The 106,456-nt window shown below is 41.7% G+C and overlaps 5 protein-coding genes, 2 non-coding genes and 1 pseudogene across 7 annotated transcripts; 7 read left to right on the top strand and 1 right to left on the bottom strand.

The window, feature by feature from the left end:
* Positions 1 to 5,521: 5,521 nt before the first annotated feature.
* Positions 5,522 to 32,099, bottom strand: LOC133027433 (histone H3.2-like; annotated as a pseudogene).
* On the top strand, positions 16,184 to 16,255 carry trnae-uuc (transfer RNA glutamic acid (anticodon UUC)). The gene has a single exon. It is a non-coding gene; the product is annotated as a tRNA-Glu (tRNA).
* Positions 32,100 to 43,224: 11,125 nt separating the features above from the next.
* On the top strand, positions 43,225 to 47,334 carry gdf10b (growth differentiation factor 10b). The gene is given in 3 exon segments (XM_061094479.1): positions 43,225 to 43,516; positions 45,121 to 46,028; positions 47,143 to 47,334. Coding segments are annotated over 3 exon segments (1,392 nt in total).
* A 3,886-nt stretch (positions 47,335 to 51,220) lies between these two features.
* Positions 51,221 to 56,703, top strand: gdf2 (growth differentiation factor 2). Its single transcript, XM_061094478.1, is given in 4 exon segments — positions 51,221 to 51,306; positions 51,308 to 51,334; positions 51,412 to 51,733; positions 53,490 to 56,703. Coding segments are annotated over 4 exon segments (1,335 nt in total). The 5' UTR covers positions 51,221 to 51,240; the 3' UTR covers positions 54,410 to 56,703.
* A 2,352-nt stretch (positions 56,704 to 59,055) lies between these two features.
* LOC133027432 (retinol-binding protein 3-like) lies at positions 59,056 to 61,827 on the top strand. The gene has a single exon (XM_061094445.1). The coding sequence runs from the start codon at positions 59,056 to 59,058 to the stop codon at positions 61,825 to 61,827; it is 2,772 nt and encodes a 923-aa protein (XP_060950428.1).
* Positions 61,828 to 63,409: 1,582 nt separating this feature from the next.
* rbp3 (retinol binding protein 3) lies at positions 63,410 to 66,658 on the top strand. Its single transcript, XM_061095523.1, has 4 exons — positions 63,410 to 64,603; positions 64,839 to 65,029; positions 65,254 to 65,396; positions 65,920 to 66,658. The coding sequence occupies exons 1-4, from the start codon at positions 63,410 to 63,412 to the stop codon at positions 66,243 to 66,245; spliced, it is 1,854 nt and encodes a 617-aa protein (XP_060951506.1). The 3' UTR covers positions 66,246 to 66,658.
* A 1,921-nt stretch (positions 66,659 to 68,579) lies between these two features.
* Positions 68,580 to 105,918, top strand: antxr1c (ANTXR cell adhesion molecule 1c). The gene is made up of 18 exons (XM_061094890.1): positions 68,580 to 68,769; positions 79,845 to 79,916; positions 81,790 to 81,861; positions 82,188 to 82,269; positions 82,392 to 82,422; positions 82,518 to 82,591; positions 82,860 to 82,928; positions 83,688 to 83,768; positions 84,663 to 84,723; positions 85,950 to 86,048; positions 86,344 to 86,413; positions 92,304 to 92,382; positions 94,600 to 94,695; positions 94,870 to 94,908; positions 95,492 to 95,590; positions 95,732 to 95,899; positions 97,428 to 97,508; positions 102,585 to 105,918. Exons 1-18 carry the CDS (start codon positions 68,609 to 68,611, stop codon positions 102,849 to 102,851), a joined length of 1,701 nt encoding a protein of 566 aa, XP_060950873.1. The 5' UTR covers positions 68,580 to 68,608; the 3' UTR covers positions 102,852 to 105,918.
* On the top strand, positions 72,434 to 72,506 carry trnar-ccu (transfer RNA arginine (anticodon CCU)). The gene has a single exon. It is a non-coding gene; the product is annotated as a tRNA-Arg (tRNA).
* Positions 105,919 to 106,456: the final 538 nt, after the last annotated feature.

The following is a 106,456-nucleotide window of genomic DNA, read 5'->3' as shown; positions in this document are numbered from 1 at the left end:
TATGGAGGAATAGAGTCTGCATAATGCATTTTGACCTATGGGGTCAAATTGTCTCCACCTGTTATTCTGTCCCTGCAGACATTCCTGTTGCTTTTCCTATTTGATAAATTTAAAGCTACAACAAATCTTTTCAACATGTTGTGAATCATTTTATGAATCATGACAGAGGAACTTGGAAGAAAGAGTATGAAATCTTGTGGGGAGATCAGTGGTGAAAAAGGGTCTGTGAAGTGGAACTAGCTGCAGAAATTACACTTTTATAGATACATTGTGGCCCGATCAAAAAGTGGTCTCAGACAATTTGACACAACTTTATTAAAAAGGAAATGGGGAGTGGGCTTAACATCACAATATATTGCGCATAATTATGGTTTGGCAGCAAAGGCGAGTTTTATAATTGACTATAATATGACACCCAATATGTGAAAGGGGTCATTTCAAGTGATTAAGCTACAATCAAATCAGAAGCTTCTTGTCAGTCAGGTTTATGCAGTGTTTTAGCATCTGTCAGCTCATTGTTTTGGATTTCAGGTCCCCACCTTTAATGCTTTCGATTCTCTCTGTGTTCAAAACTTTTCTGTGCTGCTCCCAAGTGCCCAAAATTATCAAATTACACATGGGAAACGAAAAAGAACTTTACAATTTACTTACAATTGTACTGCGAGAGCACTGGTTGTCTGTACTGCTTATCACAGGCAGGTTGCTAGAGCCAATCCCAGCTGACACTGGGCTAAAGGCGGGGAACACAGTGGACAGGACGCCAGCATATGACAAGGACAACATACAGTAGTAGGAGCCAGAATACTATACGCTACTGCAGAGAGATTGAAATTCTCTTTTTGTTTGTGCATGATCATTCTATGCTTCTCTGATGTTTCTCTCTTTACTTTCACAGTTTTTACTCTTCGTTGAATGACTGAAGTGCTTCCTATATATGATGTAAATGCAATTTCTTATGATAGAATGTGTAAAACCAGAAGATGGCAGCGCAGAGCTTAAACTGGTGTCAATGTCGTGTTCCACTGCTTCAAGAATAGATTAGTGATTCTCAGCCTGGAGTCAGAACCAAAAGGAACACATGAGATACACAGTCAGCAGGAAATCAGGCTGAGAGAACTTCAGCTTTTTTACTAACTGCAAATGATCTGCTCATAAATGCTTTTACATTTTTTTAGGCTTTGGAATTACTTTCAAACTAAACTTTTGTTTTCTCCAGTTGGACAGAAAGTAAAACTCCAAATGTATGTGTATGTGTATGTATGGATGTGTGTATGTATGTGTGTGTGTGTGTGTGTGTGTGTGTGTGTGTGTGTGTGTGTGTGTGTGTGTGTGTGTGTGTGTGTGTGTGTGTGTGTGTGTGTGTTTGTGTGTGTGTGTGTGTGTGTGTGCCATTAATGATAAATGCTGAAAGCTATCCATCTAACCTCATCAGTGTCTACTTGGCCATTACCAAAGCAGACAGACCATCAGATTTCTAGAATGTGCAAGTGTGTGTGTGTGTGTGTGTGTGTGTGTGTGTGTGTGTGTGTGTGTGTGTGTGTGTGTGTGTGTGTGTGTGTGTGTGTGTGTGTGTGTGTGTGTGTGTGTGTGTGTGTGTGTGTGTACGCAGACAGATGTGGCAGACACACAGACAGTCTGCCATTATTATTAGAACTCCATTATAAGTGCAGTGATGTGATCGTGTGTATCCACAGAGTTAAATCTGTTTCAACGGTCTACTGACTGGGACTAGTATGACATCTGCTCACAAGAATATAGACACACTAATAAAATTCTATTACATACCTATCATCATTTCAGTTAGTTTTGGGGGATATTGCAACTTTGGCACAACAAATGTGGTCCAGAAATTGTTGATTCTAGAGGATACATCTTTGGAGATTCTCAGATTTCCTTCCAAAATGATATTAGAAAAAGCATCTCTTGAAATGATGGACAAAAGGTAATAAAAAGATTCTCCATGTTTGTCAAAAAGATCTTTCTAGTAAAAAAAGGTTAGGATAAGACATTATCACCTTCAGAATCCAAACCTATTCTACTCATTGGTTTGAGTTATTGTTAAATTTGATTGTCTCTCCGAACACTCACACAGACGTGTTGGGAGACCTACGAAGTAAAGAGTGCTTTGTGTAACCGTAGGTGGCCGAGGCTCAAAGAGGAGCCGACATGCACGCTTCCCAATTTTCAACATCTCATCTTGTGGACGTGCGGTTCAAACAAGCCGGTCGGCTGATCCAAACTCCTGTCAGGGCTTCGGTTCCAAAGGGAAATGAAAGACTGCGTGTAAATCTGCAGCCAGCAGGAGTATCATCTCAGTCTAAAATGACAAGTTGTCTTGAATGCACAGCTTGTATGAATTAGTTTGGGCGTCAGATGGTACAGATCCAAAATGCCACCTGTGGCCCACTCCCTGATCTCACCACCAGGGAACATTAGGAACATCAACAAGGAGAGAGCAGCCTGTGGTTCGGTGGTTCTACCCACAATGAGAAGATCTGTGGCTCTACACAAGAATTTAGGCCTTGAATTCTTCCAATACCAACACAATTTAGTCTGGAGTAATGATAGAGTGGTGAGTAGAACTTTGTCAGATTTACACTCAGCCCCTGGCTCCTGAGAAATGAAGATTTCCTGCAGACCCTCACTGAGCGTCCCTCAGATGCTGCTGCTGCTGCTCTGCTCTGTTCTCTGGACATTTGGAAGTTTCACAAAAACGTGAGCGGCAGGAAAAAGTTCCGCTTGTGTGCGTGTATCCATGTCTCTGTGAACAGGTGAACAGTGGCATAGAGTGTGTGTGGCTTCTCCATCTGCCATTACCTCACTGTAATAACACCATTTTTCTCACTAACGGAGGTTCCATCCTCGACTTCTGATGACAGTTGAAACTCCTCCAGCGTGTGTGTGTGTGTGTGTGTGTGTGTGTGTGTGTGTGTGTGTGTGTGTGTGTGTGTGTGTGTGTGTGTGTGTGTGAGAGACAAATGCCTCGGGACATACAGCTGAGCCGGCTGGTGAGAGCTAACGTTTCACAGCCGAAAAACGTGTCATGATGGATATTATATTCAGACCTCCTCCAGGTGCCCGGGCTTTGTTTGACTATGTGTGTTAGAGAGTATGTGTATATACGTGCAAGCGTGTTCCCTGGCTTATTGCACGCTCGTCATAATTTCATCAATCACAGCTCCTCAGAAGTTCTTTTCCCCGTCAAACGAGAAAAGACAGACGATCGTTGTTACCACAAAGACGTTTCTTTGATTTCCACCAGCGTCCTTCCTCCCCAAAACCGCTAAACAGGATACAAAACATGATCTCTTTTGACCGCCATTCAAAGCCCTATTGGCGCTGGAGTCAGAGGGCTGGCCTGTATTGTCTTTAGATATGAGCTAGATCGGACAGACTGTGCATGTGGTTTTCCTGGCTCTGTGAAAATGCAGCAGGGAAAGGAAGATAAATGTTGAATAGACATTATACCAGAGGCATTCATTTTACGTTGCTGGAGGAAATCAGTGAGTCGGTGAGGGTTACAGCTCATTTACCGTACTTCTGCTTTTTTACGTTAGACTCACTTTTTTTAAACCCATAGTTTTGTTCATTCACTTTATTTACATTATTGTGAAAATGAAATTAAACAGACCATGATCATTTTGCTGCCCTCACTATAGAATAGTGTACAAATGTACATAAAGCATAATGGTGGATACAACTTTATTTAGTGGTTGAATCTTTTTCATTGGTCAAAATATGTTTTATCAATGTTTAATTCTTCTTTTATAACACAGTAACAAAATAAAACTTAATAGAAGTGAAACAAACAGGCCATTGATAATATTAGTAGTATAGGTCAAAAACCCAATCTTCCCCATGTTGGTGGATGGAACATGGACCAAACTAGAAAAAAATAATCCAATACACTAGTATTGACACTGTTCGTATCTGTGATATTTTGGCTTCGTTTCTGGGTAGTGGGAGGAAGTGGGTATATGTCGCCCATTTATACAGTCTATAATGCTAATTGAAAAATGTTAGAATTCCAACACTCAAATGGGTTGTGTGCAGATCATACACACATAGCACATATGGCTGCTCAATGTTAAACATTGGCCATAAAAAAGTTGACTCAACAATCTACAGCAGCTATGGAAAAAGAAGGTAAAACCTTAGTCACTAGAAAAGTATGAAATAGTGACTTATAGCAGCGACCAGAGGTGTGGACTCGAGTCACATGACTTGGACTCGAGTCAGACTCGAGTCATGAATTTGATGACTTTAGACTCGACTTGACAAAATGTAAAGAGACTTGCAACTCGACTTGGACTTGGACATCAATGACTCGTGACTTCACTTGGACTTGAGCCTTTTGACTTGATAAGACTTGCTCCTTTCCCCAAAACCCAAAGATTAAAAAGTATGTTATTAAGGAACGCTCTGTATCTTTCATTGTGTATGTGTGCGTCAGGGGTGTAAAGTAACGAAAGGCAAGGCAAGTGGTAGATGCTGCATAGAGTGGATGACGTTCCCTATCGTGCACATTCAACATATGAAAACTGATCGTAAAGTTCACTGTTCGCGAAAAATATGCGCGACAGGCACAACACTGCACAGGGATCCACTGCGGAGGGGCTGCAGAGCCGCGGGCTGCAGACCCCTGGCTACGGCGAAAGAGCGATTTGCTTACTGCTCCGCCGTTAAAGAGATGCAGACGTCAGAATATTAGTTATAATATTAGCAGTGTTGGGAAGGATACTTTCAAAACGTATTCCGTTACAGAATACAGAATACATGCCCAAAAATGTAATCTGTAACGTATTCCATTACATTAACTAATCTGAGTAACGTATTCTGAATACTTGGAATACTTCCGGTTTGATTTGCATTTTTTAAGTGTATGATTGCGGCGTTGTTATAGTCAGTGGAGCAGCAGCAGTTTAAACTCTCTCTCCGCAAGATGCGGCGGGGCAGCTGGATGTCCGGCTCCCATCCTCTCCCACCTCTGTGCCTGTCCCACCGGAGGCTGAACCCCCCCCCCCCTGCGCCAAGGCTGCCTCGCGCCATGCAGCGATCGTTTCGGCGTCGAGTCTATTTTTTTTTGCGCTTGACGCGAGCGTATCGCTCCATGAAACACACTGAAAAATTATTTTAAACGATATTGATGACATATTATATGATATAAATGATAAAGTATGCATCCCATAGTTTGTATTCCCCTTCTGTTGTCCTGGAGTTTTAATTTTACCAATTTTACCGATCACATTATTAAATGCCCCCCTCTGCCCATCCACTACAGACACACAAGCAGTCATAAAGATAAAAAGAGAGGGGGGGGCGGAGAATACGTAATTTACCCTCGACACCCGACATTGAACGGAGCAAACAGCGGAGAAGCTCTTGAAGATGGATGAAATTAAATTGCGACGCTGTTGCAGTTAATGTTGGAGAAACAAGTGACCATATGCTACTGGGTCAACGGGTGATATTATCAGCGCTTCACGGCGCTTCAGCGTCCGGTGTGAACCCGGCGTGCCTCGCTGGCCTCCTGCAGAGCCATGACAGCGGAGCTCTGGAAGCGCAGGTCGGTCTTCTCTCACCAGGTGCTGGAAGGGCAGCTTGCGGATCAGCAGCTCCGTAGATCTGGTAGCGACGGAACTCTCTCGGTCCCGGGCCTGTAACGGTCCCGAGCGGGTAGCGGTGAGGCTCCTTCACGCCGCCGGGGGCCCGGGCGCTCTTACGGCAGCCCTGGTCTCCAGCTGCTTCCTGGGGGCTTTGCCGCCGGTGGATTTACGAGAGAGTGAATAAACTCGACAAGTACCGTCATGTAATCCAGTGATTTCAACAATGTAACTGTATTCTGAATACCATCTATTTAATTTGTAACTGTAACGGAATACAGTTACTCATAATTTGTATTCTAAATACGTAACGCCGTTACATGTATTCCGTTACTCCCCAACACTGAATATTAGATCCTCCTCACATTCTCTCCTCCCGGTCGCGCGCCTGTTATGCCTCCGCGCCGCACCGGTGGGGTGCACCATACAGAGAATCACTGCGCTACACAGGGGCGGCCCTAGCATATTTGGGGCTCTATGCAAGAGCCCCCCCCCCTCAACAAAAAAAAGTTGAAAAACGGAATTGCAACTTTCAGACGGTATTTTGCCCTGTAAGACTGCATTTCATTTCAAATAAACACAACAACGATCACAACGACATGGTGCAAGCATTCGTTTTAGACAGCGTCTCTCCTCAGGAGAAGGAAAACATTACGTAACGTTTCAGCTTGACCTCAGATAATATGAACGTGTTTACCGTTCAAATTCATTATTTGTCATTAAGTTGCGTTTAGTTCAACGTTCTCATAAAAATGAACGTGTTCATGGACAACACTGCCTGAAACTCAATAGCCTACTGGCCTACCTGCCTCGGCCGCCTGCGGGTGACTCTTCAGCTGTGCTGGATTGCTGTTCACTGCAAAGTGAACCCGGATGAGTTCTACTCACCTTGAAAATCAGCTGCTGCTCAAACTCAACAAGATGTTTGTAGACTAGTGCTCGAAAGATGGACCAAAGTTTAACCAAAAGTTTAAATATACAGTGGGACAGCGGCATTTTAACTTTTTATTTTAGCTGTCATGTGGTTCATGTCTTGACATGTCCTCCCAAAAGTTCTTAAATGTTGTGTTGACATGTTAAATGTTTAATGTTTGACATGTTTAATGTCATTGCACTTAAATTTGTAAAGATCTCCTTTAATTAAAAATAACTGTTTTTGGATTGGATTTATGAGCCGTTGTCCTTTTTTGCACTGTATAGGAGCGGCTCCCGCAAGTTTAAATAAATAAAGATTTTAAAAGCATACATGATCTGTGTAAATATATTATTACTCTGTGATCAAAAGGACTCGAAAGGACTCGAAACTCAAACTGCAGGACTTGGACTTGACTTGAGTCTTGTCAGTCTTGACTTTGGACTTGACTCGGGACTTGCCTGTCTTGACTTGGGACTTGACTCGGGACTTGAGGGCAAAGACTTGAGACTTACTTGGGACTTGCAAAAAAATGACTTGGTCCCACCTCTGGCAGCGACCACACGTTGACAGTCAGTTGCAAGCTGCTCCGCACTGCAAAACCCTGAATTTGTAACAATGACGACATCTGACAAAACAATTAACCTTTCACATTAGTCAAAGACAGCAGCTGTGCTCTGATTTACTTGTTAAATGATCACTGAGAGAGAAAAGTAGAAGATGATTCTCTTCTCTGCAAAATTCATGTTTACTTGCAGTTCACATTAACTTTGTGTGTAATTCAAGCATAGCAAAGGTTTGTCTAAAACATTTGGCCATAGGTGTTTTATGGGATAAAGAGTCACTAAAAGTTATCTAAAAACGCCAAATGTAGGCAAAACTGCCTGTTGACGCCCTTTGATGTAAAATAAACCGTTTTCATCCATTTATTGGAATAGCAACAGCCAATGGGGAAACACTAAAACTCAGCTGGTTGACCATTGGCCTCGCTCAATCAGTCAAAGACAGAAACCAAGATTAAAAGGCTGCCTCTGCTGTTACGGTCCAGCAGAACAGTGTAGCTCCACTTTACGTCTCTCTCACAGAGCTTCTGGTTGTGTTAGCATTGGCAAACCTGGTAGATGCTGGTGGAAACATAGTGCCTCACACGATTTATTCTTTTACAGTGGCAGTAAACAGAACACATAAGTCTGCTGATAACTGCATTCAGAGTCGTTAGCCACACCACCAAGTACAGAACCAACTACAGCCAACTGTTGGTCTCTGCAGCATCTGGGCAAAGACCCATTTTTTACGGCCTGACAAAGTTTGTAAGGATATTCTAAATCTCTGACGTGCCAAAATCCATAAAGCAACAAATCTGAGGGATCATTTCCTGAGGGCATCAGGTTAGTGGCAGGAAACAGAGCGTAATGTCAACTCAGCACAGTGAAGCGATGCTTTTATGTTCTTTCTGGTGAACTGATGGAACATCCTTCTCTTTTCAAAGTGGGCAAAAATCAAAAGGAGCAAAATGGCTTCTTCTGATGGAAGAATAAAAAAATCTGTGAACAATACCAGGATTATCTATTGTTCAAAGCACTATGAGGCTACACTCATACACGGGGTATTCAAAGTGTTTTTGGGCCGTGTCCTCATCTTCATATTTACGGTCAGCATTACTGTGTATGTGACTGAGTTCCTGCGGTTGGTGATTCATGCTTTTCATGGCTTGGAGCAACACAGACCTTGGGCCGTGGGTTTGGACGCATCCAATATGCACTAACTCACACACACACACACATCGAAACATACACACAATCGGAGTGAACTCATGTCAAGTGGGAAGTGAAAAAGACCATTCCTGTAAACGCTTTGCACTTTTTGACAAAGAGGACACAACATTCCGATAGATGGGTATTTATTTTCCTGCTTTAGAGACAGAGTGGTGGTTAGTGAGCGCGTTGGGCCGTGTTCCCAGACAAAGAAGGACTCACCCGGATCATTTCCAGTGAAGATATTCGAGTAAAAATCGTCTCTGAGAGCGGATCAGCCCTTATCAGGGTGTAGAAACACATCAACTGTGCACTTCAGGGTTTGGACAACGCAGAACAAATTCTCTGTGGTTGAAGCCAAGCGTTATCCACATCCATTCCTGGGTTAGTGTATCTAATCATGCTAAATAGTGTTCATATGTTCAGCGTGGAACTGATTTAAATGCATATTTTCTCCAGGTCCCTGGCTGCATCTGTTGTTGAAATTCTCCTTGGAATTCAGGTTTATTTATTTCTGCAGGCCTTCATTCCAAGCCTGTCTCAAATCAAACTAATCAACAATCAATTACAGAACAAAATGTAGCTACACAGTCTGAATATGACAGTATGGAAGACATAACAAGCCCCCCTCTGATCTACAGAAGCCAGCAGGATGCCTGGCACCACCACCTCCAGACTCCCAAATGTGTTTAAGGAAAAACTGCCACGAAAAACCCTCTAACATTTATTTATCCTGCATCACACATAAGCACTGGAACAAAAACTACACTCTCCTGTAAATCTCCCTGCCAGAAGCCCCTGCTATTATTTTGTAATTGCTGCGGTCGTGTATGATTTTAATCCAGTGCAAATCTGCCTTATTTATTATTTGTTCGGTAAAAGACTCGAGTGCGAATGGCCCTGTTCATTTCTCTGAAGACAGATGTCCCTTGTTAAAGGTAATCCCGCACAAATTGAAAACATAATTTCAGAGTTACCATTTTTCCTGGTGCAGATGCAGAGAAAAAAAGATTTTGAAGCCACAAAACACGACTGGAACCAATGTTGACTTTAAGAGATGAAATACAGTGATTTAAAGCAATGTGATTAGCTTAAGTTAAGCTTTGTCATATTATTGCTCGCATCTTTACTGTAGTTAGAAAGTTACTGATTGCAGCTTCGAGTCTCTGACTGCATGTGTTTTTTATTGGGTTGCGTTTAGTGGTATTTATGTTACAGCTCACTATCTCGAGGGATCACATCCATATTAAACAGGTCTGCATTTCGCTATTTGTGCTATTACGCAGTGGTAATACAGAAAGTAATGTACAGCTAATTAATTCCATACACAACTCAGCAGGTATGAAACTTGTGGTCAATAACACAGGTTTAATATGGACTTTTTTTACAGTTTAGAAACAAGGTAACGTGTTGCATTCTGATCAGAGTTGGGGAATTTTGCCCTCATATGCAAAAAGTGAAAATTTCAACTCTAGTCAATGTTTATGTACCATAGAAAACCATAGGAGCTCAAGGTGAACATGTTATAAATGAACCTGGTGGGGGGAGGTAAATTAAAAGTTACAGCTCCAGTTTTGTGGGAAGTGCAACAAAAGCTCATCTGACTCCAGAAGCAAGTCAGTTTCCCACAGATTCCTCTAAGGCCCTGCTTCATGCCCAAGTTCTCATTATTAATAACATTCTACTGAGGGGAAGACACAAGTGTCAAAGCGGGATAGATGCATGAAGGCAGCCTCACACAATGGCGGCTACTGTGTGTGTTGAACCATGCGTTTGTGTTGCTGTTAGTACTTCCAAGACAGGACCATTAACTGGCTCCTTACAGGGAATCTCAGTGGGGTTCAAATGTGTTTTGTCTTGCTGTTGATTCAAGCTGTGTTAGTTTGAGGCCCCACAATCATCATGGGTGGGCCCCACCGGGCCCTTGGCACAGGGTATATGGACATAAAGTGCATATAAACATAAATGCCAATGTGCCCAATGCACATATAATCTCTCTCTCTCTCTCTCTCTTACACACACACACACACACACACACATACACACATACAAACACACACACACACACACACACACTTATAATCGTCTTGCATGAGCACAAATTCCCTGTGGTCTGACATATACAATTAACCTTCTCTAACTTCTACAAAAACACACACAAAATGTCTCCCACACCACTCTGTCTTTGCGACAACACACACGTCTGCAGGTTTGCGTAATGTAATTGCACAAAAACAAGAGACACATCGTGTTTATATGAACTCAGTACAAATTCAACGGAGCATACACACTCATTCATGCGACTTCACACACTCACACACTCCTGCTGCGCCGTGAAAACAAACTGCTCAAAATATGGCATTTGTCTTCTGATTAAACACACACATTCCATCAAACTGTGTTTAGTCGGGCCCGGCAACAGCCGTCATATTGACAGTTGGACGTGTGGTTTGTCCGAGTGATGTCCCATGAAGGGAAGCTTTATGGCACAGCCAGCTCCATATAATCAGCTCTAAATGGCCCCAGTGCTAACGAGAACGACGGATTCCCCCCCGCCCTTCACATGCGGCCTCAGGAGTCCGAAAAGACAACAGCTACAGAGCCCATTAACGATAGAGGAATGTTAAGGGGCTTCAAAGATCCCAAGAAAAAGTCTAATTTATGGACATATAACCGGGATAAAGTTTTAGTATCCAAAACCATCTGTCTGGAAATGGTTAATCTGGAATGATGATAATGGGGCAGTAAAGTTAGCAGCCAAAGTATTTGAGGTTACTGAAAGTTACATTTAGCAAAAAAAACTAAACGAGCTATCTTCATTTATAGGCTGATGATGGATTTATCTTTGAAATAATGTTGATAACACTGTAGTAAATCTCTTTCTGGTTTTACGTAAGCACATCTAGAATCCAAATATTTCCAGGGCTGAATATTTGACTGATTCAAAACAGAGCTGACCTTCACCTTGCTTAAAATGCAAATTCTCCTCCATATTTGTAAATGGCCACAATGAATTGATAAGATTCAAAGTGAAGAAGTGAAAAGCTAATGTAATGAGTCCATGTTGAGTGACTTGTTGAAAAGTGTGAACAATTACTCACATTAATTACTTATATATACATTTTAAAAGTAATTACAATACTTTACTGATTACTCAACAGCAAAAGTAATTACTGCAAGAGTTGCTTATTTTTTAATGGCTCCACAGCATCTCTACTCATCACACACTTAACATTTAGCGCGAACAAATAGAAAATGACAAATTCTGTTGTAATGTTTTTGAGGCATGAACCAGACTGGGAGATTTTAGCTCCAGTTTTTTATTGAACTGAGCAAGCAACCGTTGTTTTTGGCTTTTTGTACCAGTGGAGTCCGATAAAGTTTGACAGAGATTGACGGGTCGCAGAGTTCAGTCGCCTCAGCCTAACATGCAAGAACTGATAACTGATGAACATGAAGCTGAATGTCATTTCTGTTTATTGCAATGAGGCTGATTTGTTTCCCTCCTATAAAATTGAAGTCAAATCTCGGCTTTTGGAAGAAGCTAACTCGCTTCATCCAAGTTTTAACTCGGGCCCAGCCTGAACTGAACTGATAACAACACTCATCGGACTAGTGATGGACTGTTTTGATCAACGAATACAAGTAATTCCAAATTTCACATGAAGGCTTTCCAGTCAAAAGTAATCACACTAAACTAAACAACTAAGCTACTTTCAGACACTGAACATCGGACATTTTCCAGAGATTTTCCGTCGGGTCTTGTATGTGAGAACGCAAACGTCTAAATAAATTTGCTCGTGACATTTTCTGGGACTTTTCTTGCCCATGTGAGAAAATGCAGGAAAATGCCTGTAAGAGTTTTTGGTGACAGGGGCCAAAGCTGGTACTGACATACTGTAAACAAAGACATTTTGCTTTCCACTGAAGAATTTACACATCCTGTCCTGCCTCCTGCTTGATCTACCCAGGCTCAACTCAACACTTAATACTTCAGACATTTTCCTGTTCTTGTGAACGAGGCCCATGACAACCTCCTGGTGAGTTCTTCATATGTGAGACTTTTCCAGACATTTACATTGGTGTTCATGTCTGATAACAGAGTAATACGTTTCTGTCTGATGTTATGATGAAGTATAGCATGACTGACTTTAAGCCAATATATGCAACAGTTAAATGACAGCATTTACGAGTCTGACTGATCTTCAAAGACGTATGAAGAGCAGGAAAAATAAAGGGAACAGACCTTTCATATCTAAACTGAGATTACAATTACATTAGATTTGATCATTACCATGTGTTCGGAACCTCAAAATCATATTTTTTCGTCTCAACTTTATCTCTTTGGCACCTAAAGAGTCAAATCAACTGGCAGCTCACCAATACGTGGACAGTTACAGCTTGTGCTCTCAGAGAAGGTCCCACAGTGTTATTACTATGTCAAGGCTCCAACTAAAAATCCTTTCATATCCTCAAGCGACGCACTTTTATCTATCAGACAATTCAGACGGAATGATTTTACAGTTATGTAGCGGCTCCATCTCTGTCTGAGGTGGAGTCAGGAAACAGTCTCGTGAATTTCAGAGGTCTGTCCTGCACTTCACTCACATGCAGAAGAGAAGAGAGTTTTTCATATCTCAACATATTGCTAATCGACAAATCTGCCAAACAGACATAAAAAATATGTATCGTGACAGTAACAAGAGAAACAGCTTTAAAAGTATTTAAAATTCCACCTTAAGTAATTTTAAAGTTAAACATCCTTCCTGTTTCCATCCAAACTTATGATATGACTGAAATATCAGTTTCAAAGTGTTGATATCATTCAAGGGGGCTGGTCGTGTTTTGTAAAGTCACAAATAAAAGCTTGACTCGCTCGTACAGTGCACAAGTAGCCTTGTGTCTCACCTTGAGTCGACCAGGCCCAATATCAAAATGTGGAAATGTCCACATAGACAAAGGAGCATTGCAGGAGCTGTGGTAAGAAGTCCCCAGTGATTTGAACTTTCCGCATGCATCTGTGGACACCTTCTTGAATTGTGGACTTCATGTTCAGCCATGCAAATCGTATTAAACCAGTTGAGCTACAATGGGACAAATGGTCTGAAGTTAACAAGGCCGAGAGCATCTGGTAAAAGTAAATCTTTACAAGCCTCGGACACACAGACAAGGTGACAGTGGGAAAAGGGCACATAATACAGAGATAGCAAGAGGAGGGCTTTTATGGGACAGCTGTGTAACCCAAGAGAGCAGGAGGAAGTGTTAAAGGATGCTACTGAGGCATGGAGAGACATCAACTGCCCCCCCTCCCCTCTGCCTTTACGCTGCGTCTTGTAGAGGAATAGTAGGGGACTAGGACTACTATCAGACATTTTAGTCTCAGTGTATAACATGCAGGAGGCCCTTATCGCCGATAGCTCTCGAATCTCATTATCTGGCATCCTCTACGTGTACAACACCTCTTCTTCATCCTGAGGTATTGATCATTTTTTTTGTATTATCATACTTTTGCATCAAGAAATGTCATCTTGTGCCCACCAGCTCATTGTGACATTTTTCCTGCTGTATTCTCACATGGGCTCACATTGACATTCTCTGGATATTTTACTAGGGTGGGGAGAAGCTAGGACTAACTCGGACATTTGCCTTTTCACATACAGCCCCTCTGGATAATGTCCAGATTCAGCGCATATCTGAAAGCAGCAAGATGCCGTGACTAGCCTGTACCATTTCGAAAGTCTTGTTCTAATGCGGCGGACAAATGTTTCCTTCCATTTGTGAGTAATTAAGGATACAATGGATGGACCCAAGTCAACTTAACCCAGGATTGCGGCATATAGCTGACAAAGCTAACACACTACCAATGTGTTTGGCAGAGCTGCTGTGAGTGTAGTGCCGATACGTAGGTAATAATGCAACACTAAGGGTAGGACAAGGTGGCGACGCAAATAGGAAAACCTCTGAAGTCGAGACGTCTCATTCCGGGTTCGGTCTCTGCTCTGGACGAAGGAACACTCATAGACTGAGCCCTCCAATGATTGAGGCACTTGAATTATCTGAGGTCAGGGAAAACAAGAGAAACACAGGGAATGTGGACCAAACCCAACATCGTCAATGTTGTATCATATAAGAAAATTTTAATATTCATTTTCTGACAATGTGTGAAGAGAAACAGCCCAATGCAGGTCCAAATCTATGAAGATCTTTCTAGATTTAACTTAGCTTTCATCAATTTTATAGCTGTGATATTTGTCATTTCTACTTCTATGTGAAGCTTGTAAACACATCACTGCTGCTTTGTGAATGAAGAGTTAAAAGGCTGTAAAAGCTGCGTGTGTCTGGCTCAGTGTCTGAATGTACTTTAGTCATAAGGCCAGCATGGGTTGCTGCCTGCCTGCAAAAGTACATAACCTCAAAATTCCACAGATTTGCGGGATGCCTATTTGCAACACAGACATAATTCAAACCATAAAAAATGTTTGTCATCCTCAAGCAGGGAAAGTCACTAATCTAAAATATGATGATTACTGTAATTATGAAGAAGCGTTTTACAAGTGCAGGGAACATGACACAGAGTGAGTCTGTTGTATCCAACAGACTCACAAATAAATCTATTTCTCACTGGTATCTCACTTGGATTTAAGATTCATATTTTACTGTTGGTTCTTTTACAGAGAAAACTATATTGTTTTTGATTGTAAATACAAGTATTAAAGATAATATTTGTTGAAAAGAAATGCATTAACTTAACTCAAGCAAGATACAAGTATCCACACAGTGTTTCTTTTTTTTCTGTTTCAGTTAAGCTTTGGTTTAAGAAAGCTCTCTGTAGAGCCGAGGCACTGCAGAGTCATACGGTCTGGAGTTAACTTAAAATTGTGTGTAATATGTCAAAAATGGTTTAAGCATCCACACATTGTGTCAAATGAAAATATTTCTTCTCAAGCTGGGTATTCTTTTCATTTCTCCTCTTGAATTTAATGGTATAGTTATTTTTGGGCTGTGCTGAAGTCTCTGAATCAGCACGATACAGTACGTTGACACTCAATGACTATCTGGTGACCTCCGGCGACTTTCCTAGCAGCCAATGGTCTTTTGGCCCCGATTCTAACTTGAATTCTACTTTGTCCAGTTCCCCTGTGGTCACTTGAGTCCTGTGGAAACGTTTGCAGGTTTTCAGCAGCTGTGTGCGGTGGATGAATGCCTCCGGGACTGAACAGCGCTGGAACACTGGGTGCAACTCACCTCTGTGAGTGTTTTCTCAACTGGAGGCCGGTGGAGGAGAGTGAGCACTAAAGCGCTATCCCAGATGTACGCTATGCATCAAGCTTTTTGATTGCTGTCCATAGGCCACGGCGCCCAAATGGCCGCGGATCCCATGGCTTTCCAGTGGCTTTATGACTTGAGATCTTAATAAAGTGCCTGAATGACTTTCCAGTGCTCTCATTCAGTGTTATTCTCTTTACTGGAGGAAAGTAAGCTGAGTCTGAGTGCTGTGAAGATCCGCCTTGAAGAGCTTTGCAGGTTTTTTGTTTTTTTTTTGCCTTCAAGGGATCTGTACAGCAGGGATTTTCCCACTACAATTCATCACTGTCTGTCTTGAGTCTGCCACAGGCCTTTGCCGCTATTAGTGGGAATTTGCTCCGTCTTTGAGGTGGTGATCTGTTTCGTTTTAATAGGTGAGATCTTGGATTAGTTCTGAATATCCTTCGTTCACTGCAGGCACTGCAGATCATCATGCGGTGGACCACCATTGCCCTGGATGTGTGGTGGGTCTGGATGTGTGCTTTTGAATGACCCCCGAGATGAGATCATGCTGGGAACATGGGCATCATGGTGACCAAGAAGTTATACAGCAGGGCCGGAGTTTAATTAGCTGTTTTTGAAAGGAGTCGGTTGGGACAACAAAAGAGTCCCATATGGTCTAGCGGTTAGGATTCCTGGTTTTCACCCAGGTGGCCCGGGTTCGACTCCCGGTATGGGAACTACCTTTACCAGACTCAAAAACAGCTTCTTCCCCCAGGCCGTAAGACTTTTGAATCAGCAACACTGACCCTCTGAACAGTAACCATGTACATTCTGCTCCACTACCCATACAAATACACTTACTACACATATTTTCATATTCCCCAGTCTTTCACCTGGTAAACTGCTGATTCATTGTGCTATGTTATATGTTATATATTAGAGGTAATATGTTGTATGGTATGTTATTTTTTTTATTTTGTAAAGCCCGTCTACTGCGTAGATGTTACCTGCCAGGTCACAAGAATTGCACTGCTCCGATGACGCTGTCATTGGTGCATGTGACAATAAACTTTGATTTGATTTGATTTGATTTGAGAGCTAAAAACTTAGAATACAGAGAATACTGGACATTTGCTTGGCAGCGAAATCATATGAACAAATGGAAATTTATACGGAGATAAAATGTTCAAGTTGTGTTCACTTTGTTACACTGTACCCTGGAGTCATGTCTTTGTATAGATTTGATAGTAAAATGTACATTTTCTTAGTCAACTAACTTTCTTGTTTATCATTAAGAATACAATAATTACTGTACTGTGGCAGGACAAGGAAAGGCAGAGACGCAGGTACTGCTTACTGTTGTTTATTCAGTAGTCAGGAAGAACTGGCACATGTTCCCCATACGGGAAGTATATATAGCTTCAGCCTTTACATTTTCCATCAACCCACTGGGTGAGAGGACACACCCATGAGTGCACGCCACACAGCCCCCCCCCGAACACCCAGAGGGAAAAATACAAAATGGGACAAAAGTCAGTACCTCTCAGGGGGTTTAACGAGGCGACCATAACGGCTACGCCGATCCCCGTCCGCAAACGCAGGGGTGGAACAAGCAGAAGGGACATCATTTACAACAGGCACAGGATCAGGAGGCACAACTGGAGAAAACAACACAGGGGTCTTAGAAGGGGGGCGACCACGACGGGGAACCCGGGCCGGTAGCACCTCTTCGCCGGCCAACAGATGAGCTGGCTTAAGTCTGTCTAACGAAACACGCTCCCTGCGCCCGACCATGTCCAGAATGAAACTTTTAGAACCCGCCTCTAACACCCTAAACGGGCCGTCATACGGGGGCTGGAGGGGAAACGGGTGAGCATCGTGACGCACGAAAACAAACCGAGCGGGTGCGAGATCCGTTGGCACGAAAGACCGAGGAGAAAAATGATGCACGGGCACCGGTGCACAAGCGGCCTGTGACGCAGGACCCGGAAAGGGGGCCGAGCTTTGAGGCAGAAACTCCCCTGGGACGCGGAGCGGCTGACCGAGTACCAACTCTGCAGGCGAGGCATCCAGGTCAGCCTTAGGAGCCGAGCGCAACCCGAGCATCACCCACGGCAACCGATCCAACCAGTTTGCATCTGAGAGCGCAGCCCGCAATGACGCCTTAAGCGACCGGTGAAAACGTTCACACAAACCGTTAGCCTGGGGGTGGTAGGCAGTGGTACGGTGAACCTGTGTGCCCAAAGACTTTACTAGCGCTGACCAGAGATCCGAAATGAACTGCGGGCCTCTGTCAGGTGATATCAGACGGTGCACCAAAACGTGAGACCCAAGCTGAAAGAAAAGCGCGTGCCACGTCCGCAGATGTCGTGGAAGACAGAGGAACCGCCTCTGGCCACCTAGTGGTCCGATCTACCATGGTAAGGAGATGTGTAAAACCCTGGGAAGGGGGAAGAGGCCCCACAAGGTCGATATGCACATGATCAAAACGCCTGGCTGAAATCAAAAATGGCTCAAGGGGCGCCCTAGTGTGCTGGTGAACTTTAGCACGCTGACACGCCACACATGTGGCCGCCCACTCCTTGACCTCTTTGCGAAGGCCAGGCCACACAAACTTCGAAGACACCAACTTCACCGACGCCCGGACACCCGGATGAGAAAGAGAGTGCACCATATCAAAGACCCGACGGCGCCAAGCAACCGGCACCACCGGCCGGGGGCGGCCCGTGGAGACGTCGCAAAGGAGGGCAGGCCCACCATCTTGCACAACTGCCTCCTCCAGCTCCAGACCGGTACTCACAACTCTCAGTGCAACGATACCCGGGTCCCCAGGTTGATCGGCAGCCAGTGCGGAAAAATCAACCCCAAGATGCACAGGGCACACCAGCACCCGCGACAGGCAGTCTGCAACCGGGTTCGCTTTACCCGCCACATGTTGGATGTCCGTTGTGAATTTGGAGATCGCCGCTAGATGGCGCTGCTGGCGAGCAGACCATGGCTCTGTCACCTTCGCCATAGCAAACGTCAATGGTTTGTGGTCAACATAGGCTGTGAAAGGGCGGCCTTCCAGCAGGATCCGGTCCGCCTCCTCAGCCAATCCACGGAAGTCGCCGGCCGCCAAGCAAGAAGAGTTGGCGAGGGCTGCGCGCACCTGCAGCAGGAGCTGGCGCAGAAAGATGTGCGGGAACAGGAAACCCTCATCCTCGGAGCCCAGCAACGACAGCATCTCGTCCATCAGGTCCACTGCCGAACCATCACCCAAACCAGGAAGCGACAGTAGCTTGTCCGCTCTCTCCGCGGCTGACAAGCTGTAGCAGCGGCGGGGCTCGCAGGAGCTGCATCACGCGCCGGGTGGATTGCTGGTCCAAAGCCGCGACCACCAAAAAATACCTGGAGTCGTCTGCCGTTACTCCTCGCAGATGGAAGAGAGCCTCGATGTGCTGAAACCACGGCGCGGGGTCGTTCTGCCAAAACTCCGGCAGTTAAACGTGCCCCACGGAGCTGGTCGCTCGCGGAAGCTGCTGCGCCATGGTCGTTGTGGAAACACGGTCCACGGGAGCCGGGGAAGAAAACACGTCTTCCCCCGATGAGGAAGGGACACAATCCTCCTCTACCTCGAACATGTCCAAAAAACGGGGTCACCAATGTGGCAGGACAAGGAAACGCAGAGACGCAGGTACTGCTTACTGTTGTTTATTCAGTAGTCAGGAAGAACTGGCACATGTTCCCCATATGGGAAGTATATATAGCTTCAGCCTTTACATTTCCCATCAACCATTTGTGAGAGGACACACCCATGAGTGCACACCACAGTACTTCCATTAAGATTATGTCCCTGTCTACTGGTTTGTTGGTTGGTTAGATTTTTAGCAGGATTACGCAAAATGTACCAAACTGATTTCCAAAAAGCTTGGTGTAAGGATGTGAGGAAATTTTTGCTAGTGTGGCACTCGACGTTTTGAGGGACCAATAAGATGAAGTTTTAGTTGAACTAGTGACAAGTTGCCAGCAACGCCACCCCAGGAATTTCACCTGGAGAGTTAGATTAACCTTAAAGTTAAAGCACACAAGTTCACTACTAATGAAAGCTTGAGACTGGGTCCAGCGTACAATTTCAATTCCTTTTAATTAATATATATATAATCTTTAAACATGACTTCACAATAAAATGTGTTCAACTTAAACAAACTCAATAAATGCAAACAAAAGAATACTAACAGAGAAATTAAATCAAAAGTAATGGAGATTTATCCAAACTGATAAATCCAAATAATTAAGTAAAGCAATTTAGCCAAACCAAAATAACTCAGGAAACGAATTAAACCAAAAACATGCAAAGCAAACCACAACACACAAATAATATCATCAATAAGATCAGTTAGAAGTCGGTCAAAAACATGCAGAGCAAACCACCACACACAAATAATATCATCAATAAGATCAGTTAAAAGTCGGTTAACTGAATAGATTAAGATGAGACTAAAGATGAGGCAGCAGTCACCATACTCGGTGGCAGGTACAGCACAGTAGGAGATGCAGAGTAGGATGGATGTGTTGGCTATATAAGCCAGTGGGCAAAACAGCAGCCGGCCAACAGCAGCGTGAAGAGGGGGGGGGGGAAACGTGCTGGCAGAAACCGCACACACACACGTCAACCCGTCAGGAGTTGAATGAACATCAAAGGAGAGGAAGGGGATCACTTGCGTCGAGCAGCACAATTACGTGCACTCGATCGATCAGCTGATCACTCCCCGCTGCAACCGGCAGAGGAGGAAAACACTTGCATGCCCTACAATTGGGGCCGATACGGGAGAAGGAAGACCCGGCCAATGAACTGCCAAACAACGGCGAGCTGCACGACTCAGCTGAAAAGGCGATCAGGAGAGGCGGCCAGGTGCGGTGATAACAGGAGGCGGGGCAGTCTGTAGCCCCAAGGCAAGAGGGCTCCCAGTGCACAACCACTCACCTTTATAGACAGCGCAACCAACCGTGATAGGCCGGTACTGCAGCACTAATTAAAGGCGCATCCTGCTACACTAGGATTTGGACAAAAGGGCTGATCCAGGAAAATTTTATCATTTTCCTTAACATTGCAAAATAGCGCATGTTTTTTTTACATTTTCACCAATTTCCCAGAGTATAATTCATGGGTCTTGATGGAAAAAAGCAGCATATTTTGGGGAGTGATATCTGGGTTCATGCAATTTGGTGCAGCTTGTTTAAATTTAAGGGGACTGTTGGGTCTTGGCAGGGGTGCGCTGTTGAGTGCCATTCTAGCTACATAACTGTTCACCTTAATGCCCCACAACAAAGGTCCCTGAAAGTGTTGCAGCTGAAAGGGAAAGTATTTATTCGGATCATTAGGCTGAACCATGAACGGCCGTTTTCAACAGCAGGAAAACCAAGGATATACAGTTTATCCATTTGGCTTGATTGCACAGGTTCTAAACTTTAAAGCTCCTGATTAAGTTGTGGCAAGAAACATGAAAAGTAAAGAGAACTGAGTAAAGGTGTCTGTGTGTATAGCGAGCAGAGTTAGACAGAGCAATGCACTTATCCTGACTTTATTTCAAAGGTAGACGTTCGTCCAGACACCGTTGACAATTTACAACCTCAAGGTTCGCTTCAGGCCTTGTATGTTCCATCTCACACACGCACACATATTCACACGCACACACACTTACTGGGAGTACCTCTCACTTAAAGCATTTTGCCAGGAAACCTCAGACGCTTTCATGTGCTTAAGTCATGTCTATCACATTAACCTTAATTGGCTGTGCAAGCGCAAGAAACAACAAACACATCCTGCTGCAGAGACAGCTCAGGCCCGAGGGGGGGGCAGATACCCATCAAACCAGTGCAACAGGAGAGGGCGTGGGCAGAAACTCAGGGATGAGACTGGTCTCTACTCTGCAGAAGAATGTGGTACGCTGACCACAAAGCTCTGCAGAGCTGCTACTGTGTGGAGGGTGATGTAGTCTTGCAGGCAGTGGCAATGAGACGCAGTGAGATTAAACACACACACACAGAAGAATGTCAAATTATGAGCTCAGTGTATATTTGCATTTGCCAAATTGCATTTCCACAGAAGGTACCGGGTGATCCATATCAGATGGATTCAGCCTATATGACTGTGACTGATGAGGGAACGTAACATTTTCCATTATGACTAAACCTCTCTGCAGTTTACACACGCATGTCACTGAAAATGAATCAATAACCATGATGGAAGGAATTTTCGAACACTGAAAGCTTTTTGCATGATTTTGTTGCGTGTACTTGGTTGAAATATGCATTTGTTTGAACCAGTGTGCAACATGCTTTGAGGTAAGTTTTTTCTCATTTGTTGGCTTTGTTGGCAGCGACATATAAATAAACCCTAATGTATTAACAAGCAGTGCACACAATGGATTACAAATTACAAATGCAAAAGCTGCTGCAAATGAAGATAGTAGAAGACATGGTTGTGAAAAGTATTTTATAATTAAGTTATTTTATGCAAATTTCTAACTTATTTGAGGTTTTTTTGTAGATGTTGATTTCTACAAATCCTTTCTTTTTTTTTTTCAACAATATACTTTCTCAGCTGCAATAGTTGCAACACTTGCACATCACAAACAAGGCAAGTCAATGTTTACATTGAAATAAATGTTTTGTTCAGAAAGCAGCCCAGAACCTGCTTCCTATTTAATTTGTGACTTTGTGCTGATGTTTGACCTTTGATATAGAAACACCACAAGTCACTGCAGTTTTTATCGAACAGGCCAACACCAATCAGGACCAGCGACACTGTAAAAAGATTGCAAAAAAGGAAAAATGAACAAAATCAAGTTTCACAGGGAATTAAAAGCAGGCACACTTGATGTTGTCCTTAAGTGACCCATGTGGTAAATGGTGAATATGACCAAAATAGCACATAACAAATTTGGCCCAACTTTGGCCCCTCTGGTTGACATGCGGTCATGTGGCCCGTGATCTGGTATTCAAGAGTGGACCACACAATCATTTCACACAATTTTATGGCTGGATTACAGTGCGACAGTTTGGGCCAAATCTGGGCCAAACCCATTTTGCTATGTGGGTTGGACCTTGGTGGCGGTTGCATTGCAAAGTGAAGCAATAATGAGTAAAGTTACAGTAACTGTCCAGTTTCATCTGTGTGGATGGCTCTCTGGCATGTTCTCACTGCAGAGGTTCTGCTCTTTACGTGATGATAAACTGCAGCAGCATTGAGACACAAACTCAAAGGTCAAGTTTAGCTCTTTTAACTGACCCCAGACAACATTACACAGCCTGGAGTCCTAGCTGAGTGTGTGTAGAGTAGGTTTCCACAAAGAGCTAGTTTGGGTCTAGCGTGAATAAAGCTACTGCAACATAGACTCAATATACACAAAGACATACGATAGACAGACGTAATGTGTTTGTCCAAGTGTTGGAAACGATGAGTGGAGCAGCTTAGTTAAGTGTTTAATTCACACCTTTGTTCACACCCCCCCACCACCGCTTACAGCATGTTTTACCGATACATATGATACACATGCACACACACACCACCACAATTCCTGGCGTCAGTTGAAGCTCGATGTGTGAGACACCCCTCATTAAGTTTGCAAATGTGTGTGTGTGTGAATTTTGACTGGCCCTCGTCCGCGCTTATTAAACATTCATAGCCGGGCTGACTAGTGGGACCTTTAAGTTCCCTTAGCTTATGTGTGTGTGTCGGTGTGCGTGTGTTTATATGTGTGTGTTTTCTATGAGGCCTGCATCCTGTGGTGATCGCACAGGGCGAGCGTTTCTGTCTGCTAACAAAGAACCACTGTTCAACTGGTTCACGCACCAAACTGTGTGTCAGAGCACTTGTCTCCACGTCCTGCGTGAGCTACGCATTTCCTCAAGGATTTATCCTATAACTTCATCACATGCTCTTTCCTGAGTTTAAAACAAATTGATATCTCTCAGCTATTTACATGAGATACAGTGAAAAAATGAATAAGTGCAAAGGAAGAAAAATCTCTCACTTTCCCAAAAACTAGTTGGCAGTAGAAACGTTAGTGCCACAATAGAGGGTTTTAATTTAATCAGTTTCAGTATGAAATTCCAACAGAGGATTTTGGCCGCTTAAAGGAAATTCAATTTGGAGATTTCCAGAATAAAGTCGTAATTTTGGGCTACAGGTCATGTTAGAGGAGGAACATTAGAAGAAGAAAAAATTGTGAGTCCACTGTTTAACTACTTTATCCCGACACATTTAAACAAGCATACAACAATCACACTACATTTTGATTACTGCAATTTGAAGGCTGAATAAAAATACAAGATGCACATAGTGATTAGCAAAAACATCAGGTCCAGGTATCTTCAAAAAAGATACCTGGACCTGATCTGAAGGACAGTTCACACCAAACCTTCTTTTAGTGTGATGAAAGAACACACAACGTCCACGCAAAGATGTGAGTGGACACAAGTTTCGTATCCCTTGCTCCAGGCGAAGTGAACAAAGATGGAAAAATTCCAACTTGATTTACACGATGCAATGTCGCAAAAGCCCATCAGCGTTAAGAATAAAACTCATTGGAGACAAGCTGGTCACTGGTCAGCCTCAGGTATTGTTGAAACGGCCGTCATAAGGACGCAGCCTAGAAGAGACGATGAGATTCTCCGAGTTGTGTGGGCCTTTAAATGATCTCTTGGACCCACACACGACGGAGCTGGCTTCTCCTGCATTTCCAAAACAGGTAAAATGCATCAATTGTGGAACTGACTTCCAGTCAGCATGAGCGAGGGGGCAAATCAAACATTAGCTTCCTTTGGCGAAGCAAATCCACACTGTGGTTTCAAAAGGAGTTCAACTTTGGTGAACTTTGCCCAGCAATATTTGCTTCGTGTTTGCGTGTGTGACTGGGCCCTTTCCACTGAGGCACCACCAATAGAGAAGCAGTCACCGTCGAAAGTAATTAACAACGCATTTATTTTTTATTCTTTTATAGAAATGGATAGAAAGTTCACTCTGTTCATAGAGTCGCAACCGGTCGAAGCTGAACTTTGCCTCCTTCTCTCCTTTACTGGTTTTTGTTGGCCAGTGAGAACCCCAAAAGACCTGTGAAGCAACTTAAAGAGGTGGGAAACTCTTAAAACTGTTGGCGTACACATACCTGCGGCTTGTTTATCCAAATCATCCATATAAAAAAAAATGTAAGTTGAAATCTGGAGAAAGAGTCTTTTCTACATCTTGTTTGCCTCAGCAGTCGTCCTCAAGCCAGCCGGGTTAGACAGATTGGAGGCTCTCTCTAGGGAGCTAATCTTCCATTCCATGCTTTAAGCCAAAGGATCATTTTAGGTGATGTAATTATTCACCTTTCACAATGCCTGCAGCCTTGCTGTGTACAGTATCTGGCTGGAACCCCATAAAGGGTTTTTTGCTCCGCTACCAATTGTAAAATAAGAAAGAAAACAGTCTCTGCAACACAGCAACTCTTTTCTTCTCATATTCAAGGTCAGATTTGGTTAAAGAAAAACAGAGCATTTCAGTCTAGGGACATAGACTGTAGAATATTGCTTGACACTATTACCGTAACAATGGGTTTATGATGTTATTATTATGTAATAACCAATATGTACCAAGATGTTTACCTGTGCCCCCCCCCCCCAACAAACACACACACACACACCTTTCTGTGAAGAATTCTGACTATAATTGTATATTTTCCTGGATTTTAGAACTATCGCAGCTTTATAGAGTATTTCAACCTCACTCATGCCGCAAGACTAAAGGCAAACACATCCACTTGAAAATTTTGAATAAATGTTTTTGTATCTCTTCTCGAAACCTGACTTTTTTTCCTAATCAAGCACCAGTTGGACTGTAGCGGTACACTATGGCGGTATTGAATTGTTTCAATATTCGGTACACTGTGATTTTCGTTTTTAAGCCAATCAGTCAATGTATCAACTGATATCTTCCTGAATATCAAATCCTATAAAATAAATCCAAACATGAAACCCTTCCCTTCTCTCTAATGTCCCCTGTTTTCTCATCAGTGTCATTTTCCTCTTTTTCTGCGACTCAAACACAGTCGCACACATACAGTTCCGTTATCAGTTCAAAGCACAAAGAGAGGTCACTGAGGGAGCATGTCAGTCAGACAAGTTGTCACCCAAATGATGACAAATTGGCTGCCTCTCCGCTCGCCTCCCAATCAAGACCAGACCTAGCTTTCTTGCACGCACAGTTCCCGTAAATGGAGATCGATTGCGCTCAGGTGAATTTGAGCTCAGCCCCACAGAGTCAGTACTCTGTCACCGCCATGTGGACCCGCGAGCTGCTTCGGGGAAATTGAATTTATCTGGGTTTTAGTGTCCCATGTTGACCCAAACACAATGGTTAGTGCCTTTTCATCCAGAACACACACTGAGCGCCTTCTCCTGCATTCCCTTTTACAAGAAAATTGTAATATTTGACCACAGTGAGCAATTGCTGTTGGCGTCAGGCTTCCTTCCACGTCGTGCGGTGCAGTAAAAAGACAGAATGGCCGAGCGAGAGCCTTCACCTGTTTCTGATCTCGCCTCAGCTACTAACACTGCCGCCTCTCCAATGGGCTTGTTTCCAGGGAGACAAACATCATGTAACCCAAGACTGTGAGTCTTGCAATAACATTGTCTTTATCGTCGGTGATGGATGGAATTTTGCTCATTTCACGTCTTGAACCTCAGAGAATAACCAGGAATGCTTTTCCTCCTGGTGAATGTATAGTGTAACATGAGGCAAAATAGTTGCTTTCTTTCATGTTATTTTCTCTCACTCTGCCTGGTCGTCATCGTCTCGCTTTCTTCTTTTCTATCTTTGGACACTTGATTCATACAGGATGTGTTTGGTTTGCAACTTCACATGGAGATGTGGCTGATTGTGTTTCATATTCGCATCATGTTCAGTCATATTCAAACACAACTCTAAGTAAATTCAAATTTTGCAGGAAATGAAAACTGAGCCTTGATCTATGTGCAAGCTGGAAATTGAATCAGAGTATTTTCGCACATATCGGAACACTGGTTCAAACCAAGTTTCTTGTCTTTGCTACATTGTGAACATTTGATGCTGTTAGGTCTTTTTTTTACATTTAGGAAGCAGACTAAAGTCCACTCCCTTATTTAACACAAGCTATGCGATTCAAATATCTGGATATCCCGGTTTGAAAATACTTCAACTACTACTGACGTCACTTCGAGAGACAAGACCTGTCACTCTGTTGGATTTGTTAGAACTACAAAGGCTCATTGTGCACTTATTCAATATTTATACAGAAGTGTTACAGAGTAAAGTATTGAGTCAATGTTGTAGTCACTGTGTGTGTTTGGACGGTTTAAATGCACATGACGCATTCACAGATCTATGGACGCTTTTGCAAATTTGTCTACACATTTTTTTCACACCCACACAGATTCCGAATAAACATTTGCACATCCGTTAATCTCAGTATGCATTTAGATTACATTATTGTACATATTATGCACACACAGACTGATTGGGCATCTTCTGTTCTCTTGTCCAATCATCTTTATAATTATTCTGTGTCATTAGTGAGTTCTCCTCAAACAGTTCTAGATTATTCTGTCACTTTTAATTGTTTGTGTGCTGGATGTTCTGTGCACTGATTTTTATATAAAGTATATGGTGTAAAGTGAAATTAGACCGGGTTTATCTACAATACAGATTTTATCGGTTATTATTTTTTCATGAAATTAAAGTGAATTTGCTTAATTTCCATTAATTTGTGGTGTTTATATGTAATTTTGAATTATTTACTTAACTGTCAATTACACAATTTTCATAACCAAAGTTCATAACCTAGTGACACGTGCAACCATCTGTATATAAAGATGGAAGCAAAAGCTCCCCCTGTTGGCTGGCTGCAGTTTAGGTCGTAAACCCTACATTTTTTATGTTAGCTGAGTGGACAAGGAACAAACTAAAAAGTATGCATCAAATATTCTTTTCTCAAAGATGGTTTCTGGTCATTTTTGTTTTTGTTCTTGTCACATTGATGTATTCTTGTCATCGTCTCATCAGCTTCTTCTCTGATATCATGAAAAACAGAGGTATCCATAAAGTTTAATGCTCTGTCACTGTACTCCACCTCTGTGTGACCTCTGAACAGTAACTGAACTTCTAAGCGCTGACAGACTCGCGAATCGGGATTTAAAATACACCGACTTGGATTTGCTGGCATCAAAGTCCAAATTATATCGAGGACAAACGCAGGATAAAGGTTTCGACGCTGTGATGTGGACAGATCCCAGGATGAGGCTTCTCCTCTGATTTGTTGCCATCGCTACACTGATTCCCACTTGGTCAAAAGGTCATTTGGGTGGGGAGGGGTGTGGGTGTCAGTGGGGGCAGAGGTGAAATCCAAACTTTTGGGCTAAACCACAAGGTCTTCATAAAAAACAACCCACAGATGGCAAAAGTGAACGAACAAAAAAGAATAATTTTCTTTTTTTTTAAACCACAAGCTTCCTCCAGGCAGGGGTCCGCCAAGTCACAAATTAACATTGATTTAGAAACAACAGAAGCCTTTTGTCTCAGAGGGCTCAGGTTTTTTTTCTTTTCTTTTCTTTCAGCCATCGAGCCACTTGGCCCGGCCTCTTGTTATTTTTCCACGCATAAAACTTTCATGATGAAATAAAGCAGAGGGCGGACGGCGGCGGGAACAGGCCATTTGCTAGTTCTTTGGCTGCTATCACTCATGAACCTGTGTGAGACGAGATGAGGCCGAGCTGGCTCTCGCTCTCTTTTCCTGTCTTTTTTGCCGTGCATCTGTTTCTTTGACCCTTTCTCTCGTGTGTTTGCTTTTTATTGCTCTTTACCTTTCTATTCATCCCTGGAATTCTATAGTATAACTTTCTTTGTGTCTGTGTTTTTCCCCCTTTCCTTGTGTGTCTTTCACTTAAACTGAATTACCAAACCTTTTTTCATTGGCATGCAAGCCTGAAAATCAATCTTGCTGACGAATCAGAAACACTTCTGTTATCTGTATAATTCTCCGTCTCATCTTCCTCCCACACACACACAGACACAAGCTCAGGTTCCCTCAGATGTCGGGTTTGGGGATTCATTCTGGACGTCTGATGAAGAAGTGCGTCTGGGTCATTTCCACGCGGATGTTGGTTTTGCCCGCAGAGCAGCGCTTCAACATTGATATGTGATATTCATATTCTGTCATCCCTGATGTTTTTCTAAGCCCCTTCTACCTGTCTTCATAAATAAGGATAAGCTGCCGACTTAACAGGGACAAAAGCAGACACTGATGGCTGCTGGGCTTCTTGACACCACATTTTATGACGGAGTAACTGAACCCATGTCTGGATACAAAATCTATTTTTTAAGAGTATGTCACATAAATCTAAAGCTAAACACAACTGCTAGATCACAATCTGGATCCCCAAAAATCTCTGTTATATCTGCACCTATGAGTATTGTTATTCTAACGATGGACTATATGACGTAATTTAATGACAAAGGTTTCTGTAAGACATTCATATTCGAGGTAATTTACTCTGTGTTTTAAACTTAAAAGTCCTCTACAGTAAGAAGCGATGTGGTTATCGAATGTCAATGTAAAAACAATATGTCAATGTGAAAGGGGTCATTGAGTCAAATCTGATGGTGGCAGATGGATTAAGTGTTGCCTGGTAAACATAGTTGACCAGCTAAAGATATACTGCATTTCCTCCAGATGATGGTTGAGCCCAAAAACTGAGATAAAACAGAGGGAATATTGGAGTCACATCTGCTGGCTCATTTTACTTATTAACTGCTGGAAGTCTAATAAGCAATTTAAATGTGATAATATGTCAATTTGTGTTATTGTAGATTTAAAGCACTTTTATCAGAAGAGTACTTTTTAAATTGCACCAGAGAAATCAATGTTACTGACAAACTTATGTCCTGTGGAAAAAGACTATAAATGGCTAATTAATTATTTACAACTGTTTCATTGATCACATCAGAACAAAACCCCACTTTCACACTAACTGTCATTGCAGTGTATGGTGTAAACTTCTAGCCATTGATTCGTTTTTTTAACAGATTACTGCAATGGCCAAAAGCCAGTGAGTTATTCGGGAAAATGTGCCATTGGATATTTTGTATTAACTTTAAACCGTATATGTTACATGTTGAATTCTTTAGGATTTCTCTGACACAGTTTCCTGGGAGCATTGAACATGTCTCAGGACAGACGTTAAGGGTAATTGTGAAATGACACATTAAGCCGAGTCCCTTCTATGAAGTAGCAGTATCAAATGTCCTAACTGAGGGGGGTTTGGCAGAAAGCAGCAGGCTGACTTCACTTCGAAACACACATCTGTCGCACAGAAAAACCGACTGACTGACAGGAAGCGTGAAAGAAAAGAAAGTGGGCTTTGAGCAGGGAGTTCCTCTGTGTCATTTGATGAAGGAGGGAAGAAGAGGGGAAACAGACCCCGGGAAAGTTCATTGCGGCTTGATGAATGCAGCAGTCAACGTTTTTACGATCACATCACACTACATTTGGAGTATACAATGTCAAAGGTTCAAGACAAGGTCACATGACCATTAATGGGAATCCGAGAGAGCAAATAGCAGCGTGGTGTGCGGTGGAAGATTGCGATTACACACGTAATTCAGTTGGAGACCTACTGTCGATGTGTGTGTTCGTGCTCCGTGGGCCTTTACATGTCATTTAGCCTGTAACAAAATAAATATGGGTTCAGGTTGTCTACATAATTTGGTTGTGATAAGAGACACACACGCTTTAATGATCATCGTCATTATCATCATTATTTTATCATTAAGAAAATTGTAACTGAATCCTGTGTGCACAAACTCATTTTAACCAAACGTACTGAATTTCATGGATCACATTTAGTTTGGAGCGTTGCAACACAAAACCAAATCCACACTGAGGGCAGCAGAAACACATATTTTATTTTAATGCTTAAGTCAAATGTTTACTAACTCGTAACATTATTCATTCATTTGGCTCCTTGGTTGTCTCCACCTGACGCATGACTGTTCCCCAAAAGTGAAGCCAAAACATCTTGATTCAAAACCTTTTTTTTGTCTTCCATCTTCATACACAGTCTATGCTCACAACACATCTGCATCTTTAGCTGTTATATGCTTGACTATCTTCATAAGATATACAGCCACTAACCCTTTATCATCTATCTTGACTGATAGAGCCGTTACTTTCGTATTTGAGAGTCAAATGTTTGTTCAGATGTGGGGAAACATAAAATATTCAAACTTGTTTCAATTTTAAATGTCAACAGAACTGTCAAAAATAACAAACCAAACACTAGAAATAAAAGCCAAATCAGATCCTGACTTTTCTTTGCTTTGTTTGATTTTATTATTAACTATTTACCAAAGGTGCAAAGAATCTATCCAAACGAAAACTCAGTTGCCACAATTTGGAAAACACACTCACACTCACACTCATACTAAACCAAAGGCAGAATTGGGGCAGAAGATCACAATTGTACATTATGGTTTGACATAAAATTCCCAAAAATAATAGCAGGAAGAAAAAATAAATTTGCGAATGTTTCTGGAGGCAGGGGTTATGTGACTACTTGAGTTAAACGCCTGTCGGTCGAGCTGAAGGCAGACAGGCCCGGGTAACACAATATCGCTGCAGACTTTTTTGCTCTTGGAGAGGAAGAAAATCCCTAAAAACCTCAGAAACCACCGGCACTCAAAAGGCTGGTCAACTCACCATTAAACAACCTTAATATAATGTCAGTGTAGCTGATGTTTGTGTGGAGGGCTTCGGTTCCATGGGAGCGGACACGTTCAGTTTGAGCCGTCCCAGAGGGATTCGGACCATTAGACGTGTCAGGTTAGTTTTCCCCAAGCCGCAGCCAAACAAGACATTTTTTGACATTATCAGTGGGTGAGTCATTGCACGTTGGAATTCTGAAAGGAATAGTTTGACATTTTGGGAACGGTGCTTATTTGCTTTGCTTTCTGATTAATTACATGAGAAGACCTGCAGTGAAGGTTAAATATGAAGCTTCCGCCAGCAGCCTGATACCACAATGATTAGACACTTTTTTAAAACCACACAAAAACCAAAGAGCACACTCCATCAAGGCCCAACAGTCCCCTTATGAAACCACATCTAAATTCACTAGATCTGGTTTTTAATTTGGATTTACACCAAATTGCACATGCTCATAAATATCATCCCTCTTAACATGACAGATACTGGATGGAAATAATCGCAAAGTTAAAGAAAGTGCAAAAAAACTTCCTGGATCTGCCTCCTGATCCAGATCCGCACCTTTATTTAACGGGTTTTTCCCTGATAAATACCATATCCATCCACTTCCAGGTTTAGTAGTCATCTGTCCAGTAAGATTTTGAGTAACCCAAACACAAATAGTTGAGAATATAACTATATCTCCTTGGCTGAGGTATAAATGCAACTTTGTTTCTTCCCAACATCTCTACTTGTTTACATTGAGCTTTTCAGCGTAAAGACGGAGGCGGAAGGACACGTCCAGCCTCTCGCAGAAAGTAGAGCTGGGTTCCCAGTCCATGATCCCGTTTAAAACCACAAATTGACATTCATGCTCTTTGAGTTTTGGACGTATTAAACTAACAGTCATATAATATGTGACAACATGTTCTCCCATCGCTTCAGTGGTTTCCTTCATTTCCCTGCTATCTGTGCTCGGAGCGCCTGCTGCCTCCTTTTCTCTCTCACTCGTCACCTCGCCGAGACAGGAAGCAATTCACTAACTCCTCTCATCACCACTCCAGTTGTTCCCGTCTCCAGCGCTCTGGCAAGCCTTTTTGATAAATACCATGTCAATTCATATGCAGCGAGCCCAGCCATACCATATTAGCCTCAATATGATGGAGTGTGTGAATATGCAGCGCAAATCGAGGGCCTCTGACTGAGTATGGTGCAGTATCCTCTTAAACCCCTTCAAAAAGCAAGCATACCCTCTTGGATTCATGAAAAGAGCCCATTTATAGACATGAAAAAAAAAAGGCCAGTTTCAACAGACTATAAGTGTGGCGGCCAAGGAAAACAATGTGCCTGGCCAGAAAAACTCAAGTCAGTAATGCACCGACTTAATTCCATTCTCTCGCATGAAAAGAGAAAAGAAAGTTCAGGGCTGGCTGGAAAACTCGCCGTGTCCGAATTGTGTGCGACTGACAGAGGCACTGACATACAAAGTATCACTCTGCACGAAAATCAACTTGCGGCTAAATTGCACCACAGGCGGCCGCAGCAGGGCCAGCAGTGGTATGACAAGTGATTTATGGACGGCGGGGGCCAAAACGCCGAAAAAAAAGGACGGACAGAAAATGTGTTGAGAGGGAAGCGGAGAGACAGAGGGAGGAATAAGCCGACTGGGAAAGAAAGGGAGAAAAAAAGAACAGTATACAAAGAGAGAAATAAAGCGAGGGGGAGAGGGAAGGATGGAGAGCGCTTGGTGCCAGTCGTCAGTCCATTTGGTCCATTAATGTGGAGAGAAACTGCCTCGCTGACTGAGAGACGATGGGAAAATGGTCCTTCCTGTAGGGCAGCCCTTGAAGTGATGTATAGCAGCGAGGACAGAGCTCAGTGCTCGCTCCTCGGCTCGTCACGGGCGTAAACAACAGGGGGCCTGCACTGAGAGGAGAGGGCACTCTCACAATACAGAGCCAAACCAAACTCCACTGGATGAAGTTGCAGCTGCTTTTGTCTTTTTGCTAAAATATGAGAAACAAAATAAAATGATCAAAGTGGTCTGAGACGAGGATTTTTGATGTTGGCTCACAACCTGAGCCCCGAACACTGAATAACATCAGCATGGATGATTTATTTAGTTTATGCATGGTTAAACAATCCTTAAAATATTCACGTAAAAACCACATCAACCAAAATGGCTTTATTTAATTAGAACCCTTATGAGTCCCATGAGCGCTCATACCGTTCAATCAAAGCAACCGGCTGGATCACCGTTTTACTTCAGATGATAAAAACCACGTAAATAAAAAACTTGTCATCTGATGTTTGATTTTCTTTACGTGACCCCTGATTATGAGTTTATATTAGTGACAGTATGGGCTGCAGCTGTCGTGTTATGGGACCATGTGTGATTGCACACGATGAACTTGGGCACTTTGTCTGTGCATGACCTCATTGCCGTGCACAGATTCAAAGTCTGGACAGTACAAGTAAACACAGCGTTGTGTCAAAGGCAAAATCCTAAAGTATAAGTTATCAAGATATATTAGTAAGAATTGAGTTCACACCTCTGCCAAGGCCCAACAGTTCTCTTATGAAAAAAACATTAAATTCACTAGATCCAGATTTGTATTTGGAGCTGCACCGAACTGCAAACACTTCCAAATATCAGTCTCCAAATTTCTTCATGAAGGTCTATGAATTATTCCTAGAAAAATCAACGAAAAGTTGAAAAACACCTTAAAAACAATTCTAGTTACGCCCCTCCGATTGGATCCACACTGATCCAAGTAATTTCCTGACACATACAACATTCTTCCACCAAGTTTCGTAGTAATCCTGCTTAGTACCAAACAAATGCTGACAATAAAAGGAGGAGGTAAAAATTAAAAAAGAGATATGGGTATTGATATTGAGTGATCAAATTATTGTGAGCAATCAGTGGAAAGTGCTAGGATTAAATGCTGTGTTAACATGTATAAAGCTGGAAAGATATATATAAAGATTTTGCCTGTTGAACGAGTCTTTGTTGTCGATCTTTATTTCCTAAGCATGGCTCATTCATTCTAGAGGTCAATTTAATTATATGAGTTACAGACTAGAAAAATTCATTTGAGTGTGATTTATTAATGTGTTCACAGAAATTGTCATTTTCACATTTCCGTGTTAATTGAAAAGCTCCAGCTCATTACTCTCTAAGCTTCTGAGGTGTTTGTAGATGCATTCAAATTTGAACGGAGCCAGAGTAGCTGTTTCTCCAAAGTTTACACAATAAGGCGGCTTCAGTCTTCCTCTGTGCTCCGCTCCGACCAAACAACAGCACAGTCTGGAGGTAGTTAACAAGGTGAAGCTGACTGGTGCCGCCAAGCGTTCCTGTTGGCAAGCAAAGATATGCAATCACGGCTGGCTTTTCAAATGCAGCTGTTCCAGAAGCCTGAGATGTGAATAATAGGTGCAATTTGAGATTGTTGTCAATTTTTCAAATAACTGACAAACATGTCGTGGATGATTGTTCTCAGGCGGGGGCCTCCGAGGAGGAATTGCCAAAACAACTCGCTTAGAGAAAATTGCCGTCTTGTAAACGCTGGAGGAGAGTGATCACCATTTACTAATGAAAGCTCCTCTCATGGGAGGACGTTCAGACTCATCCGTCACACAGTCACAGACTGACACTCGCTTTTGAGGGTTTGTGAGGTTTGGCCCTCAGCTCATGTGCGGGCTCCTAAAGACCTGTTTTCTTACGAATTAGTGGGCCGCAGTGAGTGAGTCCCTCACGCCCCTCTGTGGAAATCTGTTCTTGGATGGCACGCGTTCAAATTCATTTCTCAAAAGTGCGTGTTGGTGTTTTCGGTCTGTTTTTGGTTTCTGACTTCAGCACCTACGGCCTCAGTCTTCTCAAATCTGGTTTCTCGCTTTCCCTTTTTGTGCAAAGGGATTTCCACAACCCCTCATTCCAACCGTAATGAAACAAAATTTCCTCCTCTTAGTCAATCCATCTTCTGGCCTACAGTACGCTGGACACTAAGACGACAACGAGAACCTAGGTTTCTTATAAAAAAGGGAAAAAAACAACCCGCAAAAAGTATTTCCTAATTGGGCCGCTTGGGAAAAAGCGTGTCAGGGCTGAAATCCATCACGCTGATTGCCGGCCTTGTCTGTGCCGAGCCACATGGGGGGAGTGGAGCTGGGGGGGGTGGAGCTGTGTGGGGTTCGCTGGGGTTCTTGTGGTTTGGGATCCTGCACATGCTGGTTGGATCTCAGGAGGGAAGCCCCTTGTATCAGAGAGCAGCTCGTTACCTCGGTCAGTCATCGGGCCCACTCTCTGCAGAGGGATGATAAACGAGCAGGTCTTCATGTGCGCCCCCTGATGGCCCCGCCCCCTGGCACGGGGTCAAGCCGACACCTAGCAAGGCCACATGCAGACGGCAAGGAGCAAGAGGCTTCCACACCAGGAGCATCTGTGAGCTCTGTGAGGATTCAAGCACAACTTCTATGGCAGCCGGCGAAGCGTGAAAACTTATTTTTCTAATTCCTGAAGTTTTTCTTTTTACGGAAAAACTGAACACTCTGTGACTCATAAGCTGTGTCTCTATAGAGGAGCCGCATCCTTTGAAGGACGCCATCAAACCGAAATGAGACGGTCTGGTCTTTTTATTGCCTCCCCAGCTTGACCCGCCCTTGCAGCTGTCGCGTAGCAGCGGAGCTACGGACGAGAAAGTTCTTAGATTAAAATGAATTCTTGTGATAATTTCTCCTCGTTTGCTGCCTCTTTTAAAAAAATGGATCGCAATGAATTCTTGGATATGTTGGGCCGGGAAGGTAGCCTGGGTACCAGACGAACTTAGCCCCGCCCACAACATTTTTGGTCGGGAAGTTCGGTCTGGAGTCGCTCCGTTGGGGAGAAATTATTTCCGAACAGAAGCTGTTCGGACCAATCAAATTGTCAGGGCGGGCTTTATACGATGATGGACAGATGATCAACAGGTGCGTCATCAACTACGTCATCAAAGAGCACTTGGGTTGACTTTGTTTTCCACAAACATGCCTGCTGCTGGAGGGCTGAGATGTGTAGATGCTGCCATTGAGTCTGTTTTAGCAGACATCTACAGCGCATTCATTTTGAAAGAGGAACAGAGAAACGCGATCAAGGCATTTGTAGATCGAAAAGATGTTTTTGCCGTCCTTCCTACGGGATTCGGAAAAAGTTGAATTTATCAGCTGGCCCCGATGGTCGCTTATTCAACATACATCACATACTACGTTGCTCTGATTGGTTGTAGGTCTATCCAATTGAGAAAAGAGGCATTTTTTTTCCTGGTTCGGTTGAAACACGCCCCATAATCACAGCCCAATGGAGCGGTCTCAGACTAATATTCTGAATAGAATCATGAGTATGACAACGTCAGGCTACTGGGAAGGATCTAAGTATCAAAGCCTCATATTCTCTGGGCTGAAAGGACACGTTCGTCGGCCGCATTTGAAGAAGCTGTGAACAAGGAGTCACAGGCAGCTAACCGCATTATCCCACAAATTCTCCCCCCGGTTTAACTTCACCGATTTATTAGTGTTCCTAGGAGATCGTCAGTGACGTCCCTGGTGGTTTTAGTGCTCGCTAACCTCATCTTAAACCTGCAGTCATACCTGTTTATAGCAATTATGCCATGTTCCCTTCTCTGAGAAATTAAGGTATTTTTTATAACCAGTTCACCTATCTGTGTTTACAGTAATCCAATCAGATTTCACCATAATCTCAACCGATCATGTTGTTGCTGTAAGACTTTAAATCTCCTCCACTGTCAGATGTCTTTTCAATGATTCTCCTCGACCCTCCTCCACCACATTCACCTCCTGCTGAATCCAGTCTTGGTCACATTCAGATCTTCAGCATCACATCCACCACCAGCGTCTGGACCCCACAGCCTCACCCCCCTATGCACAAAGACTCATTTATATCAAATCACTTTCTCCCTCCTTTGTGCCCGACAATACCATTTTATTCAAGATGCGTTGACGCAGCCAAAACTGCAACTTTCAGTGACCATGTGAACTCGTCTGGATGTGAAAACTGAACCTGGACGATTGGCAACATCTGTGGAATGTGAAATTATCCTCAGATTACTGGTGTTTTATGTCTAAAGGGAAAAAAAATTGGTTTCTCCACTCTTTTCACCCTCAACTCACAATTTGCTCCACCCTAAGTGTGTTCGGTTCTGGCTCCGAAGCCTTCTCATTGTTTTCTGTCTGAGCACACAGTAGCTTGGGAGGGTTAGGGCTGCACATGCTTGTGTGTGTGACACTCAGACACACACAGAAAGGCACAAACTTAAGTACAAAAGTATGAATCAATATTTTGTGGGCCCACAGTCATCACCAGACATGCATGTGCAAGCTCCCAGTCTGTCTGTCCCACTGCACCGGTGACTCATGAACTGAAAGTGGTCTCGTTCTCCTTGTATGTCAGCGGCTGCTTTTTCACCATAAAGTTTGGCAAATTGCAGCGATTTGCAGTCATAAATATGTCACGCACAAGTTTCCCCTCTGACTCCAGCAGACATTCGTCTCTCAGCTGGCACTGCAGCGACCACTCGCAGCGCTAACGCGTGAGACAAGCGGATATCTCCCGGAGAGAGCTGGAGGTGTGTGTGTCTGCAAGTGTCCGTGTGTGCATGTGAGTGTGTGTGTGTGTGTGTGTGTGTGTGTGTGTGTGTGTGTGTGTGTGTGTGTGTGTTTGTGTGTGTGTGTGTGGACATGTCACTCTTGTTTGGGTGATGCCGATGTGAACTGAAGTGGCATGACTTTGGCGGTCTATGAGGGAGGTATGGCCCAGAAATCAGAATTGAGTGGTGTGTGTGTGTGTGTGTGTGTGTGTGTGTAGTTTGGCTCACATCAGACGAGGGGATGTCATGGCCTCTTCAGACCTTCTCACACGCACACAAACATCCACATCCAACAGCAGTGAGCATGAATGGTCATTCAGCTGCAGCCAGCAGTATGAAAACAAGTCAAAAGGAGGAAGAGGAGGAGGAGAAGCGGGTGGGGGGGCGGGGGGGGGGGGTTTGAGTTGAGATCTGGAGCCAAAAGAAACATGGTGGGCTCGTCTGTCCTCCTCCATGTCCTGACGAGCACCTCAGGCAAATATTCTGTGAATGAGAGCATATTTTGGGGGGCTACGCTTCCATCTCACTTCACAAAAAAAGGAGGAGGAGGAGGAGGTGTTGGGGAGGTGACTCACCCATGATGTCATACAAGATGAAAAATGTTAAATGAGAGTGTCAATGTGCGGAGAGAGGACTTGAAAGTCGGGCTGCCCCTCGTTCTGCGACTTCCTTCACTGACTTCCAGTTCCCTTTTAAAGCAAAGTGCTCACTTGTTGGTTTGTATGTTCAAAGAAAGAAAAATCCTCCGTAAGCTTTCAAACAGCTGCAGTGAGTGAGAGGAGGATTTGTAACAAGATCTTCATTAAAATAAAGCTTTTTTATCCCCTAGTAGCAATTTAATATATTTACATTGTGTAATTACCTCTCTCTGTGTGTCCCAATGTAGTTTTTTAATGTCGTAGAGTGCATTTTTTACCATCGCAGAGGAGGTTGTGTTTTCGTCTATTTGTTAGTTTATTGGTTTGTGAGCACGTTTATGCAACAATCACTTGCCTGATTTTCATGACATTCTGTGGAGGGATGGGGGGTTGCCCAAAGAAGAAACCTTAACATTTTGGTGCAGATATTTTACCATTATAACAGCGTTTTTAAGCCATTTAGTTGATTTTAACGGGAATAGATAGGTATAGATGAAAAAATCCAGTGAATCTAAATTAGCCTGTTGGACTTTGGCAGATGAATAGTTTAGACTGTGGTTTCCCTTGTTAGTTCATGCACATGATTCAAATTGCCTATCTACACACAATTCATTGACATCCGCCTCACTGTTTACTTGAGGCAAATGTGTTCATTTGTGAGTTTTAAACATGATACAGCTTCTTTTTTTTATTTGGATGCAGCCAGATGTTTATGCTAAGTTAAAGCACATCAAAGGCAACAGGAGTAAACAGCACAGTTGTGAATAATTCCATTCAAAGGGAAACTATGAGGCAAGTTTACATGAAGCGATTTAGGCAATTGTGCAGATTTTTCAAAAATCAGGTGATGATGAATTGGTCTTTTAACTTCATATAAAGAAAAAAAGAAAAACTTCTAAAGGTTATATTTCGGAGCAGCAGCTCGCCGTATGTCTAAGGTAAGATAATGGTTTGATCCTGGCTATTTATTTTGAGGAAGGTCCCACTTGAAGGTCCCACAGTCCGAGCTGTGTGCATTCTGATTGGTTAGATGTTTACATGGAAAATCGTCCTTGGTCCGAACATTAAAAATCCGCAATATTCTGCTGCTTATGTGAAAGCTTTCGTTGACCTTAATAATTGAATTTAAATGAATGTGTCGCATTAATGCATCTGTAGCGCGAAAGCTTTTAAAATAACCAACTGATGCTGAAGCTGAACGTGATGATTGGAGAACATGATGAACTGGGATGTTTTCATAAATGTAAGAAGAAGAACAAGAACATATGAATTACCCGGGTTTAGAGCAAGTAAAAAACTGCTCATGTAGCACGCAGCCTCTTGTTTTCATTCATGTGCTTCAACATGTAATAATAATGGTGACTTTGGGTTTATTCACTTTCTCTACACAATGAACTTTGTTTCGGAGTTATTCTGGTTACGCAGCAAACTCACGATTATTTAGTGGGTTTACAATCAATAAATAATCATTGGATAAACCTGATTTCAAAACACTGAGCTGTGTCCTACTGACGCTCTGACATTTCCACCTCTTCTCATATGGCAGGCAAGCTGTTAAGTGAGGTGGGGTCTTGATGATGTTTGCTGTGGGCGTGACACATACTCCTAAAGGTTTAAATTACCTTTGAAGCTGCGGTTAATCACCATACTGAAGTGGTTTTGGCTCAGTGGCTACAGCCGGTCACCCGGAGGAGTCGCAGCTGGGGCCAGTTTTGGTGACAGATTTCCATGTGTTGAAATGTCGACGCTAAATGTTCCTCTGAGGAGACTAGCAGGGGGCTTCGCTCTCGAACCAGAACGCAGTGAAAACCAAAATATTTTACACTCGGCCGAGGTGGAATATTCGGTGCATTGACATAAGTGAAATGCAAGAAAGTGCAATGAAAAACAGGGTAGGTGAGTAAATATGAGCTACGTAGCGCGTGACAGAAACCGAAGCGTACGCGCCACTGGCGAGACTGAAAATAGAAGCAGACAAAAATATGGATCTGCTTGGAGCAAGGAGGAGATTATCCCTCCAGGTTCTGACCGAAGCTCCTGCTATCAACTGTTTACATTGATGTCCTCATTTTGCATTTGTTTAAAACCTGTGTTACAAACCCACCTTATGATAACAGGTGAGGACTGAGCTTGTTTCATGAAAGCTGCTCTCAGACATGAACTGAAGTCCCGACCTTTTCCAGGATTCCCACAAGCCCCCTGTTGAAACGTTCAAGAATACGGCAGGAAAATGTCCATAAGCAACTGGAGCGAACTGGAGTTTTGTTGATGTTTTTATCATGTGACAGACAGGAAACTGGTAGAATAAAAATATAATACTGATATGTATATTAGGAGGGCACAGACACAAGCCAGGTCTCAATTCAGGGGCTGCATCCCTTCAAAGGACAAGGTCTACACGGCCCAAGAAGGCCATATCCAAGCTAGACTGTGAAGGCCGAACCAAACTAAGGCAGTCTAGTCTACAGAGAATTTCTGTGATCCGTATCAGAGGCTTGTCCAAACCCTAAAAGAGCTGAAGATATATATAATTAGAAAGTGTTATTGCCCCTCTGTTTGTTAACATGTCGACCAGTAGCTGTTCGCTTGAGTTGAAGCCCGATAATCAAGCATTAGATGTCTCATCGTTGCTTGTTAGCACCATTACCTTTTAAAAAAAGGGTTTGGCCATGGAGCCCAATGAACCCTGGGATGGGTTAGGCTGAGAAGGATACACACATTGAAGCCTTTGTTTCTCTGGGATGGAAGGACTCATTTGTCTGTCATATTTGAAAGACCTTCAAAATGGGACCTAGTCGCACTGTTTTGAGTTAATCGTTTTTTAGGATATATTCCTGAGTTTATGTCTGAAAACAATTCAACTGAATTTTGTTTTTCCAGTATAATGTTAATTTCAGTCTGACACACTCGTATAAAGGAATTTATCTGTAATTGCAAAATGTTACACAAGCCCTTTGGCACACTACGCACACCTTCTGAAAGAGAAGAGTCATTATTTGCATGACAAGAAAAGTGGGCACAAAAACAGAACAGCGTCAAAAGGAAGTGCACAGGAGCAGCATTCGTTTCTCTAACTCCATGAAAAACCAAACAGACAGCCCCCCCACTGATAACACCGTTTGATTGCTCCCCGCGAAGAGACAGATCCTATCTTCCTTAAAGCAGCATGACCTTAAAACACACCGGTGTTTTATTGATGGGGATCCCTGGTGTAGGACATGGCGGTGTCAAAGAGCCCCTTGTGATCACCCTGAGGACCAGTAGGAGGTATTTTAATAGCTGTCTGACCCAGGGGGGGCTCTGGTCTGCTGCCATCTCTCACACAGAGACACTATTATGCTGCATCAGAAACTCAGAGAGCATAGGAGACCCTTCAAAAGACGTCAGGCGTTTCTTTTTCTTCTGTTGGTTGTTTAATGACGCTGTAATGACACAGTTTTACCTAGAGACTCTCTAACCGCACCAGTTGGGAGATACATGCTGTTGTCGGCTTTGTGCAGTCACCTTTCCCTCATAGCTAAATAGTTTTGGTCCAGATTTGGCCCATATCCCACATCCTGCCCACATACCTTGTGGAATGATGGCACTAGGGCGGTCTGTTCCTGTTTACCAGATCTGAGCCACAAGAAAGCCAGAGCAATACCGCTTGTCAACCAACGGTGGCCCGAATTGTTTTGTGCTATTTGGGCCCAAGTCACCATTTACCCGATGGGCCACTTTAGGTTCACAGCCAGATTGCACCTTGCCTATAGCACCGTGGGTTTGCCATATTTGTTTTGGGATATTTGGGCCACATTTGCTATTTTACAAATGTTAATTTCACATCCATTTTGTTCGGGCCACTAGGAAACCAGAAGTGCCGCATCATTGCCTGAAGTGGCCCACATCCGTATGTCATCTGGGTTTCAGCTATCATGTTGGTATAGAAATCACATTTTTCTTTAGACTACTGATCGGGTGCCATTTTAGTTTCATTTGGAAATATTTTATTGTCTGGATGAAACTAGCGTAGCATGTATTAAGCAGTTAATCCTTCACACATAATTGCTCTACAACCTCACATTGACTTAAATTTTCTTCAACCGCAGTTGATCTTTTTCTAAATCATTGGGTTTCAGGGGACAGTTTCAAGAAGATGATTTATATATAAGCACAACATGTTACAGCAGGATATCGATCATGATGATAATATCACGTGTTTATTGTATTTTCTTTACCGATTTGCAGTTTTCCAGCTGTGGAAGTGGAAGTTCACCCTGAACCCCCTCACATTTCTCCCTCTCAATGATGCGGTTGATGGATGCTGCACAGGCCTGTAGTACTTTTACTGCAAATATATTCACAGTGCAGATAATCAGTCTCTTGGGAAGAGCCTCTGCTTCCAAACTTCGCGTCTAATCAATGAAACAGTTGATCTGAGAAGCTGCGCGGCTCTCGTTGGCTGCGCGCTGCGAGGCGTCATCCAGCAGCAGCAGCTCCATGCGTCCGTCCCTCCGCCATCTCCTCCCACTGTGGGAACAGCTGTGGACCGTGAACCGTGGAGTGGGACTCTTACACGAATTACCTGCACACATGCTGGTGAGACTGGGTGGGCATCAACCAAGGAGACACAGAAAGGAAGCGCTTTTTGATTTCTTTTTTTTTTTCAAACAAAACGCGCATTTAAGTTTCACCCCTTTTCTTTTGAATGGGACAGTTTCCTTGAACATCAGCCATGGCGAGCCTGCTTTTCCACTTGCTGCATCTGCTCCTGGTTCTGGAGTCCGGCTGGGGGAAGCTGGTGTCCGAGGATCTTGGAGGAGACGCGCGTCAGGGTGAAGAGGTGGATGCACCGGCTCCGGGTCGGCGCGTCTTTACGCACGACAGCGCCAGCCGGGACATGGTCTCCATCAACATGTTCAAAGTGTACGAGAGGTACAGCGAGGAGCCGCGGAGCCACAGGGACGCCAACACCGTGAGAAGTCTGAAAGCTGTCCCGAGTGAGTGACCTGCACCACGTGTTATCACACTGAGCAAATAATATACGATGGATGCACTGTAATGTTGCAAAACTTGTTTTTATACCAAATAAATTCTAACACATTTTTTATTTACTAACGGATAGTGAGTAGGTATTTTGTAAAACGACTTAAGTTAAAAAGACCATCATTTATCACTTTTTCAAACGTATATTTGTTTTTGTAAGCAAAAACTTTTCTTGCTTTTACTTTTTAAAACATCAAAAGAAATAGAAAATAAATGTGGTCGAATTCTGGTATCTGAAAAATAACACAAAACGAATCTGATTAATAAACTTATTTTAAATAGCATAATTTGTCACCTTTTTAAAACAATATAAATATATATAGAGAGATCCTTAGATAGATATATGTTTTTGAAGACTGAGGTCAATTGATATATTGTTGCTTTTCTTTTTAAATCTTCACAAGACATAGAAAATTTATCAAAGTAAATTTCTTATGTCGGGAAGCAAAGTGAAAATTACAATTTATATAGGGCCTCACTATCTGTAAGTGACTGTCAGTGTTCGGGTCCTAATAACACAAAGATTACTATAACTTTTTGAGGCCGATTCATGACACTGACCCTTAGTTACATTGCTATATTCATGTGATCTTTGTGTGCATTATCTGCAATGTCTTCAATATATGTTCAGTATATTTTTGTTGCATAGTTCATGACATTTACAAACGAAAGTTATTTCTGGCAGATAAATATTTAAACTTTAGGAGTCAGTTTGTGTGCACAAAATAATTCCTGATTGTAAGTATATAGTCTGTGGGACCCCCTGAACGCAGGTGTTTTGTCAGTCACACAGCAACGCTCTCTATCACCTTTGGGCAAAAACATCTTCCCCCACCATGCTCTGTCGGTGTTGTGATTTACTGATTCTCAGGGACTTTAAGTGTCGAGCACTGTTAGTTCCCCGGTAGCAGTAACAGCCTAGGTGTTAGACAAGAGCCTATTATCACACCCAGACACCGGCTGCACATTCAAAAGCCTCAGAGGAGCTCCCTCTCCTATAAGCATTTCCATATGCCGGCTCCAGACCTACTGGACCGATCCAATGTTTGTCTTTCAGGCTGCGGTGGAAGTGTGGGAGACGAGGTTCAACTTCAAAAGTAGAGCCAGGATGAGGTTTTTGGTCATGCGTGAGGCCGGCACTTTGCCGTGCTGCGCTTTTAATATTTCCCATGCTGCCGCTCGTGTCAGTCAGATGTGTTGAGAAACATTTTGTGGACGGCCCATTCGAGGCTGGTTTTAATGTCAGCCGAACGCACCAGAGTGAAACGACAAAGGGGGGGAAAAAGGAATAAAGGGGAGAAGGTTCAAGGCAGCAACTCGATCGCTTCAGTCGTCTTTGTTCTTAATTTCAGAGAGATGTTCCTCCATGGCTTCAACATCTGTTAAGCAAAACATTTGTGTGTCACATCATGTTGCTGAATCTTTTTCTTCTTCAAAGCCATTAGACACGAGCGAAAGCATAGAAGACAGGATGAAAATAAGCTTATTTTATGTTCTTGAAGTACTTGTTTTCCTCGTCATCCTTTTCATTCTTCTCATTTTGTTTGAAATCCCTCAGGAGTCTCGCACGGCAAAGAAGTGTTTGAGTTCAACCTGTCCTCCATCCAAGACTCCGAACTCATCCTCTTTGCATCCTTCCACTTCCTCTACAAGCGGCAGCGCCATCAGCAGCGCCAGTGGCGTTTCCGAAGGCCTCGCCACCCGTCCGGCGGCCTCCAGCATTCCCATCCTTCCTCCCCACTGCTCGTCTTCAGTGGATCATCCTCAAACTCAGGTTTTGCAACGCCACTGGGAAACATAACTCTGGCTCCTTTCAAGAAAGGCTCTTGGCAATCAAGGGATGTTACAGCGGTGGTGAAACACGCCAGGCACGTCAAAGAGCTTGTGGTGACGGTGGAGTTTGATATGGAGTTTGGGGCGGCTCGCACGCAGCAGAGGAACCCTCACAGCCAGGAGAGCCTCTCTCCAGCCAATCTGCCGTATATTCTGGTATACGCTGACGATCGAGCTATAGACGAGCCAAACAGTGTGGCCATGTCGCTGCAGCGGTACGGGCCCTTCCCTGTAGGAGACGACTTGTCCTCCACAGCCTCAACATCGAGAATCCGGAGGGAGCTCCATCTCCAGAGGCAAACAAACGACATCCCGGAGGTCCAGTTCAACCCCTTGAAGAATCACGAACTTTGGCAGAACACGTACTTTCCAGCTAAAGCCAAAGCAGCGGTCAAACCGGGGAGGAAACAGGGTCAGGAGAATAACGAGGGCCTGAGTAAGCCACAGGTGCTGAGCTTCGACGAGAGGACGATGAAAAAGGCACGGAGGCGGCAGTGGAGCGAGCCCAGGGTTTGCTCCAGGAGGTACCTCAGGGTCGACTTTGCTGACATCGGCTGGAGCGAGTGGGTTTTGGCGCCAAAGTCTTTTGACGCTTACTTCTGCGCCGGGACCTGCGGGTTCCCCATCCCTAAAGTGAGCCAGATAACGTGTTAGCCATTAACCTCTGCTGCTGTAAACTGTAGAGATAAGGGTTGAATTTAGCTGAAACCTGCAGCTAATTGTTTTCTGACTCCGTGTCTAACATCAGGATTTTAATTGACTGGGACTGCTGCAGATACAGCTGTGTACTGCAATGTGTATCCACAGTAGTTGATACTTTCCGGCCGCAGTTGCCCTTTTCTTAGCTGATGTAAACAGGCTTTGCAGTATTTTATTGTGTCTTTAAGAGAAACCTTTACTTTTAAGGCCTTTGCACATTGTGTCTGTATTTCTTCGAATGCGTCTGATGCATTTTATTATTCTATTCGTAGAAAATTCCCAATAGGAGACATTGAGTCTGTCCAATCCGTCCGGAACGAGGAGAGTTTCCACGTCTATTTCAGGATGTCAGTGGTCCAGTTCGATACGCTGCTAGCAGCACCGGGACCGCAGCCACTGCACGTTTTAATAGTGCTATGTGCTGTGAAATGAGATGTATTAGCTTCTCAGTTTGCAAGTACAGTTCCTCTGAGTGCTCTACAACTCTCTGGAATGCCTTTGACAGATAGACAAGGCAGCAAAAAGAAACTGATCCGAAAACTTTAATGACGGATGAAAGTTTTGTCGTCGGTGTGTGAACCTGATTGACACGTCCAACACAATTGCGACCATTTAAGAGCAAAGAGTGCAAAGACCTTTAGACTGTGAGTTTTAAAGGGAACTGCAATTCACTCAAACGCACAGACAAATGACCAAGTTGCTTGGCTTACCATCAGGAGCTATAGGGGATTAACAGGAGATTCCCGGAAGCAAACTGCCAAAATTAGCTAAAATTCAAAACGAGAAAACGTTGAAACAAAAAGAAAAAGTCTTGAGGATTTCATCTGTGAATAAAAAACTCTTAAACCAAAAGGCAAAAGCAGGGAAACACCACAGAAAATACTGCATGATAGATCAGGTTCAAGGTTTTTACTCTTCCAGCTCATAAGGACATTCATCATGTACTTATTCCTCTTTTAAGATTTCCGCTTGTATTCCAAGTTTCCTTCCAGAGAGCGTTTAGTTGCTCTAATAAAAACAATCCTTTTGCTGTGTCCTATCTCCTCAGGTTGTGCGGCCTTCCAATCACGCCACCATCCAGAGCATCGTCAGGGCGGTGGGCATCATCCCGGGCATCCCCGAGCCGTGCTGCGTTCCGGAGAAGATGAGTCCTCTCAGCGTGCTCTTCCTCGACCCGAGCCGGAATCTGGTTCTCAAGGTTTACCCCGGCATGTCTGTGGACAACTGCGCCTGTCGGTAGGGCCGGAGCGAAGGAAGATACTGTATACGTGGGACAGAACAGGCAGGGAGACGCTTTCCAGATCTGTGGACAGTTGTGATGAGACAGGCGGAGGACAAACTGAGGGAGATTGGAACTGAATGGACAGGACTGTGACAGCTGTCGTTCAAGAGTCGATGTCTGTTTCTCTGAGCTCTCCGGACGTATTTGGTGTCCACCCTGGTTTGACTTTTGCCTCCTTAAGCATCGAATTCTCTTGTTTCCATTTGGCCCATTTATATTTCTCCCTCTTTGAAAGACGAGCACTTAAAAAACCTGTTTATAAATATACAATATACAGAGCTCCTGTAAGTACATTTCTATTGATTCTTAACAAGCTTTTTCAGCCTGTTTTTGCTCCTGTTTTACATTTGGAAAAGATTTATTAAGGCGTATTTGATCTTGGAGAGGATTCAATTTGCTCTGATCTCAGTCTGGACTTCTCTGGACCTGCTTTTGGAATTACTTCACCTGACTCCAGCCCTGCGTGAGAAACACACACCGCTCTTTTTTCGGCTCGTTTTTGAGCCCAGTGGAAGATGATCTGGGTCTCAAACACTGAAGTCTTCAGACATGTCTTTCCGATTCAGGACAGACGTTTGGACAAATCAACGAACTGCACAATGACTTAGGAGGTTGAAACACATTAACCAGCTGTTGACGTGTAAATACTGCAGCTACTAACACAAACTAAATGGTACCTGTTTCTGGGACACTGGGATGCGGTTGAACGCCCCTAAATATAAGCAAGAGTTGTTATTCATGCATGAGAGGTAATATCATCTTTGTAATATACTTACATATATCTTGTATATAATGAGTTGTTTGTCACTGAGAGTTTTAATAACGCATCCATTGTGTTGCATGTTTCTGATACAGTGAAGATAAAGAAAAAAATGGTGCATTGCTGCCCCCTGCTGTGCATTTTGGGAAAAGGAAGGTTAAGCAGTTTCATTTCAAACGTTGAAATTCTTCCTGTGACTATGCAATATTTCCACTTATCTGTTGTTCTAATATTATAATAAATGTACAGTTTGTATTATGTACAGTGATGATCAAAGATTTCCATAGCAACTAAAAAGAGATCAATGTAAACAACCCTAACTGTATTAAAAGCGTATTGGGGTGGTTTGATGTGTGTTTTAAGAATCCACACATATAAGGTGTGTTTGATATGGAAATAAACTGAATTATACATTGGCTTTATTATGTTTTATCGGGAAAAAAAGGTTATAAAGCATAGACATATATGTGTACAGTTGTTTACATTACAGCATATATCTTACCTGCTGTATATCAATATAAGATACATTAATATCAACCATATCAACCATACACATAAACAAACAACAACACATAACATGAACTGTATTTTAAGGCTAAGATCCTGGTATATTAATATCTTGTGCTACTATTTTTTTCTATTAAATAATAACGGGTTTTGGACAGTTAAACGTGTCGAGTGCCATGATTGTGGATATTTATAAATTGCAGTTTCAAGGCATCATTTCAAATTGATATGAAAGATATTCTTGGGTAATTCTGAATTTCTTGAACTGAAATATAATGAAGAAAGAGACATATGTATGTTGGCTACTGCTGTTTTCCAAAAAAAACAGTACCAGAATAAATCCATTCTACTAGGTTTTTGTTTGAAAAGACATCAACGTTGCTACAGACACGCCTGCCATCCACAATACTCCAGAGTTTTAGAGTCACTAAAACAAAGACTTTGGAAACACTGGGGCTGTGTTTCGTCTGGACGATGACGTAAACACTCACAACTGCTTGCTGATTGGGTCCTTTCGGTCACGACATAGCCTTCGCTGATTCGTCCACCTCCTATCATATGACCCCCTTCCGCAATAAAACAATATGTATGTATGGACTGAGATTAAAACTCATATGGAGCCAAAACACTTCTGTGGAAGGCGATTGTTTTAGTCACCAAACATCCAATGGTCAAACCATAATGAATTTAATAGGTTTTTACTACATTTTTCCTTATCCAGTAATGAGAGCACCAGTTTCACAACAGAACTTCCCTCATCCACGTTCAATCTGCTTGTTCTCACACGGCATGTCTACATTAAAGGCTGAATCCATGCCAAAAAATATTTGTCATCGCCTCTCGTCACTGACTCACTCCATGAAAGCATTATTATGAAATGTTTCATGAACCAAGGACTGACTGACTGCATGGGTGAATAACAGCAATTCCAAGAAAGGCCGGATCCAGGCCAACGTCCCCAGACACGTTGGCTTGTGGTTCCGATTTATGACCCCTGACAGAACCCAAGGGTTGAGTCCCGCTATCCAGTTGTCCTTGTAGTGTTGAAGGTCACCTTTGGATAGAACTTATTCAGCTCTAGCAGATTTGATAGACTTCATCAGTCAACAAGAACACAATAGACACTAAAACTATCTCCATCTCTTGAAGCATAGAAATAAACTTTGCATTTCGGGACCCATTTTTTCTTTTTTAAATGATTCTTATTCCCATGAATAACTGACGTAATGTAGATGACATCTCATCACAGCTAAACTTTACACCACACTTACACTTCACAGCTCCCAAATCGTTTCAATGCACAGCAGCGCTTCATAGTGATTTCTACCCTGGACAGCGGCATAGTTGTGCAAGCGGGGTATTTGTTAGCATTTTTCTGAGCTCATTCCTCAGCTTATCTGTTGGGTCAAGGTCTCGATAAACACCCAGATCAGAACAGTCTGTGAGCAACACATCATCAAAGTCTGATTATCTCACTTTTCACTAGTTATCAAAACTCAAAGCTACATCGCTAATCATTGTTTATTTTGAGTCATAACTGGCTCTATTCACCTGTTGGATGTATATGAGGATATATGAGGTCATAGAGGCCCTGCTGCAATAATGTGAAGCCAAATATGCTAAGTTTATATGCTAAGCTTGCTATGCACGTTGCTGGGACTAGCAGCTTTCAGCAGACAGGCACACCTGCCTGCGCTATGCATCTCGTGCACATGATGGCGTACTGCATGCATGTGCACCCCCCATCATGACCTCATTATTTTTCAAGTGCCTGGTACTACACATTAAAGAACGATGTTCCTGGGTTGTTGACTCTCTGAAAGCACCTTACAGTGAAAAAACAATGGTTTGGTATTGCTTGTGGCAGCTTTTACCACTCCTGAACTCCCTGTGATATTGTAGCCTTCCTTAAAAGCTGCAGCTACAATGCTTATGTTGCTGACAGTAGATCACTGTGTGTGGTCAGTTTGTTGTTGTACAGTTTTGAAAATTCGCCTTCTATCGACGCCATTTTTCAGTTCAAGCAGTGGTCAGCACAGCGCTTGGCTGCACTCACGACTTAACAGCCCTGTTTGGGTCATCAAATGTGAACTTTCAGTGTAAGTCCACTCTACTCAGGATGCAATGTAGACATACTGGTCTGTGTAACTGGTGTCACAGTTATGCCGTTGGGAGAACAATGAAAAGTCCACATTCTGACGACTACCTGGGTCTGTCAAAGTAATTATCTGCCTTATTGGTTCTATTAAAAGTGTGTGGTCTGCAATGTGCAGTGGTTGAATGCAAAAAAAACTGAGTGGATGAATAATGGTGGTAAAGAATGCAGTGATCAGTTTCTTTTTAGCAAGTTTGTTTCCGGTGGCCTCTTAGCTTTAACCCTCAAGCTGGGAAAAGGCATTTTATGGAAATGTCTGCTTGTCAGTAACCTCACAGTTTCCATTGCCTCCCTCGTTATCACTTGTAAGTGTTTACAGTGTCTTCATTAGCAGCCAGCCCTCTAATGATAACAAGGCTTAAAAGAAGGCATCAATGACAGTGATAAGCATGGCCAAGCTACTATTTTGGTTGACACAAGTCCCCGTGTTTACACTGGGAGCATGGGAGCGGACATCAGGACGGTGGTCCTTGCATGGGGAATCTCCATTTTCAGACCTTGCCACAGAGAAAGCCTGTTTTCAAGCTGGGAAGAAGGTAAAGTTTGTGACAGCTCAGTGGCTCGGAAAGGATAGAATTTCAAGATGCTGAGCACCAGGGCATTTCTGTTGCAGTTGTGTTTGAGTCTGGTGGTCTCTAGTGGCTCCTGTACCTGCAAACCTCTCAATAATGACATCCAAAGCGACAACCCTGAGGAATTTTACTCTCAGCTGTCAGAGGAGGACCTTCTGGAAGAAGAAGCAGCTGACTTGAAGATGGAGAACCTCCTCGGAACCATGAAGGAGGGCTTTTTGAGGAAACTCAACCTGTCAGACGTTCCTCAGGAGCACAGCAAGATCGACCCTCCTCAGTTCATGATGGAGCTGTACAATAAGTACGCCTCGGACAGCTCGGCTATCCCTCAGTCTGATGTCATACGAAGTTTCACTGTCCAGGGTATGTGATCAGCGTTTAACTAATAATTTTCTGACTAGTTGATAGGAGAGAGTAATTAATTGTTCCCAACCTTTTAGGCTTGTGATTGTTTCCTCATTATATTTGTAGGGTCTAAAGGTCTTGATCTAAATAAACAGAAAGTGCTAAAAACTATTTTGTGGAGAAATTAGTTTTTCAGTTTCCTCTCCTGTTATTCAGCAGACTTAACCTTTTACCTCTTACTACTGCTTTGAAGTATCCTAGATCATCTATTTCATTGAATTGTCGCTCTACATCATTACAGCCCTTTCACTGCTTGAGAAATTGATTAGTGAATACTGAGGTGATGCACTCCTACTATGTTCAAGTTGATCCAAGTGTAGCCTAGTGGTGAATTTACAGTATGTACATAATAATATATATACGTTTTTCCGAGTTGTCAGAGGTTAAAATTTAAAGTCAGTTTCATTCTGTAGCATTTATTAGTTGTTGTGCTTTTCATTTATCACCAGGCAGGTCTAGTTCAAGTGTACTGCTCATAGTTTATCTGATGTTACAAATTGTAGTCAGAAGGTGGCAGTGTTGTGTAACAGGAGGGCTACACTTCAACAAGTGCATCTTGGTCCATTCTTCTTTTTACATTTGGGCTTGGCTGGAAATGCAGGCCAGCAATTATGGAGCGAGCCAATGGTCGCCATTTTCTGAATGCGTAGTGTGCGCTCCGGAGTGTCCAATGTGGAGTCATAGGAACTGCATGGAAGTCCAGAGCCCACTGACGTTTTTATATTTTTGTATTATTCAGTTGTATTTCTTTGTGGTATTTTATGCAGTATATTATATAATTATATAATATATTTTTCTATCTCAGTTTTATTTGTACATTTTTTGTTGTAAGACTAAAGTTGGATTGTAGAGATAAAGGAATCTTATCCACTGGTAACATTTTCTGGCAAATACGTTAAAAATGTTAAAAATATCTATTAAAAAAACAAGCTAAAGTTTTATTTATTCATTGTGAAAACCATGTATAAGCGTTTTGGCCTAAAGTTTCCATTCAGATTTAAGAGAATCTGTCCTTCACAGATTCTGTATTCCACCCAAAAAACAGAAGCTAGCAAGCTAGGCTAACTCACTTCAATGTTGAAAAGGAAGGCAACTTAGTTTATTTCGCTAACATAAGCACTCTTCTCCCCTACAAGTTCTTGTTATTTTAACATCTGCTGGGCAGCTGATATACTGTGTTGTTTAAGTCCTTCAAAATAAAAAGGAGGTATAAGATAGTGATATCTGAGTTAAGGCATCAGGAACAAACGCACAGTCACTAGCGACGTATTGAGTGTAAAAATACGTAAGAGGCTAACAGTAAAGAGCAGCGGCAGACAACATCAAACCCAAGTAACAGTTTGTGAAGTCAGTGAAAAGGAACTGATAATAGGAAGTATATTACTATTATACTATATTCACTAATCATATGACAGCACTGAGTCCGACACATAAGACTGTATATAAAGCTGGACGACGCATCTCCACTTCAGCCCACTATCCCAATGCGAAGCCAAAATGAAAGAAAGAAGTAAAAAAAGTACAAAATTGGACCACTTTTGAACAAATCAAGAAAAGAGGTTGTATAGCCAAAACAAACACTGAGGATACTGATTTATGAAACTGATAATAAAAGTTCAGTTCAATTTAAATGAATGTCACCTCATGATTAATAGTGTAAATGTCCATGGCTGTTTGAGATACGCCCTGTAACCCCTTTGTATTTCTCAAACAGATATCACACTCTCTTTGACAAATGGAACAAAGTCAAAATACAGGCTGCGGTTCAATGACACCATACCCAACCACGAAAAGATCACCACTGCTGAACTTCAGCTCTTCTTCTTCCCGGAGGCCAGGTCAAGGTTGACCTCCCACAGCTTTCAGGCCACAGTCAAAGTCTATGAGGTGGATGAAAACGATTTTACATCCACGACCCATTTACTGGATGGCAAAGAGGTAACAGGACCCCAGAGTACGTGGACGACGTTTGATGTGACCGCAGCTATTCAGAGCTGGATCAAGTCAGGCAATGGAGCAACTGTTATTGATGTGGTGGTGGATAGGAAGAACTGTGGGGCTTCTGGCATTGGAGAGGAAGGAGCCGGCTGTTTAAATATGAGCATGTCCGTTGGCGATAACACTTCAGCAGCTTTGATCGTTTTCTCAGATGACCTGGGTAGCAGGAGGAGGGAGAATAAGAAGGAGATTGAAGAGATGATCCTCCATGAAGAAGAAACCATCTTACACTCGGGCGCCGACTGGAATAAAGGGGAGCAGCTTCCAAACATGATCTTGGAAGCTCAGCGTCCACGGAGAAACAAGAGAAAGGCCGAGAGGGAATACTGCCGACGGACCTCGCTCAAGGTCAACTTTAAAGACATTGGCTGGGACAGTTGGATTGTGGCGCCTCCAGGATATGATGCCTTCGAATGTAGAGGCCTGTGCTACCACCCACTAACGGACGAATCAACCCCATCCAAACATGCCCTTATCCAGACATTGATCAACATTAGGGACCCCAAGAGGGCCAACATGGCGTGCTGTGTCCCCATCAAACTGGACCCCATAACAGTCATGTATCAAGAGAATGGACGTCTCACTATAAGATACCTGTATGAAGAGATGAAGGTGGCAGAGTGTGGCTGCAGGTAGTTGGAGAGAGTTGGTTGTTTGCTTTGGTGGTAGCACAGGTGATTGTAATAATTCTAATGCTGCATTCCATTCAAGTAAGTCTGATGTTCACAGGTGAGAAGTTGTGTAATCATCACTATGCCCTACATTGGTCAACTGGCGAGAGCTAAGACCAGATCTAAGAATAAAAATTAACAACTCTCACAACTTTTATATTTATTCTAATGCAACAGCATCAGTGATATTCTTTAAAAAAAATGAAGACCAATCCAATCATACTGGTCCAAATTGCAAGCACACTCAGAAATATAATTCCCCTAAATGAGCAATTTTTCATCAAGATCTGTGAATTACTGCCTGGGAAATTGGTGAAATTGCCGAGGACACAATGGTAAAGAAAGTGGGGAAAGAATTCCGGGATCTGTGCCTATGTCCAGATCCCCATTAAAATGTAATGGGTTCTTCCTTGGCCCTTGTCCCAACCTTCCACCAGGTTCAGTGGAAGTTTGTTCTGTAATTTTTCTTAATCCTGCTGACAATCAACAAAAATACCAATCAACTAACATGAAAAAAACACCATTACGGTGGGTAAGGCCTAGGTCATCAAAATTCATCCATTGAGGATCATAAATGTAGTAAGAACAACAATGAGGTAACAAACTACTGTACCGCCTCTCTGCCAATCTGTGAACACAATGGATGCAGAGAGAGGTTTGCTTCTCCCTGACAGGGCTGTACTGGTGATTCTCTTCTATGGAGAGTGGTTAAGGTTCGTCGCTAGATTTGTTGCTGTTTTTTTGTAGTTTTTTTGAAAGACGTTTGTTAAACGCATATAATAATAGAATATTTGTGCCAATTTTAATTAAAAGAGCAACAGTAAAATCCCAAAACTCATCTGGCTGACCACTGATGCAATGAGAGGACAACTCCATCACTCACTTAGTCATATTTGGAGATGTGGAGATGGACCTTGGATGGTCCAACCAAATAGAATTGAGGTCTCGTGTTTGAATTAAATAAATAGTATGTACAGTGGGACTATATTCTTTTACATTGTAGCTATGAAACTATATAATGAAGCATTTACAGTTTATGCTTTTCCTTTAAATGTATTGTTGGCAAGAAGTTGAAAACTAGTAAAATGTCATGAATGCAGCGTAACAGGAGAACACCCAACCGGTCAGTTACACTTCTTTTTGTTTCCTCTGTGTATTCTGTGCTGAAATGGATCATATTCAGAACCTTCGACCTTTGCTCAAATTACTGTATCTCTTTAATACATTTCACTTGGTTATACAACCTGGCAGCGAACCAAAGGAAACAGACATATTTATAGGATATTGTATATTTAATACTTATTGTATGTATATATAAAGATTGTCCTTGCAATATCTTGTATTTCTATTTGTATTTTTTATATAAGAAATAATTTAGCGAAATGCTCATCTTTTTATTTTGATTAATGGGATGATATTTTTAGGTGCGTTGACATGTATGTAAATCTGTATATTATTATTGAAAGTGTAATTTTTCGTAATAACTGTATATATAATGATTTTACATTTGTTCAGCAGTCTTCAAATTACTGCCAGAAAACTTGTACGGAAAGTACAGCCTATACAATGGTCAGCTTACATATGCATGCAGTTTCCTATTGCTTATGTGGACTATGGCAATAACACAAGCGTAAGGTGTATTCATCTATATGATGCAGACGTTCTTTCTGTGAAAAAAATCCTGAATTTGATAAGATAACAGTTAAACAAAGAACTTTCTGCCAAATCTATGATTAAAAACCTGCCTCCATCTGAGTGTTAGAGCTGCTGACTCATAATAACTCAATCCATTTGGCTTACAGGCTTCACTGCACTGTTTGTCTCTTGACGTCTACAATTAGTTTTAGGATTTACAACCATTAAATTAATAAATATAAATCTCGGATGAAATTCCGTGTCACTACACAGCTCATCCTGCATTTACTGAATTGTATAATATTTTGGGCATGACTTGATGTCCTTTTCTGTCAAATTCTTTACCCTTTAACGTCCTGTTATAACTCTACAGGTTTTGTTACCAGAGACATGAAAGTCCATCCAATAAGAACATTACAGCAAACAAGCACAGCAAATACAGAAGATTTTCTTGGCTCCATTTGACCCCAAAACACTTTTTTTTTTCTCCATTGCATCTTTTTGTGTTTATACAGGATCGAGGCAAGATGTTTTTAGCGAAATTACGTGTCTGAACTATCGTCACATTAGCCTGAAATTGTCTAATATATCAACTGTGCAAATAAAGACGGATGTGCAAGTAAACACCAGTGAGTATTTTTTGTTATTGTTATGTTCCTCCATGACAAACCTTTATATTTTTGCTATGTATAGATCATTCAGACCTTGGATTGGTATGGTCATCTTGATCTTTGTGCTATCGCAATTGCACATGGTGGTCATCACAGGATAACTGACAATACGATACCTGGTCCATGATTACGATAATATCATGATACAGATATTCTGCGATAAATAATATTTTGAAAGAAAATCGTGTAACGATACATCACAATCACTGTCTAACTGATGAAGAACAAAAGATGCCCATAAAGACATTAAGTGAAGGATTTGTGTATTTATGAAAGCAAAATCAGTTTCTCGGAAATAAACTGATCTTGTCAATGTCCACATCATTGTGCCATCATTCCAATGTAAAAAAAGAACCATAAACTGGCAAAAGTCCAAACTATAATATATATGCTCAATTATATTTTATAGGTAAATAATGATATTTGACAATCTATAATCCTACCTCATGACAATGATATTTTCCCACCTTGAATAAACAATAACAAAATAAATTTAAGAAAAACAAGACAAACTTACAATGCTTTCTGAAAGTATGAAGTCTCACAGTCATCTTACAAGTTTCTCAAAGTGACTCAGGAACAGGTGAGTCACTAAACAGGAAGGCCCTCCACTTCAGGGTTTGCGTTGTCACCCTCTATTTGCGCTGGTGCGCCCTTATATACGTTTATATATATATATATATATGGGTGCGCCCATGGTGCATGGTGCATGGTAAACTGGGGATACACAATAAACTACAGTGTCACCTAGTGGCTTTAGTATGAAACACATATGTTCCACTCTATATAAATGTAAATCCAATATTAATTCATCCTAAAGGTCTGTTTTCCTTTTCATCATCCCCTGTGCAAAAAATATGTCTCCAGCTGCTAAATGTTCCATTTAGGTGGTTGCTAACTGTCTCCGTCTGTCATTTAGTGTTATGCAGGTGGGGGAACAGGACATTACTCAGGCTAAAGGGAATCCAAATGGACTTATTAGTAGAAATTTACCATAGCTGTTCTTTGACTATGCTAACACAATTGTATAGCAGCTAATGAGATTTTTTAAAGTCTCTTTTAAGTTTCTTTTAAGTCTCTTTTTTTGTGCAACTGTATTTAACACAAGTTTGCATTCAGGGGATTACTAGCTGCTCTTATATTTTACACTTGAGGACAAAGTAACACAGGGTTCAGTGTTGCAAATGTCTTGATTCCTGGGAATTGCAGGAGAAAGGATTGTATTCTGCAATATATGAGGCGGTATTAAAAGTTAATACGCTAATATAGGCTGAGCACCGTCTAGCATTCGGAAGCTGCATAAGTCTGAGCTTCAAAAATGTGTAGAGCAGGGTCCTGCGTCGTTGAACTCATGTCACGTTCCAGCTTTATGTGCAGACCTATTTCTTCAATAAACTGAGTTTGAATTGCATGATAGAAAAAGTTATGAAAGGCTTAGCCTTTCTGATCAAATGTTATTCAGAGCAACACTTTTCTGACCTTTCCCTTTTCACTCTTTTCACCAAATGAAAATATGTCACTTTGAAAAAACAATACTGTAGTGCAAAGCAGTTGAAAGTAAGCAAGTCATTCAGTCCAGATAAAACCTTTACAACAAACCTTTTGTTACTATATTCATAATATAGGCATGATTTCCCCCTATTCTGATCCTGCATGTGATTTAAGAAGGCTTTGCCACGTGTCAAACGTCCCAAACTGTAATCACGTCATCATGGAATGACCCAGACACGACCCGCAAAGCTACCAGTGGCACCGAAATACACCACCATAAGCTTTTATAACAGAGAAGAGAGAGAGAGGGAGAGAGAGGGAGGGGGGAAAGGGCGAGAGATTTTGTAAATGCTTTGCACCCATCCGCCCACACTCATATTTCAAGCCAGTTAAATGCCCATGTTTTTTTCCTAAGCAGAAATTTGAGGTGGTATAAAACAATTGGGAATTTAGAAAATTATACAGCATGTCATCCAAACACAAAGGACACCACACTGTAGTTTGGACAAAGTCAAGGCAAATGCATGATAATTAAATTATTGTGTTTGTGCGGGAGAGGAAAGACACTGTATCTCCTCTGCACCAACTTCTATGGTGTCTGCCATTGTCTGCTGGCTGATGCACCACAGATAATACGATTAAAGGTTTATTTGGAACAAAAGCCTCTTATGATGATGTGGTTGTTGTCCAAAAAACAATCTACCACAATGACAATGTTCCCTCCTCCAAAAACCACCATCCTTCGACACAGACAAATGAGCTAACACACCCCAGTGAAAGCAAAGGCAGAGAAGTTCTCTTTCCATGAGTAATGATGAAGACTCAACACATACCACCGCTGGTATTGATGCTTCTCCTATGCACCCTCTCTGCCAACTCATCCTTCCAGCCCGCACTGGTGTTAGAAATGGCCAAGATTCTGATGGAAAACTACTGCTTTCCAGAGAACCTGGTTGGGATGCAGGAGGCCATCCAACAAGCAATCAACAGCGGAGAAATCCTGCGGATTTCCGATAGGAAGACCCTTGCAGCTGTACTCACCGTCGGAGTACAAGGGGCACTGAACGACCCACGGCTGACTGTGTCTTACGAGCCCAATTTCGTCCCAGTGATGCCCCCGATCCTGCCCTCTCTCCCCAGAGAACAACTGATCCGGCTGGTGAGGAACTCTGTCAAGGTGGATATCCTTGAAAACAACATTGGCTATTTGCGGATAGATCGGATCATTGGGGAGGAGACAGCAACAAAGCTTGGTTCCCTGCTGAAGGACAACATCTGGGACAAAGTTGCTCGTACTTCCTCTCTGATTTTTGATTTGAGGTATAGCACAGCTGGACAGCTGTCTGGAGTTCCCTTTATAATCTCCTATTTCTCTGACCCTGAACCCATCTTTCATATATACACTGTGTATGACAGGCCCTCAAATACAACCAGGGAGCTGTGGACCATGCCATCAATTAAGGGAGAGAGGTATGGAAAGAAGAAAGACGTGATTATTTTGACTAGCAAACGTACCATGGGGGCTGCTGAGGCAGTGGCATACACATTAAAAACCCTAAAGAGGGCTATAATCGTTGGAGAGCGGTCGTCTGGTGGGTCAGTAAAAGTCAGAAAGATAAGGATTGGAGGATCCGAGTTCTACATAACAGTTCCTGTGGCAAGATCTGTCAGTCCAATCACAGGCCAGAGCTGGGAGGTCAGTGGCATTCCCCCAACAGTCAACGTCATGGCAAAGGAAGCTGTCCCAAAAGCAAAGTCCCTTCTGGCTGTGAGGAGTGCCATTCCACAGGTTGTTCAGAGCATCTCCAACATAATCAGGAGGTGGTATGCTTTCACTGACCGAGTCCCAGCTCTTCTTCAACAACTGCAAACTATGGACTTGTTCTCTCTCATATCCGAGGAAGATCTGGCAATCAGGCTCAACCAGGACCTCCAGACTGTGTCAGAGGATCCACGACTGATCATCAAATACATGCAAGACAATGCTGCCATTGAAGAGGAGGACCCTGAGCTTTACAAAGTCCCTGATGATTCAAAATTATTAAGAACAATGATTGAAACAACTTTTAAAATTGAAATTCTCCAGGGCAATACAGGCTATCTCCGCTTTGACAAGTTTGTTGAGTTTTCTCCCCTGATTAAATTAGAGGAGTTATTCGCTAAAACGGTGTGGGAGCCCTTAAAAGACACCAGTAACCTAATTATTGACCTCCGCTATAATACTGGTGGATACTCTGCCTGTCTTGCTCTTATTCTGTCATATCTGTATGACACTTCCCAGAAGCATCACTTTTTCACAATATATGACCGCATTCAGAACACAACGACGGCACATAACTCCTACCCACAAATTACAGGCCCGAGCTATGGATCCAAACGTGGGGTTTATGTGTTGACCAGTTACTACACAGCAAGTGTTGGTGAAGAGTTTGCTTACCTAATACAATCCCTACATCGTGGCACAGTCATTGGGGAAATTACATCTGGTACCCTAATGCACTCAAGGATGTTTCAAATCGAAGGAACAGGTCTTGCCATCACTGTTCCCGTCATTAACTTTATTGACAACAATGGCGAATGCTGGCTGGGAGGTGGTGTGGTCCCTGATGCCATCGTGCTGGCTGAAGAAGCTGTAGATCACTTTCATGAGATCGCAGATTTTCATCAGGGGCTCAGGTCCCTAATGGAGGTAACTGGGGAACTGCTAGAGAAACACTATGCAATCCACGAAGTCGCCCTACAGGTCAGTAAGGTGCTGCTGAGCAAATGGGCTGAGGGACAGTACTGGTCAGTGGTGGATTTTGAATCTTTGACATCTCAATTGACATCAGACCTCCAAGAAGCTTCAGGTGATCACCGTCTCCACGTCTTCCATTGTGAAGTTGAGCCTGAGACTATTCATGACGTCGGAAAGATCCCCACAGCGGAGGAAGTGGGATACATAATTGACGCTTTGTTTAAAATTGAGCTTCTGCCAGGTAACGTTGGCTATCTAAGATTTGACATGATGGCAGACATAGAGGTGTTAAAAGCCATTGGGACACAGCTAATAAAATTAGTGTGGAGTAATATAGTACACACAGACGCTCTCATAATTGATATGCGATACAACACTGGTGGTTTTTCAGCTACGATTCCCCTTCTGTGCACCTATTTCTTTGACGTAGAGCCTCTGCGGCATCTTTACACCATCTTCGATCGCACCACGACCACAATGACAGAGGTCATGACATTGCCTCAGGTCAGGGGTCAAAGGTATGGGTCCTCCAAGGATGTCTACATCCTCACCAGTCATATGACAGGGTCCGCAGCTGAGGTGTTCACCCGCACAATGAAGGACCTAAACAGGGCCACAATTATTGGAGAGCCAACCATTGGAGGGTCTCTATCAAGTGGAACCTATCAGATAGGGGACAGCACCCTGTACGCTTCCATCCCGAACCAGGTTGTTTTTAGTGCCACCACTGGGAAGATGTGGAGTGTTTCAGGGGTTGAGCCTCAAGTTTTTTCCCAGGCAAGTAACGCTCTTAATGTAGCACAGAGACTAATAGAAGCAAAGCCGTTGAAGACAGAAAACAGTAAATAGATTGTTTTATTCTAATTCCTTAACATATAATTACTCAATTTGTCTTTGTGTTTAGCCACCACTTAAACCCCAAACAGTCCACTTGTTAAGAGCTGCATGTGTGACTGGCCTTCTTGTTTTCCACATAAAAATCAAACATGTAATCCACTGACCGTAGTCACAGTACACAAAACAGTCTTGTTCTGTATAATCTATCCCTGAGCTGCTTTTCCTGAAATCTAACTGGAGATTGAGGTCTCCTTGTTATACCAGAAGAGTTAAATATTTGTTCTTTTTAGAGGTTTACAGTCACAGGGTGCGCACTGTTTCAGATGCCTTTTCACAGGGATATCATCATGGGAAAAAAATTCTTATAAGATTTGTTTAACCATTTGTAGATGTAATATAAAATGTTGTTTCTTCAAAAGCTGTATCTGCATCTATGTTATTTCCTCAAACCCCAGACCTGGCAGCTGTATGTATCTAAATGTATTGCATAAGTGTTTATCTCATTGGACGAAGGAAGTTACCAAACCTTAATCCACTTATCTACAGTGGTATTTTCACAACATCAATTTCTTCATAAAGTAAATTCTATTGCACTTTGTTATTTATATGATGGCTGTATGAACCCATATCTATATATTTTATCAGTAAGGTTGCCTTTGTCTCTTCTGTTTTGTTATTTTCTGTGTGATTCCCTTTCGTTGCATATTAAATGCTTTGTATTAGAAGGTGAATGTTCAGTTCTTTATTCATGAAAAAGGATTTCAACATTATATAAATGCATGTTAATTTGCTCATTATTTTCTCTTTCTCTATTGCTTTGCATTTTGTTTTTCAGTCTATTTGAATCTATATCTGTGCGTTTCTGTTCTTTAACCACAAAACCAGCAGAGGGAGCAAGCATCAAACAAACCAAAACTGAATCTTGTTCTTATTCATGCAACTTTTAAAAGTAAACAACCAACAACTGCAATGAACTGTAAACCACTTAAGAAAAAAAAAAAGAATCAAGTGGAAATTAGATATACTTTCAGTGCAGGTATTAAAAGCAGTGTTCCCTGTGTTGAAGAGCACATTGAGCAGCTCTTGCTGAGTTATATGGCATTAACTTGTTTCATTTTTTATATTTTCTTGTGCTTTCATTCACAAGAATTACACAATAAACACACATCATACTTATATAATATATGCATAAGTGTACAGACACCAAGGGGCTCAATAAGCAAACAGTGATTTACTGTAAAAGGATGATTACTTTCACCAACCTTAACTCTTTTCTTTATAATTGTAATTTATAGAGATGGCCTAATTTGACACACAAAGCTTTAAAGAGGTGTATGTAATGTAAATGTAAGTCTCTTAACTTTTGCAACACTCTTTTGTTACTAAATCTTCCTGGCTAAGTTGTTATTGCCTTGCAGAAGCACTCAGGATAATACGATTAGAGGTTTATTGTAGGCTAAATCCTCTTATGAGTGTGTTAACAGAAACCTTGCAGCCCAAATACCATTTGACAAAGCACCTCTTCGAGGAAGGAGGTCTGGGTCTTCGGCAGCCATTCCCATTTGCCTAATTCAACTAAATTAAACTGACCAAAATGGCTAGGGCTATCGTTTTGATAGCATCTCTTTTAATTATAGGAAATGTTTTATTTACCCATGCCGCATTTTCCCCCACCCTCATTGTTGATTTGGCAAAGATCATCATGGACAATTACTGCTCGCCAGAGAAGCTGACAGGGATGAAGGAGGCAATCGACGCAGCCAAAGGCAACACGGAGGTTCTCAACATCCCAGATGCCGAAACCTTGGCAAATGTCCTCAGCTCTGGAGTCCAGACCACAGTCAGTGACCCACGTCTGAAGGTCTCCTACGAGCAAAACTATGTCCCTGCCGTTCCCATGAAGATGCCTCCCTTGCCTCCAGATCAGCTCATTGCCGTCCTCCAGACATCCATCAAGCTCGACATCCTGGAGGGCAACACTGGCTACTTGAGGATTGACCACATCCTTGGGGAGGAGGTCGCTGAAAAAATTGGCCCTTTGCTCCTTGATCTGGTCTGGAATAAAATCCTGCCAACTTCATCTCTCATCTTCGACTTACGCTACACTGGCAGCGGAGACGTCTCTGGAATCCCCTACATTGTGTCTTACTTCACCAAAGCCGAGCCTGTGATCCACATTGACAGTGTATATGACCGTCCGTCAAACACCACCACAAAGCTGTTCACTATGTCCACACTGTTGGGGGACAGATACGGTGTCACCAAACCCCTCATTGTCCTCACCAGCAAAAACACCAAGGGTGTTGCCGAGGATGTAGCCTACTGCCTCAAGAGCCTGAAGAGGGCCACCATTGTAGGCGAGAAGACCTCAGGAGGCTCTGTGAAAGTCGATAAAATCAAAGTGGGTGACACTGACTTCTACGTTACCGTGCCATCAGCAAAGTCCATCAATCCCATCACTGGCTCCACTTGGGAGGTTGTAGGTGTGACCCCTGATGTGGAGGTCAACGCTGAAGACGCCCTCGCTACCGCAATCAAAATCGTCAACCTCCGAGGTCGGGTTCCAGCCATCATTGAGGGATCAGCATCCCTGATTGCTGCCAACTATGCCTTCGAGGCTATTGGAGATAGTGTTGCAGAAAAGTTAAAAGGGTTCCTGGCAGACGAAGAGTACGGCATGGTTGTTTCCAAGGACGGTCTGGAGACCAAGCTGTCTGCTGACCTCAAGACCCTTTCTGGGGACAAGAGCCTGAAGACCACCAGCAATACTCCACCTCTTCCACCCATGGTAGGACCCTTGAAAATGAGATACAAGATATTGTTGGTCCAGAAATTGATTATTATTGTCAATTTAACAAATACATGTTTACAATTATTTTAAGTGTTAGGTTAGGATATATTTCACTTATTGAGCTTGCAAGAAAGGGTAGAAATAACGTTATAGATTTTCTTTCATAATGTATATTTCAGACAATAACATGCTTCATATTTTAACTCCATTTTCTGCTCGTCTTTCTTGCCAGGATTATTCACCAGAGATGTTCATTGAGCTGATCAAAGTGTCCTTCCAAACCGACATATTTGAGAACAACATCGGCTACCTGCGTTTTGATATGTTTGGAGACTTTGAGGAGGTCAAAGCTATCGCCCAAATTATCGTTGAGCATGTGTGGAACAAAGTCGTCAACACAAATGCCATGATCATCGACCTGAGGTTTGTTGGTCTACTCACAGAGTTTCTGCTTAGAATTGTACATTTTGGAATACATATCATCCTCTAAATCTGTTAAGGCTAATCAGCCCATGACCAAATTTAGGTTTTACTGATAAGTTACTTGACTTCATTAGTGCCTGCATAAATTAAAGGTTTACAGATGTTCATTTTAATGTTGTCATGAATCTAGGCTCCCTATGATTGTTTTATAACTGTACTTGCAGGAACAACCTTGGTGGCCCAACAACAGCAATATCTGGTTTCTGCTCTTACTTCTTTGATGCCGACAAGACGATTGTGCTGGACAAGCTGTACGACAGAACTACTGGCAATACCACAGAGCTCCTCTCCTTGTCTGATCTCACTGGTAATTCATTTTTAAGTCATTGTATTGTACATGATTCCTGTCAGCAACAGGCTATAAGCTGGGGAAATATTTAATGGCTAACGAACCAGTTAAATCAATCAGGAAATTATGTACACCGATAACAAAGCTAGAAAGGGTTATTATTATTATTTTGAGATTAAACTCAACAGGTAGCCAGAAGCACAGCTCTAAGAAAATGTTTGCCTTTTACCTGCTGGCTGTGTATAATAGCAAATGTTTGCTAAGCAGTTTGCTTAAGCGTTGATAGAATAATTCATCTGCCCTCAAATGACAAAAAATAACAGACCATAGAAGCATCTGCATTTTGTATTTGTGTTTTGGAATCATCCCACAGTTGTACAGAAACGCTGCACCCTAGTCTTAAGTTAATTAACTTCCATATTCATAGCTACACTGTCAATTATAATGCCCTGCCATTTTCTTCTCTTCTATTCAATTAAAACCTTTTCACAACCCACAAATCATTAACCTCGCTCTGCCTCCTCCTCATCCATTACCTTAGGCACAAGGTACGGCTCAAAGAAGAGCCTGATCATCCTGACCAGTGGAGCGACTGCCAACGCCGCTGAGGAGTTTGTTTTCATCATGAAGAGGCTGGGGCGTGCTATGATTGTTGGAGAGACCACCGCCGGTGGCTCCCACCCACCAAATACCTTCCCTGTTGGTGAGACTGGCATCTTCCTCAGCATCCCCACAATCCACTCTGACACTACCGCCGGGCCAGCATGGGAGGGAGCTGGCATCGCACCTCACATACCAGTCTCAGCTGACGCTGCCCTTGAGGTCGCCAAGGGCATCTTCAACAAGCACTTTGCAGAGCAGAAGTAAACCAGGCCCTGAAATGGGGTTTCAACAGTCACTTTTGCTTTGGCAGCCAAATGGGTACGAGATTTAGACTCTAGATTTGTCTAAGAAGTAAAGAATGTAGACTAATTACAATGAATGTGTAATTTTCCCATAAGCCTTGTTAGCCTGTTTGAAAAGTAGCACAAAGGTTGAACAGTATTTACTGACAGTTTTTATGCAATAGGAAGACCACTTTCCAAAATGTCATTTCTGAGAATTCGTGCAAAAGAGAAGAAGTTCAGTAAACAGTTAAAATTGCTTTAAAACAAGCTTGCCAGATATTAGGAAATTCAGAACTCTTAAGAAGCCAACTTGATACTCTGGTGAGAAAAGCGTCATGTGATGTCCTCACTGCATATGCTGCAAATGCTGTACATCTATAAAGCAGTAAAGATTATGCCATGTGGAATGTGATTGTATCAGATCCAGTGTTGAGACACAATAAAAAAATTCTATTAAAATACACAAAAGTGTGAGTTTGTCATGTTTTACAGACTTTGAATGTACCATACATCACACTTACAATGACATGATGGCAGCTCCTACCATTAGCCAACAGCTGAAATGTGAGAATGAAACTTTTCTCTTCGTGATGCTGCTAAACGATAACATCAGTTCACTCCGGATGGAGTAAAAACAAATACATCTCCAGCTGTACCACAGTAAACAAGGTCACAGCACCAACAGAAAACCCACACAGGATTTATATTGAGATTGAAAGTGAAGTGCAGCACACGCACAATCTGCTTCAAGGGTTGTGACACAGTTTCTCAATCCTTGTCTTTGGTGGCTCCACATGGATCAGACCAAAAGATCTGCTCTGAATAATCGTATTTACATCAGTAATAAAGTAAATATTTTGATGCAGGCCTTATATATGAGGTGATACTTGATATGCTGTCCATTTCTCACAACATCACAAGTTAAAAGGATGTTGTTCGGAAGAAAGAGCTGCTCCTATAGTTAAAAAGACGAGCAGTGCACTCATCCAATCAGAGGCAATCCTTGTTAACAGTGGGTACTGCCCATTTCCGTTAGAAGCTGATGTTGTATTTTCTTGATTTGTTGCTGGGTTTTATTTTATTTCGATTTTTTATTTTGCTATTGTGTTTTGTTTATCTACTTTTTCTCGTTTACAATCGGGTTTTTGATTTGTTTAATTTTCCTATATTTGTTGTCGTGTGTTCTGATTGGCTGTGGGTTTTGAATTGTTGACGTTTTATGTTTTGTTGTTGTGTGTTCAAAATTGTTATTGTGTTTTCTGACTTGTTTTTTGTATTTTTATTTGCTGTTGTGTTTTTGATTTGCTGCTGCTGTGTTTTTTTGATTGTGATCTGCTATTGTGTCATTTGATTCGTTATTGTGTTTTCTGAATCGTCATTGTTCTGATTCGCTGTGGTTTTCTGATTCAATGTTGTATTTAATTGCTTTGTTGTGTATTTTCGCTGTTGTACCCATTAATTTATGTTGTTATGTTATGTTTTCTGACTTGTCTTGTCTTTCCTTATACGTATTGTATGTTCTGTTAATATGTCCTCCTATTTGCCATTGATTATTTTATATTGTTCGATCTGTTATGTTATCTCACTTGTGTTTTCCGATCACCCATTTTTATTCTACTCATTTATTTTGCACTGTAGGGCCTCTGTGCCTGCTGCTGTAAGACACACGTCTCAAACTGCAGATAAACACATAGCCTCCCTGTGTTTAAAGTGAAAAGGCAGCTGTACCGAAGCTCAGCAGTGTTAAACAGGGACAGTAAGATATTCCTCCCAAACTTCTCCAGTGTGCCACGTGAGGGCGGCGCATGGAGGGGATGTTGACCCATTTTCTCCTCTTTCTCTCTCTCTCTCTCTTTTCTCCCCTTCCTCCTCAAGATGAAACATGAAACCTGGTCCAGTTGAGCCAAGTCTGTCCCCGCGGGCTCCCAGCTCCTCCAGCTCAGCTCTCTCACACTTTTTCGTTTGGCTTTTTCTCACACTCCAAAAACAGCGTTGACACTTTGTCAGGGACACACAGACACCGCATCGTTTTCTCCTTTGTTTTTTCTCTCTCTCTCTCTCTGTCTCCGGATGTGTTTGTGCGAGCTGTGGATCGTGAACCATCTGAAACTCTGAATCAGTTTCTCATGGCTCCTTCCTTTCTTCGGTGGCTGTGATGCGGTGTCACCGGTGATGGCTGCAAACTGAGCACAGAAACACAAAGAGAACCAGCGCCTGCATCTTTTGTCCCTGTTGCATCTCCTCTCTGTCTCTGGGATGTAAGGACTCACTAGAAAAAAACGTTTTTTTTTTTATTTTTCTCTCTTTTGTTTTACACAAAGGAACTAACTTTTTTGAGAAACTATGGCGAGACTCGTGTCGAATATGCGTCTTGTTGTGTTTTTGTTGGGATTATTTTTGCTGGGTTCTCCATCGGGAGGCGAGCCGGAGCCGCAGGAGGTGGAGGAGGAGGAGGAGGAGAGCTCCTGTCAGGGAGCTTTTGACCTCTATTTTGTCCTGGATAAGTAAGTGGACACCATTTAATGTTCATGATCATGTAAAACTTCCAGGTCTTTATATGAGTTCGAAGACAAAGTGGCTGGTTCATCCAACACATATGAGTTTAATTTCTTTCAGCCTCTGACGTGAACGTTTAAATAAAGTTAGGTTGAGTAGCATCTGTGCAGATGTGGTGACGTCATCAAGGAAGCTGACTCGCAGAGCACACTTTGCTTAATAAGCAAAAAACGAGGAGCCACTGGTTGGATGCAAGTAGCTGATAGAACAATATTAGTAATGATCGCAATATGATTTTCATTCATAACAATACAACACAGGTTCAATTTGTATCGATATAATTTTGTGAATTAGATCTAACTCGCTTTGCTTTGCTGTTTATCAAGTCTTTGTCATGTCTGCACATAAAGAAGAGTTAGATTGTAGGGCTGCTAAATAAAGCAATATCAATCAATAATCATTGCAACATAACTCTCATCAATGAAAAGCTTAATTATTTATAGATATAATGCTTATGAATTGTGCAAGCACTGTGAGGAGGTTGTAAATGTCATTGATCGACCTCAGATTCATTAAAATGTTCTGCTGTGACAAGATAACATGTGAGAGTATCAAATAGAGTACAGAAATATAAAATAAAACGTAAAACTGAATCAAAATATCAAAAAATCAAAACCCCGTCTTCCTCTTTTCTCATCCTCTACAAAAGAAAGACATTCAGTTTTTCCACAGAAATGGGACTTCTTCACTGGAGGGACTTTTTTTCTTTCCTGCTCTTTACTTAGTGACCGCTCACCGTTCGCCCGCTCCTTTCCACTCCCTGTACGCCCACATTGGAAAAATGTTGTGGTTATGTGACATCTTAGTTCTGGACTTCAGCAGCTGGGCTCAGGCTGCCAGGGGGGAAGATAAAATGTAAGAGAAACTTCTGCAGGGCCTTTTATTTTCCCAGTGCGTTTACAGTATAGCTTATAGGCTCTGAAGTACAGTAACATTCTGTTGCTCCACAGAACTTGTCCTCTGTACTATATGGTGAGTCAAAATGCACCAAAACTCATAGACTGAATCAATGTGTGCCTATCATCGCTGTACCCAAACAAAGCACCATCACTGTAAGACACTGGGGCAGCTTTGAAGGAGGACCTGCTTTTTTTCTATGGTTAATCAAACTTCTTGTTTTTTCAAATTGAAGTATATTGTTGCATCAGCTCCTCTCATTCCTCCTCCTGCACGTATGGAACAGTGCCAGGAGTGGGAGGTGGAACAAGAAAGGACAGGAAGCAACAACATTTATGGAAAATGTGGTCTTAATTTGGCGGGGATAAAAATGTTGCACACAGCACCTTTAAAAGTGTTGTGGCCTGATGAGATGTTTCATGCAGAACAGAAGAATGAGTGACTTGTATATCAGCTTTAAAGTTATTGTTTGTCGGGCCAAAGGGTTTACATTGTTTACACTGGTGGGCCCTAAATTAGGATTCCACATGACATGTTAAAGAGCCGAGTGCAACTATGACATCAGGCCATCATGTTGATTTTGCTTAAAGTTTTATGAAATGCCAATAGGATATCATAATGCAATTAAGATGTTTACACGTTCACATGTTCTGATGTATCGGATGTAAACATAGTCCCTGTAAGATTGTTGCTTTACCCACTGAACTTAAACAGAACCTGTGAAATGTTTCCTTCTCGCCATTCGATTACTTTGTAGAAAAGGACTCAAACATGGTGGGACTGCAGCCCAGATGTGAAAGGCTGCTTTTGGCTTGTGCTCATTTGGTAAACACTGACACATGCTGCAAATAAGGAAACTGTCTATTCTTTTCAGTGACTGATGCTATTGTTAGCTCTCCTGTGTTCTCTGGTGCCCACTATGAGGGTGACTCACAAGGATCCGATATTAGTTGTGGACTTCCAACAGAAGGAAGCTCATTAGAGACCTACTCCAGCCGACCCTCTACCCCATCCCTCAGGCCTGAGCCGATTTTATGAGACATATTCTGAACTCTATTGATCCATATGAAAGGCATTAAGATCAGTGTGAGGAGGTTGTAGCAGGCGGAGAAGCAGAGGACGCAGGATAATAAAATGTTAAAATACTTTTGCCAGCCTTTCGTGTCCATAAAGAACTACTTTGGGGGATTTTGAACCTTTTGCTGCCTAAACTTAAAATTTTAAAAGAAGAGACGCTTTGTGTTGAAAATTGATTGATTGGTTGAAGAGCATACAGACCCACAAGACTACTTCTCGTTTCTCACACAGCCATAGAGGATTTTGGAGCCAATCTCTCATCAGACTGTAGAGCTAACTGTATGGCCAATGCCAAGGCAGCGCTTTGAGCTAAATGCTAACATCAGCAGGCCAACCTGCTCAAAAAGAACATGCTAATATATTTTGTGTAGCAGATATAATATCTACCATGTTCATTCTCTTACGTTAAGTGTGTTAGTATGTTATATTTCTATATACTTTTGTTTTGTATATGTCCTATCTGCTAACATGGAGGAGACAGTGTTTATGACCTACTCTGTAGCCAGCCAGCAGGGGGCAATCAAGACTATTTTGCTTCACTTTTGGGGCGCTGTAATGTCATCCATCTTTATGAGCAGGTTATGGTTCAATCCAACGAAAATGTAAACTGGCTTTCGCATTATGCTCCAGTGCCCACTACTGGAATCAGATGCCCTTGCCGATAACATATGCTTTGAATTTATCAGTTTTATGATGCTTTTATTAGTCTTTCTTGACTTGGTTTTAAATTTGCGTTTTTTGTTTTTATTCTATTTTTCATTAAACCTGTATTTATTTTATTTTATATTCATTTTTTGCCTTGCCTCAGAATGAGTGACATGCTTTGGGCACTGTGAAGATGATCTTGAAGTTTACAGTTAGGAGGAGAGTTCACTGGTGAGTTGGCTCATAAACTGGACTCCAGAGACATTTAATGCAAACTCAGGCAGATGATGTCACGTCATGACTCAAGCATGTAGGACAGTGCTCTCTGAGACATACAGGCGGCTGCAGTGTGAAGCATATAGAAGGTAATGACTGCAGGTTGCCAGGTTGAATCTGGGACAGCTGTTACTGAGCTCGGAAAATATGGGATTTAGCAAGACATTATCCTAAACTGCAAAGTGATGGGTGTAACCTAAATTGTATATGATATATACATAATGGAAAGCAGGGTTTTTCCATTACAAGTTCGACGTTGTAGGCAGTGATATGTCAACAATGATGTGTCAGAAGTAAAATGTTGAAGCCAGCCAAGGGGAACATGAGATTGATAAAACATCTGGTTGTGTAAAACAGGGTCAAAATGAAAAAAACATAACATACCCACTGCAACCTTGCAAGTTTGTAGATTTTAGTAAAAAGCATGAAAATAAAAGTTTAAAAATAATGTGTCAATTTAATAAAATGTAGGAACATATGGACCAAAGCCACACCTTGCCACCAGCTGTTCACAACATGACAACCTGTTCCTGTGTTGTGCTGTAGAGTATATGGCTTTTATTAGATGCACAGAGAAATTAACTATTTCCACTTCTGTAACCTCAGTAAAGACACATAAACAAAACAAGTAGACTCATGCTCTGTTAAGTTGCACCTCAGCACAGGTGTGCTGTGGGCAAATGTGAATATCTGAATCCTAACTGTTTGGCATCATAAGCCCCAGTGGCCTAATGGATAAGGCACTGGCCTCCTAAGCCAGGGATTGTGGGTTCGAGTCCCATCTGGGGTGATCATCAGCAGAGTGGCGCAGCGGAAGCGTGCTGGGCCCATAACCCAGAGGTCGATAGATCGAAACTATCCTCTGCTATTTTGTCTGGAATGGGATCAATAGAAGTGCATCTTACATACTCCACCTGAATAACTGTAGTGGACATTGCTATGCTAATGTGTAACTATAAATAGTAAGCATAGCTAATGCTAAAGGTATGTGGCCATTAATCAATATGTTTAGAAATAAAAAAAAAAGTCAGGTTCATCAAGAGGATGGTTCTGTAATCCATCGAATAATGATCAGATAATAATTCAGTCTGGACTGACCGACCAACAGTACCTGCACAATTCAGATTTATTTACACCGACGTTTTAGAGTTGGTGTATAAACCATAACCCTAAAATAGATTGCCCTATTTTGTTATTTGTGTGCATACCAGGATGTTTTCATATGCTAATTCACAGCAGGCGGGCAACATGCTTTTAAATATGGAACATGGCACAAGAGGAATGGTTTTGGGTGTGTTTATATGGTAGATAAAGGATTGCAAATGTGGGCAAAATGCTAATGTTAAATTGTGGAATCAATTACTTAAATACAGATGTGAGATCAGAATAGAGATCAATATATTTTCACAAGCTGTTTTCTCCTTTTTCCATTTCAGCTTATGTAAATTTGTTGCCATTCTTTCCCCCATACCTCCTTCAATTCATCTTTCTTATTTCCAGCAGACCTACATTACCCTACTTGTAGTTAACTCAGTTTCTAAATGGTGAAATACACTGTTCTCACACAAAAGTATTGTGCTGCTATTAATAACAATAATCTTTACGTCTAATCGCTATGATTTCTGTCCTGTATTTACTTTCCAGATCATGTTTTCATTCTTGTGGTATAGTCACAAGCTAGGAGTCTTGTTGGGCACTCGGCCATGATGCCTGAAATCCAGACGAGTCAGCGGAAAAACCTTAACTGCAGATGCAGTCCATAAATACTAAGATATGTCTGGCTGTGGAATGACAGAGTGTTTTGTAAATTGACTTTTCACAGGGTGTTTCTTTGGTGTTTTCAGCCGGAAGTAGTGTCTTGTTGAATTATATCAGTCCTTCAGGGAATTCATTCTTACTGTAATCCAAGCCTTCTGGTAATATTTGATATATGACTGCCTCAATCAACAGAAAAAAGTGCATTATCAATGACATATTTAGATGATCAGAGAAAGAAATAGAAACATCTGTGTCCTTTGACACACATCTCAAATGCCTTTTCACCATTTAGTTATTCAGTATTTTCTTGCCGAACAATACTTCTCGGTTTTAGAATGGACGTTCAGCATTAGCTCAGAAATCATGCAATAAAGACTTTGGCTGTAAAAGTAGGTTAGTGGTTTTAAACAAACAAATCCTTGTGCCCAGTCAGTAAAATTGGAGCACCATCATTGGATACAGGCCGTGCTGGTGGGGGTAGGCCCGGCTGTAATGCTAGACAGCCTCTTGCCTTCCTTCGACACTTTGAACCGTGAGAACGAAGCTGAGAGCGGCTAAATCCTTAGGCCAATTGAGCTTTTTCCCACATGTCGTCATCCCAGTGCCCTCGGGGACAGAAGTGTCTGTTGGGTTTCTTGAGAGGGGATGAAGAAACTAAACAGTAACTTCTTGATAATAATCTAAAAAGGCTTAGGATAACATATGTTTTAGATGTAATGTTATTTGCGAGAGTTACAGAATTGCAGGTATAGTCAACCTTAAAATGGCTGCTTTAGGGCCCTATGTTTGAGACGTCAAATTAAGGATCCTTAACGATATTAAAGACTGAGCCAATGTTGTGGGCTGTAAAACAGAAACAACAGCTGAAAGAAGCTGAAACAATTTGTCATCCACTGTTTATTTAAAATATTGAAAAGTGCAGCTTTATGGTTGCAGATGATTTTAACATAATGACTTTTAACAAAGCACTGATGCCTAACTGGTGTCTAAAGGGCCACACCTGTATGTTTATATGTCTTGGTAATCACTTCCTTGCATCACAGTTATCAACTTTCCTAACCTAGCTAGTCTGCTTTAATACACAACAATATTTTCTACTATTTAAAGCTGTTAGTGGTTAATTTTTCTCATAAATTGATATGTTTAATTAAGCAGCATGACCGTATGGATGGCAATGTCTGTCAGTCAGTCAGCCGGTCACAAAGCTGCACTTATTAGCAAATATTAGCAATGTAACACACTAAACATGCATGTTGACATTACCAGTACATCCTGACAGAGCTGCTTCAGTGTGTCTGTAAACTTTTAGTCTTGTTCTATATAGTGAAAATCTTTGTACAGTGCGATCAAACATTTCAAATAAATTGTCTCTTATGCAACAATCATGTAATCAAGGCGACCATTAAATACCTCTTGGAGTTCTTCTATTTGATTTAAACATACACTGTGCGAATACATGTCAGAACAAGTGGAAAACTGGAAAGTTAGACAAACTTCAGAATAAATGTAAAGTCCACATTACTCAAGGTTTAATACCTCAAACATGTAAACACACTGATATAATCCTGGTACAAAAGTTCTGTACTTCATTGGTGTATGTTTCCATGCAGTATGATACTTTCATACTTTTGTCTTTTGTTCTGGCTCTGTCGTTTTCTCTCCCTCTCTTTCATGCACTCTCCAACTGACTCTTTTTTTCTGCAGTCTGACCCAGTCAGCAATAAAACACATCATCACAAATGACTGGGGATGTTTTTATTCTTTAGGTCTTTGTCCCCTGTGAGGGAACCAAGTGAATTCCTCTCTCCTCTTTACACAGTCTGTCTAAAGGCAGTAATGATCCAAAATACATCTCTTCATCCCCACAGCTATTTGGAAACAGTAGATCTGAGCTGAGCATCAGCAGAGGAAATTACGACACATTATAAAACCGGACGACGTATCTCTAAACTAATTTACAGGTGCTGGTAGAGACAGTATGTAGTTCTGCAGCTCATTTCAGAAAGGACTCACAACCTCTACTCAGTTAATGTCAAGTTCTTTTTGGTATTTATTGAGGGGAATTTTGTGTGCCTTTATCTGTGAGTCAACATTAGCGTGGTAACAGGAAATGGGGGGGGGGGGGTGTAAGGGTGACACATAGCAAAGATCCCTAGCATGACTTTACCTGGGGACGTTAAACCGCCAAGGTCACAAAGACACCACAGCTTTTAAGTTATGAAATAGAGTGTTCATCTGTGAGCTTAGTGCTTCTGATCATGGACAACAAACTGAAACCCACAGTCCGTTGACATGGAGAAATTTTAGCTGAAAAATACATTCCAAGATGCTTGATAAATATTGATATAGCATCTCCCCAACTCAGTTTCACAATTGAGGGGAAACTGTTGGACATTATTTCATATTAGAGATCTCTCATGTTATTATGAGAAGTGCCAAAAATGTTTTCGATCATGATGAAATTAGACGATGGCGGGCTGCCACTAGATAATTATAAGAAAACAATTGGAAACACTGCTGAGTATCCTCAGGGAAAAATTCTAGTTTCATGTCTTTGGTTTGGTCCTTTTCTTTTTGCTTTGATTTTAAATGGCTGATAATTCTTTTTTAAAAAAAAGGCAAATTCAAAGTCTAGCAAACAGCTGTTATCCCTGGAGCGTTAACAGTTATGCTGATCAATGCTGTGGACCCAGTTTAAAAAAAGCTAAATAACCGCAGAGTGATTTCAGCAGTAGTGTACTCCTGGTTTTGGATGTCAGCTGGTGTTCATGCGTCAGGATGTTTTGACCTGTTTGCCAGTTTTGTTGGCTGAAGCAGGTCAAAGAGACATTTGGACAGTTTTTCGTCCAATCCTCGCCGTGTTTCCTCTGGCAGACAGAACCGAAAGTAAAGCCAACAGATTTTTCACATTATCTCACTATTACTCAGCTGCATTTACGATCATCTCAATGATAAGGCACTTTGTCTTTCCCTTGCTCCTTCCCTCCTTTTCTTCTCTTTTGTTTCTCCCCGAGCCCAAATGGCAGAGAGCCAGACACATGCTTTACATCTTGCTCTGAGAGTTTGTCAATTGAGAAAACACTGTCGCCCGGCTTTGACAAGTTGCAATGACATAAATTCAAACTGCTGTCGAGTGAAATTCGCTTCGCCTGCACCTCATAACGACCTTCACCTCTCACAACCTTTACTCTTTGTGTCCAGAGCTCAGACATCACAGCTCAGCTCACTGTAATAAAATTAGATCAAACGATTGAGGAGGGGGAAAAAAAGGCAAACGCATAAAATAGTTTCATCAAGAATCAAAGAATTAAATGACCCACTTCCTCTCCCAGTTGTGTTTGAACAGGTGAGTGAAACTGCAAGCTAGGTCTCGGTCTCACGACTGGACCCACCTCAGACAGCCCTACATTTTTCCAAGGCTAACAAGAGCTGTGGTGGTTCAGAGACAAAGATAAGCAGCTGAAAACCAAAAGGTGGGAGTCCTCAGATTCACCCTGATGTTAAATAAATAGTCAAAAAAGATCCCCACACCTCTGCATGACTGTTCGCCGCAGTTAAGTTTTACCAGAAGTAATGTTCTCCCACCCCCCTCCACTGTTGCTGTATTGGAACAATCTACACGAGAAACTGGCTCCTGCGATCCCTTCAGGTCAGAGGCTGTTTCTCTGTGTCTGCCTGTGCAAATCCTCGTGTGACCATTTCTGTTGATGCTGCACATTCAGAGCTAAACTCCCCTCCAACCCTTCACCTCAAGCTTTTTTTATTTTCATTTTGGGAGGGTTTTTTTGTTTAGCTTGTAAGGTCTTGTCCTTTTAATGTGCTCTGTCAGCTTCACAGGAATGTGAAAGCCTTGATGTGGGGGATCAAGTCGTGTCATCAGAACAACAGCGACTCAGGAAAAAATCAGGCGTAAGACGTTAAGTTGACCAATATTTGTATCCCTCCAAGGTAGATGGGGAAAAAATTGAAGCTTATATAACATGTATATGTTATTGTGGATGCTTTGCTGTAATTGGGGTGGCTGTTCCAGCATGGGTGGCCCATGGGAACCCAAACCTGAACCTCAAGCTTTGGCAGTTTTGGTGCAATGGTCTAATTATTTCGACAAAATGCCAACTTCCTTTGTACCAGCTCGCCTTCAGCTTGTGCAATCACTGTGTTTGCTTTCTTTGGATGTTCTGTTGCTGAAGTTTGACAAGGTCCTTTTTTTTTTTAACCTCACCCAGTCAGCAACTGTTGCTCATTTATGCAGATTTTTCCCGAAAAGTCAGACATCTCATCATCTGCAAAAGAAATCCTGAACTGATATATTGATGTCTTAACAATAATATAATAGGTCTTGTTGTCTTTTTAAAAACTGGGTCTACAAGCATACAAAACAAAGTCCATTCAGTCTACCAAACACAACATTTAATACAGACCCAGGTTTCAGTTTGGCAGGATCAATAGCCTTGAATGACTAAGATGGGAAAGTCCCTCATATTCCTTGGCTTTTTCTAAACCTCATCCCAGTGTGACCATAAAATGACCCCCCCCCCTCCACTGCCTGAGCAATAACACAAAAGCCCCACAGGATATTGAACACTGAATTGTAGATAAATGCCAATCGTTAAAATTCATTTTGATTTCATGTTTGGGCATGTAGTTGGTGCAGTTTACTGGCTTGCAGAGTCAAGCTCAGTTGGTTCCTGTACCTTCAAAATATTCAAATAATCTAAATAAATTGTGCTGAATATATAGATTGCTAGGTTAGTTGTTATCTCATCAAATGAACACATTTTTTCTTATCATCTCAGCTCAAGGTATGGGAAGCTCCCACGTGAGAAATGGTTCCCTCTGTTTATTTTGTCTAGATGGAAATTCTCAGACTGATTCTTTTAGTTTGCTGGGAATTGAGGAACTTACTTCAAGGTAAGCTAGGATAACAGAGTCACATGGTTGCCATTTATTTTCTAAAACACAAGCGTGACCAAATGTGTGTATTCCTGAAAATACATTATTTGCCTTGTGACATCAGGTAGTCATTAGTTGAGGTCATTTGTTATTTTAAGTAAAATGTTAACATTTAAAACAAGAACGTCACTGACCTAGCTGCATCAATTTGCCCACAGTCATAGATATCAGTCCTCTAAATATGCCAAATTTTTTCCATCAAGATCCATGAAGGTTATTATTCACTTTTGAATATTACTAATTAAAGTGCTTTCGTCTTACAGTCACAATGAAGGTTAAGGCACTCATCACATTGGGTTTGTGCAGAAACAAAGACTCAGTGGACTGAATTATACTAAATTGAAGTTGATCAATAAATCCGATTTCTCAATCCCTTTGGTTAAAAGAATGGTATTGACCATCTCCCCCACCCAAGGAAACAGCAACACATCCATGTTGGCCAGTTAGAGCTTCTCTAATGCCATTACATCAGTTAGTCAGCACCTAGAATAACATTCAGTCAGCCTCGTTCTTTATTCTATGTCAGCTTCCACCTCGAAACAGGCCTCTAGTTTTACCACAGTGAGTTAGCTCATTTCCCATGTGTCATCTCTCTGGGTCCCTCGTTAGCTAATGGAGTGACCTGCTGACTGGTCAAATCATGAAAGCCCTCTGCCTTAATGATCACGCATAATAAAATTGCTACACCCACACACACACACACACACATGCCCTGCCTAGAGGAAATAAGGCTAGCTCCACAGGGAGTTGTTTTTCTGTACTACTCCAGTTTTATGGAGGTTCCCCTGGGGAGACTGGGGCCTGTTTCCTCCTTCAGGGATTCATTCTGGATCCAGGGGGGGTGCTAAATTACACACCGCACCGTGCTACCAGCCTCTTTTATCTCACCAGAACATTACAGACCCCTTTTGTGCAGTGCAGACAAATTGTCTCCAGTTATCCCCCCAGGTTGTGTTTGTGATATATACAGGAAGGTCAATTTTCTTGATAAAATGTAACTTTAATATCCCTTCAACAGATAAACAGTAGTTTTCTGATTTTCATGCTTTTCCATATAATTCTATAAAGCCTTGGTATTTTGTTTGAGTTCTTGCCGAACAAATAAATCGAAACTCACAAAAATACATAAAATATATTTTACAACTGCTGTCTCATGTTATCCAGGTTTTCCAACTAATAAGGACCATAAATCGAGTTTACCTGCTGTTATGCAAACGATATCATTAAAAGCACTGAACACCTCTGGGAGATTTATTCCCCCCCTTCCTCTCATGTGCTTTGAATAAAACTAACATATGCAGTTCACAACTGTTTTAAACAACTAGTTTGAAGTTGTTTCAGAGATGATTTACTTCAGACATTCTTGCTTCGACAGCTGTTAGTTTATTTTAATAATTTCCCTGTGTCCTTTTCTTAGGTCTGGCAGTGTGAAGAATCACTGGGACGAAATCTACTACTTTGTGGAGAATTTAGCTGAGAAATTCAAAAGGTAAGAAGGATTTAAAACATGTATTGTGAGTGCATAGGAGGATTGTCTGCAGTGTAACATGGGAAAGGATTCACAACTGGATTGCTCATCTAAAGAAATGAAACGGTGTCTTATTTCCTCAACTCGACTTCCTGGAGCCCCGAGATGTAGATGTCTAAAGAGAAACCCACAGTTTACAAAGCAGTCGCTCTGGTAAAGTAAAATAAAATCTGTCCCTTCGGCTACAACTGGCCATATGCTAGGTCATTTAGTATCTATGGAGCCGCTTCACTCTGTCTCTGCAGTATAGCCTCACTGATGTCTGGGGTTACCAGCAGGGACTACAGGCTGGGGTCTCTTTGTAGTATGTGACCAGTCTTGGTTTTACAGTTTCTTTAGATTGATTCTTGTAGTCACCTCACAGCAAGAAGGTTCTTCGTTTTGACTTCAGTTCGGCCGGGGTCTGTCTGTGCGGTGTATGCATGTTAGGTTAATTGGAGACTCTAAAGGTGTCTGAATGTGAGTGGAAAAAGTTGTTTACCTTTAAATGATAAGATGCATAGATAATGATAATGGGAGAGGTGGTGGACTAGAAAAATTGGACTATGGGCAGAAAATTGGGAAGACATCAAACTGGAAGGTCTCTGGTTCGACTCCACGGAGTAACAACAAAAACATGTCTGGATGGACAACACTTGTATCTGTTCAAAGTCCAAGAGGACTCTCCCATGCCACAGTCTATTGCCCCTGAGCAAGGCACCTTACTCCCCCAACATCTGCTTCCGGGGCGCCGTGCATGGCTGCCCACTGCTCTGTGTGTCCTGCTGTGTTCACCAGATGGGTCAAAAGCAGAGGACAAATTTCCCTACTTTGCATGAGTGTGTCTGTGCATGTGTGTGGGATTAATACATGTATCTTGTATGGATAGAGAAGGTGTTAGAAATGCTGTGCAATGGGATTGATATTTTCAAATGGAAAAGGCTAACAAAACTGCTGCAACACTGTAGCTGGAAGAGGCCTTATCTTATTTTCATATTTGAGCAAATCAGCTCTATTAAATCCCTTAAAAACTTTTCTGCCTTTTGGTACAAAGTTGAATAAAATGCAATATTTCAACAAATGGCCACATCTGTCCTTCATCTCTTGGGTGGTTTTGTTTTGCGTCTGTATTGCCATGGCAACACTTGGAGCCCTTTGGTTCAACCAACACAAATAATCAACTCTCTTCAAAGTTTCAGTTTGAAACAAACATGAGAAAGTTTTAAACATCGCAAACTTGCAAAAACTTTATTTGTCTCAGAAACATCACTTTACACATCAGATAGTTGTGTGTGTTTACATGCATACAGTTTTCAACAAATAAACCAAAATACGAAATATTTTCACATCTGAGGATTCTGGCAAAGTTTGAGTGTCAACAACTGAGTCAGGGTCACTAACAGGGTGCAAAATCCTGCTTGCTCGTAACATGCATGGTGTCAGTTTGTGTGGGAGAGTGTGGGGTTGGGCTTCAAAACATCTAAATAATCAGACTGTGATGTAATTTATCGTCACTTAGATAATATTTGCCAGTTATTTTATTGGGAAAACAATAAACCATTTTCGTCTTCCTTCAGCTAAGTATTGACGTAATTGAAATAATGAACATCAGACGGTGTAGAAATGTTGGTTTTATGTTAACTGCATGTTGTGCAAGGTGGCTCATCACCAGCCAGCAAGCAAATGCTGTTGAGTTTTGCCTTTAGCAGTTACTATCATTCTTTGGTACGCCTGATCTGTAACCAATAAATCTGTTGAGATATTTGTGTTATATGCTCTCTTGGAAAAATTGTGGGCTGCTGAATACTGGATGTGCTGACATTTTCCTTGTTCCACCCCTTTTTTTCTTTTCTAGTCCAATGCTGAGGATGTCCTTCATAACTTTCTCCTCCAGAGCTTCTACCATCATGAAACTAACAGAAAACAGGTAAGTGAATTTATGGCTCATACAGTCTTTTGATATACTGAAATTAATTCACTTTAACTAGCAAATCTATGCTCTAAAATATGTTATTCTCGCATGATGAAGCAACATCTCTTTTTTAACTGACATTCAATCTATTTTATCACGTTTTCTTTATGCAATCTTTATGCAAAACAACATCAAGTGCACATATTTATCTGAAGTGGAAGTATAAAGTTCTATAATAGTAGGAAGATACAAGTACAAGTACCTCAGAATCTGACAAAAAAGGACAAAACTGCAGATTAAATGTATCTTCATCACAATCTGCTCTGCTGTGTCCTCTGCAGAATGGACATCAAAAAGGGCCTGAATGCTCTGAAAAGGGAGATTCCAGGTGGAGACACATTCATGCACCTTGGATTGCAGAGGGTCAGCCATTTTTTTGTTTTTGTATTTGTTTAGCCAATACAAAAGTCTTTGAACTATTCTTTAAATGTGACGTTTCTGAATCTCCTGTCAATCTGAACATGAAAACATCTTTTTGTTTAAAGGCAAATGAGCAGATTTACCATGAGAACTTTGGTGAGAATCAAACCACACATTTTTATGAATTCTCACTTTAGGCTAAATTTCATTTTGCTGAAATTGCAACACGGCTCTTATTTGTTTTTTTGCAGGCACGGCTAGTGTGATTATTGCACTGACAGATGGAGAGCTGCAGGAGCATCAGCTCATCGATGCACAGCAAGAGGTAACAACTTCACACAGACGCTGATTCAACTATCTGCTGCAGTTTGATATATAATGTAAAAAATACCCTTAACCATCAAAATATTGAATCATTTGTCTTTAAAGGTAACTTATTTACTGTGCCTTTTTCTTACCTGTTTATATTGATATTTGTATTTTAATCATGTTCAACGGGGCCAGGGTAGCTCTGGATGCAGGGACACTCCCATCACTTGAATATCAGTTTTCTGAAAAACAAATATTAAATGTATTCCTTTTTCCAAAAACAGGCAGAGAGAGCCAGGTCTCTTGGAGCTATCGTGTACTGCGTTGGTGTCAAAGACTTCAATGAGACACAGGTAATACCCATTCCAAACACAACAGATCTGTATTGTATTATAGCTTCATTGTAATTATATACATGCCAGCTACAATTCACCATGTATGTACTGAATGACGTGTTTCCAGGGCTGTGGAAATATCCAAAATGTAAGTGAGCTGTAGTGTGGTGGCCCCTGTGCAATTTGGCAAACCCATACTTTATAATTTCCTGAAAAGCAATCTGGGTGTTTTTTGGTTTCTTTTACCTCTGTGCTGGTTGTCATTTCTGCTACAGAGGCCAACACACACGAATAGACATAGAGATATGTGTGTGTCGTTAGCTTCAACACAATGCAGACGATGATTCAGGTATTGCCATGATAGCTGAGAGCTCCAGGATTGTTCTGGTTGACCTTCAGTAATCAGTCACAGTTGACTTCAACCAGCTTCCTCAAGTGGAGTTCAAGCCCCATTTGAATGATGTTAAATTGACTCATGTCCTGATTGTGAATAACGTGGGATTATTAATGTAACATAGTACAGTTCCTCCACCTGTACGTTTAAGGCAAATTTGGGCTTAATGCTAAAAAACATCTAATAGCAGCCAGAAGGTTGGGGAGGTTTTTCATTTACCATAGTTTTAGAACAACAATCCTGACAATGGTGGAGACATTTCATTTTCCATAATTTACTCATTCCCAGGTAATAGAATTATTTATTTATTCTATTTTAATTACTGTATTCTTCTCCCCTTCTTTCCCTTCATCTCCACCTCTCTGTTCTTTCTCTCCATGAAGCTGGCCACCATTGCAGACACCATCGAGCATGTGTTTCCTGTCCTGGGTGGCTTCCATTCCCTCCGGGGAGTCATTGATTCGGTAAATTAACACTTCTCTGGGCACAACCCAGGCAGCCTTGCATATGACCACATTCATGTATTTAACTCATTAAGACCTAAGGCTCTGAATAAAAAGGCACCCTAAGACCTAAGTGTTGTTTGAAAACGACCACCCAAAACCAGAGCCTTTTCTGAAGAGCTGACAGGAGTGTCAAAGGTTACAAAAATTGTTATCCTCAGCCTTTTAAAGTTGATCTAGACATGAAATGAAAAACATTTGGCTTTTATTGTAATCATTGTGCTTTCCGTAAACTTAGTGAAGCGTTTTTTAAAAAACAATTCAGACCGCAAACTTTTAAAAGTTTTTTGGGAGTATTTAGGAAAATCACTATGTATTTCATCGATTGTATGTCTCAGATGTCTATGACATCATATAATACTTGCCCATGCCTCATCTGGCTCTATACTATATAGTCCTATGGAGGCTTCTCCCTACAGACTCTATGGGGAGAAGCCTGCATATGTTGCATCTGGTCTAACTGTTTAACTTGTATGTGCTGTGTCAGTAAGCATCATTTTTACTTTTCATGTGGATATTAAATATCTGATTTCAGGAAAATACACATACTGAACATAAACATTACTTACTCACTGATATTTGTAGGAAGTTATATCCACTGGTGCTGCTCAACAACCAGTCGTTCCCATCTTTATCTTTTACTTTGCTGATGATACATGTTTTCAATCTTAACATTACAACAGCTTTAGCGCATTAGACTGTTTGGCGAAGATTTGATTTTCCAGCAACAGCTGGCTGGGGTTGTTGGAGCCAAGAAAGATCTTGGAGCAGAAAAACACACTATTTTATCAATAATTTACCGTTTGATCAAGTGTTTTCGGTTTACTCTGTCTCAACTCAAATTCTTTGCTGCAGATCATCAAGAAATCGTGTATCGAAATTCTGGCAGCTGAGCCGTCCAGTGTGTGTGCAGGAGGTGAGAAAATGGAAACACACACTTTCAAACTCACACATACAAAAGCTGAGCTGGGTCCCTTTGTTATCAGATCATAGCCACTGGGCTCTGAGACAGTGTTTACATGGACACAGTTTACATGTTCCAACTAATGACCTCACTCTGAATAAGACAACATTTTGATTATGATGTTTACATGTGTTGCTATTCAATTTCCTGTCTTATTCGAATCTACATAATATGATTATGACTGATTATGCTCCACAACTGGTTAATACTCATCCCAGGGCATACGTGGTCAAGCTGTTGGTAGCTGTTTTACATTTCAATGTTGCAAAAGGCTTTAAAAATGCCAACTGGATGTTATAAGGTGATTAAGGCGTTTACTTGTCTGCATAATGTAACTAAGGGCGGAATTCCCCCTAATGTCTTAATTCAAAATCAGGGATTTTTCCAAGTATGAGCTCATTCCGGTTAATAAGAAAAAGCTGTTAACATCTCAGTGTCTTATTCATCGTTTCTCCAAGCCTCGTCATTTTGTTAATGGTCACCTCATCACTCCTGCCCTCACTTAAGTAAATGACAATTCCAGACTGAAAAGTGACCATGTATGTACATCCAGGTCACCCACAGGAAACCCACTGGGACAGAGTCCTGCAGTGGGAATAATGTCAGACTGTGGGAATAAAAGAATGTTTGAGAGTAGCAGTGGTAACGAGCAACATTAAAAGGCACAAATGAACAGATAAAAGTTGATTAAACATTTTTGGCATAGGCAGAAGGAATTTTACTGTTTTTCACATCTGCTTTTGCATTTTATCCAGCAGTGAATTACTTTTACCATTTAAGGGGCAAAGTTACATCCGGCGCTGTACCCTTCAGTTCAGTCCTGCAGGTTTATAAACATATAGACATCAGAGTATCGCTTTTTTGTCATAATCCATTTTTTTGTCTTTGCGTAATCCTGTTCACAAACAAATAAAACCAACCAACAAACAAACAGATGGGGTGAGAACATAACCAGGTCTTGAAAGAGTTACAAATTAGTATTAGTTGTTTTATTTTATTAGTTTTCTCCTGCTGTATTGTCATTTTCTATTGATACTACGTTATGTTTTCCCTTCTTATGATCCACACAATTTAAGACAGGCCTCCTAGCCACGCTGGGTGCAGAATGAAAATGATATATGTACAATGACCCCCAAGTGTTTGAAATGTTATATTGTTGATGTGTGTTGTGTAACCAGAGTCTTTCCAAGTGGTGGTGAGAGGAAACGGGTTTCTTCACGCCAGAAACATCGACCAGGTGCTCTGCAGCTTCAAAATCAATGACACCATCACAATCAGTGAGTAGAGCCACTTTCTCATCTTTTATGAACTTGTGTATTCCTCATGTAAACGTATGGGACAACAAAATAACCTGTGGAGAAAGCATAACACATTTGCAATGAGACTCGTAAAAGACATCTTATTGTATGGCTCACACGTAAATGCACACACAGCGTTTATAGAAAATATCAGCTCTTTGTCGCTGTCTAAAATCTATATTGATCGATCTCTAGCTATTGCCTGTTTACAAAGTGTCTGTAGTTTACAGTAATTATTCAGTACATTTATCAAAACGCTGTCTTTGCCTCCCAGATGAGAAGCCGGCTGCAGTAGAAGACACATTCTTACTCTGTCCAGCTCCTGTCATCGATGAAGTCGGAAAGTAAGTGCCTCCTTTTTTATGACTTCATCCTCCAAGCAGGAGGCGCTTATATTTCATACTGCAACCACATGCATCTCAGATCACCTTCTTTGCCTCAAATACAGAGAAACACATGTATGCATACACGTGTCTGTATGTACAGACCGTATGGAGCCTGCCATGCATTAACTCTTTTTATGATCCCTGTCCATGGCTGCATTCCTCTTTTCTACATCCCAGCACAGCTCAGCAAAATATAGTGAGCTCTGTAGGAGCTTCGGCACATGTAGCGGTAAACCTCTCACGCATTTGTCCTGCTTCTGTCCTGAATTAGAACTGAGCAGTGAAAACAACAGTAGCTTTCCTGCAAACTAAGCAAACAGAAACATACAAGTCTAATATGACTCAGCTGATAAAATTGCACTTGCTTACTGTGAGAAAACCCACAGAGAATTTTCAACCAACAGTTCTCCACAGCTCTATGAACTGCTCACAGCAGCGTTTTAACACACGGTGTTAAAACTAACCAGCAGCTGCGAGCTGTATCTCCCCGAGGAGTAAGGTGGAAACCAAAACAGAGCTAAAAATATAAGTCTGTATTGAACTTGGTGGTTTGAGAGAGATTCCAAATGAATTCTGCTGTCTTCTGGATGAGTAAATAAGCAACTGACTAAGCAACTACCGGAGCATTGAGGCTCAAATATGGTCATCTTTGATATGTAAACGGAAATGGACAGAGCCTTCTGTCCAAACTCTGCTTTCACTCTTTATAACTGGACCCTGTGCACTTCACTTGTTTTTATGTTGATGTTCTGTTTTAATGTTGTTTCTATCTTTCATGCTTTTATCTTTTATCCTGTATTATCTTATTGTAAGGTGAATTTGGGTGACTTGAAAGGCGCCTCCAAATAAAATGTATTATTATTATTATGTTGTGGGCAGTGACATATGTAGGCATATGTAAACAGCATAGATACAAACATACAAGTAAACAATCCCTGTGCCTTTAGGATCCATACAAAATAACCTGATTCTCGCTGACAAAAAACTTTAATCCTTGCTTTGTCAAGAGTATGAACATTTGTTACTTCTCCCAATGATGTTTTAATCTAGGTCTGTGTGTTTGTTAGTTAGCAGGATTACGCAAAAACTACAGGACGTGACTTGGTGGACAGATGGGCCATAAAGTACATTTTTTTGGGCATATTGAGATCCGTGAAACAAGACAGAGATTTTTAAGGGGGTGATCTTTGTTCACTCTCTGTGCGGTAACTAATAGTCTATGTTTGCAGAACATTTTTGTGTACATGGTATTTGTATCTGATCTCAATATGCAATATGGGGATAAAGTGGCCAATCGGCCTCGGTGGATGTATGTCCCCTCTGAGTTCCCCTTTAGTTCTAATGATAAACTCATTGTTGTGCTTCATTGTTTGCCTGTGAGAACACACCAGTTTGGACCTCAGTTGTAATACTGTTGGCTTCAGAGTGAGATAAATTAGATAAAAAGGGATTGTGTTCGTTGGGTCAACATTGGTTCTATTGACCATATGCAAACATATATTTTTTCATGATCAAATCAATGTTTTTTGGCTCACTGAAGAAAATGATGAAGAAGAACGGTTGTGAGAAACACTGAGGTTCGTTAACTCGAACGTTCACCAGACGACTGACACACCGTTTTCTGGTTTAGTGGCTGACCGTACTCTCCTTTAAGGGCCCAACCAGGTTCCAACATAAACAATCCACTAAACCTCTCTGACCTAAAGTCTTTACGGGACTAAAAGTACAGCAGACCACAGAATATATAGTTCAGCTGACGGTGGTTAAAGACTTTAAACACAACGAGAGACAGAGAGGCGGAGAGCCCCGGTCTTTCATTGCACACTTTCTTGACCTTTAAAAGGTTCCTGTTATAACAACAATACAAATTCCTTCATTTTATTCTGCCACAGATGTAATAAATCACATGTACAGTTAATAGTTGCTGTGGTGTGAGAAGGAAGGATTGGATTTTAACTGCAGGGGTGAAAGATTTAAACAAGCTGGACTGACGACTCGGACACTGAAGCTTTAATCGATACCATGGAAGAGAGGTAGTGAAACCGAGCGTACGGTACATTGTGTCCCTCTGCTTCTCTTAAACTTCCCGTTAAGTTAGTTCAGTTCTGCTTTTGTATATTTTTTTTTCTGCCTTAAACTTTCCATCACTTCATGCATGAACACTTAACCCCCTGACTCCAATCCCACATTCATCCCTCCCTCCTTTTTTCTCTCTCTGCTTCCATCTATACTTTTTGTGCCACGGTGGCTCTATTCACCGACTCGCTGGTTGTTGCCCCTCCTCACTCATTCCCCCCCAGTCCCGCCCGTCTGCCCGTCTGCCCGCCTGCACATGGTTCTCTCTGTATCTGTCATTTATTTATCTCCCTCTTTCATCCCCTGTCGGTCCTCCGCTCTCCTTCAGCTTCCTCCATGTCCAGTCGTGGCTGATCAAAGCCGTGCAACCGTCGGGCCCCGGCCTTTCAAGTGTGTGGCCATGTGTGTTTGCTTGCAGCCTATCTTCTCAGCCAGAGTGGAAAATCCTTTCAGAGAGTGTTTCAATGGCTCCACTGAAACCCAGACAAATTAACTAAGTTGCGTATGATAAAGCAATGATTTATATTTGGTAGCAAATATTAGATTTATGTTGTCAATGTCAATTTAATGTTGCAAGTCACACTGGCTACAATTCCTGATCAGGTTCAGGCATAGCATTATTTCATGCTGGTTATTTCATGAGCTTAAGAAAGAAGACTTGATGTTGTAGGCCTCGTAAAATAAGAGCTAATTTAAACGAATAGTTTCAAAAAAATCTCCGTCCACGTTCGTTAACTGTGACATCATTGTTTCCGAAACACTTTGGTTACATGTACACACAGATACACAGAAAACCAGTGTTGGAAAATCTCAACTTTGGAAGGCGTTTGTTAAAATCTCAGTGTTAGTAACTAAAATCACCATTTGTGTGAGAGGCTCAAACAAAGAGGAAAAAGTTAATCTTGTAGAATGTCCGCCTTTTTGTGGACAGGGCATTAGACTGCCTAAATATATCCAGCTGGAAACATCTGGATGTGACATAATGTTGTTATGTTTTTCCAGTCGTATACAAGAAGAAGACCACCACTGTGAATAATGCAGGCTATGTGAGGGCCCATTTTTAAGTGCTTTAACAAAGACTGCTCTTTTACGGCTGGGTGACCCACTCCGACTAATGAATGGCAGATGAATATGTGTGTGCACCGTCTCTTTCAAGTGTGAGTGTGTGTGTGTGTGTGTGTGTGTGTGTGTGTGTGTGTGTGTGTGTGTGTGTGTGTGTGTGTGTGTGTGTGTGTGTGTGTGTGTGTGCGTCAATTCATGCTTGAGCCATCTGCCCTGTCTGTTTCAATTCCCTCCTCGAGAGCTGTCAGACACTGTGCTCTACAACAAACATTTCCTCCCCTCTACTTTCTTCTCCTCCTCAAATTCAAATTGGTATTTTTTCAACTAACATCTCTTTTTCTCTTCCTGGAAAACCAAGGTGATTGGAGGAGTAACAAAGTCGAGGAACAACTGAACTGTACCAGTAAAGATAAAGACTTTTACTTAATCAAAATGTAAATCAAACCAAACGTGAAAAAGACAAAACTGAAAGCTATTTCCTTGTAAAAGTAAATCAAACAAATATAGACATTCAAATTAGTTAGGATCCTTTCTCCTCTGAGACATACCCTATAAAAGATAAAATTATAAGGTTTGTAAAGTTTTTATATTTCCATTATCAAAAAGAGAAAAACCAACAATGGATTAATTCTAGTGTTGCCGGTTAAGTTAGACCCTAATTAAGTTTATTGTTCTATTGTTGCAATATGGACTCTGTAATTTGTTTCCCACATTAAGCTGCCATAAACGCTCAATACAGAACCAGCTGTGTCAGTCCGCCCGAGAAACTAGTCCCAAACGAATACTACAAAAACTCCTGCACGTGCATTTTTTGCTAAAAACTACAGTGCCCAGATTTGGGGGGAGATCGGTAAAAGCCAAACTGTACACAAGTGGTCCATACATTTGTGTCTTTTAAAAGTTCTAAAGTATGAAGAATTACAAATAACATAAGTAATTAAACTAATCAATATGTAGAAATACAGAAATTGCCCTTTTCTTTAAACAAAGCTTTTATTTTCCCTTTTTGTCCTTCAAAACAAAGAGGGAAGATCCTCACAAAATTGAATCAAGAAATATATTTTGTTTGCCTCATCCCTCCCAAGCACAGTCGGTCATGTTGGGATGTTGGAGGAGATTTATAATATTTTTAACAAACTGTCTGTTTTCTTAACCTAAACTGGCTTCATTCGATTTAGTGCTTTTTATTTTTTATTCTTTAGCTCTTGAAGTCTCAGTCCTTTGGTCTCCAGCTGTTTATAGTCAGCGAGCTGCGCGTGCCATCGATAATGAATTTTACCCACAAACCCAACTCTTGTCTCCCTCCTTGCTCCTTTTTGGACCCAGACAGCTCTTAGAGTCAGAGTAAAGACAGGTTTATCGGTCACATGCTCTGCTTTCCATCTGCCAGACCTCATTCACATCCACCTGGTCCTCGACCAAAAAAGAGCCACGGGGGGAGGGAAAGAACTCCTTTCATCCACATGTTTTTAAGAAGCGAACAACAACAGGACGTCATACGAAATTCTCAGAATTGTTTTTCCACCACCCGAAGGAGAAAAGGATTCAGACCATCAAGAAAATCTCTTGCCATTCCAAAAACCTCAGGAGGCTCCAATCCAGAGAGTATTTTGTCAAACATTGTGCAACTCAGTGTCACTAAAGGATATTTTGCAGCAGCTGTGAGAGATTGTTCTCATTCCTTAGATGCAGTTAATATGGTGTCATGCAAAAAAAAACAAACACACAACCTGGCCACAGCCACAAAACGCTCTAAGGCAGGTCATGTATTTTTCTTTTCATTCCCAGTGAGTTCAAATGCACCTCTCCTCCTTTGACCTCTGCAGTGTGGCTCACTGAGTCACAAGATCACACCTGCAATTCCTTTTTCCATATTTCTCTCTGTGTTTTTAGCCACATTGAAAAACTTGTGTATTTGGTTCATTTGGGGTGAAACTGGACTAAAGTAAACAAAGATCTCGAGACTTACTGAGTAGCTTTTTTATTGGACAGAGTCTCGGTGAGACTTCAGGTCAGGTTAGAGATTTGACAGATGCAAAGAGTCTTAACTAATCAGAATCTAGTTTCTGAAACATAAGAAGAAACTATAGCAGAGCCCGTTCTAAACCCGGCTGTTTGGAATGAGCTGTTTGCTTGGTCTGTGCCTGTGGTGATGCTGGTTGCAGTTTTTTCTTTCGGAAACTGAACCAGTGACCACCAGTAACATGAAGACCAGCTGCTGGAACCATGAAGCTGTGCCACCACTGCTGCACAAAGAACTGTTTACCTGTTTGTTCAAAGTTCAGTGAAGCTGAAGGTGCTGTTGTCACCACCAACATCTTTTACAAAGTTTATTCATATTTAATATATTCATATCACATGTCCAAATCGCAACAATTTCAACATGGGAATTATTATACAGATTAGAAAGATAACTGAATAAGATCATCAGCCTAAAATTATTATATTTTCAGCATGAAATTAATCCTGTATGTTTTTGGTGGGTTTATTATTCCGATTATTTCAAATGCTTTTCTAATATTTAACCACTTCACATTTTGCTGGTGGGTCTGTGACATTATTTCACATGTTCTAACAGAAGAGAAAACAACTTAATGAACTGAGCTAAACAAACCTAGTGTGAACTGACAATGATACATCTGTTACAGAGATGTTATCCCATCACTGACACAATCATGTGTGTGTCTGTGTGTGTCTCGTTTTGTTTCAGGGTGATTTATCTCCAAGTGAGCATGAACGACGGTCTGTCCTTCATCAGCAGCAATGTGCACGTCACCACCACCGAGTGTGTAAGTGTGAGCTTCTTATACCATCTTTGATGAATGCATTCAATCTGCCGGCTTTACATCTTCACACCCTGGAAAGAACACAACACAACACAACATCATTTTCTTTTCAACACATAGACACAGGTGTTCGCTCTTATCCCCACAAACTCTCTTGACATCTTTGTCAGTGTCTTCTACGTGTATGAGCCATACGATATTTGTTTTCTTCTTCCTTTTCCTTTTTGCGTCCTGCTAAAACTGACCAGACTCATGCAAAGTTCACTAAGGAGATGCAGTGAAGAGCAGCATTAAAAATACCAGGGAAACCAAAGAAAGGGCTGGACTTTGTACCTGGGTAGTTTGTAATATTATGTTCAAATTATTTTTCGGAAGATAATATTTGGGGTTTACACTTGAGATTTAGTGATCTCCTTTCTTCTATTTCATGTGGTCTCCGGTCTTCTTTTACCCTCTGCAACCTCCATCTCTTATTTACTGTTCTTCGAAGCCTGGTGTTTTGCTCCCTGCAGCTCTGCAGTGAGTTTCCTCACCTCATTCACCTCTTCCTTCTTTCCTTTCCGAATTGTCTTATTTTCCCCCTTTCTTGGGAGCCAAACCACAGGGGGTTTGTAGAAGTGATCTAACCGAAAAAAAGGACAATCCGAACAACCCTCAGGGTTGCAGGACTCTCGAGGTTAGAGAAACAAGTTCAGGACTCTGATGCCGCCGAGCTAAAAGCGAAATAGAGGCATATCCTGTAACAGTCATCACTGCTAGATCGGCTCAGTGACTCGTAAAGGTCCAAGGTGGGTGACTGTGTATAACTGGATCAGCGTGAAGCAGGGTGGAGCTTCCCTGCGTCAAAAGCAAATGAAACAAAATGCAATTTAAGACCATTTAAAGCAATTCAACAAAATAAAACTCGGATGTTGGAACATATGGGCCGGGCCCTAGGAGAGATTCCCACCCTGCCAAAAAGAAATATACTCTTTGAAGCTGTCTCCCCCTCGGTCCATCTGACATCATATACATGAAAACTCTGAATTCCCACTGCTCTGTTGTGGTTAGTGATGTACAGGGCTCAATTAGACATACCATTGGAATGAGCCGCTTCTCCCCACTAAACAAAACCATAGGCTGAAGTCACACGAGGCTCGGGATGGCACGACATGCTGCTGACTGGAGATGGGTTGGTCTGGTGCAATAAACAATGCAATGTATAAATCAAGGATTAAGAAAAGACTCCCAACACTGTCAAACTGCCACATCCAGGGGGTTCAGTCTTTAAAGTCTGCCCATAAAACATGACCATTTCCTTTGGGGGGAAAAAACACACACACACTTCATACAGTATGTGCAAGAGCAGCAGAACGTAAATGTGGCCACTGCTCAAATTATCTGAATTTTGTCCACAAAACCATCCGGTGATGTGCAATGGCCCCCCCACTGGTGAGCTCACAATAACCATCCCCCTCAAGTCTTTGCCACCAGATAGATAAAGGAAAGTTTAACCACATGTGATCATCATCTGTGGTCTGTAATGGGAACCATGTTTGGACGGATGCCTGCAAATGACATGAACCACTGTCATCGAGAAAAACATGTCTGAAAGAAAATCAGTCCGCAGGCTTCATATTAATACTGTTACACTGTTACTACGTGCTGCATGTACTGTACATCTACTGCTACTAAATAGCTACATTTCTTTTTGAAACTGTTAAAGTGACCTGTAGTAATTTAGGCACAGCAAGTAAAGAGCTGCTGCAGGACTCAGTCCCCAGAACCCTGAAGCTGCACCACCGCTGCTGCACAAAGAGCTGTTCACGCGTTTATTTAAAGTTCAGCTCGAATCAGCACGTAGGAGCCAGAACGGGAGAATCAATTGTCATTGCTGTTGTGAACGTCGCTGCTACAGGGCGCTGGTTGTCTGTTTATTCAACATTTAGCGATATTGAACATACCCTGTGTCCGAATTGCACCAAATTCTACTCCATACACATGCCAAGTGCGAATTTGAGAAGATGAACATTTCTCGAGATTTGTGTTCCACATCCAGATATATGTGGAGTAAGTGGATATATGTGAGCAAACACCTCACAAATCATGAACTCATGCTGCTACTCATGAAAGGTTGAATAAAACCAAAAAAAATTGTCGTTGAAATCTCTGTCTATCTTTGTCTGTCAGCCTTGGTGCTGTTATAGTAATGTACAACCTCCATGTGCATCTTCTCACCAGTTCGATGGCACTATTCTCCTCATCACCCTGCTGGTGCTGTTCCTTCTGCTGGCCATGCTCTTCATGTGGTGGTTCTGGCCTCTCTGCTGCACTTTGGTAAGAAACAAAAACTACATGCAGGAAGTCGCCAGTATTAAATTATCACAAGCTTCAAAGGGGTTTGGCTGGACGCCCAGAGGCTTACAAGCTCTGCAGGGGGTCACAACAAAAAGTTCCTTTGAGAGGTGTCAGTGTTAAAGAGAAGTGAACATGTGTCTTATTCGTCCACAGGTAATCAAAGAAGCTCCTCCTCCACCTCCTCCTGAGCCTGTGAGTCAAAACACACACACACACACACACACACACACACACACACACACACACACACACACACACACACATACTAACCCACACACTCTCAGAAGTTTTTCCCGTCAAACCCATTAGTAAAAACCATGCTAGAACACAGCAGGAGATCATCTAAGGTATTCACTGTGAGTGAATGGGCAAATTGATGACGTTTCTTACACGAGACAGAGACAAAACGAAAATAATATAAATATCTCAAGATGAAATGATATAATAGGGATTACAGTCAAACGTAGCTATCCCACCAATATGTTTTTGCATGTGTGGACTGGATTTAAAACCACAGTATTACTTGATAAGTAAAATACATGATATGATATAGATGTCATGGACGATGGGGGGGGGAGTCCTCCTTTCACCTTGTCCTTCTCAGAAATGGAAATCTTGTGTTCTCACTTTTCATGTGAAAGAGAGTGACGTGGCTGTAGGGAAGTGGAATTTAGGCACACTTAAAAAAGCGAGGGCTTGTTTCCCCTTAATTCCATTATTAAAAGTGTATCAGCAAATAAAAAAGTCAGTTTTTATGTCCTTATTTTTGATTTAGGAGTCCGATGATGAAGATGGTCTGCCTAAGAAGAAGTGGCCCACGGTGGATGCCTCATATTATGGGGGAAGAGGAATTGGAGGGATCAAGAGGATGGAGGTGACAGACTGACATGCAAGATGCTAATAGGCGATCTTTGAATGCACGACTCAAAAAGAACAGATGGAAATTAGACTAGTTTAGGTAACACTCACTTCTTGTATTCTGTGGTGTATTCATGTGTTGCCTGTATGTCTGTAGGTGCGCTGGGGAGGAAAGGGTTCGACCGAGGAGGGAGCTAAGCTGGAGAAGCCGAAGAACGCTGTGGTGAAAATGCCGGAGCAGGAGTACGAACCCTTCGAGCCCAAACCCAAGAAAGCTCACAACAAGAAGCCCACTCAGAACCGGAAGTGGTACACGCCCATCCGGGTAAACACTGCTTCAATTTCCCTCAGGACCAGCAGACAATGTGGCCCAGTGTTGTTAAAAATACAGAACACGGACATATAGATACAAGCATTTAAGCGCATCCATCACTCCTAGCAGCTTTTCAGGAACTCAGGGAAAAAAACTGCCTCATTTTAAAGTTTGACCACTTTGCATTCCTGACCTCATGCCCACATGAGTTTCAAATAACTGAGGGTGGCAAAATCTTCTCAACCCACTGCAGAGCCTGAAATCCTCTGGGCTGAAATTGAAGCACGAAATGCACCGCAAGTGGAGCTGCAACGATTTCACAAGCCAGCAGGGAGGGATAAAGCCTGTTCAGCTCATGTCTTTGTATAATTTGTGGCATAAGGACAAAACTCAACAGCTATCAGAGTGCATACGGAGCTAGTAGGCTACTGTAACATATCGTGCAGAGAGGCGGACATTATTAGACTTGGCGTCAGGGCTGTTTGTGCTTCAATCGTACACTACAATACAGCTCTGTGCAGCAGCGCTGGCCTTTTATACAGTAGCAGCTCTGTTATCTGTACATGCTGCCACCTTACAACTTAGAGGGCTGCATTTCAATACGCCACAGCCCCATAGAAAGCACTGCAGTGATTCATATTGACATTTTACACTATCCATACATCACAGTCATTGTAGGAAAAGGATTCATACACTGACTCGTCTCTGTGGGTTTGGCTGTGCTCGGTTCCTGTGCAGCCGTGTGTTTCTACGGCTTGAGACATATTTTAGTGTAAGATTTCAGGAGCAAGAAACATCTGTACAGCACCTCATTCCTTTTATATAAGAAGCAAATCCCTGCTTTTATCATTTCACTCCAGCAGATTTTGGCTAAAATTAGTTTAGTATCATACTAATGCAGGTCTCATTGAAATACATGTGCTCTGAATTATTGTTTCTGTCACTGCTGGGATCGTCATTTCTCTCCTGTGTATTTACAGTAAGCTCTTGCTCAGTTTTTTTTTACGCCTCCACGCCGGCAACAGCCAGTGGCTGGAGGCATGATGACGGGCGTCTGTCAGTGCATACGCCGCAAATATTAATTGGTTAGATTTCAGTGGTCAAAGGTATACAGTGTGACCTCATGAGTCTGGAAAATAAATTATGCTGTACTGGTGGGTGGAGGCATGCAACAGCAGGGCGGTACTTCTATTTAAGGGTTGTAAGATTGGCCCATTTGAGAAAAGGAAACTGCTTCATTTATGGAAAGAGACACTTATTTGTTGGGACTTAACGGCTCATGCGATTGTGTACTAGATTCATAAATGCTGTATAATTATAAAAAAACTTTTTTACAGAAGTCATGAATTTATCTGTAGTGACTTATAAGTATCTAAAACACTAACCCGCACAATCAGCTGCCCTAATATTTCTCTGACTAAGAACTTCTGAACAGTAGAATAAGTGTTAAAAGGATTTTATTAAGTTATGGATTGTGCTGTGGAATTTTGGTGTCCAGATGTGGTCAGCTGTTAATCCTCTCCCTTTGCTCCGCCCCCAGGGTAAACTGGATGCTATCTTGGCTCTGTTCCGCCGTGGGTATGACCAGGTCTCTCTGATGAGACCCCAGCCCGGGGATCATGTGAGTACCTCAGCTGTAAACATGCCATAAACAGTAGTATGTGCTCTTCCTACAGTCCCATGTCACATCACTTTAACATGACAGTTACTCACATTCTTACATTAATTTTGAATCAATTAACAGAGGGTACATTCATTCAGTTGTGCAGTCAAGTGTGTAACATTTTGTCTGAGGGACACAAAAAAGCCTCAGAAACCCATTACCCTGCGCCAGTCATAAAACTGCCCTGAGGTTTGAGAATGTTTCAGACATCTGTACGGATTACTCATCCTGTCCTCCCTCCTACTGTCTCTCCATTTCATTCACTCCTGGTGTTCCTGCGCTGGCTAACATCGTCTCCATCCCGTTCAGCCCGTCTCACACATGCTTAACATTAAGTGCTATAAATCACATAGAAAGCGAAACTGCAGCTAGCACTCAGAAACATCCTTGAGCTGTCTGATTTGTTTGTGAGTGTGTGTAAGCCGCTAAAGATTCTCTTTTCTTTTTGGGATCAGCCAAATGGTTTAGTTTTAATGCCCTTTGCATCAAACAGCCCTAGATGTGTCAGATGCGGAGAGATGATAGAAGTTCACTCTGATAAGAAGCTCTCGAGGAATGTTTTAAATCTCCATGACACGTTTTGCTAATTTTTTATTGTTAAAATATGTTTGGGTAATTCTTTACAACTCTTTCATTAGCCCTAATGGGCACTGGGAAATGTGGTGGTACATGGTAAAGATAAATTGTGGGATTCCTTTGTGGCATTTTAAAAGCAATTCACATGCCCACATCTTCTCAGTTCTTCCTCCTCTCCACAACCAACTCTCCTGCTGATCAGTTCCCGTCCTAAGCTCCTGTAAAAACCCATGCCTTATTAGCAGAAAATGTTCCAATGATCTTTTTTAACGGGAATTCCACATTTAAGAGTGTTTTTCCTGGCAAGCAGGTATACAGACAGGATTTGCCACCAGATAAGTTTTCAGCTTTACCGAAGACACATGAGACAAAAACCTGCCGTCAGTACTGTCTGACTTTACCAAAGCAAAGTGGCAGTAAGATCTTTTTTTTTTTTAAAAAAAAGGTTTTAGGATTTGATTTCTTTTGTCGACAAATTTCCCTTTACCCAAAGCTTTTAGCAACGACAGCATGACACAATTCATTTTTTCCCAGAAGAACTCGTCTGTCTCTTTCCACTCTAATGATGTCGCCCCCTCAAGTCATTTGCAGTTTCTAACGAAGCGGGAGAAACATCTTTCAGGCCAACAGGCCGGCCTCATTTCTAAAAGAGTGGGGAAAAAACACAGGGCACCTTTTTCCTTTGTTTTGGTGTTAACTGAAAAGCTATTTGATGTTAAATGTTGTGAAGGTGTAGCCTCACGCTTCAAAGCTTGCTAGACTGTTGAATTAATGGGAGAACTCACTTCCTACGTGAGGCCAAGTTGGCTGAGGTCAGTGTAGATCCTTGACTGGTGGCTCTGTTACCATGATGCCTTTCATCCTTGTGCCAATGGCCTCAACAACAGCTAAATGCTTTGCTTGAATCTGGCCTGTACAGCACAGTCATGAGTTTTTAGCCTCAGTGTTTGTTTTAATGCACAGTGAACTCTTACGGCGAAAACCACATTTACCCTGAACTCAAGCTGCTTTGTATCCTGCATTTCACACTGGTGGTTTGTTTGACGTGGTGACAAGAGGTTAACTGCCAACCTTATTTAAATATTTGTATTATAAATTTATGGAGCATACGTTTGAATGGAGAAAATAAATGTCATTAAGTTTATTGTCACTTTAGTATCTTTGCGTGGTGTTATGACTCGTATAACCAACATCAGGTGCATGTTCCAATGTGCAAAACAACAACATCCTCGTCACGTTATATTATCCAAAGACTGCAAGCAATCCTGTGAGCCTTGGCAAGTCTGTCATTTTTTTTTCTAATGTTTGTTGATGTATAAACTTCCTGCAATTTGTCTAATTGTCTCAGTTTGATCCAGACTGTGACCACATCATTCGATCAGACTAACTTTTAGTGTGTCCATCTGGACACCTGTTATTTTGGTTCAGACTAAACAAAAAAAATAATCCAAAAGTTTGGGCCAAACACGGTCGGCTTGTAAAAGCGCCCTCAGACACATTTAGTATCAAGTAACAAATATAACTGTGTAAGTGCATTCATTATTTCTGGGATTGTGCAATACACAGACTGTTACTGAAGTACATAAAGAAAGGTTTATGACACCAAACCAAAGTTACAAAAGTAACTATCACCATCATGTGAAACTGTGGTTTAACTAGTGAAGCTGGTTCATGCAAAGTAATTCAGCTACAATATTACAAGATGGATCTCTTCCCCTGTAGTGTTAATATACTGTAGACTGTGCATGCACACACACACACAAACACACACATACACACACACACACATACACACACACGCACTCACACACACACACACACACACAGACTCTCGCACAAGTTTAGTATGTGTTTGCTCACTATGCTGACATGGCCTCAGAGAGTATCATTATAGAGCTCAGACTCATGGTTTGGCAATATATCAGCGTATGTGTGTGTTTCTGCATTTTGAGTGTGTGTGTGTGTGTGTGTGTGTGTGTGCATTAACAGACTGTATTTATTTAACACTTTTCTAGTCATATAAGCAACTCAAAGTGCTTTCGAGAACAAGCTACATTTACCCAAATATTCATACAGCCTTAGTATTTGCTGCGCTTCTTCTATCACACACTGCCGGTACAGGAGTCATGGCTAATTTGGGGTTCAGTTTCTTGCCCAAGGACACTGCGGGCTGGAGGAGTCCGGGATCGAACGACCGTTCTTCTAGTTAGTGGACGACCCGCTAGACCCCCCTTATATTGTTTATAACGTAACCAAAAAGTTCAATAGAGATACACTTGAGTTAAACCCACTAGGATGAAGTCGTCTAAATTCAAGGATAAGCATTCGCCATTATTAGTGCGTCACCAAACCACCAAACCCTCCCCCTGACGTCAGAGAGTACAGTATGAGGTAGAGCGAGCTAGTCCTCACTCAACAGTCTCTCTCTCTCTCTCTCTCTCATTCACATAAACACAAGCCTCCCCAGGGGAGCATTTAGCTGGCTAAAGGACATGAGGTAATACCTAAGGCCGACGACTGCCAAGGCTGTCTCCATCAACCAACTACCCATGTGTCCTACACACACACACATACACACACACACTTTGCCTAGACCATTTTATGACCTTGGTGAGACTGCAGACATTTGAGGAGATCAGCGAGAAAGAATGAGTGAGCGTGGCTTTTTATTTTTTTATTCTTTCAATTCAAGAAAATATGCAGGGCTCCTGACCACAGCTGGGTGCTAACAGAACAATGCACTTAAAGCGAAGGACATAACTATTGGTTTCAACTAGTTAAACCCAAAATAGGTTCAATCTTTAACAGCTGAAAAATAAGTCATCTCTCGTTTGTCTCTCCTTAAATCCTGTCTGGAGCGTATCCAAGCTCAGAGAATTAATTTGTCTTAAAAAGAAGGCAGACGCACATCTCCCCCCCCACTGGTGTTTCCATGAAGCCACAAAACAATTTTAAGGAATCTGACTAGATCCTCACACGGACATCTTGGAACACCAGACTGGATAAGTGGCGACAGACCAGAAACTGGAGGTCACTGCCACATTCTCATCCTCTTCCCCCCTATGTTTATTCAACTTTTGTGTCTGCTCTCAGCAGCTAATTTAGCCGTGGGGATAACTGGTATGTGTCCTCTGTGACCGCCTTCAATGAATTTCTGCCAAACATGGCCTCTCGATGACTATATACTGTGTTAGAGACAGACTCTAGCTAATTCTCTATGGTCCCTGAAAGCTTCAGGGAAAAGGAAAAGTCTGAAACGAGGTTCATGTCTTTGTGTCATTGTTTGCATTTGATCTAGGTAGTTTTGGTTTCACTTTATAATTAAGATAGCACATTAGTCCAATAATAACAAAAGTGTATTTTTTACTATAAAAACTACAAACATGCTCAACGAAGCCTTTTCCAAGATGACAATGTAAAGATAAAATTGTAAAACTGATATAAAATCAAGCAATGTGTACCTATTTGAAATAAAAAGAAAGAATAGTCATCATATCTTGCATACTTTTATTACAGTTACTTCACTCCACGTCTGGTTCCAACCATGTGGAACTTAACAGCAGCTATGATTACTATGGTAACAGCGACAGTGACATTTGTGGTTGCTGTAACGTTTAACGATTTCTGACAGGACAAAGTAATTTGTTTTACAAGCCGATACATTGTTTTATAAAGTCCTAGATAAACTGCTACATTTTACACTCCCCCAACCTCCTGACCGGTCACAACCCACCAACCTCAAACTCACACACCAGTCTCAACATCTAATCCCATCCTTCAACATGTCCCACCTTCATATGGTCCCATCATGAGGAGGAGAACTTTGTTAAGAGAGTCACGGTTGTCGTGACAGAACATCAGACCAACCGGGATAATTTGGAATGGGTTGTCGAAGTGGGGATTTAAATGTAATCTGGAACACCAGCTGGCCGCACACATACAAACACACACACACACACACACACACACACACACACACACACACACACACACACACACACAGAGAAATGGGCACAGACACACATACAAAGAACAATGACAGTACCATGACCCTGTGGTGGAATGACGTCACTGTCTTTTTAGCCCCTACCTGTGTGTTTTTGCCCATACGTTTTCACTAGATTATATCTTTTGCATTTTCTAACTGATTCTATATTAATATAACTATTATTTATTCATTCTGGCTGAAGTGTTCGCAGGTCAAACAAACCATGATGATGTAAGGTATAATGTTACTGTCACTATCTTTACTGGATAGGTAACTAGATTGACCCAATGATGGCCGTGCAAAAGTCATGGAATCACCATTAGGATTCATCCTCTGGGAACCATGAATCTGCACCAAATTTAAGCACAGTTCATCCAGCTGCTGTTAAGACATTTCATTCCAAATCGGTGAAAAAAAATGGAATTACTTGTAAATTTTTTGCTCAAACATGTGTCCTTTCTTTGCTTTAGGGTCGCTGCATCAACTTCACAAGAGTGAAGGACGAGTCAGCAGCAGCAGCCAAGGCTCCGCCTCGCACCCCCATCCACACGCCCTCGCCGCCGCCACCGGACTACCAACCCGTGACCCGCACCCCCTCCTCGTCTCCCACCTCCAGCAGCCCTCCTGCCAGATCGCCCCCGTCAGGCCCGGTACCCCCAGGTCTGCCGCCGACCCGCACGCCCCCTGGGCTTCCCTGTCCGCCACCATCGCGCCCCCCACCCAGCCTCCAACCCTGAATGTCATAGACAAAGCCCCTCCCCCAAACACCCTGGCTTTGATCAACAGACTTACAGCTCTGTTGACCAGTTCTCTCAGTTTGAAGGCCGTCGCCCTTCTACCTGGGCCAAAGATACTCCTGCTATAAGCCAAAGATTTTGAATCCCAGTCACTTTGTTGTTCCTCTCGTATGGGAGAGGGTGTCAAGTTAAACAGTTGAGTCGTTTCACACATGCTACCACAAAGCGTGGTTTTAATACCAAAGACAGTTGTTATAAAGAAATATTACTAACCTTGATGTCCAAGATACAGTTTTGTGTGCTAAAGTGAAATCATTGCAAAAGCTAATTTCCTACAGAGCACCAGTCTGTTTGACTTCACATTTCATTCCATACAGAATGAACAAGAAATACTTTAACTTTGGTTTAGGAGGATTGTTGCTGGACAGCAAAGCATGTTGGGACAGGGAAGTCCACAGAAGAGTATTGCAATGGATGAAACTTGTTTAATTTGAATCAACTACTGAGTTATGCCATTGTTGTTGAGAATGAATTTGAAAAGCAGGTTGTAAATGGAAAGGAACCAGGAAACTCCATTTCTTCATTGGAGTGAGGTTTTGAGGAATTTGATTTCCAAGCAAATTCAATCAGTCATGTTGTTCAAAGTAAAAGAAAAGAAAACATGAAATTTGCTTAGAAATGTTTTGGTTTTTATCCACCTTTTTTGTTTTGTTTCTCTGACAACATGCATACCCAACAGATTCCAGCCCTCAAATAAAGAGATGACAGTTACAGTGTCAGGGAAGTGTACAGATGTTAAATGGAAGGTTTTTTACAAAATGTTTGAGATGTGTTTTTCGATGCTATGTCTTTGAGGCCTTGGATTTTGTCCTTAACCAACTTTTCATGTAGTTTCATTAAGATTACAGCATTTATATTTTTTTTATTTTGTGTTTTTTTACTTTGGTATCTGCGCACATAGACTGCTGGGCAACTACAGTATGTATTTGTTTGTTGTTAGCATCGACACATCGAAACATATATGAAATCAAGCAACCAGGTCAAACGTCTTTGCTCACATTGTTAATTTTTTTTACTTTGATACCATTTTGTGTTTTTTATATCTTCAGTTTTATCATTGCCGGTCACATTGCAGGTCACATTGCAACTGCAGGGCAGTTCAAAGAGCATCTAATTTATTTTACTCCCCCCGAGAGGACTATAGGAGAGTACTTGAATATCGACAAGGTGTCCAACCACCAAGACGGACACTGTGCGCAGACTTTAGAAACACAACACATAGCCAGTTAAAAGTTATATAAGGCTTACCAGCATTTCTCAACCCCTCCAGCTTCTCAAACTACGACGGAGGTTTAGGGCCATGTAAAAGAAAAATGACTTCTAAGATTTTGAGAAGAAAACTCAATAATACAAGAACAAAGTCATAATTTTATGAAAATAAGGGATTTTTACGAGATAAGTAGCAAGGAGAACCCAGTTTTGTGGGAGTTTGAATTTATTTGCTGAACATGGCTGTAGTAATCTGCCGTAAAGAAAAACTTTGCTGAAACTGAACGTAACCCTTTAACATTCAGTAATGTGTGAACTGGGAATAATAAAAAGACAAGTGTGTGAATCTTGGCATTATGTGTCTTAAGCTCTTTTCTATAGCAGCTGAAAAGACGCAAATAGTGTGTACAGGTCATATCAGGAAAAACATTATTCCTCTAAAACTGAATGATAAAGAAGTACGAGATTATGACTTTAGAAAAATCTGTTGAAAAATGCTGGTATTTCTTCTATATCCAGTGCCTTATGGAATTTTCTCCCTTGACTTTTCTTTTTTTTATATACTTTTAGACGTACGTCGTTCAGCTATGTACTGTACCATTGTGTCGCCTCGTGCATTTGTTATCAGTTGCAGTGTCTTAAAAAAAAGAGTCTCCACTGCTGAGGGAAAGGTCGTGAAGTAAATTGTTTCACAAATTAGTATAACAAAACTTTTTGGGCTGAAAATGCTTTTTAAATTTTGAATCAGCCTGCTGGAGTTGAATCAACTCATAATAGCTTCTTATTTCTCAATTACAATTTTCATTTTATGAGACTTAATAATTTTCCAACAGTTGGTAGTATTATAAAGAAAATGGTACTGTCTTTCAGTTGGTATGGGTCCAACTAGAATGACACTCAGTAAAGTTTAGACCTCCTCCAAAGCCTCCTTATGAAACCACATTTAAATTCGTCAGATCCTGATTTTTATTTGGATCTGCTCCAAATTTCACACTTCTAAATATCAGTCTCCGAAACGTGTCAGATTTTTAACATCAAGTTCCATAAATGAATCTCTGATAAATCAAGAGGAAAAATGTAGGAAAAAAAGTCCAGCCTATTTCGCGATGTTAAAGAAAGTGGAAAAAGTAACTGGATCCACACTGAAATTAAACAGACTCTTACCTGACCCACACCACAACCTCCCAACACGTTATGTGGAGATCTGCCTGGTAGTTTTTGTGTAATCTCAAACAAACAAACTGACCAGCAAAGAAACGGACAGGCGTGAGAGCCTCGTTGGCAGCAAGACAAAAACAGAAACAGATCAGACTCTGGCCGGTCTCACGGTTTGTTAAGTTACACAATTCTGTTGCGTTACATTGTGTTATCTGCAACATCAAACTGCACCTTTGTGAGACTTCATCCTTTAACTCCCGTCAGGTTGCCAAGTGATCGAAGCTCTAAAGCAACGCAGGTCTCTTCTCCTTCACTGACAATACACAAAATGTATAATCATATGTGAAATGAAGATTCCTCGGTTTCGTTACCTTGGTCCCAGCAATGCATCTTTTCTAATTTGCTCTAATAATAACAACTTTATTCACAGCCAAGAAGAATTACATTATCAATGCAGCATCAGTGTTTGAAAGGGAGGTTCTGCAGTTGTTATCACTGTCAGATGAGTAGAGATGCATTATGTTAACCAGTGTATTAAACAGCAGTACTGAAGCAAATATGAAAGACGTATATGATTTTCTTCATTTGTTGACATGACTTTTTTGAACAGTATCAATAAAAGTTCACTTCCAAGCTTCCACCACAGTTTCTGTGTGTGATTTTTGTGTGTTTCTTGACTGACTGAATACTATTTTGCAGTTCCAACCTGTGAGTTCTGACAATTGATAATAATAAGCATTAAAATTACCTCTGTACCCCACCCACACACGTTATATTATTATATAACACATGCATGACAGCGACATTCATCCAAAATTACTTCCTGTTTTGGGAATTTGTCTTCAAAGGAAAAACACAAAATCAGTTTTGTTGCAGCAACAATTAATACCGAGCTGAATTATAGAGCTTTTATTTTGAAAATGTGTGAACTTCGGACTGAAGTTGAACCACACACTCGATTAGATTTAAAGCACATTCAGTTTTGTGACTGTAAAATCTTCATTGCAGATAAACCAGGTAGAATGTACACAAAGTTTTCGAAATTAACTCTGCACCATATATATTTATATATATTGTAGAACTGTTTGAGGAGGACTCACTAACAAAGAATAATTCTGAAGTAGCTCTGCAGCATAAACAGAGGACAAGCAAACAGCCCAGTCCAATCAGGCAGGTTC

This window comes from Limanda limanda, chromosome 21, assembly GCF_963576545.1.
Source record: "Limanda limanda chromosome 21, fLimLim1.1, whole genome shotgun sequence".
Lineage (NCBI taxonomy): Eukaryota > Metazoa > Chordata > Actinopteri > Pleuronectiformes > Pleuronectidae > Limanda > Limanda limanda.
This window is presented reverse-complemented; position numbering and strand designations above follow the sequence as displayed.

Bases quoted from the DNA above. Each gene is read 5' to 3' on its own strand.
- LOC133027432 (XM_061094445.1), top strand. From the start codon at position 59,056: ATGAAGACTCAACACATACCACCGCTGGTATTGATGCTTCTCCTATGC.
- rbp3 (XM_061095523.1), top strand. From the start codon at position 63,410: ATGGCTAGGGCTATCGTTTTGATAGCATCTCTTTTAATTATAGGAAAT. The intron at 65,030-65,253 runs GTTTGTTGGTCT...CTGTACTTGCAG, and splicing joins GCCATGATCATCGACCTGAG to GAACAACCTTGGTGGCCCAA. The intron at 65,397-65,919 runs GTAATTCATTTT...CCATTACCTTAG, and splicing joins CTCCTTGTCTGATCTCACTG to GCACAAGGTACGGCTCAAAG.
- antxr1c (XM_061094890.1), top strand. From the start codon at position 68,609: ATGGCGAGACTCGTGTCGAATATGCGTCTTGTTGTGTTTTTGTTGGGA. The intron at 86,049-86,343 runs GTGAGTAGAGCC...TTTGCCTCCCAG, and splicing joins CAATGACACCATCACAATCA to ATGAGAAGCCGGCTGCAGTA. The intron at 95,900-97,427 runs GTAAACACTGCT...CTCCGCCCCCAG, and splicing joins AGTGGTACACGCCCATCCGG to GGTAAACTGGATGCTATCTT.